Genomic DNA, 115865 nt, shown 5'->3' on the forward strand with positions numbered 1-115865 from the left:
GTAGAGAGAGACAGAAACATCAATGATAAGAATCATAGATCAGCTGCCTCCTGCATGCCCCCTATTGGGGATGGAGCCCACAACCTGGGCATGGGCCTTTGATCAGAATCTAACCCAGGACCCTTCAGTCCGCAGGCTGATTGATGCTCTATCCACTGAGCCAAACAGGCCAGGGCTCATTTATTCTTGTATGTGCCCTGACAGGTATGGAACCCACAACCTTGGCAAATCAGGACGATGGTCTAACCAACTGAGCTACCCTGCCAGGGCTATATTATTTTTTGTAATAATTGAAATAATTATTAAATTTGTAGTTTTACAACCTGAATTTTTATTTAACATAATTTAAGCATTTTTCTTCGAAAAACAGTTTTATTTGTATGATCTTTTAAGGCTCTTGAACAATATCTATGCAATTCTTCAGTGGATAGTTGAGGAGTACTCAACTTTAGCTATTTATTTTCAGAGTTGCCAGAATCATGTTGGGTTCTGTTTCTGTCTGTGCGTATGAATGCCAAAGACAACAAACAGTAAATATGTCTGAATGTGCTTATAAACTGAGGAAAAATACAGTTCATGAACTATTCATAAACCTGTAAAAAAGCCCCACCCAAATGCTTAAGTATAGTTTTCCCAAATCCAAATTTTGGTTATTGTTTTTACTGTGTTAATAGTAGAGTCTCTGTAGCAAGTATTAGTTGGGAGAGAAAGGCAAAGAAGTTGTTCTCTAGCCTTTTGTCAGATCCTGGAACATGCCAGAACCTCTCCTGTCCTGGGCCTTTGTGATGGATGCTCTAACTGGCTCTATAGCATATCAGATATTTACATTACGATTCATAACAGTAGCAAAATTACAGTTATGAAGTAGCAACGAAAATAATTTTATGGTTGGGGGTCACCACAACATGAGGAACTGTATTAAAGGGTCGCAGCATTAGGTAGGTTGAGAACCACTGCAAGGGAAGGCTCTGAGAAGAGCCCAAAGCAAGATATCAATAGAAGGAGAACCAGATGACTGGCCCTCCACAATTTTTTTTAAATGTGCTTGTTTTTTTGTTTTGTTTTTTTTTAGAGAGAGAGGGGTAGGAGAGAGAGATAGAAACATCAACGATGAAAGAGAATCATTGATTGGCTGCCTCCTGTACACCCCCAGCTGGGGATTGAGCCCACAGCCACGTGTCCTTGGCTGGAATCGAACCCAAGACCCTTCAGTCTACAGGCCGACCCTCTACCCACTAAGCCAAACCATCTAGGGTGCCCTCCAGAGATTTAGAACTCTAGTTTAGAAACTCCTGGCTGGGGCATTGGATGAAGAGAAAGTGATGTAGGAGGAAGAAGCTGATGGAGATCAGAGGCCGTTTGAAGAAGAAAAAAAGATTGAGGAAGAGGAATTCCAGGAGAGGATCTGGTGGGGAGTTAGCCCAGGAGAAGGGCCAAAGAAACTGGCTCTGCATTAATAACTGCCTATGTAACCTGGCCAGCATGGCTCAGTGGTTGAGCATCAACCTATGAACCAGGAGGTCTAACCTCTGATTCCCGGTCAGGCCACATTCCAGGTTGGGGGCTTGATCCCCAGAGTGGGGCATGCAGGAGGCAGCCGATCAATAATTCTCTCTTATCATTGATGTTTCTACCTTTCTCTCCCTCTCCCTTCCTCTCTGAAATCAATAAAAATTATATTTTTTAAAAATTGCCCATGTAGTTCAAATATTCAACTCTATGCTCTTGTCAACAGCCCCAGACATACATAAGCCCCCTTAATACAAATGGTGAGAGCTTTGCCACCTCCCCCTACCCAGCAGAGCAGCAGTGATGATGGAGGGAAAGTCCCTTGGATGAAGCTGGGCAGCAAGAAAACCCACTCTGGTTAACCTAATATTATTTTAGTACAATACAAAGTTGATTGCTCTTTTCTCTGATGTAGCAACATCTAAAGCAGGGATTGGGGAATATCCAGCCCACGGGCTGTGTAAGGCCCAAGAAATCATTTGGTCTGGCCAAGGCATTAGGGATGAGTTAATTAAATGTTTGACCAAATATAGGCTAATTTTTAAGTTGATAATTTTGTGTGGCCCTCGAATGATCCAAATGGCCCCTGGCAGAAAAAAGTTTCCCCACCCCTAACTAAAGCAAGGCCTGGGGCCGTATTTGTTAAGTGGACAAATCAAGAATAGTCTTAAGGGTGGAAAATATTATCAATTTTTACATCAATATTTCAAGTACTGTTCATAAAGTACCTCAAACTGACTTTTAAGGACTAGCAAGTATGAATCATTCCGGAGAGCTTTAAATAATTTATAATTAATAAATCACTTATCTATATACATTCTTAAAAATTCATGTTGCTTTTAGGTATTTCATTACCATAGTGCTGTACTTAAAACAAACATTATGAAACTTTTTATCATGGAAATTTTCAAACATATACTAAAGCAAAGAGACTAGAATAATAAATCTCCCAGGCATCTATTAGCCAGCTTCAATAATTAACAGTTCATGGCCAATACTGTTTTATCTATACTTCCCCTTCTTCCCTGATCGTCCATTGAATTATTCTGAACCAAATCCTAGGCATCATATAATTTTAGCATATATCTCAAAGGACTCTTTAAAAAAAGCCACAGCCATGAACATACCCCAAAATTAACATAAAATATCATAAATACCTAGTCAGTGCTTTTACTTTTCTGATTGTCTCATGTTTCTTTTCCATAATGGGTTTGTTTAAATCAGGATTCAAACAAGAACCAAACATTTCATTTGGCTGATATGTATCTTTTGTTTTTTGCTTTCTAGTTCTGTTGGGTATATAGGTAGAAATGGAATTGCTGGGTCATAGTGTATGCTTATATGCAGCTTTAATAGATACTACCAGTTTAACATGGCCTATCTGTCTGCTCTCAGGCCATGATATTTATCTCAGTTACTATAGCTTAATAATAATAATATTTGGTAGTGTAAGTGTTCTAGATTTTTCTTCCACATTAGCTTGGGTCTTCCTGAGCTTTTTCATATAAAATTTTATAAACATCTTGTCATAGCTTGTCAATTCTAAGTCCCCTTTAATCTGTAGGCTTCTCCTTTCTTTCTTCTTTTTAAAGTATATATATATATTTAAGAAGATGCTATTTTTATTTTTTAGAGAGAGAGGAAGGTAGAGGGAGAGAGAGAAACATCAACGACACATTGAGTGCCTCCTGCACACCCTGTACTGGGGATTGAGCCTGCAACCCAGGCATGTGCCCTGACTGGGAATGGAACCAGTGACCTCTTGGTGCATGGAACAGCACTCAACCAACTGAGCCACACCAGCCTGGCACTCCTTTCTTTTTTATTTTGCAATTTATTTGTTAAAGAAATAGGGTCATTTGTCCTATAGTTTTCAAATGTTCTAATTTTGCGGCTTGTATCCTTAAAATGTGATTTAATTATTGTCCCCTGTATTCTCTATAAATGGTAGTTACATTTTCAGGTATAATCAGATTTAGCAAACATATATTTAACAAGCATTAATTTAACTAAGCACTGTGCTTGCTGCCAGGTGATATACAAAAATGACTAACGCCCTGGCCAGTGCGGTTTGGTTGAGCATTGTCCCATGCACCAGAAGTTTGATTGGAGAGGTCTCCAGGCTGATTCCCGATCCCGGCACAGGCCAGGGTTTCAGGCTTGATCCCTAGCAAGAGGTGTGCAAGAGACAGCAGGATTGATGTTTCTCTCTCCCTCTCCTTTCCTCTCTCTCTCAAATCAATAAAAAAAACATATTTAAGCCCTAGCCAGTTTGGCTCAGTGGATAGAGTGTTCAGCCAGCAGACCAAAGGGTCCCAGGTTCAATTCTGATTAAGGGCAAATACCTTAGTTGCAGGCTCCTCCCTGGCCTGGGCCCTAGTCAGGGACGTGCAGGAGGCAACCAATTGAACTTTCTCTCTGTCTTTCCCTCTCTCTTCCAGTGTCTCTAAAAAATCAATGGAAAAATATCTCAGGTTGAAGATGAACAAAAACAAACAAAATCATATTTTAAAAAATGACTAAGACATCATACCTAATCTACTGCTTCTTACAAGTATGAAAAGTTAAAATCCAAGTAAGTGCCTTTTGAGTGGCAAACTATTCTGGTAGCTCTGATCAGAGAGTGGTTACTTACATTGGGGTATGTGAGAAATGGAAATAAGGATAAGTTTTGTAAAGGTCATTTATTTTATTTTATTAAAATATATTTGTATTGATTTCAAAGAGGAAGAAACATCAATGATGAGAATCATTGATTGGCTGTCTCCTGCACATCCCCTACTGGGGATCGAGCCCACAACCCAGGCATGTGCCTTTGACGGGACTCAAACCCAGGACCCTTCAGTCTGCAGGCCGACTGTCTATCCACTGAGCCAAACCAACTAGGGCAAGGCCATTTATTTAATTTTATTTTTATTGATTTCAGAGAGATAGAAACATCAATGATGAGAAAGAATCATGGATTGGCTACCTTTCTTTTTTAAATTTATTTTTATTGATTTTTTACAGAGAGGAAGGGAGAGGGATAGAGAGATAAAAACATCAATGAGAGAGAAACATCAATCAGCTGCCTCCTGCACACCCCCCACTGGGGATGTGCCTGCAACCAAGGTACATGCCCTTGACTGGAATTGAACCTGGGACCCCCTCAGTCCCCAGGCTGACGCTCTATCCACTGAGCCAAACCGATCAGGGCGGATTGGCTACCTTTCACACAGCCCACAACCTGGGCATATACCTGACTGGGAATCAAACCATGACCTCTGTGGCCTCCTGGTTCATAGGTCGAGGCTCAATCACTGAGCCACGCTGTCGGGGCAAAGCAATGCCATTTCAATAGGTCTTAAAAATTGGTAGAGCACTGACAAGTTAGGATTGTTATAATAATCAATTAGCTGTGACCGCTGCATAAATTGGAGTGAGTAGAGGGTGGGGGTAGAGGCTGGAAAAGTGGGGTAGTTAGTGGGTTGAGTGGTGGCCCACCAAAAGATATGTTCACATCCTAATCCCAGGAACTTGTGTTACATTGTTTGGAAAACAGGTCTTTGCAGATGTAATTGAGTTTAGGATGAGATAAGATCATTCTAGATTACCTGGATGTACCTTAAATCCAATGACAAATGTCCTTGTAAAAGAAGAAAAAAAGACATGCAGAAGAGAAGGCAATGTCAAGATGGAGGCAGAGATTGATGTGCCCACAAGTCAAGGAAGCTGGCATCTACCAGAAGCTGAAAAGTCCTGTAGGGACTGTGGCCCTGACATCTTGCTTTGGGGATTCTGGCCTCTAGACTGTGAGACAATAAATTTCTGTTGTTTTAAGCCACCATGTTTGTGGTAATTTGTTATGGCAGCTACAAGAAACTAATACAGGTGGGTTGGGGCTAAAATGTAATGTGGTGCAATTTTACCTTGCATTTCACTAGGAGCCCTTATCTCCAGTTCCTCAGTTTTCATCCACCCAAGGTTTGCCTTTAGCTGAAACCCTATTGTAAAAAAGATCACCTCTACCTCTTTGATGAGGCATCCACTTGATTAAAGAACCCTTCTCCTAATTCCCATTTGTAGCAATAATAGGATTCAGAGCAGCTTTTGGCTGCAGTCTTTTGTCTACTACATCAGAAACCTAAACCACATAAGCAAGGGAGTCACCACCCCTAATCACACTCTTCCCTAAAGACCCCGTAAAATAATGCAATACAAAGTTAGATTCATAACAATTATTATTTCTAAAAAATGTTTTTATTGATTTTTAGAGAGAGAGGAAGGGATAAGGATAGAGAGAGAAAAACATCACGGATCAGCTGCCTTCTACCTACTGGGGATCGAGCCCACAACCCAGGCATATGCCCTGACTGGAAATCGAACCAGTGACCTCTTGGTTCATGGGTCGAGGCTCAACCACTGAGCCACACCGACTGGGCCATAACAATTATTATTTTATTTTATTTTTTGCCATAACAATTATTAATTAGGTTGCTCTTGGATGCAAAATACCATAAAGCCATCATGGCAAAAAGTCTCGCCTTACAAATAATGACTGAAGTACACTGACCACGGCTGTAGGACATGTATATGCGGGTTGCTGTTTTTTAAATGGGAGTTGTTTTGCCATGGCCTGTCCCATATCCACCTTGCTCCTTGAAGGGCAGCTAGCTTCCCCAGGGTTGATAGTTCCGTCTGGGTCCCGGCTTCCCACTGGTGGACCCCAATAGTCTTAAGTCCCCCCAAACCCCCTCAATTTCCATCCACCCCGCGGTCCACATCCCTACCGCGCTCTAGAGGGAGCCCGCGGGCCTTGCAGAGCGTGGATTTGTTTTCTGGGAGGCAGCCTGGTTGGCTGACCTTGTTCCAACACCTGCGCGGCCGGGGACAGCCAATGGGATTGCCTCCACCGACCGGGCCCCTAGTGCCCACACGGTACCTGTGAGCCCCCCGTTTCCCCCCAACCCACCCCCTAGTGCCTACACGGTACCTGTGAGCCCCCCATTTCTCCCCACCCCCGCCCCCTAGTGCCTACACGGTACCTGTGAGCCCCCCGTTTCCCCCCAACCCACCCCCTAGTGCCTACACGGTACCTGTGAGCCCCCCATTTCTCCCCACCCCGCGCCCCCTAGTGCTCACACGGTACCTGTGAGCCCCCAGTTTCCCCCCCTCCCACCCCCCCCTCCCCCACCCCCGACACACAGCCAGACACACATCGCCGCCCTCACACGTGCTGTGTGACTCCGCCGGGACCCTCCCCACTTGGGAAAGCCTGGCTGCTGGGCCCCCGCAGCTCCCCGGCCGGACCCCATCCCGCCGCCCGCTCAGACCTGGGACGCCCGCCGTCCCGCCGCCCCGCCCAGTCGGGCGCCAGGCAAAACCCGGCGCGGCGGCCACTCGGGGGCTCCCGGGAGGCGGCGCGGCGCGCGGACTGAGCATGCGCAGTGGGACAGGCCGGCGCTCGGCGCTGGAAGGAAGCGGTCGCTCGCTGTGATCCCGGCGGCTGCGCCGGGCTATGCGGTACCTGCTAGCGTGGCTGCTGCACCCCGCTTCGCCCCGCGCCTTCCGCTCGGCCCTCGGCGCCCGCCTGTCGCCCCCCGAGCGCCTCTGTGGGTAAGTGGGGCACAGCGTTCGGGCCCTCGGGGCCCGCGGGTCACCGTGGTTTGGAGCTCGGGTTGCAAAGTGGTGATTCAGCACTTAAAGCCGCCGCCGCCGCCGCCGCCGCCCCTCACGCCGCCCGTCCCGCGGGCCTGGGCCCCAGACGGCCGCGCCGAGGCCGCTCCAGGGCCCAGCAGGGCGGCTCGCCCGGCGGCAGCGAGGGGCCTTGCAGAGGGAGGACGGCGTCCCTCGGGCCGGTGGGGGCGGATGGGGGCCGGGACCGGGACACGCGGCGAGTGTCATAAGTGTGGGGGCGCGGGGCGCCGCGCGGGCGCGGGCGCGGACGGAGTCACCCGGGCCCGCTCCTGAGACCCGCGCCGGCCACTCTCCGGGGAATCCGCCTGCGAGGGGCCGGGAACCCAGCGGACTATCCCTGGCCTTGGGGTCCAGGGGGACCGCTTTCCTCTCCGCCCCGCGTTCTCCTGCGGGGACTGAGTTTTCACTGCTCCGTGGAAATGCCTGCGGTGGGAACCTCGAAAGTTTGCGTGCCTCCGCTGGAGCGGGTAGACGAGTGCTGCGTTTCCCGGGGAATTGGGGAAAGGGTACCTTGGGATCCATCCCAGCAGCTCCCTTGTTTTGCCTCTGAGCCAACCGATACGCAGGAAAATTGTGTGATTTCCCCACAGTTGCAGAGATTGTGGCAAGAACCGGGATCGGGACGCAGGGTTCTTGCCCTCGGGCGGCGGGCTCGCTGCACTTCATTGCTCCGTGTACGCTAGATACTGTCGGCCCTGAAGCGAACGCTGAGTCCCCTTTACTGTGAATTAAGAGGAACTGGGAAAGATGGGCAGTATTGTCTGGCCCCGCATCACCTGCACCTGCATCATCCGAACCCTTCCTCTAGTTTTACTATCCAGGACCTAGCAAGTGCGGGGCACTGCGATAGGCCCTCTGTGTGAGCACTGGCATGGGATCCACCTCCGAGGAACTTTGTCTTGGTGGGAGCGGATTGCATTACGACGGGAGAATTGCCAGCTAAAAAGGATGTCTGAAGAGAGTGAGAAGATGTCCAGTATGGGCCGTGTGTGCTTTTTAGGAGCACAGTTCCGGGCAGAGATAGAGGAGGGGGTCTGCGCTGACCTTTTGGGGGAAAGGCAGAGGAGGGCGGAGGATAGGCAGGGGTGGTTGTACTCCAGCCCAGGGGTGCAGACTAGTCTGTTTCTTGGGGGGGGGGGCCGTGAGCGGATTAGTCTAGTTGCAGCCTTAGAGAATTTCCGTGGGGGGAATTAGGAGGAAACAGGCCCTGTATTATAAAAATTAGGATAATGCTAGCCTGGGCTTTGAATTTTAGTTGGGCTTTCTTCCAGTGACTAGGAGGTAGGGAGCCATTAAGTGTTTTTGAGGTGGGGAGTGATGTAATGAAACTGGTGGTTTAGGAAATTGCTTTGGTGGCTGTGTGCAGGAGGTGAGGGAGTGGAGAGATCTCAGGCAGAGAAACCGGTTGGGACTTAGTCTTGACTGCCTGAGCTAGGAGGGCAGTAATGGTACTCAGAAGGCTGCATGCAAATAAAGGATCTGTGGAACTTGTTTTTCCTCCTCTGTCCCTGCAGTATCCGCTACAACATGCTAAAAGATCCCCGAGTTCGGAGAATTGGGGGGTAATAAGCATAGGCAAGGTGCATCCCTGGGCCTCCTTCAAGTCAGAACAATTTTTGTTCTTAATTTGTTGCTAATAGACAGTGTTGAGCTTCATATTGTCTCCAGTGTGCAGAATTTGTGATTTCAGAGAAAGCATTGATTTTAAGTTTTATACAACTGAAATGTTTGTATGGCGTACCTACAATTCGATTTTTCTCTATGGTTTTCTCCCACGCTCTTCGCTTTCATTGGTGAAGTCCAGAGCATGGGTTGAACAGCCAAGAGCTTCACGATACAATTGTTTTCAAAAAGGGAGATTCAGGAGATTCAAAACATAATGAATGAGATGAACCATCTAGAATGCTCCATGCTAAAAATTAGTGTCTGAGGTTATTAAGAAAAATACAGGCCCAATCAAAAGGATCTGGGTGTAGTTTTAAGAAGGAAAAGTACTAACATCTGAAGCTACCAGATATTCATATCTTTTTAAAAAATATATTATTGATTTCAGAGAGGAAAGGAGAGGGAGAAAGAAATAGAAACATCAATGATGAGAGAGAATCATTGATTGGCTGCCTCCTGCACTCCCCGCACTGGGGTTGGAGCTCACAACCTGGGCATGTGCCCCTGACCAGAATCAAACCCGGGACCCCTCAGTCCGAAGGCCGAGGCTCTATCCACTGAGCCAAACTAGGTAGGGCACATATTCATATCTTAAGGAAGATAGTAATCAACCCTCCATGGTCAAAAGAATGCACTAACAGAGATGGTTCCACAGCTGTATATTGGAAGAGCTGGGATTTAACTCTTGTCTGTTTAGTCTCAGATCCTGAGCTCTGTTACGGCATTCATTTCCTGTTACTGTTTGAGAAAGAGATTTTTTTTTTTAAACATAATAGTCTTTTGAAAAATATTTTTACTGATTTCAGATAGGGAGAGAGAGAGAGAAACATCAACGATGAGAGAATCATTGATAGGCTGCTTCCTGCACGCCCCCTACTGGAGAATTGAGCCTGCAACCCAGGCATGTGCCCTTGATGGGAATCAAACCTGGGACCCTTCAGTCCACAGACCATCCCTCTATTCACTGAGCCAAACTGGCTAGGGTGAAAGAGATGATCTTAAAAGCATTTGTATAAAGTCAATTCATTTTGAAAAGCAGCTTCGTTGTCTTCTGTTCAATCAAATTGGATATATTTGGGCTTTGTGAAATGATCTGTATTATTGGGGAACCTGGAGGTAATAGCCCAGCCCCTGGCAACCACTTAAAACACTTGGGCATCAGTCATGTCATTTTGCAGGCAGCTCTCCTTTGCATCTCTCTATTCTCCAGGCTTAGGAAACAGTGGTGTGCCAGGTGGGACTAACTAGCTATTAAGATTCAGGCTTTTAAAATACTTTTAAAAAGTGATAAAATTTGTCCTCGAAGAGCTTTCAGTTCAATAGTGAGTAGTTGCACTCCTTTATCTCTGACTTTTTACTAACCATTTACTAACTTTTGTGTTCTGTTATTTCTTTCAATTTATTTTGAAAAGCAACAGCACTTATATCACGCAACTCTTCGTTGAAAAGTAGGGCTTACAAAATTCTTACAGAGTTGAAAGCTATAAAAACTTTTATTCTCCCCCCCCTCAACTATATAGTTTTTCTTTGTCTACTAAAAATATGTAATTGTTTAAAAAAGAGGGGGGACTCATAAGCTGCTCCCTGAGGGGAAGATATCACACTCTGCCTGATGTCTTTATTGAATGAATGGTCCTCCTTCAAAACCAGCTTCCTATTGATTTCCCTAATTTTGCATATGTTGATGTTATCATTTTTGTAGTTTTAGCTTGAAAATTGGTATAATTTTTGAATCTCTCTTTTTCCCTCCGCCTATTTTCAAGACCAAACTCTCTTCAGTCTTTCATCGTAGTTTCTCGGGGTAAACTTGGATCTTCCATCACCATCAACGTTCAGATCACCAGCATTTTCTCTGATATCTCACATCTACAAGTTTAATAACTGATTTTTCCAGCCTTCTGTCTTCCTACTATTTAATCCTAATCATCAGATTAATCCGACTGATATACCACTTTCCCTATGCCATTGTCTTACTTAGACACCATCATTGGTTCTGCACTATTTCGCCATCAAGTCCAAACTCCTTGACCCAGTATTTAAGCATCTCAGGAACTAGCCCTAGCCTAACTTTTCAACCTAACTTTCTTCTTCTCCAGTAGACTCACTAATTTATTGTCTCTTATACATGACCTGTTTATTCCCAATTCTAGAATGCCCTTCCCTCTTTTCTTTATATGACTAAATCTGTCCTTTATAGACCTTATACAACCCAGAGTTATCTTTCCTTTTTTCTGAACTTAATGATTTAAAGAAATTTTGAAATTTCCATTTGAAATTTAACCATGCACTGCCATATATATATATATATATATATATATGATTTAATATTATACATGCCAGAGTATATAGAACGAAGGAGAATAACAAAATGAACACCTGTGTTCCCACCATCTAGTTAGGAAATAGAATATTGCCAGTAACTTTGAAGCCTTCTGTACTCATCTCCCAATTGCAACCTTCTCTGGAGAGGTGATATTATTCTACATTTGGATAATAAGTTCCTTGATTTTCTTTATAGCTTTATCAATCTGAATATATTCTTAAACAGTATATTGCTTAGTTTTGTCTGCTTTTGACATTTATAATTTTCTTTAAGTTACTTTTTTCACTTAACATTGTTTTTGAGATTTGTTCACATAGATGTATGCATTTACTGCTGATTGACAGTCTTACTTGAATATGCCACTAATTATTTTTCTATTCTGTTGTTGCTAGAAATTGGGGTTGGTTCATTTTTTTTCTTCCTATCACAAATAACCCATGTCGTTGGTGTGCCCCAGTGCCCAATCTTTGGACGTCTTCTCTGCCAAACCTCACTCATTTAGTGTTCTCATCCAATCACATTGCTTTAAATACTATGCTTTGTTAAATATGTAGCCATGAGCCACATGTGCTTTTTAAAATGTAAATTAACTACAATTAACAATTCAGTTTCTCTGTCATCCTAGCCGAATTTCTAGTCTCATGTGGCTGGTGGTTACCATATGGGCAGTGCACATATAGAACATATCCATCATCATCATAGAAGTTTTATGAAATGGGCCTGATCTATGTTATGACAATTCCCAAATGTATATCTCTAACCAGAACCTCTTCCCTGAATTTCAGTCTTAGATGATAAACTTCCTACTCAACATTTTCCCTTTGATGTCCAGTATAAATCTTGAACTCATCATGTCCAAAACCTATATCCAGATCTTCTCCCTCATATCTGCTCCTCCCACAGTCTTCTTCCCATCCCAGATAATAACATCTGTTCTTCTGTTTGTTTGGGCTAATAACTTGGGGTCATCCTTAACTCCTTTCTTGTTCTCATATCCCTCATCCAGTCAGCATATATGTCCAGATCCAGACCACTTCTCACTGTTACCACCCTGATTCTAATCTTTTGCTATATGTAATGGCCTCTCAGTTTTTTTGCTTCTGCACTTGCCTCTCTACATGTAGCCTGTTCTCCTTTTTTTTTTTCTTAATATATTTTATTGATTTTTTACAGAGAGGAAGGGAGAAGGATAGAGAGTTAGAAACATTGATCAGCTGCCTCCTGCACACCCCCTACTGGGGATGTGCCCGCAACCATGGTACATGCCCTTGATCGGAATCGAACCTGGGAGCTCTATCCACTGAGCCAAACCGGTCAGGGCCATGTAGCCTGTTCTTGTCACCACTGGCAGCATGATCTTTTTGAAATCTGTGATCCTTTGAAGTTATAGATCTTTGCTAGGGAATACTTAAAACCTTGCAGTTGATCCTATTTTGCTCAGATTTCTTTTTATTTTATTTAATTAATTTATTTTTTAAAATATATTTTTATTGATTTCAAACAGGAAGGGATAGGGAGAGAGAGATAGAAACATCAATGATGAGAATCACTGATCAGCTGCCTCTTGCATGCCCTTGACCAGAATCGAACCCCAGACCCTTCAGTCCACAGGCTGACGCTCTATCCACTTAGCCAAACCGGCTAGGGCTATTTTTTATTTTAATAAAAATTTTTATTGATTGATTGATTTGAGAAAGGGAGAGAGAGAAATATCAATTTGTTATTTCACTTCATTTTGCTCAGATTCAAGACAGAGTCTTTACAATGGCCAAGAAGGTTCTATGGGATCTGGCCTCTCACCACCTCTCTGATCTTGTTTCCAAAATCATCACTCTAAACCTCACTAGTGTTATTGACTGATTCACTCTTGCTCAGATTATTTGCACTGTTTTTCCTCAGCTCAAAATGCTCTTCTACCAGAAAGTGGAATCAGAAAGTGGAATCAGTCTTTGGCCTTTTGTGATTCACTTATTTCACTTAGCATAATGTTTTCGATTTTCGTCCCTTGTAGCATGTGTCAGAATTTTGTTCCTTTTTGTTCCTTTTAAAGGCTGTATAATATTCCACAATATGTTTATATAATAACATTTTGTTTATCCATTCATCCATCACTGGACACTTACTTGGATTGCTTCCACTTTTGGCTATTATGAATAATGATGTTCTTGTGGTTTTGTGTGTGTGTGTGTGTTTGTAATTGATTTTAGGGGGGAGGGGAAGGAGCAGGAGAAGGGGAAGAGAGAGAAAGCGAGAAAGAGAAAGAAACATAGATGTAAGAGAGACATTGATTGGTCGCATCCTGTTCTGACCAGGGATTGAACCTGTAACTCAGGTATGTGCCCCACCAGGAATCAAACCTGTGACCTCAGGTTCACGGACAGTGCTCCAATCAACTGAGAGCCACACCAGCCAGCGTGGTGTGGTGTTTCTGACACTAACCAGTGAAGAGTGTTCTAATTGTTCATTGGCTACATAAGCATCAGTTGTTCTTCTTGTACCTCCCACCATTAAACCTAGTTTTTGGCTGCTGAGGCAGCAGGAGTTGGGTTCACTGTTTTACCTAATAGTCTTGAATATTTGCACATGGCTTTGATGGATTGGTTACAGTATTGTGGAACAGTCCATTCTGATACAGATCCTTCAGGGGCTGGATGAGAAGGAGTTCCATTACTGTTCTTTGGCTTGCATTGCTATAGGGATTCTGGAGCCACAATGCCTGGATTCTGCCATTTACTTCTGTGTGTACCGGTACTCATTACTTCCCTCTTCAAGCCTGTTTCCAATCAGCAAAATGGGGACAATAATAGTGTCTACCTCACAGGTTTGTAGTGAGTTTTAAATGAGGAAATGCATGTAATGTGCCTGTCTCCATCATGTAGTTAAGTGTTTAATAAATGTGGACTAAAACAATAACAATGCTATCGTTGCTATGAAGAGGAGAAGAAAGTGTTATGTATTTATTTCTGGACACAAGAGAACAGATACAATTTCAAAGTTGTAGGCAGCCTGCTAGATAAGTCTGTATCTAAAGAGACAGATGGCATCTATGCTTTAAAAAAAAGTAAGAATTTAGGCTGTTACTTTCTAAACAACCTGACGTTTTTATGCTATGTGTAGAAAGAAATGAAGCCTTAAATTGACAGCAACATTGAACCATATCACATTAGGTCAGCATGTGAGTGAGCTAGTAGGTTCTGTCTGCTTAAAGCTTTCACCTCATATCACAAATTGTTTAAAAAATTCTTTTGGAAATTATCCCAGTTGTAAGCCAACAAACTAGTTTCTTTTCTTTTCTTTTCTTTTTTTAAAAATAATTTTATTGATTTTTTACAGAGAGGAAGGGAGAGAGAGAGAGTTAGAAAGAAACATCGATGAGAGAGAAGCATCTATCAGCTGCCTCCTGCACACCCCCTACTGGGGATGTGCCTGCAACCAAGGTACATGCCCTTGACCGTAATCAAACCTGGGACCCTTCAGTCCCCAGGCCGACGCTCTATCCAGTGAGCCAAACCAGCTAGGGCACAAACTAGTTTCTTAAGGAGACCAAGTTGTCAAAACAACAGTGAATGAAAATGGAGTCCATATTTTTCTTTATTAATTAGTCCTGCTATTTTCTGATGTAGCTGATTCAAGTTAATAACAACAGAATAATAATAGTAATAAAAGTTCACTTTGGGCTTATAAACTTAGTAAGTAGAGCCTAGTGCATTAAAGTCCTTTAAGTTTTATCTTTTCAAAGATTCTTTCTGTACTATTCTGAAAAGTTCAAAGAATAACGATCACCTGGTATCTATTATCCATAGTAACCATACTCAACATTTCTGTGAGTATCCTTCCAAAGATTTAGTCTCTGTACATAAAATAAACTTTTTAATTTGGTGGAGTGGTTAAGAGCATGTTGCTTTGGTGTCTGAAGACCTGGATTTGAATCCTAGTTCTCTTATTTAATTCCTGTTTGGCTCTAACCAAATAACTTTTATGAGGTTTAATTTCCCATGCAGGAAAAATGAGAATCAACGGATCTATGTGAGGGGTGCATTGAAGGTATACTTCCCATAAGGAGTTTGTGCTGTGCAAGATACTGACTACGAGTTCAGTAAGGGTCTGTCCCAGTGCTCCTTTCTGAGGCAGACTTTACTAGTGCACTAGATTTCTCACTCAAGGACAGGGTTGCTGTACATCTCTCTCTTCTTCATTATCAGTTTTACCCCTCTTTTCTTGTAAGCCTTTTTTTTTTTTTTTTTGGTTTAGATTTTTAAAAATAAATAAAGAGATGGGAGTTTAAAGCAGATAGCTTTGTGTGTTTTGATGAAGCTATCTCATGGTTTTATTTTAAGTGGATCGAATTGGTTGTAGTGATTCTGGTCAATTATTTTTTGGATAATAACGTCAGAACTATAAACTAGGGTTTTTCATTCTTGACACTATTGACATTTTGGGCTGGATAATTCTTTGTGGTAGGGACTATTCTGTGCAATATAGGATGCTGAGCAGCACACCTGTTCTCCGCTCACTAGTTGCCAGTTGCGTACTTCAGTTTTGACAGTTCAGTTGGGACGAATTGCCACATGTCCCTTTGGGGAGCAAAATTGACACCTATTGAGAACCACAGACTATAAACAGTGGCTCACCTATAGTAGTTACAAAGGGATAATTATTTACCTGGTTTTCTGAGTCTTATAAAGTACTATCCTATTACTAGCCCGATTAGTCAATGTTTTTGACCTCTGGAGATGACAATATGCAACTGGAATATGCATGAGCCTATGTTAAGAATGTTAGTAATAACATGGTGGTTATTGAGGTTATCTATTTGCATCTCACCTCCCTAGGACCATAATTATGATTATAATATAAGGGTACCATTTATGGTTGCCTACTTTGTACCAGAGACTACCTTGGTGAAGTTTATTTATACCTATATACCTATTTTATAGGAGAAATGCCGTAAGTGCTCCCAAGTCTAATGCAATTTTAGGTGCCCCTGTCAATTTAATGGACCCATATGAACACTTCATGTGACTCTTACTGGCAAAATTAAATGAGCTCACAAGCCCAGTTTGACCAGAAGAGTCCAGTAGTATCCAGGATCTAGGCAGCAAAGGGGTCATTGGGTAAAGGTGAAGGTTTATAGTTACTTGAACACTGGCTGGAAGTGGTCAGTGGATCAGTACTGGCGTGGAGAATAATATTAAGGCAGAGTGCAGGTTAAGCTTCCTGAACCAGCATTAGCTGAAGAGGGCAGGATTCCCCTCCTGTCAGAACCAGAGTGTACAAACAAATGGAACTGAACCTCAAGTAGAGATCCACACAGAATACAGAATTTGGGTGTTTGTGGGTTGCCTTCCTTGGAGGGCTGTCTTGAAAGAATTAGTTACAGGTTGGTAACTCTTCCTACCCTGTGGTTTAAATTAATCTTTAGAGACCATGACAGGGATCTTTGAGCTGTCCTGCCGCTCTGGGATCATGGAACATCTATGAGCATATGCAAAATTAATTCTGAGTTTAAAGAAATGTTTACTGTATATATTATTCTTTTTGTTTAAAATAAAGAACGTATCCAGTTCAAATCCTGGATTAATTGTTGTTTGATATAAATGTTGAAAAATTGTTGAGGGGAGAATTTATTTAAAGTTTAATCACCGTGTCCTGTTGCTCAGTGGTTAGAGCCTTGGCCCAAGGACTGAAGGGCATGTGCCTCGGTTGCAGGTTTAATATCTGGCTCCAGTCGGGCCTCTTTCGGGAGGCAACCAGTTGATGTGTCTCTTACATCAATGTTTCTCTCTCTCTTCCTCTCCCCCCTTCCACCTCTTCCTACCCTTTCACTCTCTTTAAAAATCACTGGAAAAGATATCTTCAGGTGAGGATTACAAAAAATAATAAAGTTTAATCATTTTGCTTTTATTTTGATTACATTTATTGCTCTGTCACTTTTAATTGGTTGCTGGAAATATTTTACTTTTAAATCTTAACAAGTTTAAAGTAAGTAATACTAAAATTAGTTTCAAATCTTAACATAATGAATAAAGACTTGATTAAAATATTTAACATACTTTATTATTGACTTAGTTGATTCATGCTGTACTTGGCTTCCTATTTCTTGTGGCCAGGATGACATCAATAGAATTGTCTGGGACACACCTGAGAAGGTTTAGATAATTATCATGTTAATTGGGCTATTATTTCTTAGTGAGCCTTCTCTGTTTAGCACCTGTTTGATATGGATAGCTACTTTTCATTATCCAAGTGGTATTGTTTCTAGGATGACTTTTGGTGATTGATAGTTATAGCCTTGAGTAATTCATACCTTCCTCCCTCTTTTATTATACTGCTTTATGATATTTTAAAAACTTTTAATTAAAATATATATCATAAGTGTTCAGCTTGATGAATTTACACAAACCGAACATGTCTGTATAGCCAGCAAGGGACCAGTACCCAGAAGCTGCCCTCATTCTTCCTTCTAATCACTACCTCTTACCCTCCAAGGTAACCACTATCCTAACATAAAGGCATAGCTTGTCCTTGCACTTTGTATATATGGGAGGATACAGTATTTATTCTTTTGCATCTAGCTTCTTTCATTCAACCTTTTTAGTGAGATTCATCCTTATTTTTGTGCTTTATTCTAGATTATTCATTTTCATTGTTGTATACTATTCTGTTGTGTGAATATGTCACAGTTTATCTTTTCACAGTTGATGGACATTTGATCATTTTTAGTCCTAGCTATTATGAATAGAATTACTATGAACATATAAATGCATTTGTTTTGGGTGTATATCTAATACATGAATTGTTAGGTCATATTGTTAGTTTTATATATAATTTATATAAGTATGTACTGCCAGTTTTTAAATAATGTTTGTATTAATTTGCATTCCCACCAGCAGTGTATGAGAGTTTGGGTTGCCCCAAAACTTCTCTATCACCTGCTATTTTCCAACTTTTTCATTTTAGCATTCTGGTAGGAATGTAGTGGTATCTCAGTTAAACTCCTGTGGCAAAAATAAGCTGTGAATTTGGGGCATCTTGGGTCTTTAGTCTGTCACACTGTTACTGGGCTGCCAGGTAGCGTGTGGGTTCTTGACTTCATGTAGGAAAAATTTCACGAGTCCAGGTGACTATGAGGGAATGTTTATTAAAGCTGGGGACAGTAAAACAAGAAAGAAAGGGCTTAGTATAAAGCAACAGGGAAGCCTAGGCTGGGCTGCCCTAGCTCTCTGGGAAGTCCGAGGAAAGGAGGCCTTGGGGACATACTCAGAGGACTAGCCTGTGAAGAGCTGCCCATTGCTCCCCAGGTTGCAAGTCTCTTGGAGTCACTTAGAGCAAGCATGTCAAACTCGCGGCCCGCAGGCCACATGTGGCCCACAAGGAATATTTTTGCGGCCCAGCCAATATAATGGTATGTAAGAAATGTTTTAATAAAAATTTTGTAACTTAATTTTTACAATATCCTGTTATACATAATTATTAATAACGAACTACAACGTTCGCTAATGACTGATTACTATAATGGTGTTGCATTCATTTCCCTTACGTGCAGGCGCACCATTTCTCTCCACTAATACTAGGAGCGAATATTTTAGCAGCCGGTTGCCACATCATTATTCTTGTACTGACTTGTTTGGTGTGCACAATAGAATTATTTTGCTTACAGAGAACAAGAAAAATGAGTTTATTTGTGTTACGCTTATTAATTTGTGCAGTTATTCAGTGTTTGGTAAGTTAATGTTCAAGAAAAGACATTAATTTTCATTAAAATGTTCTATTATTTTATGTAAACGATTACTCATTTATTTCAACCCTTTGTATTCAGCATGTCTCTGTTGAAATAAACCTACGTTTCTATGAAAATTGAAGCTTTTGTTTTTTTGCGGCCCACATAAACTTAGACCTTGTTTATTTGGCCCATGTTAGCCTTTGAGTTTGACATGCTTTCCTTAGCGTGTAGGAGATGCATGCCTATGGGGGGCAAGTGGGAGAAGAAGAGGAGAAATGGAATGGCGGGGGCTGTTCCTCAGTAGGAGAGTGCCAGGGTTCTTTCCCTGCATCTAGAAGGGTTCAGGAATCTGGAGAAGGGCTGCAAGTAAATTAATAAAGAAACTAGACATGAAATATAAATTTGGAAGGCATTTTGGGGAGCCAAAGGGGACCTAGCTTCAGTAACCAAGTTTTCTCTGAATCTCTGGACCCAGGGCTCTTTATTCACACATTTTGCCCTATAGCAAAACAGATATACATATCAAAGGTAAGTTTGGTAAACAGTAGGCATTGTCAGGTTGGGGGAACTGCTCTCCACAGGCAATAATATATGCAGATTTTCAGGTTTGGGGAAATGCTTTCAGCTATTCCAGCAGCAGGTAATATGATTCAGTCCTGCTGAATATAGAAGCCCATCAACCTTTTGAGGACTTCTTGCATTTTATCATGCCCTGCTGGAATTAGCTTCCAGCAGGAGAGCACTGTCTTGAGGCTTTATCTCTTTCTCACACGCAGGAATCTTAGGGGAGGGTTTCAACAGAATATTCATGTTTTCTAGGTGTGCTCCCACAGGGTCCTGGTCTTCACTAATTGGTCAGAGTCATCAGTCCACCTGGCTTTGCTGCTTTTCTGGTCTGAAGCTTAAATATCTGAGGCCTAGATGTTATTTCTAGGGAGGTAACTTTCTGTATCTGCTGTAAATTGCTCTGTCAGTTTTTTCAGCTTTCTGCTCAGTTTCTCTATTCCATTTGTTCTGGCCTATCTCAACACCTTGTGCCTACTTAAGCTTCGCTTGTTTCTCTTCCCCTGAGTAGAGTTCTTTTGCTTGGTCCAAACATGATCTCCAAGCCACACCCAGAATTGCCCAATACCTCCAGAGAAGAAAACAGGTGGTGATCATCAGCTCACTTCCTGGCTCACCCCTTTCTGGAATCCCAGTCCCTCTGATCCTTATTGCTTGTACAACTCTCCAATACCTTTAAAAATGTGATTTTTGTAATTTATTGTGGCTTTTGTAGTTATTGAACCTGAATCAGGTTGGCATAACCTATTATATCCTACTCAGAAATGGAAGTTGTCAGTAGAGTGTTGTGATTTTTTTACGTACACAGTCATGCCAGCCATGAATTATGTTAGTCCACCTCCCCTTCCTGTCACATCTACATGTGTTTTCTTTTTCTTGCTTTATTGAACTGGCCAGTACAGTGTTAACTAGAAGAGATTGTAGTAGCATCCTGTTTGTGGGGATGAAGGACTATTCTCCCTTTTATTTTTAGTTTGCTGACTTTTTTTTTAAAGACATGAATGATTATTGAATTTAGTTAAGTACTTTTTCTGCATCTACCAAGATGATTACTGTTAGGTCTGATCAGATAATTGAATTGATACCCCCTCCTCTGGGAAATGACCTTTAAGCCACTTCACAGTGGACATTCCACTTGCTTAGACCGCATTCCACTTGCTAAGACCATTATCTGTCCACTCCGGAGTTTCCCAGAATCTGGACCTGCACAGAGAATTCTCCGCCCAGAAAAAGCCCGCCTAGAGTCCTTTTAAAAACCTCTGACTCCCAGTCTTTGGGGCTGCTGGCCCTATTTTGGGGCTCAGCCCATCTGGTATTCAGATGATCTAATAAATTTATCATTCTTCACCCCTTTTGGCTTCGGGTGTTCCTCCTTCGGCGACCCTAACAATTACATGTTTTTCTTTCTTTTTTTTTCTGTTCCTATGGCTTAATGGATGCATCTAAAAAGTAAATTACGCCGAAACCGGTTTGGCTCAGTGGATAGAGCGTCGGCCTGCGGACTGAGGGGTCCCGGGTTCGATTCCGGTCAAGGGCATGTACCTGGGTTGCGGGCACATCCCCAGTGGGGAGTGTGCAGGAGGCAGCTGATCGGTGTTTCTCTCTCATCGATGTTTCTAACTCTCTATCTCTCTCCCTTCCTCTCTGTAAAAAATCAATAAAATCTATTAAAAAAAAAAAAAAGTAAATTACCCATAACCCTACTATATCTACTGTAGCAATTATTTTTATATTCCCTTTTATGCATGTGACGATTCTATATTCTCTTCTCTCTTTAAACCTACTATACATTTAATCCTGCTATACATTTTTCTTTTTCTTTCTTATTAGCGAAGTATAGTGAGAAGATATGGTTCTCAGCCCAGGGACTCCTTTGGCAGATTAGAAGCATTCTTCCAGCCTCCTTCCACTACTTATCTCTGTTTTACATGGGAAGTAGAAGAGGAAAACAGAAAACATTTCTTGCATCATTTATTTTGACCTATTTAAAATTTATTTCCTTGTCTTTGTTATTTGGGATTGTTAGGGAGGAGAATGGGGTCAGGGAAGGGCTGTGGGGGTGGTACTGGGAACTGAGAAAGGAAGCCATTTATGATTTCCTTAAGTACCACCTTCTGCTCCTCCCCTTCCTATGCTCCTCTTTCGCTATAGGTCCCTCCAGCTTTGCCACAAATCAAGCATGTGAATGCCCTTGGGCAAATCACTTAATTATTGAGCTTTCGTTTCCTCATCTGGGGTTAAGGAGAATGAAAAGATTAAATTAGCAGTTTATAAAGCATGTGACACTTTAAAGATGGAGTGATTGTTAGGATTAGTACAGTGGCGTCTTTCTCACATTTTCTAACAGCCTGAAGCCTATCTGTGGAACAAGGATACTTGTGAAACACCCTAGGTTACCACATACAGCTATAAGAAACCTTCGATAGCCCGGCCACCGTGGCTCTGTTAGAGCATCGACCTGAAACCAAAATGTGGGGTTTTAATCTGAAGAAAGGGTTCACAGACAAAAACGGGTCAATGGAGGAAAAGGTTATTGAGAGAAGCCAGTCCTGGAAAAAGTGCAGCTGGGGTTCTGGGAGCAGGCCATTGTCCAGAGCTTCCTTTCCATGTTAGAGTCGGGTGTTAAAGTCTGTTAGTCCATGTGTAGAGTCCTACATGGCCATAAGCCACTTGGGTGCAGGGGAGCATGTCTCCTGCCATCAACCCAAGAATAGAGAGAGAGAGGGAGAGAGATCCTTTCAAAGAATTTTGCCTTAATGACAATCCTGGGATTGGTTATACACCTTATTGTCTTGTGATTAGTTATCTGCAAGCTGCCTGTCTTAGCAACATTCAGACATTTTAAAGGTCATGGCTCACTTGCGAACCCTTCCCTGCCCTGTTGGGTGCCTTAGTAATTCTGCCTAGCTGGGTTCTCGGTTCTAGTCCCACCCCCCCCCCCCACCCCCCCACAGCATGGTCCTGACTACCTAGCTTTCTTCTGTCTCCTCAGACCTATGAACCAGGAGGTCACAGTTCCATCTCTGGTCAGGGCACATGCCCGGGTTGTGGGCTCCATCCCCAGTGGGGGTCATGCAGGAGGCAGCTGGTCAATGATTCTCTCTCATCATTGATGTTTCTATCTCTCTCTCCCTCTTCCTTCCTCTCTGAAATCAATGAAAATATATTTAGGCATGTGTGGGAGTCAAACCAATCGATGTGTCTCTCTCACATTTCACTTCTCCCCCCTTTTCTCTCCTCCTTCCTTCCTCCCTCCCTGCCTCCCTCTCTCCACTCTCTCTAAAAAAGAAGCCTAAAACTTTATGATTTATAGGACAAACTTGTAATAACTGAACATCGGCTCTTATTCTGCAAATGACCTTCTTCCCCTCTGAAGCCCCAAGGCACATTGTACCTCATCCCTAGCTTAGAGTATCATACATACCATTTTTACCTTTCTGTCTGTGAACCTCTTATGTATGTGGGATCACTGACTCTCATATGTGGGGTTCCCATACATACATACATATGTAATTACATTTAGTTAATTTCTCTTGTTACTCTGTCTCATGTTGACTTAATTAGTAGACTACCCAAAGGAACCTAGAAGGGTAGAGTAAAATATCTTCCTCCCCCACATAAGCTTGTCACTTTTAGAATAAACAGCCATCCTATATAATAAAAGGATAATATGCAAATCGACCCAACGGTGGAACAGCCAGTCGCTGTGATGCACACTGACCACCATGGGGCAGACGCTCAACGCAGGAGCTGCCCCTGGCAGTCATTGCGCTCAGCCAGAAGCCGGGCTCACAGCTGGTCAGACATCCTCCGAGGGCTCCCAGGCAGGGCTGAGATACCCCCCCCCCCCCCCCCCCCGCAATGCATGAATCTCGTACACTGGGCCTCTAGTCCTATATAATAAAAGGCTAATATGCAAATTGTCCCCTCGGGAGTTCGACTGACTGGGAGTTCAACTGCTTGCTATGATGTGCGCTGACTACCAGGGGGCGGCGCGGAATGAAGGAAGGCCCCAGCCAGCAGTCAGGGGAAGGAAGGCCCCGATCAGCCCTGATTGCCAGTCAGGCCTAGGGACCCTACCCGTGCATGAATTTCGTGCAGCGGGCCTCTGGTTGTATATATGCACCAAAACTAGAACAAAATTTGCAAAAGCACATATCTCTAAAATGATACTGCTATAGGATTCCTTACTCATTTAAGAGTTTGCTTTTTCTTTGTAAACACCTTTCCAGAAGGTGCACAGAGTTAGAACACCTGACATTTTGTCTGAAACAAAGACAAAGCATTCATCATGAGAAAATATAATTTAATCGACAGGATTTTAGTTTATACCCACCTTTATAATCTAGCTTGTGTATGAGGTATGGGGTACTGATCTCTGTAACTGAAGATGATTCCCTGAGACGTTTTTTTTTTTAGGTCAAGTGACGTAAACAGTATTTGGGAATATGTAGTCTTATAGTGAGGCATGCTAGTACTACCACTACCTTCATATTCTTACTTACCTCTGCTTTCTGTGGGGAAGAAATGTTTGGTATGATTCTGATTTCAGGCATTTTCTCCTGGGATGCCTCCTCCTCGTTCAGGAGTGCCATAGGGTAAGCTCAGCTTCCGCCTGTGGTTTGCAGTGGGTGGATGGATTCCACAGAAGGGAGGTTTTGATACATAATTGACTATTAGCATGATCAGTCACCTGTTTGGGTTTATAGGGCATTCATTTAGAAATTAGAAATGGATCAAATTGAACAAAGGCAACATAAAGTTTCTCAATCTATTAATGTACTGTGCAATACTTAAAGAGGTATGAGAAAAAGGATTGTAAAAGGTCATCTGAATAAAAGATTATTTGCAGAAAAAATTTCTTTTGATATGAGAATTTGGAAATGACTTATTTGGGAATTTGTTTTTGCAAACCTGCATTTTAGGCCTTTATATGTCCAGATCTCTCAGTGGAAGTTCTAGTTGTAGTTCTATTAACACCAAGCTCTTGTATTTCCTCTTTATGCCTCATGTTTTTTTTCTCAGCACCAGTCCTTTTCTATGGTAACTCCCTCTTATTTGGCATGCTTCTATTCACCTACTCTCTGTCCTCTCTCCTCTTCTAGAAAGTTAGGTGTCCCCCCTCCATTACTCCCATAGTGCCCTGGACAGCTGTGCCACACAGTTAAAAGTTGACTTGTTTTCATGTCTGTCACTAGACTGGGTTTCTTCAGAGCCAAGGCTCTGGCATACTCATCTTTGTAGCCAGCATGCATGGTGTAGTGTCTGGATCTTCATAGGCCTCCTTAAATGTTTATTTGGATTTCGAGGTGCTGGAGTGGGCACAGTTAATAACTGAGTTCTAGCTGTAACTTTGGCTATATAATCTTGGACAAGTGATTTCAGGTTCCTGAGCTTTAGTTTTCTTATAAGTAAGATAGGGGACTAGCCCATTTGGGGAAATTGTTAAAATACAGATTCTGGCTTAGCAGGTCTCCGGTGGTTTTTGATATTTTATATATTTAACAAGCTCTTGGGAAGAGTCCCGCTAGTCCATGAACTGCAAAGAATTAGATAACATCTAATGGCTCTTCCAGCTTTTAAATTCTAACCTTCTGTGTTGTAAATTCTAAACAAAATTACAAAATATGCTGTAATTACTAAATATCTCTCCAAGTTCATGAGAATGCTTAACACTGACAATTCTGTGCCTTTGATGAAGTTTCCAATGTGTGATAAAGTCCCTGAAATTGAAAGTAATTCTAAGATTTTGACTTTGACAGGTTAAAAATATCAAATAAATGTCTGAGAAAGCATTTGATTTAGCACTAGCTTGGCATCTAAAAGTCAGAATACTTGCTTGTTCACTCTTTGTTGGGTGCAAATTGGAGAACATTTGTAATAAGTAAAATTATTATTATTATTTTTTTTAAATATATATATTCCTTTATTGATTTCAGAGAGGAAGGAAGAGGGAAAGAAAGATAGAAACATCAGTGATGAGAGAGAATCATTGATTGGCTGCTTCCTGCACACCCCCGACTGGGGATTGAGCCCTCAACTCAGGCATGTGCCCTTGGCCGGAATCGAACCCGGGACCCTTCAGTCCGCAGGCTGACGCTCTATCCACTGAGCCAAACTGGCTAGGACTAAAATTATTTTTGAAGGCTGTATGCTAATGAGCTGAGATGGATAGACATGTGATCTCATGAGTATAAATACAGAGACAGGCAAGCTGTTGATGAATTCATCATCATCAGAGGAGTTCCAGATCATTTCCTCCAGTTCTCCAGAAGGTGAGAATCAAATTGTTGTAGGATGTGTTGATAGACATGCTTTAGGTAAAGCCAGCCTGTGCTATTGAATATGGGTTGCTGGGAAGGATCTTGTTTGAAAATGCTGCTATTAATCCTTTTGGCTTTTGCTTCAAGAAGTCATATTTGATTCAGGAGCATTGTCAGCTTGGAAATTTATAATTGTCCTTGATCTCGTTATACAAATGTCTAAAAGTGGTTGGACTAATTTTTATGTTTGACTTATAGAATAAATTTCTTTATTCTTAGCCATACCACGGATATTAACCAATCATAGCTTCAGTGCCCAAATGAGTTATCTAATGCCTCTGATTATATTTTTTCCTTTAAGATAATGAAAATCTGGATAAGAGAAATTGAACCCCGAAAAAAGTACAGAATATAGCCTATAGTTAAGGGTGGTTATCTTAATTACAATGAATTTTTCACCTCCCATAGAATAAGACAGTTTGTCCTCCCTAAGTGATCTGTATTTGATCTCACTACAGTTGTGGATTGAGTAGAAGTTTCAGAGCTCTGCCATCATCAGCATCACCATTATTACATTTTAGTTGCTTGTAACTTTTGGTTCCCCTAAATGAAACTGGCTGGGCCAGCACAGTAGAGAGCTTTGGGTATAAACAATGGCAGTGGAACCAAAATAGCCTTTAGTTTTTGCTCCCACTTAGTGGAATTCATCACTAAAATCCCAGTCCCCTCCCTTCCTCTAGTAGAGCTTTGCAGGGAGGAGCCTAGGCATCTCTGGTGCACGCTGAGCTTTAATGTTTTCTTTTAATGCTGCCCTTGTGGCTGTGGAGTCTTAATGGAGGCTGCCTCGTGGCTTATTTAATCTTAATGTTGCTGCTAGGTTGGAACTCATTTTTCAAAATAGTAATTTATATTGAACTCAAGGTTTTCAAAACCAGCTATTAGCTGAAGGCATTTGCTGTAGTCCAGATTGCCCCTGGGGAAATACCTTAACCAGGATTATTATTGCTCCTGTCTTTGGAGGCTTAGATAGATGTTACTCTGAGATTTTTTTAAACCACTAAATACCATTTTTTAGGACTTTGCACTCGGATTTTTATCTCCCTTTGACATTGATCTTAAAATGGTTTGTGGCTAATGAAGTAGAAAGAAGTTGTTAATAAAACCTTTTCACTTCCAAATTGCTTTTGAATTTTCCAACAATGGCCTTATATCCCCAAAATGTTAGTGTTATATTTTGTTTTTCAAGGAATTTTTACTGCTATAGCAGGTTTGGCTCAGTGGATAGAGCATTGACTTGCGGACTGAAGGGTCTGGGTTTGATTCCAGTCAAGGGCACGTGCCCAGGTTGTGGGCTCGATCCCCAGTAGGGGGTGTGCAGGAGTTAGCAGATCAATGATTTTCTCTCACCATTGATGTTTCTATCTCTCCCTCTCCCTTCCTCTCTGAATCAGTCAGTCAATCAATCAATAAATAAATAAAATAAAAAATAATACGTCCTTTATTTAAAAAAAAAAGAAATTTTTACTATAAATAGGGCAAAACTATTAGCAATGTCTCTGTAAAGTACTATGTGGTTTTTAAAAACGGGTATGATACATTTAGTATGACCTATGCTACTGATCTTTAATAATCCAAATATTCTTTTCTAAAGAAGATATCAGGGACAATCTTAATAGGAGCAAACAAATCTCTTTGGTTGATAATTTCTTACTCAGAAGACTAGTTACAGATTATTTTAGAGAGGAAGCTTTTCTGATAAAAGCAAACTGGATTTCTCACTCCATTAATCTCCAAAGATTTTAACACAAAAATAAAGTTTTTATCCCATAAAATTGTATGTCTATTTGTGTCCCCTCTGATTTGCTCTTAAATCTGGATGTCAGTCTTTAAGGAGCAGTCAAATCCACTTCTTTTGTCTTCCAGGTGAGAAGCAAATGTGGTAGCACAGGGTCATTTTTCCTCTATAGTTTAAGATATGTTTTTGCTTTACTTGATTAGTATATTTACCTACTAATAATAACAGGCTCAGTTTTTGTCTCTTAAAGCAGTTTGCAGCATAGACAAGAATAGCATCCACTCTTAGTCTCAAAACATACATACCCCATGCTCTGGAAAATCCCTTTGCTACACTAATAATCCCTGCATAGCACTCAAGAGCCCCTTTCCATCAGCATAACTCTAGCTTTCTTAGAGAAGAAAAGGACTATCAGAGGAAGGGAAGTAAGTCCTTTGTAAGACAATTTAACATCTTTGTTAAGATGACTGGACTTGTTCCTGCTCTGGCATTCACCTTTGCACTGGACTACAAAAATTACTTGGGGTTCTTCCAACCTTGTTTATTTTTATGTCCCTACTTTTGCTGCCATGACTCATAGGACAGCCCAGATCACTTATTTTGTATTAGGACTTCACAGGATCTTTCCTCATTGAAGCTTGTTCCCTGTGTTCTGAGCATGTGCATACCAGACTGATGAGTTCTAGATTTGCCCTATCTTTGAATGTCATCAAGTTGAGCAATGTTTTGGATGACCTTACAGTAATTCTTACAACTCCCAGCTCACTTACTCTAGCAGATGCCTCTGAAATATGTGGGAAAGCAGTTATTGGTCATTGAAAACTGTATTCTAGGTCAGCACATGGGCCAACTCATGGCCCAACCCATCCTCTCTCAAATCCCCATCCGTGTGCTGTCCTAAATATGGCTCTACAAAAACAATATTAACATTTCTCTGAAAGAATGATGGGTAAGAGGAAGGAGTGGAATGATTATACCCTGTAGGTAGGCTATAAAAAGTTTCCTCCAGATGTGTTTTAATCTGATGATGCAATAAATGGTTTTGCTTGATGTTACTCTTTGTTCTTTAAAAAAAGAAAGAAAAAAAAAGGCAGCCACAATCTAACAATTAATTTTTTTCTTTTAAGTTTCCACAAAAAGACCTACAGCAAAATGAATAATCCAGCCATCAAGAGACTAGGAAATCACATTATCAAATCTCCTGAAGACAAGCGAGAATACCGGGGGCTGGAGCTGGCCAATGGCATCAAAGTACTTCTCATCAGCGATCCCACCACGGATAAGTCATCAGCAGCACTTGATGTACACATAGGTACAATTTAAAATTGTGAATTAGGCTTTGACCTGATGTTGACATTTATTAGAACTTTCCATATTTGTGCAAATAAAGACCTAACAGTTGCCAGTTTCATGTACCTTATTTTGTACAGTAGCCCTGTACAGCTATTGATAATCTACAATTGTCTAAGACAAATAATTTTACATTTACCAAGAGCATCTTGTTAGGTTCCCAGCTGAGGTGGCCTAGCAGCAAGGAAATTCATTCCCATCTTGTACTGTAACAGTTCTAATTCTTCCACTTTTGTACACTTCGGGTACACAAGGAAATACATTTCCTAGTTTCTTGTGTTCATATTTATTCCACATTTAATGCTGCTTTACTCAGCTTGCTTCTTATCTATATGTACATTTAGTGAGGCATGTTTTCTTTCTGAAAAATTTTTGTTTAACTCAGTGACATTTTAAAATTGAGGGAAAAAAGTAATAACCATCATATGTTGAACAAATAATTATTGCTGAGCACAATACAGTGTGCTTTGCAAATATATAATTTTTATTCACACAACTCCCTTAAGTTAGGTGTGTATATAGAAAAGTGACTGAGGCAAGATGGATGAAGTATTGTGCTTAAAGTTTCATAGCTAACAGAGCTGCTAACCCCCAAACCAGTGTCCTTAGCACTCTGCTCTATTGTCTCCTGCAAAATAAAAACAACAGTGAATTCAACTCTTTCCCTCCAGTGTGATGTGTGAGGAAACTAATGTCCAGAGAGGTTAAAATCTGCCCAGGGTCACCAACTAATGTCATAAGATGGGGCTAAAACTAAACAATATTATTTTAGAGCAGCCTATGCTTAGCTTTTTCTGATTGTATGATTGGAGTTGTCATGCTAACAGAAATTTCAAAACATCTGTGACTTATCTGTACTTGATTTCTTTCAACATAAAAAATGATTTATTATATATATGTGTGTTTTCTCTACTCTTTACAGGTTCATTGTCAGATCCTCCAAATATTGCTGGCTTAAGTCATTTTTGTGAACATATGCTATTTTTGGGAACAAAGAAATATCCTAAAGAAAATGAATACAGCCAGTTTCTCAGTGAGCATGCAGGAAGTTCAAATGCTTTTACTAGTGGAGAGCATACCAATTATTATTTCGATGTTTCCCATGAACACCTAGAAGGTGCCCTAGACAGGTAATGCTGAATACTCTATACATTATCCAACTTTGTGCACTTAAGACATTAATACTAGTAATAGTAACAATTATTATTTTTACAGAGATGCCTTCACAGCTTTATAGCTTAACAAGAGGTATTTTAATCAGTATTACCCTCACCCCTGGGTTTTGTAACAAGGAAAAATAATAATGTGATCTCATATATTTACTTTGTGGTAGAAGAAAAATAATGGTCTGACTTTAAACCAGTCTTCAGGCCTACAAAATGCTTTATTGACTTATAAAATTCTCACCTGTCCTTCCCATTCTAACTGGTATTACATATGAAGCAGGTGATAAAGAATAAACTGTAACAGAACATATTTCTGTTCTAGAATGCTAGAACTTAAATACTCTATTTCCTTTAGTTTCTCTATTCTCAAGAATACTTAGCAGATACAGAATGTTTTGACCTGTACTTTCAACCCTGGGTACTTTCTGTGAAAGAATTTTCTATAGCAAACTCCCTTAGGCCAATTTAATTTCTTGGTCAATTTTCTATACAGCTATTTAAAATTTTTTGTTATATTAGTGATTTGATTCATTATTCAAAGTGTAATTTCTTTTTGGTGAATTTTTATAGTTTTCTGTATTATCAAGTGTAATCTGAAGCTTTTTAGTGAATCTGTACTGAGTTTGACTTGCAGTTTTAATAATTGTCAACTTTATTTGCTTGCTTATCTTAATAATAGTCATTCTATTTTTTAAGCAATCTAATAGTTTGAATTTATTCCTTAGAGCAAAGAATATTAACAGGATACATGGCTAGCTCAAAGTAGCCTGTTTCTTACTTATTTTAGCTTATGTTTCAATCTTTAGGCAGCAGCTTTGAGGTATAATCATATGTATTCCCAGAAGACTAACAATAAGTTCCCTGGGCTCATTTTCTGCTTTACAAATGCTACTGCAGATGTTCATATAATAGATCTCTGTTTGATGGAGGATGTCTGTTACTTGGCTCAGAGTGAAAAAAAAAACACACTTGTTAAGAGCATTTTTTTAAAAAGTGGCTTATACTGTGTCATAATCATGACCCTTTATGTAGGCCTATGTAACTACTAGGCACTTTTTCCAGCCTGAACATATTGACATAGAAGAGGTTGCATGTCCAGAAATAGCTCTGTTTTAGTATATCTTTGATTATAGATTATAGTTAGATGGATTTCTCTTTGGATTGGTGTGTGTAAAGTGCTTATAATAGTATTATATTTATGTACTTAAAATAAATATCAAATAATAACAGCCTCCTTGACAGCTGGACTGTGGGAGGTGCAATTGCTCAGATGTTACAGACTCAGGAGTCTCTTAGGTCCACTGAATAGTAGTTCCATTCAGACAGACCTTCTCCTCTCAGTTTCATCTGAATTCTGGATCTTTTTTTTATAAGATGGGGGCTAACGTTTCTTTAGAAGAATTACTGTATGAAATCATGATTACAACCTGATATAGGAGAGTTAATTTATTAACTAAAGGTATCTTAGTTAAATTTTGGTACTACTATTAAAGAATAGTCTCAAGGAAAGTATTTTAGTTACTTTTGTTAGAGTTACATGCCATGGTATTTGTGGAATCACTGCTTATTAAAAATTTTAAATACTCACAATTTCATAGAAGCCTTATGTCTTAGTCAAATTACTATGTCATAGGTTTTTCACTCCATTTTTTTCACTAATTAAAGTAGATTTGTTTATTTTTCTCCATGAGAAGAAAAATTCAAATAGAGCCTTTTAAAAGTAGGTCACTTAGTTTGTCCTAAAATATCTGAGTCTTAGTGATATTGCACCTAAAACTGTAAGTTTAAGGTTTCCTTGCCTAAGAACTATCACCTGCCTTTTCCTTTTTTGGAGAATTAGCCATTTATAACAAGGATTTTCATAGATATGCTAAACTGCAAATCTTAAATAGATTGCTGCTGTCTCCATAAGTCTGCCTTGACTTTTTGGTGTTGTGACATTCTAATTTATTAATTTATTTTAAAATATATTTTTATTGATTTTCAGAGAGGAAGGGAGAGGGAGAGATAGAAACATCAATGATGAGAGAGAACCATTGATTGGCTGCCTCCTACATGCCCCCTACTGGGGATCGAGCCGGCAACCATGGCATGTGCCCTTGACCAGAATCAGGTCCAGGACCCTTCAGTCCCCAGGCAGACGCTCTATCCACTGAGCCAAACCGCTAAGGCGACATTGTGATTTATAATAAGAAATATATATTTGGTCTTCTTTTCTGGTCCTGACTCATAAAACTCCTAAAAACCCCTTGCAATTTCCTAAGTGGTCAGAACCATAAAGGTTGTTATGTTAATGAGGGTTTGGGGGAAGCCCCTAGGTAACTTGAGGGTGGGAGCCACATGGTTAGAGATTTGAAATTTATAGTCTCATCCCTAGACCTCTAAGGAGGAGAATGGGGCTGGATATTAAGTTCAATCACTAATGGTCAATGATTTAATCAACAAAGCCTCCCTAAAAATCCAAAAGGACGGAATTTGGAGAACTCCTAGTTTTGACCACATGGAGATTTGGTGAGAGGTGTGTTCAGAGGGCATGGAAACTCCTCACCGCTTCCCACATACCTTGCCCTGTGTACCTCTTTTTTCTGACTATTCCTGAATTATATCCTTTTATAATAAACCAGTAAGCTAGAAAGTAAAATGTTTCTCTGAGCCTTGTGAGCTGCTCTGCTAAATTAATAGAACCCGAGTAGGAAGTTGTGGAATCCTCCCATCGATTGTTCAGAGGATTCGTCAGAAGCTTAGGTGACAACCCAGACTTGTGATTAGTGTCTGAAGGGGGCAGTCTTGTAGGGGGCAGCATCTGATTTTTAGGTAGCCAGTGTTGTAATTGAGCTGAATTGTGGGATACCCAGCTGGTGTCGGAGAATTGTTTGGTGGTGTGGAAAAAAGACATGGGAATTGGTGTCAGAATCGGAGGTGTTCTTCTTTTTATATCTTCACTAACATCTCTCGGGTAGATTGACTTCTGAATTTACATATGTCCAATATTATATATTTTTTTATGTTACTTAGAACATATTTTATATTCCTTTTTTCTTAGTAGCAATGGTAGTTTTTTTCTGATTTTATAGAATTAATATTTCCTATCTGTTACATTTCAAGCATTTTTTTAAAGGCCACTTTTTAAAAATAACAGCTTTTAAATTATGTTTCACACCCTTAGGTTTGCGCAGTTTTTTCTGTGCCCGTTATTTGATGAGAGTTGCAAAGACAGAGAGGTGAATGCAGTTGATTCAGAACATGAGAAGAATGTGATGAACGATGCTTGGAGACTCTTTCAGTTGGAGAAAGCTACGGGGAATCCCAAACACCCTTTCAGCAAATTTGGGACAGGTTTGTCAACAGCAGCTTTCATGCATTAATTCTCCTTGACCTCTTTTAAACCCATGACCTCTCTGCATAGTATTGTATTTTACAGTTCAAGACGGAAGATTTCAAAACTCATTTTTACGTACACTGTTTTTTATAAACTCATAGTCTGGAGCTGAGAAGTGGTTGTTATATCATTGTTACTTACTTTTGTTTCTTGCTCCTGCCCTTAATATCAGCCTGGTCCCAGTGTAGGCACCTATATTGTGACTAATGACTTAAGGCCGAAGCTGAGGTATATGGGCTTCATGGAGAAAGTGATAGGTTACTGAGAATAGTGACCAAATATGAAGTGAGTTTGTTGGGTAGCAAGGTGTAGAATTGAACTTAGAGTTTGGAAACAATAAGAATGAAGTAGTTATATTCCATTTAACAGGTGACTGGCATTTTACTTAGTAGTTCCAAAAAAAGAATGTCATACAGGAGTCAGGTTCTTGGCATTGGACTTCATATGTAATATTCAGGATGATATTCTCAAACTTGTAGTAACATTGTCGTTATGATCAATTATTTGCCCTGTAGAGGGTTTCTCTGGCCATCCTATTCAAATAGGGGTCTAAATGTTGAAGGAGCAGAGCAGTTAGAATTGTGAATAGATACTAACTAGAATTTCAAAGGGAGAAGATAATGGATCTTTTTATTCTAAAGTCTACTTTCTAATGGGAGCTACAAAATTAATACTTTTCCTCCTACCTTTTAAGTTCTTCTAGCTGGGTTAATAAATTAAAAGACATTAACAGGAGAAAATAAAATTTTATTACATACACATGGGAACTTCACATAAGCATAAAAATTTCAAAAACAGTGAGGCAACATTGGGTATATATGACATTTTGGATAAAGGAGAAAGGTAGGGGGAATGGGGTCTTAGATTTAAGAAGTGAGAGTGGGCAATTTACAGATAGTTGAGGGAGAAGGGAACACACAGCAGGCAAATTCTTGCAAGGCAACTCAGAAACAATGGGACACAGGATTTCTAGTGAACAGGCCCCTGCCTGAAGTCCTCCTATTTACCATACTTAATTCAAATTAGGCTAAAATGAATATCCTGAAATTCCCTTCCTGGAGTAGGCCTTTTCATTTAAACCTCTTAGGCAGGATGTTTAGGTGGAAAAGGCCAAAGGTTCTTTCTGAGTCTTGCTTCTTAGTAAACAGCTTAAAATCAATATTCCAACAAGCAGCTTCAGGATGGCAAAACTTTGGTCCCTTCACTTCTAAATAGAAGTGCTATTTAAAAATTTTTTTTAATGACTTCAGAGAGAAAGGGAGAGAGAGAGAGAGAGAGAGAGATAGAAACATCAATGATGAGAGAGAATCATTGATCCTGCATGCCCCACACAGGGCATCGAACCTGCAACCCCGGGCATGTGCCCTGACTGGGAATCGACCATGACCTCCTGGTTTGAAGGTCGACACTCAACCACTGAGCCACGACTGCGGGCAGAAGTGCTATTTTTAATGCTCACTTCAAGGTTTGTTGAATCCTCCTGCTACCATTGCCTTCACCTCTACTCATCTAGATGCAGAGCATTGGCGATGGGGATGGCTCTGTGGGAGATAGACTGCTGTAGAAGACACACAAGGCCTCCGCCCTCACAGTGCTAAGTCTGGAAGGAGATTAGATGTGGGGATGACGGGGTGTAGAAAAAAACTAATGTCTTGATTTTATAATTATACTCTTTATTCAGTTTTTTATTAAAAAGTGTTTAAATATTTATTCAGTACTGAAGTATTTAAACTAAAAAACAGTCTCCCTTTTCCTCATCTACTCTTGCCATTCCCATTTAACAAATGTAATTGTTATAATAGGCTGCTATGATTTTAAATATACTACTTTGGGGATTATAAAATTACATATAACTAATAGATTGCTTTGTGCACTTTCAAATTTATGTTTATTATGTAAGTTAACTTGGGGGACTTCTAAAAAAGACTATAAAGAAAGCTTTCTTTCAGTTTGGATACCACACTATTATATCCAGCAGCAGCCAGGGAATTAGCATACCTTTATAGAATTCGAAGTTGTTTTAAAAATTGCAGTTAGAAGCAATGATGCTATGTTCTTCAGATTTATATACTTGGCACTATAAATATCAGTATCATTGCTAAGATAAATTCTGTGGTCCCTGAAATGTCTGTGTAATGCCAATTTGTTTGAAAAGTGGCTTTAGTAGAGAACATCAGCATACATGGAATATAAGAAGGGAATGTGAGTTAAAAAATTTTTTTTCAAATTTCTTACACCCAAGTAATTGTTACCCTTTGGTGGATTAGATCCTTATACCAACAATGCTGCCATTGTGCAGAACGAGTTGGGGCTCCTCTTTGGGAGTTGCCTCTTTTTAAATAGCCTCACTGGTGACAAATCACAATCAGTATAATCAGGAAGCAGCCACAAATCTTCCAGAAATAAATCCAATGAGTAGGGTGAGTAATGTTATTTCACAAGCAAAGAAAAAAATGTCCTAAAGGAAAGTTTCAGGAGTGATTGGCAAAGAGAAACATTGAATGGCCATATGTATATGGGTGGGGTTTGAGGGCATATAACCACTGACAAGGCTAAGCAGTTAGTCAGCATAGGATGAAGTAATATAAACAGCCAAGACATGAATAAGCCAGACTCAGTGCAACAGGACAGAAATGGTGATGTCAGTCGTGCAGATGCCACGTTATCTTCTGATTTTAGAAATGTAAATGAACATTGAACTTTTTGGAGTAGAGGTTCTGTCATTTCTAAAGTCACATACTTTTGAAAATATAATGAAAGATCTAGCCCTAGAAATTACACATAAAGAAAAGTTTGTAAAAGTGATCCTCAAAGAAGAGTCCTTTTCAGAAATTCATGCTTAATTTATTTCTGTTACTTTTGAGTGACTTAAAATGTTTCTGTGAATGTAGCCCATTTTGCCCGTTAAGGGATTATGATTTATTATTCTAATATTAATAATATTTAAGTATAAAATATTTTAAAGAGTATTTAAATAACATTTACATAATAATATCAGGAAAATCTGGGTATTTTTAAATGAACAAAATCCAAACATTGTGTTATTTATTTTTAAGAAAACCTTACAATATTTGTCCTTTACATTGTTTTTTCATGCTTCGAGACTAGTATAGATCAGTGGCTTTCAAACTGTTTTTTAAACAACCCACAGTAAGAAGGATGTTTTTTTTACTCAGCAACTGAGAGCACATACATGTGTGTTTGTGTAAGAGCTAAAACAAAAGTTTTACCAAACATTATCTATCTTACATCTTAGGATGAAGTCTGGTATCCTCGTTATATTGTTTCTTTATAAGAAATTCTGTTCTGCAAATACATTAAATTTATTTTGCTATGATCAAATGGGTTTCAATCCACAGATTAAGTAAACCAAAGTCATAGGCAGTCATTTCAGTAAACTTAGAAAAAACATTTGATAAAAGTTAACACTCATTCATGAATAAAAACAAAAATTCTTGCTCTGATAAAAATCTATCTCAAACATCATGATTAATGGTGAAGTTTCAAAATGATTTCCACTAAAAGCAAAAAACAAAACAAGAATACCCTCTAATTACTTTTTTTGTTCAGCTGTACTATCGCACTAATTATTGCAATAAGTCAAGGAAAAATGTGATATTTAAAAGGTGGAAAGGAAGCAAAAGAAAATTTTGCTTATTTTCATATGATGTACTTGTCTGCATACAAAATATTCAAGAAAATCTTCAGATCAGCCATTAAACACAAGATAATTTACCAGAGTTGCCAAAAGAAGAGAAACACGCTAAAATTGTGTTCTTCATAGATGCCAAAATTCTCAACAAAATACTAGCAAACTGAATTCAATAGTACATTAAGAGGATTATATGCCACCAGCCAGCGGGATTTATACCAAGGATGCAACAGTGGTTCACCATCCACAAAATGATGTGATTCATTACATAAACAGAACTAAGGATGAAAATCATATGATTATCCCAATCGATACAGAAAAAGCATTTGACAAAATTCCACTGCTATTTATGATAAAGACTCAACAAAGTGAGTATAGAAGGAACTTACCTTAACTTGATAAAGGCTTTATATGCTAAGAGCACAACTAACATCATACTCACTGGTGAAAAGCTAGGAGCTTTTCATTTAAGATCAGGAACAAGACAAGGATGCCCACTCTCGCCACTATTATTCAGCATAGTGCTGGAAGTCCTAGCCACAGCAATCTGACAGAAAAAGAAATAAAAGGCATCCAAACATTAAGGGAAGAAGTAAAACTGTCTTTGCAGATTACATACTATATATAGAAAACCCTAAAGAATTCACCCAAATGATAGAATTAATAAGAATTCAGTAAAGTAGCAGGATACAAAATTAATATACAGAAACCTATCATGTTTCTATCTACTAATAATGAACAGTCAGAAGGAGAAATTGAGAAAATGGTCCCATTTACAGTTACAACCAAAAGAATGGAATATCTAGGAATGAACTTAAGAAGGAGGTGAAAGACCTGTACTCTGAAAACTGTAAGATATTGAAGGGGACAACAAATAAATGGAAGGATATACAGTGCTCATGGATTGGAAGGAATAATGTTGTTAAAATGACGACACTACACAAATTTACAGATTCAGTGCAATTTTTATCAAAATACCAATGTCATTCTTCATAGGACTATAGCAAATAATCCTAAAATTTATATGGAATCACAAAATAGCCAAAGCAATCTTGAGAGAGAAAAAGAACAAAGTGTCATACTTTCTGATCTCAAACTATGCTATAAAGCTATAATATTCAAAACAATATGGTACTGGCACAAAACAGACACATCAATGGAACAGAATATGGTCAACCTATTTATGACAGAGGAGGTGAAAATATACACTGGAATAATAGTTTCTTCAGCAGGTGGTCTTGGAAAATTGGACAGATACGTGCAAAAAAAATGAAACTGGACCACTCTCTTACAGCATATAAGTAAATAAACTCAAAATGGGTTAAAAACTTGAATGTAAGGCCAGAGACCATAAAACTCCTAGAAAAAAAACAAAGGATGTAAACTATTTGGCATAAGAATTATCTTTCTGGATACACCTCTTCAGCAAGGGAAATAAAAGCAAAAGCAAAAACAAACAAATGGGACTACATCAAACTAAAAAGCTTCTACACAGTGAAGGAAACGTTCAACAAAACAAAAAGGCAACCTACTGAATGGGAGAATATATTCACAGGTGGTATATCTGATGAGCGGTTGATATCCAAACTACATAAGAAACTCATACAATTCAACAAAATAAAGTAACAATCCAATTGAAAAATGAGCAGAGGACATGAAAAGACATTTCTCTAAAGAAGATATACAGGTGGCTAACAGACAAAGGAAAAATGCTCAACTTCATTGATCATCAGGGAAATGCAAATTAAAACCACAATGAGATACCACCTCACACTCATCAGAATGGTGGTCATCAATAAATCAATAAATAAGTGCTGACGAGGATGTGGAGAAAATGGAACCCTTATGCACTGTTAGTGGGACTGCCCCTATGTAAAACAGTATAGAGATTCCTCAAAAAACTAAAATAGATATACCATACAACCCTGGCAATTGACTTCTGGGTATTTATCCAAAGAAAACAACACTAATTTGAGAAGATATATGCAGCATTATTTACAAGAGCCAAGATAAGGAAGCAACTGAGGTGTCCATCGATAGATGAATGGATAAAGAAAATGTGATATATAAATTATTATATTTCATATATAAGAATTTCAAGTAACTAACTGTAGATACATTAACCTAAACCTTCAGAATCCTGGGGGTTTTTTTTGTTTTGTTTTGTTTTTAAATATATTTTATTGATTTTTTACAGAGAGGAAGGGAGAGAGATAGAGTCAGAAACATCGATGAGAGAGAAACATCGATCAGCTGCCTCCTGCACGCCCCCTACTGGGGATGTGCCCGCAACCAAGGTACATGCCCTTGACCGGAATAGAACCTGGGACCCTTCAGTCCACAGGCGGATACTCTATCCACTGAGCCAAACCGGTTTCGGCGTATCCTGGGCTTTTATTTTTATTTTTTTAAAAATATGTTTTATTGATTTTTTTCAGAGAGGAAGGGAGAGGGATAGAGAGCTAGAAATATCGACCAGCCGCCTCCTGCACACCTCCCACTGGGGATGTGCCCGCAACCAAGGTACATGCCCTTGACCGGAATCAAACCCAGGACCTCTCAGTCCGCAGACCGACGCTCTATCCACTGAGCCAAACCGGTTTGGCGAATCCTGGGATTTTAGAGAACATTTAAGATTTTCATGATTATAATGATCAAGTTGACCTTTTCTTGAGAACCTTATCAGACATACAGTTGGAGACAGCTGTAGTTTCTAAAATAGATTTTTAAAACTTCAGTCTTTCCCACAGAATGTAAGAAATATATGGCTGACTTTAGGAAAATAAGTTCTATTTCCTTGAAAGTCAGCATTTATATATATTAGTTCCTGAGTTTATAAACTTTTTTAAAAATAGAATTTAAATTGTTACCATGAAAATATAAAATAGCATTTACTGAGCTTTACAATTTACAAAGCCCCATTCATGTCTATTATCACTTTTCATCAGAATTACAACCTAAGTTTAGACGCTATGCTGAGGCTTAGCATGGATTATTCATTTAACCCTTTTTGGTCGTTTGTCTACTCTCAGCCACCAAAGCTTTTTTACCGTTCCGGTCGTATGTCTGCTCTCAGCCACCACAGCAAGGAACCGTACGAATCTTAACTCTGTTCATTCATGTATCAGTTCATAATTTCTCTGAAAGCTCTTAAGTGTCTAAGCGACCTTGTCACGAACCAAAACATTGCCCCGACAAATCGGAGATATCGAAACTCAATATAAACAAACGCGGTCGTTCCACACTCGCCATGCAAAACACCGTGGCGAGTCAGTCGCCTTTTGAGAGGGAAGAAATCGACAAGCTTCGGAGATACTTCGCAGAATTTCAAATAAAGCTTTACAAATTACGTTTAACTGTAATTAGGCATTCTCGCTTGTTAAGATATTTCAAAATAATACTCCAAAATGGCAAAAAGAAAGTTATCAAAAGAAGTGTACTGCGAACCTGAAAGTAACGATGAAGAGTTTTATTTTGGCACCTTGAATACTGACTCTGTTGTAGAAAGTGATAACGTTTGTAGTGATTCTACTAGTAGTGACGTAGTTCCAAAAAAGAATTAATAAATCTTGTTTATCCTTCATAATCTTGCATGTTATGTATCACTGCTCTTTCAATGGAAATTAATTCCGACCAGTACGACACCCGTGTCCAAATTTAATATGACCGAAAAGGGTTAATCCTCACAGTAATCCTGTGAGATCAGTTCCTTATTCTTATTTACAAATAAGGAAATGGGTTTATAGAGGTTAAGAAACTTGCCTGTGTCCCATAGCTAGGAAACCAAGGAGTCAGGGACTGAGCCCTTGCTTTTAACCTCTGGGCATGTATCCATATTACCCCTATTTTACAGATAAAATAAATGAGCCCTTGGAGATATTTGGAGTCTTTTCCAAGGTTGCTTAATTAGTACATGATGGAGCCAGGACAAGAAACCCCAAATCTCCCAACCACCAAGCCAGTGCTCTCTCCAGGAGGCTCAGAGTGGCAGTCCCATTGGGTCAGCAACCCTGACATCCTCAGTCCACTGTGGGAGCTCACTGTAATGGTGACAGAGCCAGAAAGGTAGGATTCAGATTTTGGTAGCAGCATTTTAATTTGATGTACACGACCCAGCTGAATTAGCACTAAATTAGGACAGTGTGTGTCTAGAGACTAAGTTGTTATTTGTTATCCCAGCCATATTCACGTTGTTCTCTACACCTACATTCTTCTTTTCTTTCTTTAGTGTTTTTATTGATTTGAGGGAGAGGGAGAAGGAGAGAAAGAGAGAGAGAGAGAGAGAGAGAGAGAGAGAGAGAGAGAGAGAGGAAGGGAGAAGGATAAGATAGAAACATCAATGTCACCTGCATGCCCCTTACTGGTCTTCAAGCCTGAAACCTGGGCATGTGCCTTACCCCAGGAATTGAACCTGGGGACCTCTTGGTTTGTGGGTTCCTGCTCAACCACTGAGCCACACCAGCCGGGCCACACCTGCATTCTTTTATTTTATTTTATATATTTTATTCATTTTTTACAGAGAGGAAGGGAGAGGGATAGAGAGTTAAAAACATCAATGAGAGAGAAACATTGATCAGCTGCCTCCTGCACACCCCCTATTGGGGACCAAGCCCGAAACCTGGGCATGTGCCCATGACTGGAATTGAACCCGGGACCCTTCAGTCCGCAGGCCGACGCTCTATCCACTGAGCCAAACCGGTTAGGGCTACACCTGCATTCTTACGTAGAGGAAAGTCATACGGACCTTTGGCTGAGCTTTCTTCCCTACTTTACTGCCATGGTTTCTGTGATATACTCAGAAGGTAGAAGTACCCCCTACAATTCAGATCATAGCAGTAGTAGCTGCTATTTATTGTGTATTTTTCTACTATACAACAAGTATTATGTTAAATACTTTGACACTTTTACAGATTTATCATTTGTCATAAAAGAGATCGTTATAAACACAAACATTACAAATACAGTTTGAGCATCTGATGTATACTTCTCTAATTGCATTTTCCTCCCAGCTCCTGACAGGTAACCACTATCTTAAGCTTGGTGATTATCATTCCCATGTTTTTTTTATGAAAACATTGCTAGTCATATGTTTTCCTCTGAGCAATACGTTGTATAGTTTTTTACACCTTTTTAAAAATGGTATTTTATTGTGAGTCACCTATGCCACTTGTATTTTTTCTTTCAATGTTATATTTTTAAGGGTTATCCATATTGGTGAGTGTGCCTTTGATAAGTTTTTCAGTCTTATTTTTGCTACTATTTGAATAATTCATTGAATGTATGTACCAGTATTTATCATTTTCCTGTTAATGGAACAGTGCTGCTGCTGTGAGCATTCCTTGTACATGTTTCCTTGTACTCAGTGTTCCCTAGGGTACTAGGAGTGGAATTACTATATAGTAGTAGGACATGTACATTTTCAGATTTAACAGATATTATCTAATTGTTCCCTATAGAGGTTGATTTAATTTGCACTCCCTCATGCAGTGTCTGAGTTTTCATTACTTCATGTCCCTAAATAGCCCTTGGTGTCATCAAACTTTCCATTCTATTTATTGGATGTTGAATACTATTTTATACTTTTTAAAAAATATATTTTTATTGATTTCAGAGAGGAAAGAAGAGGGTGGGAGAGAGAAACATCAGTGAGGAGAGAAAATCATTGATTGGCTGCCTCCTGCATGTCCCCCACTGGGGATTGAGCCCACAACCTAGGTATGTGCCCTTGACTGGAATTGAAACCGGGACCCTTCAGTCCGCAGGCTGATGCTCTATCTACTGAGCCAAACTGGCCAAAGCTTGTTATTTACAGGTGTTTTCCCCTCTAATTTGGTGTAAGCCTAACAATGTCAAGATAAGAGGTTGAGACTAAGAGAAGTTAAATAACTTGTTCAAGGTAGTACTACTGGAAGATAGTTTACCCTGGATTAGATGAGAGCTCTGCCAACACTAAAGCCAGCATTCCTCTGCACCTCTCTACCTGGGTAGGGATTTTGGTGCCGACAATAATAGAGTCCACTCAGTAATTTAAGGACTAATTATGGAATTCTGTGCATTATGTCCTGCTTTTTCTTTCATTTCTATATCTAACTGTTTTTTGAGAACTTCCACTAGCTAGCCTTCCTGTTTTTAGAAAACTCTTAAAGGAATTGTTCTAATAGCAAGCCTGGCTCTGGCGCATTTATAACTGGTATCCGTGTTCTTTGTCAGTGTATTGAGAGCTGACTATCCTGACCCAAGAGAGTCACAGTGAAGAACCTTTTCCTTTTTCTAATTCAGGAGCTTCTAAGGATACAGAACTTCCATTCTGGGATGTTTCCAAGTGGACCACCGTTTCCTTTTTGTCATCACATATTAGGAAGACAGCAAACAAATGAGAATGTAGCTTTGTAAAATGGTATCTCTTTCTAGCTAAAGCCATTTTCCAAAACAAATGTGATTGCCTCTGTTTATCCGTTTAGCCAGAGATCCAGTATCACTCAATTTTTACCTTAGATGAGCAAGATTGCTGTTGACAGTGGCACCTTATTTTTTATTTAACTTTTTATTCAGCACATTTACAGAAGAGTATGTGTGGTTTTGATAAATTGTTGCTGTTTTACCATTGCTGCTAGTTGAAGAATCAGTTGAATGAATATACTGTTGTTATTTATGTATAACTCATTTAATTTTCAAAACCTGAGCACACGAATCAGCACCCAATCAAAAGCAGAACATTACCAGCACCTCACCAGCCCTCTTTCTGCTCCTTTGTAGTCACTATCCATTTCCCAGGGTAACCTCTGTTCTGCCTTTGCATAACCCAGATTAGTTTTTGTTTTGTATAAATGAAATGATAAAGTGTATATACACTTTTGTGTATGGCTTCTCTTATTCAGCCTTAAAGTTATGAAGTTCATCTATACTATTGCATATAAAGAGTGGATTATTCATTTTCTTTGCTGTATTGTATTCCGCTGTAGTCCTTTGGCTTATTTAATATGACATTGTCAGTATTTTGCCATTGATGCATGTCTTAGTGTGTTTGGTGTATGCTCCTGCTTTTATCTCTGTATTTTAAAGTGGACCTAAAGGTAAAGAGTAGAGATTAGAATGGTAAGATATTCAGGTAAGTTAAAATCAAAGCAAGGATGAACTAGAGCTGGTTAACGTGAAAGAATTGTTTAAAAATATTTTTTTATTGTTGATAGTATTACAGATACCTCTCATTTCCCCCCCTACCCCTTGCCCCCCTAACCTGAAAGAATTTAAGTTCTAGATGGAGGCCATGATCTTGGTCTTCTTAAACTTTGATCTGAGATTTTTTTTTTTAACCAGAATATTAACTAGATTGTGAATAGGCAAATCAGATCACACTCAGATTTTTAAAAATCTAATTTCTAATATAAAATTTATAGCATGTTGAAATAAAACTTAATTTCTCTAAATTTGTGTGTTCCAATGTGTTGATCTTTGTCCAAATATTGTAGGAATTTGAGCTTGTCAATGTAAATGACTAAGGAAGCTCTAAGCCTAGTCTGTTGGAACAGAGGCTTTTAGAATCTTCACTTAGTGGAAAAGGGAAACACCATCAATTGTCAAGTTTCACCATAAAATGAGAGAGCTTCAAGCCATTACCCGGCAAAAAGCTCCTTTTTTTCCTGAAGAATTGAGACTCTGGGTACTTTTAAGAATATCTGAATCCTCTAGGTAAAGTGAGAGGATGTCCCAGGATCCCATGTAGAGCTGATCTGGAATTGAAGTGGATCTTTAGTGAGAAACTGAGAAGACTAGTTAAGAACCTGGAAACTTGACTAGCAGACTACTGCTTATGAAGATGAGTACATTGGATTGCTTTGTGACTTGAAAAAGATTAATGAGCACTTGCACACACTCTCCACTGGATCTGTTAATTCAAGCATCCTGAGGCATGAATCTTGGCTCCAAATTCTATGCAGCTCTCTGGATCTAAAGACTGGGTCTAAGATCGCCATCTGGTGGCTCTCTTTGGATATCCAATTAAGTAAAAAAGGGACTCCCAATATCAGTTCATCAACCGTTATTAACCCAAAGGGGAAAATTACATCAAGACTATGTTCTGCCATAGTTTCATGTCTGCAGATGAAAGACAGGAGCCCATTTAAGCAGGAGCAATAATAAAATTTATTATTCTAAGTAGGATCTTAAGATAGTTCTAGTCAAGGTGCCATTTTTAGAGTCACCAATTGTTGAAATTCCATCTCTCAGTCTCTAAATATCCTTATTAGAAAGGTAGTACTTAGTTTGAGTATTTGCTTTAACATGCATATTTCATCCTAATTTGATTAGTTATTTGATTTCAGAAGAGTGGTATTATCACTTGAGACTTGTAAAAATAGCACTACATCTTATTTTTTACCAGTCTAGATCAAATTCATGAAAATTTACATCACAGATTTAGTGCTGCAGCCAAGAATAGTACGTTTATTTCCACAAGTAACTTGGCAAGTTCCAAAAAGATACCTTAGTGGTTATGCTAAATTAATGGTGTAGCACTTAGGGAATTAAAGTAAGTGTGAATGAAGGCCATGTGGATCTAATTTTATCTTATAAGTGCTCATATTACCTACTATCTCATAGGGGTTTTAAGAAGTATAATTTTTATAAAGCACTTTAAGTTCCTGAGGGAAAATTCTATAGTTTAAAATGTCACTGTTTTGCACTATACTGTTTTGTTTATCCAGCTTACATTCAAACATATTTGGCTAATCACTGTGTGTATCAGCTTGAACTCTGTTTTTTAGATTCAACTTATAGCGATGTTGCAATAATTACAAAATTTTAAATCCACATACTAGTAGTTTGTGTTTTCTGAGAAATGTTTTTTTCTCCCTTTCAGGTAACAAATATACTCTAGAGACTAGACCAAATCAAGAAGGCATTGATGTAAGACAAGAGCTACTGAAATTCCATTCTACTTATTATTCATCCAACTTAATGGCTATTTGTGTTTTAGGTCGAGGTAAGAATCCTTAAACTTTTTTCACTGAATTGGATAATAAAAGTTTTCCATTTTGGCTTTTTCAAAGTATTTGGGAGAAGGATAATACAATACTACCTTTTATCTGCTCAGAGGTTTTTGAAAATGATCTCCTTGTAGAAAAAAGCTTAGGCGATTTTTAATGGAGAACTGAAGAAAATATAAATGAATCATAGGTGCTCTAGGCATATAAAATAAAGGAAGTATAAAAGAAAAGATTGAAAGATTTGACCTGATAACAACTAAAAAACTAGAAACAATATTAAAAGACAGATGATGATAAACTGGGAAAACTTTGGAATGTAAACAAGAAAGGTTTGATTTATATATCTATACTAATAAAAGGGTAATATGCTAATTAGACCAGACATCTTCTGGACGTCCTTCAAGACAAAGCCACGGTGGCGGGGGCCGAGGCAGAGGCGGTTAGGGGCGATCAGGCTGGCAGGGGAGCAGTTAGGGGCGATCAGGCTGGCAGGGGAGGGCAGTTAGGGGTGATCAGACTGGCAGGGGAGGGCAGTTAGGGGCGATCAGGCCAGCAGGCAGAGGTGGTTAGGGGCGATGAGGCTGACAGGGGAGCAGTTAGGGGCATCAGGCTGGCAGGCAGAGGGGGTTAGGGTCAATCAGGCAGGCAGGCGAGCGGTTAGGAGCCAGCAGTCCTGGATTGCAAGAGGGATGTCTGACTGCTGGTTTAGGCCCGATCCCGCAGGGGTCCCGGATTGGAGAGGGTTGAGGGACCCCCTCACATGCACAGATTTTGTGCACCGGGCCACTAGTATATATATATAATTGATTTCAGAGAGGAAGGGAGAGGAAGAGAGAGATAGAAACATCAATGATGAGAGAGAATTATTGATTGGCTGCCTCCTGCATGCCCCATACTGGGTATCGAGCCTGCAACCCGGGTATGTGCCCTGACCGGGAATCGAGCCATGACCCCCTTGGTTCATAGGTCACAGAGCCACACTGGCTGGGCCAAGATTTTATTTTTTTAAAAATGAAAATAAACTAATTATAATATATTGTTTCCCTCTATTGAATTACCATAATTTTGGTTTTTAAGTAATACTCATTATAGAAAAGGGATACTCTTGTATTGGCAGAGGTGTATACAAGTTATACAGTTACTCACACTTTCTAGAGGACATTTTAACAAGATACATTATCTTTAAAATGTAGTGGGCCTCCTAGTGCTTACCACAGGCTAATGTCCTTACATTGACTGTTAGAAAGAGGAGGCAGAGCAAACCCACCCTGTATACACCTGAGCTCCGACTCTTTGCCACATCTGTGTTGTTAAAGGGAGGATCTGGCAGGGGGGAAGGTACATTTTTACTTTTAGAAGCACAATCTGAGGAAATAATTAAGAGTTGTTCTAACAGGTGATGTACAAGGATTTTTGGTCAATATAGTACTTGTTAGAGAAAAGTTAGAAACACTCTAAATGTTTAAAATAGGAGATTGGTTAAAATAGTGATGCAATAGCAATATAATACAATATTTTATAGAAAATAGTATTTTTTCTCCCACTTTCTGTCTGACATGCTTTATTTTTCTTGATAACATTTATTGCTTCCTGGAATATTAATATTTGTTTATGGTTGTCTACTATACCAGCATCTTGTTCACTGCTTTGTTCCCAATGCCTGGAATGGTGCTAGAGGACAAAGTAGAAAACAAAAGCACTCTAAAAGCACCATGGGCTATGTGATCTCATTTGTGTATGTAAAAAAAATTCAAAGAGACATAAATGGGAGATATAAGAGAAAGTAGAAAAACACATACCAGAAATTTAATAATGTGGGATAGTGGTTAAGAACTCATCCTCTAGAGTCCGACAGCTTGGGTTTGAATTCCAAATATACTACCTGTTCAGTTGTATGGCTGTGAGCTAGCAAAATTACTTCAATTCTCTGAACTTCAGTTTTGCATTTGTAAAATGGAGGCAATACCTCATATGTGTTGTGAGGTTTAATTAAGATAATGCAGAAAAAATGTCCGTGTAGTGCTGGACATATATCAAATGGTTCATGAACGGTGGCTACACTTAGCATCCCATAATCATGACATTATGGATGAGTTTTGCTCTTTTCTTTTTGCTTTTGTTTTTCTAAGTTTTCCGCTATTGGCAAATGTTACTTTTGTAGTTAGAAAATAAGCAATAGGGCTCTTGCATCTCAGCCACCGACATGCCACCTAGACTGAGGAAGACTCGAAAACTTCGGGGCCAAGTGAGCCACGGCCACGGCCACATCAGCAAGCACAGGAAGCACCCGGGGTTGGGGGGCGGGGTAGTGCTGGTGGCTTGCATCATCACAGGATCAACTTCGACAAATATCACCCAGGTTACTTTGGGAGAGTTGGTATGAGGCATTACCACTTAAAAGAGGAACCAGAGCTTCTGCCCAACTGTCAACGTTGATAAACTGTGGACCTGGTCAAGTGAGCAGACACGAGTAAATGCTGCCAAAAGCAAGACTGGAGCTGCTCCTTCATTGATGTGGTGCAGTCGGGCTACTACTAAGTTCTGAGGATGGGAAAGCTCCCTAAGTAGCCTGTCATTGTGAAGGCCAAATTCTTCAGCAGAAGAGCTGAGGAGAAGATTAAGGGTGTTAGTGGGGCCTGTGTCCTGGTAGCTTGAAGCTATATGGAGGGAAGTTCATTAAAATGTCCACAAGTTAAAAAAAATAAAATAAAGGAAAGAAAATAAGCAATAGGAACCAGGATATAAAATGGGTCTAAGAAGTGAGGGCTAATTTTAAAAAGTATACTTTATAATCCTACGTGTTTTCTAAATGTAGGTAGGACAAGCGCGTTCAGTATCATTGGTCCCGGGAATAGATGCTTCAGCTGTGTTTTTGTCTTTGTCCTGTTAAAATAAAACATGATTTTAATAAGCACTTATTGAGCATGTTAATGACAGCAGATGAATCAGACATGAGTGCTGCTCTGTATTCTTGGTTTAGTGGAGATCCGAATAGTGTCTAAAAGAAACGAGATGTTTCAATTCCCGGATTGTGTACACATCACTCTCCCAGTGTGACTGACCCTCTGGGCTAAGCTCAGTAGACTTGAGGGGCCTGGGACAAGTGTCCTTAAAGTACAGAGGTGTTAAGAGGAAGCAGGATCTCTTGGAGGAGGGTAGAAGAGTTACCATGTGGAAGATTTTTGTCACAAAGGGACAAAAACATTTTTCTCTGTTCTCCCACAGGGCCATCCCTCTAGTTGTGGTAGCACTAATTACCTGGACACTTGACAAATAGGTACCTATCAAGTACAGACACTGGGATGCCAAGTACTAATGATGTAAAGATGAATGAGACTTAGTTCCCTGTTCTTTGGCTGCTCACAGCTTAGTGGTGAAGATGGACTGTGCAGTATTGTACAGCTCCTTATCTTTAAAAAGCCATATTGTGAATTTATGCTTTTAGGCCAGAATACTGGAAAGGCACACCTGATAGAACCTTGCTCTGAAGAGCTTTGCCGTCATCAGCACTCCAGGTCCACAAACCTTTGTTGACTGCCCACCTTGCTTCATGTCTCATGTCCCACCTATGTCTCTTTATGTCAGAGCCGTCACTGACATCTCTTGCTCCAAAGATACCTGCTGTTCCATTCCCGAATTCACTTGTCATATAACAAGCAGCCACTGATCTGCCTTTTATTTGGCTCTGGATATTTTGGGGTCTTTCAAACATGTCAAATCAAAGTAAAAATAACATGTTTTGTAAATAAAGTGCAAATGCCCACATTTATAGGCCTAGAAGAGAATTTCAGACTATATGAGAGCAGTTCTCAAATAGTGATTAAGGACTCTCTAGAGAGTTCATGGAAAAGTTCAAAATAGGTCATAGAACATCAAGGGACATTTCTTATTTGATCCAAATGCTTCCTGACAGTAACAAGTGATGAATGTTTATACCATTTATAAGTAACCTATTTTTGAGGAGACAGAATCAAGGTGAGTGGTTATCTTATTTATGAAAAGATAACCTTTTTCACTTTTTCCTTTTTAGAATAATAGTAAAGTCTATACATGGAAAAAATTTCATCTGACACTGAAAGGTATAATATAGAAATCAAATTCTTCTTCTTCATCCCATCCTATAACCACCATACCTTCTCCTTAAAGATAGTCACCTTAATTTAAAAAAAAAATTGTCACCTTAAGTCATTTATTATACTTCCAAAAGTAGAATTTTGTTAATATACTTACATATATGTATGTTTGTTAAAAAATTAAATAAGATACATCACATGGCGTTGCTTTATAGCCTGCAGTTTTCACTTAATAGAGCATTGAGACATTTTCATATATAGATCTTTCCCTCGTTAATGGCTGCATTAAATTCTACTGTTCAGACATTTCATAACATCCATACATTGGTAGCTGTTAGGTCATTTCCAGTTTTTGTTGTTGTTATAAACTGCTATAGTGAACATCTTATAACTTTATAAACTTTTACAAGTATAACTCTATTAAAAAATATAGGTAGGTAATAACATAGGAGAACTTCATGTAAGTGGCCACATAATTTTATCAACGATTACAAGTCTTTGAGTGAATTTGGAATATTATAATAAAGTATTATTTAATGTTAGACCTTGGAAGAGACTTGTGATCATCCCACCCAACTTTCTAGTTTTACAGAACCTGGAGTGGTTAACCAGCCTCTCCAAGTAGTCCGTTGACATAGTTGCTTGGTAAAGCGAGGGTTAGAATCCAGGTCCCCTGATCCCCCTACCCAGAATTCTTTTCACCATTTTATACTATTTCCGCACAAAATCAATCATTTGCAAACTCTAATATTTGACTTTTAGCAATGAATGTAGACTATTTATAAGGTGGATGTCACAGTTTGTTAGCTGATGATTTAGTATGGGAATCATGGAAAAAATAGCTTCCAAATGCAACTGATTATTATTGTTTCTAAATTTATTGCAGTATAACATTTGTGTAACAGCTTTTTATTTATTCATTATTAATTTTTTAATCCTCACCCAAGGATATTTTTTTAATTGATATTGCGAGTGGAAAGGAGGGAGTGAGGGGAAGGGGGCAGAGAGGAAGAGAGAGAGAGAGAGAGAGAGAGAGAGAGATCAATGTGAGAGAGAGAGACATAGATTGATTGCTGCCCGCAGGAACCCTGACCTGGGCCAGGGATTGAATCTGCAATGCTTTGATTGACGTTCTAACCATTTAGCCACACCATCTAGACCAGCATAACAGTTTTTAGACTATAAAGAGGTAGACGTGAAGTATTTCATTATCAATATAGTTTAACAGCTTTAGAAGTTATATAGGCATTTCTAGGACTTAACTGCTTCAATTTACCTGAAACAATTTAAAAAAAACCCACATTTCGGTTTTCCTTTAATAGTCCTGAGGTTTATCAGGGATCCTAAGGTTCCCCCCCATTCCCCCCAGCTGTATTGAGATGTAACTGACATACAACATTGTGTAAGTTTAAGGTGTATGACATGATTTTATGTTTGTATATGAGATCCTAAGGCCTTAGATACTACTTGTCATATGTTATGATTAGATTAAGTTCTGTTTTCCTTATATGTTTTCCTGTAGAATCATTAGACGACTTGACTGATCTGGTGGTAAGGTTATTTTCTGAAGTGGAGAACAAAAATGTCCCATTGCCAGAATTCCCTGAACACCCTTTCCAAGAAGAACATCTTAAAGTAAGTACATGTATTTCTGGTTTTGTTTTGTTTTTTAAGTTTATGGACTTATATATACCTAGTTTACCAAATAATAGATGGAAATTTTTGAAGATTTTATTATTTATATAGTTTTTACTATTTATCTGGGTAATCAAATCAATTTCACATTTATTAGGGACATGTTTCATCAAAAAGGTGCCAATATAATCCGATTTTTGCATGCTAAAGGTAGTTTTGGTAGCTGTAACCTTAGCAGACTATAAAAGCTATGATCCAGTGCCAGAGGGCAAGCATCCAGAAGTATTTAGCTGCACAGTCCAGGGGATAAAACGTGGACTTTATACAAAATGTAATGACATTCCACTAAGAAAGAGGCCAGGTCATTATTTCTTTATGCTTAATGTGATCTTCTTTGGCAGTTGATTCTCTCTTGAATTTTGAATTCTTCTATGAAAATCAGTATTCTTCATAGTTTATAAATATAGGGTGTCATCCCAAAAATATATATACACAGTTTGAATAATCATAAAGGCAGTGTTTATGAAAATACATTTCATTTTCAAAATTGAGCTATCAGCTGTTAAAGTGTGCATATATTTTTGAGGGGCACCCATTTTTTTGCGGGGGGACACACCCTGTATTTTATTCAGTGAGAGTTGTATGTAGCTAATCTTTTGTGATTTTTTCCCCCCTCCAGCAAATGTATAAAATCGTACCTATTAAGGATATTAGGAATCTTTATGTGACATTTCCCATACCTGACCTTCAGAAATACTACAAATCAAATCCTGGTCATTATCTTGGTCATCTTATTGGGCATGAAGGTCCTGGAAGTCTGTTATCAGAACTTAAATCAAAGGGTAAGTCTTTTGGGCACCAGCTTCTGAGCATAATATTCCACTATATCTTTTTACTCTGGCTCTCATTTCCTCTTAAATATTTTCCTGTGAAAAAAACATTTTTGGATGAGAGACTATTTTGGGTTTATGGGGGAGGGAGGTAGTGGTTGTTAAGTGTACTTAGTTTTTTGCGTTGGGGGACCTCCCACCCCCCAATATTTGTTTTATCCTTTAGCATTGAGCACTAAAGGTTAGGTATTTCGTAAGATGTTATGGTGCATGTTTTAAACGTAAAAAGAGGTCAAAAAGTATAAACTCACATTGGATATATTTTACTATCTCTATAAAGTGTCAGTACCTATAATTTTTTTGCCTGCTCTTACCCTTCAAACCAGAGGGTGTACCAAGATCTAGTCTGTAAAGGATTTCCAAGGCCCCTCTCAACTTAGGCTTCACTTTCACATCCACTTACACGGTAGTCTACTCTTGATTTGGGAACTGACTTGGGGAGTCCTGAAGAAAGCTTCCAAGCCCCCCCAAACCCCTTAAGTCTTCTGCACTATATGAAACTGCTTTTCTGCTCTTTTTTCTAATCACCTCTACCCCCCAGTCTTTTCTGCAGGAGGTCCATTCTAATCCTTTTGTGAATTTTTAAAAAGATTCCTTTGTCCCAAAGGAGGCCACACATGCAATCATGTTATTTGCGTTGATTGTTACAGGCTGGGTAAATACTCTTGTTGGCGGGCAGAAGGAAGGAGCTCGAGGTTTTATGTTTTTTATCATTAATGTGGACTTAACTGAAGAAGGATTATGTAAGTATTGACTTTTTTTTGTCTTTGAATGAAAAATGACTTTGTATGATTTATTTTTTTAATTTCCTTACCTGTGATCTGTTTTATGTTTGTGAAATTATAAACACTTCATCCATTGTACTTTTCATGTGCAATGTGCCCTTCGTTTCATGGATGATTTTCCCACCTTAACATCTGATCATTATGTTGCACTTGTCAAATGTGTACTAGGCTTTTCATTTGCTCATTTATTATCCCAGAGCTCATTCTATTACATATCCCAAAGCCTAGAGGGCCTTGTTTGTGGGACCCTAAAACCTGTCTCAGGGAGGTGAGAACTCCATTTCGTAGAGGGACCATCTTCTGCTTACTTTAGGAGCGAGCTCACTGCTTTAAAGGATTTGAGGACTGAATGGTTTTTAAGTGTGCCCCTTTTTTCCAGTACATGTTGAAGATATAATTTTGCACATGTTTCAATACATTCAGAAGTTACGTGCAGAAGGACCTCAAGAATGGGTTTTCCAAGAGTGCAAGGTACCTTTGTTTCACCAAAATTATTCTTAAGGAAAATTCTCAGAAAACATATATATGTGAATTAATTTAAATTTAAGGCCCAGTGAAACTTTTGAAGATTTTTTTTTTCTAATCTAAGTAAAGGTTTGCAATGCATAGTAGCTTTAGTTAAGGCTTAGTTTGATTGGCTGCCTGGGGCACAATTAAAGGTTATGGCATCACATAACCTTTTTCAGGAAGGAAAAGGGAAGAAATCGGTTTGCTTTTTTGTCTCTCAGAAGAATGCCAGCAGTTTCTTGAGCTTGTATCAGCTTACTTTACTGTGTCTGAGGCTGCATGATCTCTCTTATTTTCAGATCTGGTAATAAAACTCTGTAGCAAACTTCAAAGAAGTAGTGAATTGTCTTATATATGATTATGGTGTTAAAAGTGATTTTACTGTATATATGGGAAAGCTTGGCTATCTTTCTCTTTTCCCCCTTTTCTTTTCCTTTTTAAATAAAAATAAAACAAAAGAGATTTCTCTTCCAAAATTTTAAATGATTCTTTTTAAAGGGCTTTTAAAAATTTGCACTTTATATTTACTGTAAGGCTTATCAAAGTTCTGAAATATAATTTAGGATGAGAGACATCTTTTTTACCTAAGTAAAAGTTTCAAGGTATAATCTCTGTGAAATTTATGACAATAGTTCTAATCTGGGTGCATTTCTCTGAATGGGTCAGTAAAATTATCATCTATGCAACTAACTGTTGGGTTTCACAAGGTTCTTCCCCACAGTTTTCCTAACTATTTTCATTCATGGTCTATACATTTCTAAAGCAAGCATAGTCATTTTTTCAGTAAGTGTAACGACGTTAAGTATAGAGTAGAAAATCTATAGTGCAAACCAAATACACACACAAAAAGCTATTTTAAAATAATAGTTGACTTGTCTCTAATTTGGTTAACTTTCCATTTTAGGACTTGAATGCTGTTGCTTTTAGGTTTAAAGATAAAGAGAGGCCACGGGGCTATACCTCTAAGATCGCAGGAATATTGCATGTAAGTTTGCTATTGTTTTGCTATATGTATTGGTGTGTAGACTATTTCAGTGACCCTGCATATATTACTTTCAATACTATACAAATTATAAAAATTGAAGTTGCAGTATGAAATTTTAGACTTTGTAGCAATCTCGCCAACTTTTATGTCAAAACATGCTTAAAATCTTAATTTTCATCATTCTAAAAAATTGTCATCTGTAATATTTTTCATTATGTAGGCATTTTACTTAATGGCTTTCAATATTTTTCAATTCTACAGTATGTCAACTGCTAATTACATGAAAGCTATAGGTCATTTATTCACTTTTCTCCATCTCCATTGCTACTACCCTAGTCTGAGCTACCATCATTTCTTGCCTGGACTACCATTATAGTCTCTTATCTGGGTTACTGGTTTCTTTCTTATTCTCACTGTAGTTTATTTTTCCAGCTTCAGTGATCTTTTGAAAACCAAATAGGTTGTTTCACTCTTCTGTGTCAAGTTCTTCAGTGGTTTCTCATCAAGAGTTGGAATAAAATCCGCAATTTTACCTTAGCCTTCAAGGTGATCTGGCCCCAGCCTATCTCTCTGACCATACTGCATACCCTCCTCCCCCAGCCTACCTTTCCCATTCCCATTCCACTCCAGTGATACTGTTCGCCTAATCTTCAGTCATTAAGTTCATTCTTCCATCTTACATTTGGTGTTTCCTCTACCTGGAACACTCTGATCTTTGCATGTCAATGTTGTTCTTTTTTTAAAAAATGAAGCTGTACTGATAATGTTTTTATTTTTTGTCTTTTTTAAATATATTTTTATTGATTTCAGAGAAGGAAGAGGGAGAGAGAGACAGAAACAGAATGAGAGAGAATCATTGATTGGCTGCCTCCTACACGCCCCCAACTGGGGATCGAGCCCACAATCCAGGCATGTACCTGGGCCAGGAATTGAACCATGACTTCCTGGTTTATAGGTTGACACTCAACCACTGAGCCACACCAGCCAGGCTGTCAGTGTTCTTCTTATCCTTTGGGTCTCCTCAGAGAGTCCTTATCTTGACCTCCCAATCATGCCCCTACCCTTGTATAATTTTCCTCATAGCACTTATAAATATAATGACAATATTTATTTATTATCTGCCTCCTTCCCAGTTACAATATAAGCTCCTTTCAGAACAGGGACATCATCTGTCTTGTCTACCCTGGTATCCACAGCAGTGTCTAGAACAGAGTAGGTGTTCATTAAATACTTGTTGAATTAATGGATCAATCAATCTGTGTCAGTATATTGGAAGTTACTCTTACTGAAAAGCATCTTCTACCTTATTTTTCTTCACTAGCCAGAAATATAAGCCATTCCCCCCCCACAACAACTCTAAATGTTTGTCTGATTTCTTTAAAAAAAATTTGAGAGGAAATTTTGTTCATAAAAATGTATTTACTTTATACTAAGAATCCTGTAGATGTCAGCATTTAACCATCAAATTTTCTTCCTTTATAAATACTCAGTTTTGCCGAGACCGGTTTGGCTCAGCGGATAGAGCGTCGGCCTGCGGACTGAAGGGTCCCAGGTTCGATTCTGGTCAAGGGCATGTACCTGGGTTGCGGGCACATCCCCAGTAGGGGATGTGCAGGAGGCAGCTGATCAATGTTTCTTTCTCATCGATGTTTCTAACTCTCTATCTCTCTCCCTTCCTCTCTGTAAAAAATCAATAAAATATATTTAAAAAAAAAAATACTCAGTTTTTAGGCAGAAATACTACATTTTTCCCTGGAAAAGCATTGTGATTTTGTTTCTATAATGTAAGTGTATTTGGGCATTAACTACAAAATCATACCACAATATGAAACTGCTTAAAGTGTGGTAGGAAAGAGAAAAGATCGAGACATTTTTCTAGTGGAGTAAAATTTAATGAAGGGGAAGCGGGGGGAATATAAAATAATGTATTTCCCATGTTAGATATCTGATTGCTTCTTATTAAGTTAGTCTTGTACTTTGTTTGTTTTAAAGTATTATCCCCTAGAAGAAGTGCTCACAGCTGAATATTTACTGGAAGAATTTAGACCTGATTTAATAGAGATGGTTCTTGATAAACTCAGACCAGAAAATGTCCGGTGAGTCACTCTACAGATTTTACTGCTACATACTACATTTTCAGTAATGATCAGAATCTGAAAATATGAAATTGTGACTAAAATGCTTTAAAACATTTTGTTAAGCATGATTACAAAGTAGAGAGAATTGTGTAATGTACCAATATCTAACTTCAATAGTCAGTACATGGCCTGTCTTTTTATCTTTACCCTCTTCACTTATCCTCCCTTCACTCTAAATATTTTGAGACAGTATCTCTAAAACATGAAGATTCTATCATGAATAAAATATAATAATTGATCATCTTAACCTGTCTTTATCCTAACTCAAATGCCCAAGGTATCAGCTCACCTATCTGGTTTTATAAACAAGTGAGGACACCCTCTTTTTTATTTAAGTGGAAGTGAGGATTACAATCTCAGAATTCTTCTGACCAACCAGTGGCCAACCAGGAGATCAAAAGTTAGAAGAGCTCCTACAGTAACAGAGGTATTACTGTTAGAGGAGGGTCAGCCCTAAAGCGATTATGAGTTACCACATGATATTTCTGCCTTAAAATTGAATTTCAGCCCTAACCAGTTTGGCTCAGTGGATAGAGCGTCGGCCTGCAGATTGAAGGGTCCCAGGTTCGATTCCGGTCAAGGGCATTTACCTTGGTTGCGGGCGCATCCCCAGTAGGGGGTGTGCAGGAGGCAGCTGATCTCTCTCATTGATGTTTCTAACTCTCTGTTCCTCTCCCTTCCTCTCTGTAAAAAATCAATAAAATCTATTTTTTTTTAAAAAATTGAATTTCACCTATATCTTTTTAAAGTCGATTGATTATTTGACAAATGCACCAACATAATTAAATTGGGAAAGGAGAGGCTTTTCAACAAATGGTGCTTTTCTATTATCCATCATCCATATGAAAACAGATGAAACTTGACCTTTATACCATTCACAACAATTAATTTGAAAGATTATAGACCTAGGTATAAAAGGTAACCTATAAAACTTCTAGAAGAAAACAAAGGAAAATATATTTAAAACCTTGAAATATGCAATGATTTTTTTAGAACATAAGCAGAAATTATTAAAGAAAAAACTGATAAACTAGACTTTATAGAGATAAAAACTTCTGTTCATAGGGTGATTTATGCACTTACTGACATGATTAAAATATAGTGAAGAAAAATACTCAGAACACGTACGAAATCATTTAAGGCAAGTAAAGCAGTTTAAATATATGTTTTCCTCGCTGCAGCTACAAATTCTTTAAAAAATTAACCTAAGTCCTGCTGAATTTTATTATAGACCTTCTAAGAACAAAACCTATCAGCATAAGGAGAAAGAGCTTTAAACTTAATAATGGAACTTACCAGACAATTGTTAAGGTTCCTTTTTTTTAAAAAAAATTGATTTCAGAGAAGAAGGGAGAGGGAGAAAGAGATAGAAGCACCAATGATGGGAGAAAACCATTCGTTCATCAGCTGCCTTCTGCACACCCCACACTGGGGGTTGAGCCCATAACCAGGAATCGAACTGTGGCCTCCTGGTTCATAGGTCGATGCTCAATCACTGAGCCATGCCAGCCAGACTAGCGGGGAGCTTTGATTGCAAGTTCTGGGCTTTCAGCTCTGTGGCCAACATTCAGAGGCTAGAACCAAACTCTGGGAGGTCAGGTGAGAACAAGCAGGAAGAGACATCAATCTAGTTATTTGAATTGGGACATAAGGGAGAAGTAGACCCAATAACTGACTTCATGGCAAGCCATCCAAGCTATTGGCCTAGAACAGTGATGGCGAACCTTTTGAGCTCGGCGTGTCAGCATTTTGAAAAATCCTAACTTAACTCTGGTGCCGTGTCACATATAGAAATTTTTTTATATTTACAACCATAGTAAAACAAAGACTTATATTTTTGATATTTATTTCATATATTTAAATGCCATTTAACAAAGAAAAATCAACCAAAAAAGTGAGTTTGTGTGTCACCTCTGACACGCGTGTCATAGGTTTGCCATCACTGGCCTAGAACTCCTATATCCATAAGATTTAGAGTAGGATTGGTCCCATCATAGGGTTGAGTTTGCAGGTAGAAGCATAATGATCCCAACTTTGATAATTAAAGGGTAGCAGGGTCAGAAATGCCCTGATAATCCTCCACAGGACCAGAAGCTCCATTGATACGGAGTTTCTTTTGCTGCTCTCCTTGTAATCTTTTGTTCACTTACCTCTTGACATCATTTTACCTCTAAGTTTCCTTCCTGAACTCCCCCCCACTCCCCCTTCTGACTTCTAGGCTGTTTTTGCTATCTCATCAAAGAAAGCTTTTATTTATTTGTTTGTTTGTTTGTTTATTTATTATTTTTAAGATCCTCTCCCTAGGATATTTTTCCATTGATCTTTAGAGAGAGGGAAAGACAGAGAGAAATATCAATGTGAGAGAAACACATCGATTAGTTGCCTCCAAGTTGGGGAGGAGCCTGCAACCGAGGTATGTGCCCTTGACCGGAATTCAACCCAGGACCCTTAGGTCTGCAGGCCAATGCTCTATCCATTAAGCCAAACTGGCTAGGGCAGTGGTTCTCAACTTTCCTAATGCCGCGACCTTTAATACAGTTCCTCATGTTGTGGTGACCCCCAATTTCATTGTTACAAATTGAACATAATTAAAGCATAGTGATTAATCACAAAAACAATATGTAATTATATATGTGTTTTCCGATGGTCTTAGGCGACCCCTGTGAAAGGGTCATTCAACCCCCAAAGGGGTTGCGACCCACAGGTTGAGAACCGCTGGGCTAGGGCCAAAGAAAGCTTTTAGTAAGCCAGAAGATAGTTGCTTTTTGGTCTTGTCCCCTGTTCCCTTAGTAGCAGGAAGGCTAATGTATATGCAGTAGACATATTGGATGGTCGTCTCTGGCAGAGAAAAAAAACACAGAGCACAAATTTAGCAAGTAATAATAAAAGAGGATTTTGGGATTTTGGGATCTTTGGATCTCTGGATGAGCCAATAGGTTTAGTTAGCCCTTTTTGTTAACTCCAGGCCTGAGCTGTTCCTGGGAAGAAGTAATTTGTTTTGCTTTTTTAAGGACTATTTTTCAGCTGACCTTGTTTCATTTTTTTCCTAGCCCCTGCTCTTTTGTTGTTGTTGTTGACAGTATTACAGATATGTTCCCCTCCCCCCCAAGCCACTACTCTTTTAAAGTTTTAGTCAATAGCATACCCACAAAAACCTTTCCAGCAAATACTTTTTCCATTAAAAATTATGGGCTATAACCAAAGGATACAGACACTGTGATCAGAAACTTCTGTCCTCTATACATTGCCTATTTCAGCAAAGCAAGCCTTACTGGATTTTCTGGGACTTAAAGGCCCAATACATTCTTGGATATTATTTACATCTTCATGAGTCAAGTTCTATAAGTTTATGTATACAACATGAGTTTATATGTTTTTTCCTCTTTGTTTTTTCTATCTATCTCTAGGGTTGCAATAGTTTCCAAATCTTTTGAAGGAAAAACCGATCGCACAGAAGAATGGTATGGAACCCACTACAAACAAGAAGCTATACCAGATGAAGTCATTAAGGTATGGCTAACTCATCTGTGAATAAGTCTGATGTGTGAGGGACACAGAGGAACAAGAGCTCCCCAGATCACCCAACTCACAGCCCAGGTTGTGGAGAGTGATGGCCCATTGCTGTCTGTACCATCCTGAGAGGAGTAAGCACAGAGATGGAGGGCTGCATCTTAGGTTTTGCTTGAAGAAATTGCGCTGTGGCCCCCTCATGCAGTCAAAGATCATTGGAGTCCAAAGTACACAGAAAAACAAACATACCAAGACATGCAGAGTGCGATAGGAGTAGGGAGCTTGGAAGACAGATGCAAGGGCTCCAGAGAGCTTGCTCCTGCGGGGAACACAGGCGGGAGCAGTCTCTGGCGTCATCCTGTCTTCACTTGACAGGTGCTGCATTTTTTTAAAAATATATGTTATTGATTTTTTACAGAGAGGAAGGGATAGGGATAGAAAGTTAGAAACATCGATGAGGGAGAAACATCGATCAGCTGCCTCCTACACACCTCCCACTGGGGATGTGCCTGCAACCAATGTACATGCCCTTGACCGGAATCAAACCTGGGACCCTTCAGTCTGCAGGCGGACGCTCTATCCACTGAGCCAAACCAGTTAGGGCAGGCGCTGCATTTTATGCTTCATAGTGCATCATTGCTCTTCGTGTCAGCAGAGGGGAATTAAAATGGGTTTTGAAACATGTATGTTTAGGTAGTACGTTACCCCATTCATCCGTAGTCAAGATTCTTTTGTGAGGCCCATCTCCTTCTCTAATACTTTTTCTTTTTTAGTTCTCATTGGCTGTGTAGCTTTGAGATTGTGTCCTTTATTCATGGGAAGACATCAGATAGCCTTGCTCTGATTAGATTCCAGTTAAACTCAGGTATTGGACATTTCTTAAATGTACCAGTGTAATGACGATACAGAAAAAAGAGAAATAGTTTAAGAAAGAAAATGGTTACAGGTAACTTCTGACATATTCACAGCACAGAAGGAGGTCACCGGAGCCCCATCTCGCTAAATTGTGAGGAAAACAGATATCCTTTGAAATAGTGCTGGGTCTGAACTATCCTAAAACAAGAGAGAACCCCTCTTCACCTAATTCTGACCATGACAATCTGCCCTGCATGGGAATTTTTAAAAAACATACAAATTTTAGTGGTAAAATTGCTTGCTAAGTGTTTACAAGTTCCTATCATTCAGCCCTCTGGAGACTTAAGTTGCTACTTATAAATAATACGGCCAGCATTCTTACTATTCCAGTGCCAAAAGACACAAATCAGGGACCAAAATAGAATTGCAAAAGCGGCAAGGCTGTGCTACATCATCTGGAGACAAAGTTGTCGAACCCAAATTATTGGCAGGTGGTTTGCCTTTGCTATCCTTTTTAAATATGAAAAGTCTTATAAATTAGAGTTCAGCGATCAGTGACCTGTGATCTGTCCCACTTAGCTTTTGGCCCTAGCTCATGTAACAGATCCAAGCTACAGGTTGTGTCAGCCCTGTCCCACAATCCAGACTTAAGTCTCAACTGTGTCCTTAACCTTGAGCTTGAATTACTGCTTCACTTCAAAGTTCACTTGGTCCTCTGGGAGAGGTGTGGGCCTGGTATTAAGAGGGACTGAAGTGAACAAGCCCGGCCCGTTTAGCCTTAGCTTTCAGGCTATAGATGCAAGTAGCTTAGTGTAGCTCAAACTTTAACTCTTATATTAGTAGCCTGTTACCTAGCAGTTGGAAATACGTTGTACAGATTATTTTTCATTCTTTAAAGAGCTGAAACAAACGTGGTCTTTATGTGGACCAATTAGCCCAGGGGTGGGGAACGTCCAGCCCCAAGGGCTCTATGAGGCCCGTGAAATCATTCAGTCTGGCCCTGCCAAGGCATTAGGAGCGAGCTAATTAAATGTTTGGCCAATGTAGCAGGCTAATTTTTAAGTTGATAATTTTGTATGGCTTGAGAATGACATTATAAATATCCAAATGGCCTTTGACAGAAAAAAGGTTCCTCACCCCTGAATTAGCCTCTCAGTGTTCCTTGGTCTCAGATTATTCCTTACCCTTATTTGGTCATTTTGGAAATGTGTAAAGAGGAAAGATAAATAAGTATAAAACCTTGATTAACCCTAACCAGTTTGGCTCAGTGGATAGAGCATTGGCCTGCAGACTGAAGGGTCCCAGGTTCGATTCCGGTCAAGGGCATGTACCTTGGTTGCAGGCACATCCCCAATAGGGGGTGTGCAGGAGGCAGCTAATCGATGTTTCTCTCTCATCGATGTTTCTAGCTCTCTATCTCTCTCCCTTCCTCTCTGTAAAAAATCAATAAAATATATTTAAAACAAAAAAAACCTTGATTAGTACCAGTGAATCCAACTCAAATTTCATAAAAAGTCATCAGTAGATCTTGGGAGTAGCCTCTTTATGATGGAAAAGAATGCTGTCTGACATTTATTCTCTTAATATTTGCCTGGATATTAATAAGCAGAATGACTGTTTTAAATGCTTGTGTCTTTCATTATTCATCCAGAAATGGCAAAATGCTGACTTGAATGGGAAATTTAAACTTCCAACGAAGAATGAATTTATTCCTACGAATTTTGAGATTTTATCATTAGAAAAAGAAGCAACACCATATCCTTCTCTTATTAAGGTAACATGTTTGACTCAATGATTTTAAATTCAGGAGACAGACCTGTTCCATAGGAGGGCCTAGAGAGATGATTTCTTGCATTTGGTACTGTGTTGATTTTGAGGGCTTACATCCAAAGAGGTGACAGAAAAGTTACAGAGAGAATAATACAAGAAACATAAAAGGCCAGAAATGTTAAAGCAAACAAACAAAACTAAATAACATCGAGTCTGGAGAATTGTCATCTTTACAGAAAAAAAAAGTGGTAAGTCTGGACTTAACCACAGGCTATTGAAAGATAGTGGCTTCTTTTTCAAAATCACTGAAGATCCAACGAGGAAGTAGGTTTACCTGCATCATGAAAGGTAGAGGCCAGGAAGAATCTCTAAGCCTGGAAGAGAGCGGATCCTGCCTTTGAAAGCAGCTCTCTTTCTGACTGAGTGGTGTATGAAGTTCATGGAGCCAAGTGGGAAGGGTGTTTGAGCCGTGGGTTTTCTTTTTGTTTTCAGAATGTTCATGTTAATAATTCACACCTTGGGTAAAAATTGTATAGAAAAAGGATCAAATTATTACAGCATATTCTCTTTTCTAAACTGTAAAACTAACTTTTTCTAAACTCACCACCCTAGATATAAATCTTCCTTTTACTTCTCTCTTTTTATTTTCTTAAAATGACCTAACATTCTATTAACTCAGCGATATAAGAATCAGTGTTTAGGAATATGAAATTTAATTTAGCTGAAGCAATTACATTATTGTTAAGACAACCATTTTTCTTTTAAAATGACATTTTAATGAGTTATAGGTTAGGTTATTGAAAGGCAAAACCTATTTACCTCTCAAGTTTTGTTTTTTTTAATAGGCCTTTTCAGAGCAAACCAAGGAGAACATTAAACCATTTATATCTCTTGTCAGAGTTTCAAGTGAACATCTAAGGCTATTTTTAATATAGCATGAATGAAGTAGACAGTCAAAATAGTGGCTTATTTGTTCATCCCTGGTCGTGTTATTCATTGCTGGATAACAAATTACTCCAAAGTTTATCAGCTTAAAATCACAAATACTTACATTATGTCTCGCAGTTTCTGGGGGTCAGGAATCTGAAAGTGGCTTAACTGGGTAGTTCTGGCTCCGGGTCTCTCACTAGGTCATAGTCAAGCTGTTGTCTGGGGCTTCAGCCACCTGAAGACTCAGCTGGAGCTGCAGGATTCAACCAGAGCTGAGGTTCAGTGGGTTTTGGCAGATCTTCGTTCTTCACCACATGGGCGTCTCCATAAAGTTGCTTGATACAGCACCTGGTTTCCCCCAAAGTGAGCGATCCAAGAGGGAAAGTGAGTGATCAGAATTCTGTTGTATTCTGTTGGTCAGACTGACAACTCTGGTTCTCAGTAGGCAGGGGTCCGTTGGCCCACCTTAGAGGCTGGCTGCCCCACACTCCTCAGGACTCCTTCTGTCTCCCAGGGTCCGGAAAGACAGGGACAGGGCAGTAATTATTGGCTTCTCCAATCTGACTCTTCCTCTGCTGTGTCCTCATCTTGTTAAACCAGGGAGATAAAAGGGTGATTTCTCTCTGTTGCTGGAATCGCCAGTCCTCTCTCTTCACTTCCCTCCTGCTGACCCTCTGAGTACACTTCAAGGCCAGGCGACAGCAGCCTCTGCAGAACAGAACTCTCAACTATTATTGCCTTTGTCCTCCTTTCTTGAAGGGTGATTTGATTGAACATTTTTGCCAAATGTGCCCATATTTCCATAACAAATTTTTTTTTCTCCATCACAGGATACAGCTATGAGCAAACTCTGGTTCAAACAAGATGATAAGTTTTTCTTGCCGAAGGCTTGTCTCAACTTTGAATTTTTCAGGTATGTAAGATGAATCTAGCTATAAAACTTCTTCTAAAAAATCAACAATTACTTTCTAAAAGTTTTTTTTTGGTTCCTTGACGACCCGTGTCTAAAAATAAAAGGAATTAGGGTTACTTAGCCTAGACAAGAGAAGGCTGCTGTGGCACAGTGGAAGAGCCAAGGTTGTTAACTCTTCCTTTCCATTGATGAATGCACCCTTTAACGGAAATGATCTGTGTTAGTTATTAGCAGGACCTTCCTAACCTTTAGGACTTCGGAATCTGGGGAGACTTATAGACTCACCCAGAAGTTTCATTAAAGAAAGATTAAATAATTTGGGGTGGATTTGGTTTTGTACTCCTGGAACTTTCCCAGAAGAAGAGATAATAGTTACTAAATGATCTGGCGTCTCATCCAGCCCATTAATTGTCTGGAACCCTCAGCTATTGCTTTCTCTATTCCTGGCTTGGTTAGAAGCATACCTTGGAGGTATTGCATTGCGGGTTGGGTTTCAGACCATCACAATAAAACAAGTATCATAATAGAAGAAGTTGTAGTCTTTTTGCTGGTGGAGGAGTATCTTACCTTTTTGTAAAAAACTCAACATCTGTGAAGCGCAATAAAAATGATGTATGCCTGTACTTTCCCATTTGGCTTCAGAATACCTTTTGAGAGACCATTTGATATTTTTTTGCATATTCTAAACTACGCAGCAATTCTTAGAATTAAAAATGTCTGCTTCCTATCAGTCCTCTGTGTTCTGGTCTCCCTAGAAGTAAGCACAGTTAGGTTTCTTGTACATTCTGGTAGGAATTTTCTGTGTGTATATATCTTTTTAATCTTTTCAGAAATAAGATTATATTATGCATACTTAGTTATAGGTTTTAAAACTATGATCCATATTTAAGCATATATCATCTGATTACAAAATAATGTTTTTCAAATTGAGAAATGAATCAGAATTTAAGCATTTCAGTTGAATCATGTTCTCTTTTTTTTTTTGTATTTTATTTTTATCATGTTCTCTTTTAAAAGTTAGTTTAGTACCCTCTCCAGTTGACCAACACAGCTGCTATAGACACAGCCTTGAGGACACTTGCTGGAGTGGCATTCTGAGCTTGGCCATAGGGCTTTGAGCTCCTAGACTTGGCTTTTTCTAGTTTTTCACTTCCACCTAAGAAAGGTGCATAGGTGCCTAGGGAGCTGAACCCTTTCATGGACTCTCTTTTATTTTGATGACTTGGCTTTTGTGAATTGTGCCTTAAGTTTCTGAGCTGCTGTTTGCCTAAAATTGGTCATGAATAACACTTTAAAAAATTCAGTGACACAGTATTTACTTAGATTTTCCAGATGGAGGATGTTTGTAGAACTGGAGTTTTACCTTTGATTTTAATTCTCTAAGTGACTAAGCATTGTGCCCCTGTTTTTGCTTCATTATCAGGTTTTGATAAAAGTGTTGGCTTTGCTATCAGTGCATTGGTGATATTTAGTGTGCTGGAGAGAAAGTGAAACTTTCAGTTTGTTGCCAAATAAGCCAGGCGGGCACCTGCCTCAGGTCCTTTGCACTAGGTGTTTTCTCAGCCTGAAAGTTCTCCACTTTACCCAGATATGCCCAGGGCTTGCTCCTTTGCTTGCTTCAGGTCTGGGCCAAGATGGCACCTTATAACCATCTTAGCAATCTTCTTGTCCCACCTCCACCATCCGTCACTCTTGTTCCCCTCCCCCTGTTTAATTTTTCTCCATAGCACCATCACCATCTGATGTGTATCATATTTAAATTTATTATATGTCTCCTTCAACTGGACTATGAACTCTGAGGTCAGGGACTTTGCCTGATTTTTTCCTTCTTTCTTCCCAGTAGCTAGAGAAGAGCCTAGCATTATAGTAAGCATGTAATAAATGTGTTCAATGAAGGAATATGTTACTTCTCTTAAAGGTAAGCAGTGTCATATAGTCAAATGCATAAGTCATTTGACTTAAATTTGAATCCTAACTCTGCTGCTTACCAGCCCAGATGACATGAAGAAAATTATGTTTCTTAATTGGGAAACGAAGTTTTAAAATAGGTGATCTTACATGCTCTATCATTATTTCTTTTGTTGCTCTTACTTATTTACATATTTTTCTATTTTAGTTTTTTTCTTCTAGTTCTGGCTGCAGTTATATGGTAGAACTCATTAATTATTTTACTCTAGCTTTTTTGGTTTGTGGGAAACTCCGAGATAAGCGAACATTTTCACAGATCTCAATTTTTCTCTCTTTTTTTAAAGAAGATGTTTTTATTGATTTTAAAGGGAGAGGGGGAGAGAGAAAAACATTGATCTTTTGCCACCTGCATGCCCCCTACTAGGGATTGAGCCCCAAACCCTGGGCATATGCCCTGACTGGGAATTGAACTATGACCTCTTGGTGCATGGGATGACACTCAATCCACTGAGCCACGCCAGTCGGAGCATAGTTTTTCTCTTTTAAGTTTGTATAATTGTACACAAACTTCTCAATCTTACAGTCCTCTCCACCAAGGTATGGCTTGCTTTTAGAAGGAGAAAGGAACATGCCAGTGCTGAATCGGATCTTTCAACCATACCTCCTATTAGCCAGAGCGTAGTTTTTGGCTGGTTCAGCTCCTTCTAACTTGTCAGTTCTGTCACACCATCTGGAGTAAGCAGTTCCTCTCCCTCTTCGCCTCCACCAGCACACATGGCATGTTTCATACTTCTTTTTTAGACTTTATGTTTTTCCTCATGAGAAGAAGAGACAGACTCAAGAGTTCAAACCCTATCTTCAGGAAAGTATATGAATTGGTATTCAGTTTCTTGATCCATCTCGAAAGGCCACATGTCACATTGGGAAGTAATAAATCAGCTATTTTACTGTCAACATTTTCTTCCAGCCCATTTGCTTATGTGGACCCCTTGCACTGTAACATGGCCTATTTGTACCTTGAGCTCCTCAAAGACTCACTCAACGAGTATGCATATGCAGCAGAGCTAGCAGGCTTGAGCTATGACCTCCAAAATACCATCTATGGGATGTATGTAAGTACCCACGTCTTAGAGCCTTCCACTCATCAACATTTTTTTTGCATTGATTTGATGGAAGCATTTTTGATTGAGGGTATGAGTTTAATTTCTTTTTTAATCTTTATGGCTAATCATATTTTCTCATTTAATTTTTAAGTTAGCTCTTATTTTAAGTATTCAGCAATTTACCATTCATATTATGCCAATTTTCCTTGATTTCTTTTTTTTCTTTTAACATCTTTCATCAGATTGTCATATTTTTCTCCTCAAACAAAATTGGACCCTGATTTAGGTTTAGATCTTACCCATTCTATATCTGAAGTCTTGGTCTTTGACAACAGAGAATGACGTCTTGCTGCCATTGTAAAACATAAGGTTGGCCTGTACTATTTCCCTAGCCATTCAGATCATGAGGCTGCATATCCATACTCTTCGGTCATGTTTCTTCATTACCATGTCACTGCTTGAGGTATCAAAGCATTTCTTTTGTTTTTCTTTTTGTTAGTCGCTACATTTATGCTGATCCTCTCCATTGCAACATGACATACCTGTTTATCAGGTTATTGAAGGATGATTTAAAAGAGTATACATATGCAGCACGCCTCTCAGGTTTGAGCTATGGCATTGCATCAGGAATGAATGCAATACTTGTAAGTAAAATGAAAACCAAAGAAAAGGCACCACAGCATTTAAGCATTGTGTTGAGCGTGAGAAAACTATTAACTTCCGCATTTTTAAACAAGAAGATTGATGGTTTTTTTCTTGCACCCTTTTAATGATTGAAGAACTCAGATTAGTATTAGCGACACTAATGAATGATTTAGTAGAGTTTAGTGCATCTTGTGAACACGTATATGTGCTACATTCACTTGCACGTTCCTCTGCTTCAAATTCTTAACATATTAACTCTGAAAGCATGTTGTTCTTTTCATGTGTTTGAGTATATTAACATCTCTAAGTGCAAGATGTCCATAGCTATTGTTGTGGTGCTTGAATTTTATTTATATATAAGCATCCTTTATTTCTGCTGACAATCGTAAAAATCCCTGTGTTTAGATACTTGTGGCATTTTCATTTCACTTTTTTGTAGCATGCTTCATTAACTATTTTTAAGTGTGTTTCAAAATAATCATTGTTAAATGAACTCTAAGAAATAACTAGATCCTTTCTTGACACTGTGATATATTTCCAAACTTATATCTCATTTCCAAATTAACATCCCTTTATGGCACACATTCATCTTCACTTTTCTTGAAAATCTATGTTTTAATAACAACTAAAATGAGAGCATGTGCTGTGTACTTCTCTTTATAAATTCTTATACAAAAGATTTTAGGGTTTTAAATTTTTGTTTATTTTGCAGCAACTTTTTTTCTTCACACAAGTAAATTTTCTGGTAGCTTTTGTTTAATGTATAAGAATGTATACAATGTAACCATTCTCAGAGTCCAGGGAATTTGAAGGTCAGAGATCAAAATAAACTCCAAATAGAAAAGTAATAATCCATTGTTTACTTTTCACTATTGAGTTTTAGTAGCACATTACCATTCATATAAAAAATTTGTTGTTTGTGACAAAGTGGGCTTTCGGCTAATTGTCAGTCTAGTTCCCACAGCATGTGATGTGCTTTCCATGGCCACAAACCTTCACTTCTGCTGAGGTTCTTGTCTATCATTTTTCATAAGGTAGATAACCTCTACTGAAGTAGGTGCCACCTTGTGCAAATATAATAATAGGAAATATGATAATAGTCATCCCTCCCTTTTCAAAATGTTATGCTTAAATTGTCCCAAGGCAAAAATCCAGTGTATCCTCACTACACATCTGTTTTGCCATTAGCTTTTGACAGATCAGCAGAACTCATCCAGCAAGCAAGTGGTGAGACATATGAGAAAAGTGCCAAAATGCCATAAATAAAAAATTGGGAACTGCCTGATTTCTCCAAATAGGTTTTTAAAAATATTTAAATATAAACAAGATGGGGACAAGATCCAGTAGTTTGTAGATAATACTCCCCTATGATTTTTCTTACCACACCTGTAAAAACCTTAAGCCAACCATTCCTTAGAAATTTTTTGAAGATTAAACTTGAAATACATTCTATAATTAATTTAGACTTTATGAGAACTTGAATTTTGATGATATGGTGTGTGCTGCCACAGTTGGGCATCAGATGAGTTTTCCTACTGTTGGTTTTGTCTAAGAAAAGCAAAATCATGCTTTTAGTTATTAGTAAATACCAATAATTAATGTTATCTTTCTAAGTGTTAAACTATATTTATGGGAAGTTAAATTAATTGAGTTTTTTGTTTCACTTTTATGTTAAAGTACTTGGTTTGGAGATTTCCTGAACGTTTACAAATCAAGCTTAAGATATTTTATGATATTTTTAGACTTTTAAAACCCTGAACTCTTTCTCTAGCTCTCGGTGAAAGGTTACAATGATAAGCAGCCAATTTTGCTAAAGAAGATTATTGAGAAAATGGCTACCTTTGAGATTGATGAAAAAAGATTTGAAATTATCAAAGAGGCAGTAAGTTTTCTGAACTTATTTTTATAATTCGTTGTTTTTTTTTGTCCATGAAGTGATTTTTAAAGTACTTATAAAATTGATGAACCCATGTATTCTTTCACTAGTATATGCGATCTCTTAACAATTTCCGAGCTGAACAGCCTCACCAGCATGCCATGTACTACCTCCGCCTCCTGATGACCGAGGTGGCCTGGACAAAAGATGAATTAAAAGAAGCCCTGGATGGTGAGACTCTGTTTCTACTTATAGCATAATACTTTCTTCATTTTTTCCTAAAATAATTTTATTGTATCCTGACATCTAGTGTTTATGCTTTCTAATAACTTAGAGTGCTCTTAAACCCAGATTTGCATACGTTTTTATGAAAACAGTGGTGACCGTTGAAGTGGCTTTGGTATTCAGGCAGTTTACCCACATTTGCTATTTTCAACCTGGACCAACAGCAGTTAATTAGAACTGTTCATAGATTTCTGCAGATGACAAGATATTTTGACCAAAGCACTTACCTTATTAATGCTGTTTTCAGAAAAGGAGAAAAGGGCTACTAGGTTTGAAAGTCTTACCCTGTAGGGAGTACTCAGGCATCTGTCGATCAGTTTAGTTCAGTTAAAAACTAGGAACTGTAGAAAGACTGAAGGGTCATCTTTTGTTTTTTCTAAAATTTTAATTCTAGTTTTCACAGGTTTGCTTGAAAGTTGTAAATTCTTTGAGGGCAGTAATTATGCCTGCCTTTTATCCTCGTTATTTAGTATCTCATCTAATGTTATATGCTCTATGTGTGTCTAATGAATGCTTAATGAATGAAATGAAATTACTTTTAGGGGTCCTTCATTGAAAAGAATGAAGACTGACATCACCCTTTATTATTTTTATCTTTTTCATTTCTTGGTGTTACTTTACCAATTAATCTTTCTTCCTACATGCTCAGCCATAAGGAAAAAGGATGCTATTGAATTTTTAATGATCTTTTATATTAAGTCCTTCTTATGTAACACTGTGCTTTAAATGTCTTCAGTGACGCTGAAACCGGTTTGGCTCAGTGGATAGAGCGTCGGCCTGCGGACTGAAGGGTCCCGGGTTCGATTCCGGTCAAGGGCATGTACCTTGGTTGCGAGCACGTCCCCAGTGGGGGATGTGCAGGAGGCAGCTGATCGATGTTTCTCTCTCATCGATGTTTCTGACTCTCTATCTCTCTCCCTTCCTCTCTGTAAAAAATCAATAAAATATAAAAAAAAAAAAAATGTCTTCAGTGACAAATTAAGAGCACGGAGTATTGAAAAATCATTATTTTATTGGTTGTCTCAGGCATTGGGTAGGTGTATATCGATTATAAAATTCATTAACTAGAACAGATACATTATTTTTAAAAAAATATATTTTATTGATTTCCAAGAGGAAGGGAGAGGGAGAAAGAGACAGAAACATCAATGATGAGAGAGTATCATTGATCAGCTGTCTCCTGCATGCCCCACACTGTGATCGAGCCCACAACCCAGGCATGTGCCCTGACCTGGTTCATAAGTCGACGCTCAAGCACTGAGCCACACCGGCTGGGTAGATACATTATTTTTATATTTATATATTTTTTATTGTTGAAACAGGTACATTTTTAATCTGGATAGTTAATATGCCTTTTTCCCCCCCAAAAAATAGTTACATCCAGTTAATAGCAAGAATTTTGCCTTTTTAAAAAACAACCACCAGCCCTAGCCGGTTTGGCTTAGTAGATAGAGTCCAGCCTGCAAACTGAAGGGTCCCAGGTTCGATTCCAGTGGGAGCACATACCTGGGTTGTGGGGAGTGTGCAGGGGTCAGCTGATAGGTGATTCTCTCTCATCATTGATGTTTCTGTCTCCCTCTCCCTTCCTCTCTGAAATCAATAAAAATATAATAAAAAAATAAAACAAAACAATGAGATCCTTTAAAACAACAACAATAACCACATAATTGATTTTAAATACATTTTTCAAGAAACTGAACCTGCATTCAGAAGGATCAAAAAGCAGAAGTTTTTTAGTTTCTGGGTCAGATGTTATGTGAATCTTAAGCAGAATAAGCTCTTACGTACTAGTATCTCATAAGCATGTGAAACCTTCCTAAATTATATTTTATAAAGAGAAAGTCAGCACTTTTTTAGTTGAAATTCTTTAATGAGCAACCATTCTGTTCTGATTACACACACACACACACACACACACACACACACACAAAATAATCCAGTAATGCCAATGTGGCTTAGTCTGGAGACAGCTCATGTGAGAGTGTGAGAGGCTGGCTCCCTCTGACTCTTAAGTCAGTCAGCTTTTCAGGTGATGGGATAGCAAGAACCTGAGTTCATTGTGGTCCAACAGTATTTACCGACTACCTGCGATGCACCAGGTCCTGGACTCCAGTTGCTTGAGATTAAAAATAAAAAGATCATTTATATGGGGTTTCTTTGATTGGGGAGCTCCAGTCTAATGGCAAAGCATGAATGTAAACAGATCATTTCAGTAGAGGCAAAGGAGTAGGCCTGCAGAGAGTGCTAAGGGAGTGAAGGGTCCTTCGGCAGTGCAATGGAGAAGGACAAGTGTGCACTTTGGAATTAGACCAAGGATCAGATGCCAGCTCTGCAACTTAATAACTTGATGATTTTGGTCAGGAAACGTATATTTTCTAAACTTCAATTTTCTCATCTTTAAAATGGGGATAATAGCACACACTTTACAGTTTATAACATCTATAAGATACCAGCCAATAGTAAGCACTTGTTAATTCCTTTTCCATGTCTCTCTTTAAATTTCAGTCACTAATTTTAGCATCCACTGTAGCAATTACTAATATGGTCCTAATGGAAAAGGAACAACTCTTACTTATTGATGAACTAAGTCAGTACATGTAGAAGGAAAGTGGAGAGTAGAAAACTCACTATTAGAATGCCAAAATAATAATTGATGCAGCAGTATACACCAATGGATGCTAAAATTAGTAGGTAAAAGTTTAGGAAAAACAGGATATTTGTATAGTTTCAAAGTATTTCCCCCAAATAAGTTATTTATTAATTACAATGAGAAAAGTAAGCGTTGATGAGCAGATGGCTTTTCCTCATTGCCTGTAGAGCCTACATGAGTTACTCAGTTACAACCAAAAGAATAAAGTAGTGCACTCACAGCAGTGACATCTGGCAGACACCACCCAACCAAGTGATCAGTGTTAACGTCACCAACACTACAGCGCACAACACTATGAACCCTGGCGTGGTGCTCTGAGAAAGGCATGGTACCTCTATGGTATTCTTCCTAGGAAGACATAAGCTCAGTTTAATCATGAGAAGACACTAGCCAAACCCAGATAAAGGTCATTCTATAAAATAACTGAACAATGCTCTTCATAAGTATTAAGATCATTAAAGACAAGGAAAGACCAAGGAACTGTCACAGGTGGGAGGAAATAAGGACACATGACAACTAAATGCGAGGTGGGGTTGCAGGTTACATCCTAGAACAGAAAAGAGAGATTAGTGGAAAAATGGAAATCCAAATAAAGTCTGTATTTTAGTTAATAGTATTGTGCTAGTGTTAGTCTCTTAGTTTTGACATTGTACCGTGGTTATGAAAACTGTTAACATTAGGAAAAACTGGGTGAAGGGCATACAGGAACTCTCTCTACTATTTTTGAATTCTGAACTCTTGTATAAGTCTCGAGTTGACTTTTTTTTTTAAAAACACCTCATAAGTAGAGTCTGTATTTCTTACACCTTTACAGATGTCACCCTTCCTCGCCTTAAGGCCTTTATACCTCAGCTCCTGTCACGGCTGCACATTGAAGCCCTTCTCCATGGAAACATAACAAAGCAGGTGGGTGGTTAAAGTTTTAGCAATCTTTCATGAATGAGTGCAAGAGATTCTTTACCCTCGTCTGTCTAAAGCTGTTAACCAGCCGAAACTGGTTTGGCTCAGTGGATGGAGCGTCGGCCTGCGGACTGAGGGGTCCCGGGTTCGATTCTGGTCAGGGGCATGTACCTGGGTTGCGGGCGCGTCCCCAGTGGGAGATGTGCGGGAGGCAGCTGATCGATGTTTCTAACTCTCTGTCTTTCTCCCTTCCTCTCTGTAGAAAATCAATAAAATACATTTTAAGAAATAATAATAATAAAAAAATAAAGCTGTTAACCACCACAGTGTGATTATAATAGCACATCAGTGTTCACTCAACCCTCTCTGCTCTATGGAGGCATGGGGGAGCAGAATGATGGAAGATTATTGTTAACTGTGGACCCACTGTCATGGCTGTGCTCTGCTGTTGCCTGCCTTGTGCAATCACAGAAGGAAGTGGGGAAAATTATCCTCATTCTGTGTAGGACAGCAGGACTATGTAGAACAGGAGTGGGGAACATCTGGCCTGTGGGCCGCATAAGGCCCACAAAATCATTTGATCTGGCCCTGCCAAGGCATAGGGATGAGTTAATTAAATGTTTGACCAAATATAGCAGGCTAATTTTTAAGTTGATAATTTTCTATGATCCATGAAGGATGTTAGAAATATCCAAATAGCCCTTAGCAGAAAAAGGTTTCCCACCCCTGGTGTAATGACTAGGTGCACATGGTGTGGAACCAAACAGCCTGGATTCGAATCCTAACTGTGTCACATATTAGATATGCAGTCTTCTGAAAAAATCTTAACCTGTCTGTGCTCAGTTTTCCTATTTGTAAAATTATAGTTTTAGGATTAAATTAAATAGTAAAGGCCAAGTTTAGCACTCCAGAATTCCTATGGCAGTCTGTCTCAAGAGCCCACCCTCTCTACCACTCTGCTGTATACTGTCTCCAAAACAGTACGCCCATTGGCAGAGGCAGGGTTCTTAGCAAGGTCAGTTTTATTAAAAAATAAAACCTTATGCCCAGCTCCTTTGCTTTGCGGTAACCCCAGCTGTCATTCACTTGGGGTGACTAGCTTTCCATCACCAGTACCTCTCCAGCTTTAGCAATGTCTTTCCCAGCATCAAGATGGTCTGGATCTCTGTTTCTCTTCACTACTACCACAGTGGCTATTGCAAATTGACAAATTCAATTTTTACCCATTTGAGTAGGATCAAATGTATTTAAGATTTAAAAACCCATTTTTTATGGTAAAGTAAGCTGGTTTATTTCACAGGCATTTTTTCATATTGCAGGGGCTATCATTCAATATACTATATTTATTTTCACAGACAAGATATATTTGTGTTCTTGTAATTACTGTGACCTGTCTTTTCCACAGGCTGCATTAGGAATTATGCAGATGGTTGAGGACACTCTTATTGAACATGCTCATACAAAACCTCTCCTTCCAAGTCAGCTGGTTCGGTACAGAGAAGTTCAGCTCCCTGACAGTAAGTTGAAATGTTATAACTTTGGTGATGGATAACTTTGACATAATATTGTGGGTAATTACAGGTAGACCAAATTCATTTGGATGATAATGTGTTGTTTTATGGTAAAGAACTACAGGATCCTCTACTATTTATAGAGGTATGATTAATGATAGGTAATTCTGTCACAAAATTCTCAGTAAGTGGACCAAAGAGATGAAATTGGAGGTAGGCCATTATTTTGAAGAGAATGATACTGGAATTGATGGGTAATTGAGTGTAGAGGAGTTAGGAAATAAACATATCACAAAGCTAAAGAAATGTTGATCATGAATCATGAAATAAAATTTATAAAAACTAGAATTATTATATCTAATGGGAAGCCCATAGGGGTCTTTGACAGAAATAGTTTTAGGAAAGCTATAGGTCCAGATAACAACATGTATTATTTCATGGATATTTTATGAGGAATTTTAACATAACGGATAATAATTAATATATCAGAGTTCCAATGCCTCATTTGAGCCGCTACTAAAGCAGCTTGAACATAGTATCGCCTCAGGATGTCATGGTTGAATGTGCAAGGATACCTTGAGCACAGCTCTGCAGTTCTGCATGACCAGTCCTCACAGACCTGGTGATGGTTCATCTCAGACTAATGCTACCTTGTTCCTCAGTCACTGCAAAGTGATGTAGGCTTAGAAACAAAATTCAAAGGGAAATCTACCTTTCACACCTCTTTGTATTACACCTCCTGCCTTCTCTAGCTTCTCCTAGGACCTATCTCTTTTGTCTCTCAAATGCCCTCACAGATTTCCCCATTCTCACAGATTGCTCAGTTCATATCCCCTTCTCAAAATGCTAGGTGTTAGGAAACATTCTAATTTAGCCAGCTGATCAATAATGAATATCTTAAGTAATCCTTCACTAACTCTCCATGGGACAGTACTAACAGTTTAAAAAGAAAAAATTCAGGCATTGTGAAGAAGGAGACATTGGGGGATGAGTATGAAAAGGCTGGCAGTGTGTGTGGGAAGATGGATTACAGCCTGTGTTCTCCTTCCTCTTCTGATAAGAGGAAACTTAGTGCTGCCGGGATAAGTCTGACTGTTAGTCTGAGTGGGACCTGGTCAGGAAAGGGAAATAGGTGCAGTGCAAGTCCAGGCTGCTCTGCCGCCCTTTACTGCTGATGCCTAATTGAGCTTCTAGAAGAGCGAGCAAGCCTGTCATTACTACTGTGTCTGAGAAATCTTACGTTTGTGAGTCATACAGTACTACATACTAAGCACTGTATATTTGCTTCTTCACATTTATTGCTCTTGAAATAAAGTTATCAGATCATAAAGCATAATTGTCTATACATAATTTTGATGAAATGTTTGATCAGTGTACCTGAGTTTTAGTCCTAGCTAAAGGACTTGGACATGTTGCCCCTTCTCAGGGTCTCAGTTTTCTCCTCTTTAAAGTGAGATGTTAGGCATTGTACACATTGGTGTAAATCTGGAAAATGACCGTTAGTGTGGGTGTGAGTAAGCAGTATTGGGAATAGAAAGTTAAATAGAAACTCAAGATAATAAAGGCACAACTAGTAATTAACATTTTTTGTATGGTTATGGAAACATAGGTGTTATTTCTATTGAGGTTTTTACATGTATTAGCTAGTTCTAATTTAGTACATACACTACATTGTCCATTTTATTAACTATGGATCTTATTTAGCATTAATACTTAGTCATAAAATATTTAGCCTTTCATAAGTTCTTTGCTTTTTAAATTCAGTGCATGTTTAATGGGGGTCCACCACATACAAATCACTGTAATAGGATTCCCAGGGGTAAGTTGAATTTCACATTCTAATAAATTAATTGCAATTTGGAATTGCCAAAAAAACACCCATCAAATTGAACAACTTTTCAAACAAAACACTAACCTTCCTGAGCCCTAAATAAGTGTTTGAATGTGTTATTCTCTTCTAGAAGGGTGGTTTGTTTACCAGCAGAGGAATGAAGTTCACAATAACTGTGGCATCGAGATCTACTACCAGACAGACATGCAGAGCACCTCGGAGAACATGTTCCTGGAGCTCTTCTGTCAGATCATCTCCGAGCCCTGCTTCAACACCCTGCGCACCAAGGAGCAGCTGGGTGAGAGGCGTGGGGCGGCGGGTGTCCTAGACCTTCAGGAGCAACCATTGTCCTCAGAAAAAATTCTGTGTTGCTTCAGGCACGCTCTATTCAGAAAGACTTGTGAAACCTGTTTATGGCGGATCTACTTCTAAAAGATAAACAATTAATAGCTTATAGACACAAACGCAGTTCTTGAGATGACACTGTGTCTACATTACATACATGTCAATAAAGAGGACATGTGTGTGGAGGAGAGAGGATGCTAAGGGCAGGCTGTTACGGGTGGCAAGGTGGGAAGCAGGCCATCCAGGGAAGCGAAGCTTAGGCTCACTAACTGGGTTCTCTGAGGGTGCAGGTTTTTTCTCTTACTCATGTTGGGACACATAGAAGTTACTCAGTAAGTGTTTGTTGAGGAAATGTTTCAGGCAGAGATTTAAGCACTATTTAAAGTCTTGGAGATCTTAGCAGGTTTGATTAAGGAGGGGAAAAAAGAAGCTCCAGTAATACCGGGAAGAACCAGTGAAGAAGGATTTGGGCGAGTCTCTCCAAGTACCAATCTGTTTTTCAGCAACCATCATGGCAGATGCTAGACCATGGCCATAGCTGTTATGGCTGGACCTTCCCTTCAGGGAGCTCACAATCTAATCCGGAAGGCAGACCTGTAAAGGGATATAAGAATTATAGTACAGTGTGGTTTGAACTCTGAAGGCTGTACTGAAGAGCATTTCAGAAGTGTGGTCCAGGGCCGAGCAGCTGAAGGAGGCACACCACGGGTTTAGTTTAGAAAAGATGTTGAGGGGAGGTGGTAGTGCATGAGCGCAATCTCTAGAGATTTCCAGTCTGCATGGAGTTGGTCTAGGAATGGGTTACCTAACAAAATTCAGTGGTAGAAGCAAGTTCACATCAGAAACTTGGATGTGGAAGGAAACAGTGCCAGGACAGTGGACAGGGATGGAAATAACTTTAACCTAGATTGAAGGGGATTAACTAGCAGATAACTAGGAGTTGTGGGATGTTGAGCTGAATGATCAGTAGGGTTCTTTTTGTATTAAGAAAGAGTTATCGCTAACTTTTTGACTATTCTTTAGAGAGCTCTTCTGCTTTGTCCTGAGGATACTTTATTCATTTTTCTTCAGAGGTTAATAATATAAAACCCTAATGTGGATTTTATTTGCTCTGACAGCATAATTTTTGAAAGATTAAAAGTCTGAGTCTCAAATGCCAAGGTCCTGACTGGCTGGTGTTTATGTTTCAGGCTATATCGTCTTCAGTGGTCCACGTCGAGCCAACGGCATACAGGGCTTACGATTCATCATCCAGTCGGAAAAGCCTCCTCACTACCTAGAAAGCAGAGTGGAGGCTTTCTTAGTCACCATGGAAAAGTCCATAGAGGACATGACAGATGAGGCCTTCCAAAAACACATTCAGGCGTTAGCAATTCGCCGACTAGACAAACCAAAGAAACTGTCTGCAGAGTGTGCTAAGTACTGGGGGGAAATCATCTCCCAGCAATACAATTTTGACAGAGGTAAGGCGAAATGAGGGTCCCAACATTCATGGCATGTACACGTAACTTTTAAGGACATTGAGGCCATTCATTTTGTAGGTGATGGTCTAGTACTGATTTGGGAGGGGGATGGGAGTACAGCACTTCTAAAAAAACCATTATTTAGTATAACTTTCCTATTAGAAACTTTATCTTTTTTTCTTCTCGGAAGCTAGAGCTGGATCTACCTGTATCTTATACTGACACACTAATAATAAATCTTATTTCACTTTTTGTGTTCAATCACTGTGCCCTGAGGCTCTGAGCATGGATATGTAGGCATTTATATTCCATAACACTGAAAAAAAGAAAAAGAAAAATTTGCAGATTCAACTCTCTTGAGGCAGTGCTGCCCTGGAGGCACTGGGGTTCAAACATCTGCCTTTAGGGATCTCCAAAACTGTCTCAGTGCTTTTAGATTTGGGAAAGCTATGCTCCCCAGGGCCTCCTGCTTACCAGCTCCCTTCTATCTCTCTCCTAGAGCAGAGAGAACAGTGGGTGCGCTAAGCTACACTGGAAGTCAGGAGAGTTGGGTTGTGTTCTCATTCTGATACTGATAAGCTGAAGGTCTTGGCCAGCTTACCTTTTGGGGCCTCTGTTTCCTTACCTGTAATATTTCAAGCTGTTGTATTCACTGTTCATATAGTACTGACCTTTTACTGAGCATTTGCCATGTGCCCTAGCTATGTTACTGTTATTTATAATTTTCCTTGTTCTCACTACAGCCCCATTAAGTAGTTATTAGTCCCAGTTTCAGGACGAGGAAACTGAGGCCCAGAAAAGTGGAAATGACTAGCCCAAGACCCAACAGCTCAAATATAGAAAGCCAGGATATCCTCTTAACTTTTTACTTGAAATTTATTCCCTTACCACTTGTAGGAGCAGATGATCACTTAAAAATGTGGATACTTAGGACTGTTGAAATGAAGTATATTGTCATTTCATATAGTATTCTGGGCTACTTAACATGGGATTATTAGTAAATTATTGTATGATTACTTTTTCAGACAATACAGAAGTTGCATATTTAAAGACACTTACCAAGGAAGATATCATCAAATTCTACAAGGTAAATTGAGTTTCTATATTTAGATTTTGACTGATAAGGAAATATTGTATGTGCTGTGTTATGTGCTTGCTGCTGCTTTTAACCCATTTGGGCAGGATGTATGAAGGCATTTTTATGGGTGGGAGTAATTTGGACATATTACTGTTAGAAAAAAGAGACAATTCCTATTGAACCCAGAGACCAGGGACTGTGTGGCGCATCCTGGCTTCTGGATCCATCTCTTCACACCCTTTTGTTTCTTCTCTCTGTTCCCCACCCCAAGCCCACAAAGAACATTGCTGAGCTTGTTGGGTGGGAAGCAAGAGCAAAGAAAAAAAAATAGAACTTGAGAATTAGAGTTCTCCACTCTCTGACAACTATAAGTTGTCTTCACCCTTTTAGGTGCCACTGTGGCTGCTGCTTTAGATAAATGATCACTCACTCTACCTTTGAACAGTGTATTGGGATCTTATGAGTTTTGAATACCTGTACTTATAGAGATCACCATTAAAGTTTTCCCAGTACAGTTTTAAGAGGTTAGCACCATCTAAATTTTCCCCACCTGTAACAAAATTCTTATAAGGGTAGCATACATTTTGTAAAGTGGTTATATAATGTCTAATAAGCATGCTAAGTGCAGAAATTAAAATTTTTTACTGCAATGGAGTTGCACTTCAAGTGTTACATATATATTTTTTGTAATATATTGTGGCCTCTCTGTAAAATACTTTTATGTCTGTTTTGCAGGATAAAGAGCAAAATTATACTCTGTAATTACCATGGTGCCTTACAATTATATCCTAGGTAGTGCTCTAGCCATTTCTCCTGGCTCATATCTGATTTGTTAGGTGCCGGTTGTTTGGTCAGGAACTTAGTCCTGCTCTGTGCTAACATCTCTTTTGGGGGGGAAATCGTCTACTTTACAATGTCATTTTCAGGGATATATAGTAACTGACCATACAAGAGTCAGTACATGCAGTTCTCATTCCAATGGTTTTGTGAAATTACTTGTACAGTGAAGGCTAATCACGTTTTTCTCCTATAGTAGGGTTCCCAGTACCCGTTCAGTTCACCAGTGTGGTGCTGTGGGGGGATGGGGAAAAGGCAGTGCCTGACCTGGAGGTGCCCAGAGTTTCCTAGAGGAAAGGGTGACCTTGCACTGTCTACGCGTCACTTACACTTACCGCCCCCAAATCCCCTGCAAAACTACAAGCCAATAACACCTTAGTACAAAAGGGAGACAATACAATTTCAGTTTCAAAATTTGAGGTTAAAAGCCAGTATTTTGAATGCACTTTTTTAGCAATGAGATTTGAGCTTTTTGGCTGTGGAAATGGCTGGGCAAATTATTTTCTTTACTTAACAGCTCCCTTCGCATTGTGTAAAGGAAGATAAGAGTCTCATCTAAACTACTCTTGCTCTTTGGCCGTAATAGTCTTAAAATATAAATATATTTGGATAAGGGAACAGACTATGCATGTGTGGGGGCAACGGGTGTATAGGAAATCTCTGTACCTTCCACTCAGTTTTGCTGTAAACTTGAAACTGCTTTTAAAAATAAAATCTAGCCCTAACCGGTTTGGCTCAGTGGATAGAGCATCGGCCTGTGGACTGAAGGGTCCCAGGTTCAATTCCAGTCAAGGGCATGTACCTTGGTTGCGGGCACATCCCCAGTAGCGGGTGTGCAGGAGGCAGCTGATCGATGTTTCTGACTCTCTATTCTTCTCCCTTCCTCTCTGTAAAAAATAAATAAAATATATTTAAAAAAATACAATAAAATCTAGCCCTAGCTGGTTGGCTCAGTGGATGGAGTGACGGCCCATGGACTGAAAGGTCCTGGGTTCGATTCCGGTCAAGGGAACGTACCTCAGTTGCAGGCTCGATTCCCAGCCCTGGTCGGGACCCATGTAAGAGGCAACTAGTCGATGTGTCCCTCTCACATCGGTTGGTTGGTTGGTTGGTTGGTTGGTTGACCTGCCTTTAGAGAAATGGGGATTATCCCCAGTTGGTCAGGAAGTTGAGAACAGTCTGAAACCGAAGAGGGCATCATTCTACTGTCAACTACTGTAGGTTAATAAGAAGACTGTGAAGGTTTGGGTGAAAAGTGATCAAGAATAGATCTTTGGAAGCAGACTTTTCACTCCAGTCAGATGCTCTCATCCATGTTCCTGGCGGCAGACCTGGCCTGAATTCTGAAAGAACTGGAGAGGCCAGAGCACACGTGTGGGAGAACCTGGCTGCTCACCAGCTGGAGAAGCCGTGGTCGGTGTGCTGTGTAGCATGGGCAGGGCCTCCATGGCAGCTGCACAGGACCAGGCTTATCATAACAGCTCCATAAATAACTGTGGGGTTGATTTGGCCTCGATGATGGTCTCTTCCTCTGAGGATACAAAATGTTACTTTGGCCTGAGGCATTAGGGGAAGCTTTATCACAACTTGTGTTTTCCCTTCGGAAAACATGGATTAAGATCCAGCACTAAGAAACAGGTGTAGAGACACTACACTCCCCACAGGATCTGTCTGCCAGCCGCCCACTCCAGGTGCTCATGGCAATGACCAAGGGGGAGCCTCCAAAGCAATGTGGTGGGAGGGAGAGCAAGCAGCCCTCCCTTCCGACATCATCCCTTACGAGCTGGGACAGCAGCAAGTCCTTCTACCTGTGTTTTAGAGGTCGCGTCGTAGCTTAGAGAGACTCAAATGAGCTGACACAGGAGAGTGCTTGGTACAAAGCAGAACTCTCAACAAACGTTGGTTTCCTTCTCTTGGTAGCTGCAGAATGGGAGAAGGGTCTTAGAGGAGCAGGCTTTGTGGTCGTCCCTTGACTAAGCGCAGGCCATTGTCCCAGTATCATACCCCAGTGAGTGCGAGGCTCCGTTTTTAATCCCAGCTGAGGTACTTAGTAGGCGTAAAGTTTTGATCACATCACCTAATCTCCTTGGACACATTTGTGAAATGGGGTTAAGAACAATTCTTGCCTAAGGTTTGTAGAGTTTAAATAAAAGACTGCAAGTGTGGAGGAAGGAAAGGAAGCTAACTCTTCTTTGCTGTAAGAGAGCATCTTTTTGTCCCTTCGTGGGGCGAAAGGTGACTCGGCTATTCTCTCTGCCTAGGAAATGTTGGCAGTGGATGCCCCGAGGAGACATAAGGTGTCCGTCCATGTTCTTGCCAGAGAAATGGATTCTTGTAAGTATTAAATATTGACTTTTTAAAAACATGTATGTTTTTAGTCACCTGCTAGCTATCTCTTGCCATAGCCACATCCTTACGGAGCACCAGGAAGTAAAGAAGTGCAGAGGGGAGCTGGCGGGAGACAGGGTCTGCTCTAGCAAAGCCAAAATAGGGGGAAAGGGGAATGAGGCAGCAGAGGAGAGAGCCAACCAGGTGGCACAGTGCCAGGCTGGCCACGGTGCTGTGAGAAAACACAGCTAGCGGCTGGTGGGACATCCCGAGGCAGTTGTATGGAGCACCGTGTGTGTGGGTGTGTGTATGTGTGTGTTGGGGGCAGGGGGGGGCATCTGCTCAGCCCTGCCCATCTCCTGCCTCTGACTGGCCAAGTTTGCCCCACAACCAATAAGTGCTGCTGCCTTCTTGGTTGTTTTGTTTTTGGTGGCCAGAGCTTCAGGGTCTAGTGAGGTCAGACCTGGGCACTAAAATTGCTGCTTTAATAACCATGGTAACATCATGAGCCATCATTGGGACTCCAGGGAGGAGGCAGGACCGCAGGCAGGGCTCAGGGAGCAGGCAGCCTGAGAGGATCTGAGAAGTACACAAACCAGGTCTGGCACAGCTGTGTAATGAGCTGAGTCTGGTTTTGATTTTATTTTTAAAGTTGCTCTTGTGTGCTAGTCTCAGTCAGTGCAAAGCACTAAGCCCTTCGTTTATCTTATAGGTCCTGTGGTTGGAGAGTTCCCGTGTCAAAATGATATAAATCTGTCACAAGCACCAGCCTTGCCACAGGTAAGAAATGTGAATGTTTTCTTAGGTTGCCCTGTGAGAGGACTTATCACCTAGGACAGTGATGGCGAACCTTTTGAGCTCGGCGTGTCAGCATTTTGAAAAACCCTAACTTAACTCTGGTGCCGTGTCACATATAGAAATTTTTTGATATTTGCAACCATAGTAAAACAAAGATTTATATTTTTGATATTTATTTTATATATTTAAATGCCATTTAACAAAGAAAAATCAACCAAAAAAAATAACTTCACGTGTCATAGGTTTGCCATCACTGCCTGCAACCAAGGTACATGCCTATGACACGTGTGTCATAGGTTCGCCATCACTGACCTAGGAGGACCTAGCGGCTTCAGGCCACCGACTGTTCAAGCCTCTGCTTTAGGTCTCTCTTAAAGGCCAGGTCCTTCTCCTCTTGACAGCTCCCAGGGGCCATACCTTTGTATTTTCAGTTGCACAGAAACTTAGCCTCTGCTCTTGTCTGCCTTTGCCTCTAGCTTAAACAGTTGTGTTACTCTGCAACGAGCCATGTCCAGCCCCTTTGGCCCCAGTCCCTTCCACAGTGCTTGCGTATTTTAATGATCTGGAAGGGCTGGTATTTAATTGCAGGAGGAGGAAAACTGGCCAGGTAGCCAGGCTCTTGCTGGGTGGGCACACGTGCCGCTGGCACTCTGCCAAAGCCTTGGCGCTGAGCCCCTGGTGTGCCAGCCCCAAGAGAGCCGGGGGTCTTCCTTCCGGCCCAGAATCTCACGGGGGCATTCCCACAGGTTTTCGTATACCCTCTGACCTGCTGATCCAGGAGGAAAGGTCAGAATATATGGGTAGAAACTAGTGTATGAAAAGAAAAGGAAAATGTCTATGCCCTGTTCGGTCTGCTTTTTAGGCTGAAGGCACTAAGAGACAACTTATTTCCTTTGCAGCCTGAAGTGATTCAGAACATGACCGAGTTCAAGCGAGGCCTGCCCCTGTTCCCCCTTGTGAAGCCACATATCAACTTCATGGCTGCAAAGCTCTGAAGACCCCACGGTGGCAGAGTGCAGGCGGACGCATTCCCGGGTCTTCCAGGCTACGAAACAGTCTTGGCCACTTGAAGAGTTTCTGGTTCACTGTTAGCGACACACACGGAAAAAGAGATGGTGTCAGATGTCATTATGTAGAAACATTAAAAATCCAGAGTAATTAAATTACAAGATCTTATAGATGTAGAGTATTTTTAAAATACATGCCTCTTAAATATTTAAAAATTTTTCATTACTAAGAGAAATTCCCTTATATAACAATACTTAAAATGATGAATGATATTCCTTTAGAACCTTCTTTCCCTCTTCTGTAAAATAGTTACTTATTAGAAGAAAATGTTATGTTTTTTCTAAAAGCCTCCTACGTTGACAGCAAAGGCTTCAAAGCAGGTAGAAAGAAAGGTAATACCTTTTTAAAAAACGATCCTCAAACTTGCTTTCTACCTGATGGTTTCGTGTAAATCAATGGAGAACATTACATTTGGCAGATAATGAACAAAGCAATGCAATTTTCTTTTATTAGTGAAATTGCTGAATATAAGGCATGGTTTTAATCTTTTTATAAAATTTGAACATGTTTTTTATTCAAACTAGTCAAATGCTGGAAAACCCTAGAACACCCTACTTTATAGTGCTAGAAATACAGACTCACCTTACATCAATTTTGTCCCAAACTGAATTTCTCAGGATTACTGTGATTTGTTCCTTTCTGATTGAACTATATCGACATTCTTGTTGTTCGTCGTTGGTTTGTGGTGTTCCATCAGTTTTACTTTTCCCCATCAACATGTTACTGTGTTTAACAAGTACAAATAGGGCGAACTTCAGATCCCACTGAGTGTGTGACATGCTTTTCCAACATCAGCTTGTCCAACATCAGCTCGTGTAGACACCTGTCACTTTTTATTACCATGAGTGGTAGTATATGAACCAAAATATTTGCCCCCTTGTGAATCAAAAGGCAACAAGAACAAAGCCACCTTTTTTGAGGTATAAAAAAATAAAGTCTTGGATTCTCTACTAGCATGATCTCCATAAGACCCTAAAATCCATTCTTACTGCCAGTCTAATATTCCCATAAGCATTAAGGTGTGTTTTTTTAAATATATATAAATATAAACATATGAACACACAAATGACTGCAGTGGACTTTTAAAAAATATTTTTCTCATGAGATACTATTTTAAGTGAAATTGTTATGATAGCTTTAACAGCTGTTTTGAAATATTTGCTGTTACTAAACTTCAAGAGAAATTGTGACTACCTTCCACACACAGGCGCCTGTAACAATAGTGGCCCTGTTGTCCACTAACTCAGGCAGAGCAATGAGTGGCATTTTCCAGTGACCTGTTACCTCCACACGAGCCCATTGGGCAGGATTTCTTTCTGTAGAATCATGTCTTTTCACATCTTCAGTTTTCACATTTTCCATTTCCCAAGTAATCTAAATTTGGGCCAAGAGTGATATAATCACTGCTGCGGAGGCTGCTTTGGAAAGCGGGGCTCCATTTCCGTCACATAAACGTGGTGCTGTAACTGTCTTCTATCCCTACCTTCATGGGCTTCCTTGTGTGAAGCCCGTCTTTGTCCCTCGGAAGGTGCGTGAGTCCTCACTTCCTTCTGGTTTTATGCATTTGTAGACTATGCAGCTTTTCATCGAACTGCAAGTATATACAAGAGGAATCTAAAATTAGCCGTGAGTGTTTGAGTCCACCACTATAACGGTGAATAACTGAGTAACTTTAAGCTCTTGTAAAAAAAAAATAAGTGAAATTCAAGTTATTTTTATGAACAAGTCACATGAAGAAATCTGAAAGGAATGGCATGTAGTCTTCCAGGGACGTGGGGTTATTATTGGGTGTGCTTCAGCATCGGCTGGTTTCCAGATTGGATCGAGAGCTACCATTGGATCGATCACTCAGGCATACTAATGGATTCATCTAGCTGGGTCCAAGCTGCAGTCCAGGAACAATATCAGACAACCCAGGTTCTGTATCCCGAAACTATTTACTCAGTGCTTAGTAAAGATTTGTGAAACAGACTAAGTTATTAGTCACCTGCGACATTTTAGAAGAGTCTTCTGGGCTAGTTGATTTGGAAGAGAGAGCATGTGACACAGCCCGTGTGGTGGAGTGCTAGGGTAATCCTGTTTACAATAAATCGCCTGAATTTAACCTCTGCAGTTTGCATTTGTATTATTTTTACTGTTTCTGTGGCCAGTTCTCAACCTACCTCTCAACATCCTGATTTTACAATGTTCCTGCCTTCATTGTTCCTACTGCAGAAAGCAGTGAGTTTTTTGCTTTAAGTGCACCTGGTAGCATGATTTAGTCAAAAAAATGGGTCAGCTTCACACTCTTAAGAGTAGGTGGTTGAACAAGAATCCCGCGTGAGAAGCTGACCTCCTTGCTGTGAGTATTGTCAGAGTCCAAACCAGGAAAGATTTGTCCCTGGCATTACAGGGAAGAAAATAAAAGGTTAAGAAAACAAAAATGTCTCTCCTCTCGACAGCTGGTCTTTGCGTCTTCTCACCACACTGCAGGCTAGGCAGATACCTGTGCAGCCCCTGGCCTCTGGCTCCCTATCAAGATAACCTTTCTGCTCATGTGATTGTCAGCAGGCTCAGACCCTCACTTCAGAAGGGAATCTGCTTGTCCCTAAGTTTCAGCTGCAGGCAATGGTGCAGCCCCCATGGCATTGTGCCCGGTGGTGCTGCAGTCCGTGAGAATCCTCTGGTCCCCTTCTCCAGTTCTTCAGTACAGCTTCTTGGAATATTTATGTTTTTGCGATCTTCCTTTTGTAAGGGTGGTTCCTGCCCTCGGAACCCTTCCCTGCCAGGGCTCTTGCCCAGGTGACTCAGATCCCTATTCCCTGCTGCCTGTCAAATGAAGTTCACTTGAACATGGTACACTCCATTGTTCCTTGTGGCAGAGCTTATGGGTACTATGGCGTTGCTACTTTCCTCATCCAAGTCCAACTCTTCAAAGATGTTACAGCATTTTCGAAAGCTCATAGCCTGCATTAACCTTCACGTTATAAATGTAAAGCACTTGGTAGATTACAGACCGCCTTCACAGACATTTCCACAGAAATCTTGCTGTGGGAGGACTATGATTAAAATGATCAGAGGTGAAAATAGGCTCAGGACAGCTAAGCCATGTGTCCAGGAGCAGGCTGGAGGCACAGATTCAAGCCTCCACTCAGATCTTTAAACTCTGCACCTCATTTCCTGTAATAAAAGCTACCAAGTCCTTCGATGCACTTTTGGAACAAAATAGAAAGGCAGGTGCTTTTACATTTGTCTGAAACTTTACCTGTTTCACATAGGCCATCTTACTCTCCCAACCTTTGACTGTTTAGGATGGAGTGAGGCCGGATCTCAGAGTCTGGCCACTTCTCCTCCAGTTCACTGTTTCCACTCTGCTGGGCTACCCCGTGGCCAGTCATCACCACCTCCCTGTTGGGTTAATCCAGACCCTCCTGGTCTGCCAACCCCTAAGTCAATGCAAGCTCTCCCTGTTGCCTCTGGAGTGGTGAGAGTATCTGGAACCCTTCAAGAAATTCAGCAAAGGAGTGTGAAGAGACACGTCTGACCCCACCACTCAGAGACACCACATTTGCACCGAGTTTCTTCGAAGTCTTCCCTGTGCACATAGAATGGGGTCATATATTTGGTGTGGCAACTTTTTCCTTCAGTAGTCTACCTGTAATGAGAATTTTCCTGGAAAAAAAATGTGATTTTGTTGGTTTTGGGTGTTTGCTGTCATATTACACTGTAGTTTGTTTATTGAATCTTCTTTGTGTTTTGTGGGATGTTTAGGGTGTTTTCAAACTTTGTTCCATGGTAAACTCCTGGTGCAGAGTATGTGTGTGATCTGATTGTTTCCTTAAATTGCTGGGTTATGGAATAGGAATATGTCGTTTAACTTTTTATTTTGAATTTTAATCTACAGAGTTGTAAAACAGTACAATGACCTCATGACTCCTTACCTCTAAGTCCATCATCAAGTATCTCCTAATAACAAGGTCCATGTGTAGTAAAGAATTTGGACTCACCCAAAGGAAGGGCTGGTCTTTGACCCCTTTATCTTGGTTTAGGCACCATACACCAATAAAATTTACAACTTAGATGAAATAGGTAAATTTATTGAAAGACACAAATTACCAAAACAGACATGAAAAGGAGGTTTGAATCGGTATTTAAAAAATTGATTTACTACCCTTCCCACAAAGAACATTCCAAACCCAGATGGCTTCACCGGTAAGTTCTATGAAATGTTTAAAGATGGATTATACCAGTCTTACATAACATTTTAGAAGACAGAAGAGAACCCTGTGTACCAGTTAATAATGTGCATTTTTTTCAATAGATGGAGTTACACATATGTTGATATATATACGATTTGATATGTATGCTATTTTGTTGTATTGGCAACAAGCTTCAGAACTCATATGTCAAGTTTTCTGAAGGTGTGAAACATAAATATTCCAAGAAGGTGTGACTGGCCACGGGGTAGCCCAGCAGAGTGGAAACAGTGAACTGGAGGAGAAGTGGCCAGACTCTGAGATCCGGCCTCACTCCATCCTAAACAGTCAAAGGTTGGGAGAGTAAGATGGCCTATGTGAAACAGGTAAAGTTTCAGACAAATGTAAAAGCACCTGCCTTTCTATTTTGTTCCAAAAGTGCATCGAAGGACTTGGTAGCTTTTATTACAGGAAAATACATCATAGGTATTTTTACGCTTAAAAATGTCGAATTTCATGCGAAAAACATTTGCAGGAAGTTTTAATTCATTATTTTGAAGAAAAGTGCTGCTGAAAGTTATCGTATACCTCGGGAAGCTTATGGTGAACATGCTCTATCTCAAGATACTTGTGAACGCTGGTTTAAACGCTTTAAAAGTGATGATTTCGACGTGAAGACAAAGAACGTCCAGGTCAACCGAAAAAGTTTGAAAACCAACAATTACAAGCATTATTGGATGAAGATGCGTGTCAAACTCAAAAACAACTTGCAGAAAAATTAAACGTTGCTCAGCAAACAATTTTCGATCACTTATAAGCAATGGGAACGATTTTAAAGGAAGGAAAATGGGTGCCACATCAACTGAACAAAAGACAAATGGAAAACCAAAAAGTCATCAATAAAATGTTGCTTCAGTTGCACGAAAGAAAGTCTTTTTTGCATTGAATTGTGACTGGCAATGAAAAGTGGATTTATTTTGAGAACCCCAAACACACAAAATTATAGGTTGATTCAGGTCAACCATCAACATTGACTGCAAGGCCAAATTGCTTCGGAAAGAAGACAATGCTCTGCGTTTGGTGGGATCAGGAAGGTGTGGTGTTTTAGGAGCTTCTACCAGGTGTACTGGTTAATAATGCAGATTTTGCAATCAAAGAAAACACGATAATTTCAAGAGAAACATCAAAAGTGCTTTATTAAAAGTAATGTCCATCGCGAGCTACACCTTTCGGGTACTTTCTGGAAACCGTCCCAATAGAACTTTTCTTGTTTTGAGGCAGACCATTCAGAGACCAAATTTTCTGCCTTTTCGTACGTTTTGAAGTGCTGCTAAGAAAGTGTGTGTGCCATCGATCAGAACAAGTGGTAATCTGAAGGAGCAAGGCCTGGTGAATACGGCGGGTGGGTTAACATTTCCCAGGCAAGATCTTTTAACGTGTTTTTAACTGGTTTTGAACTGTGTGATGGTGCATCATCATGAAGCAAAATTACTTTGCCATGTCTTCTGGCCCATTCTAGTTATTTTATGATCAAAGTGTGGTCTAAATTGATTATTTGTTGTCGGTAGTGATCAGTATTAATGGTTTCACCCTGTTTTACCAGCTGTACCAGTTAATGACGTGGATTTTTTTAATTGATGGAGTTATGCATACCAGGTTTACTGGTTAATAATGCAGATTTTTTTCAATAGATGGAGTTACATATACCAGTAAACCCACCACCCCAAACAAGGTATATATTTTTACATCATCCTAGAAAGTTACTTTGTAGCCCTTTCTAGTTAAGTTTTCCCACCACTTCTTATCCTCTCCAGCAGCAGTTCTGATTTTTTTTAATCTCTATAGTTAATTTAGTCTGTTCTAGAACATTATCTAAATAGAATCATACAGTATATATTCTTCTGCGCCTGGCTTCTTTGCTAAATCTAATGTCTCTCAGATTTGGTCATGTCTGCAGCTTCTTTTTATTGCTGAATAGTGTTCCACTGTGTGATTTTATTGTTTCCCATCAATATATATTTGGGTTATGTCCAGCTACAATGAACCCTCATGTACAAATGATTCTGTGGACATGTGCTTTCATTTTTCTTGGTTACCAGTTGTACCGGTTAATAATGTGGAATTTTTTCAATAGACGGAGTTACACCTATGTTGATATATACCATGGTACATGAGGACAAAGTGGTTTTTCCCCAGGAATGCAAGGTTGGTATAATACTTGAAACTTGATTAGTGCTTTTTATTATAACAGCAGAATTAATGAGAACACACACACACACACACACACGATCATTTCAATAGGTACAGTAAAGACATTTTACAAAGTTCTTAAAAGCTTTCAGCAGACAAGGAATAGAAGGGAACTTCCTCAGCCTAATAAAGGGAATTTACAAAATACTGGCAACATCATATTGAGTGATAAGATATTGAACACTTTCCCCCTAAAATCTGCACCAAGATGAGGATGTATGCTCTCAATACTTCTGTTCAAACTTGTATTTGAGGTCCTAGTCAGTGCAGTAAAGATTGGAAAGGATAAAGTAAAACTGTTTAGTCAAACTCAATAAAACGCCATCTACACACTGCATCATGCGCTACCACCCAGTCAAGTCATCCCCATTCATCCCTCCTTTGCCCACTTCCACATTCCCCAACCCCTTTCCCTCTGGCTATCACCATACTGTTGTCCATGTCTATGTGTCATATATATCCTATATAATAAAAGGGTAATATGCAAATTAACTGTCACTCCGTTACAAATATGGCGGTGCCCACAGCCACAAGATGGCAGTGCCCAGTCCCCTCATCCCTGCCGCTGGAGTATCCGGTCCTGTCAGCCCTGCTGGGGGGAGTGGCAGCCAAGCAGCGCAGCTGCATCCGCCCTCAGGTAACAAGCTCCAGCGTCCCACGCACCCTGGCCTGTGGAGGGAGGGAGGGCGTGCAGGCGGGCAGGCCTTTGGCCAGAGGCCAGCCGGGGCGTGGGACGCTGGCATCATTGCAGGCCGGGCTGAGGGACCCCCCCCATGCATGAATTTCGTGCACGGGGCATATATATATATATATATATATATATATATATATTAATCCCTTCACATTTTTTCAACCAACTCGGACCCCCCCTCCCCTCTAACAGTTGTCAGTCTGTTCTATGTATCTATGCTTCTGTTTCTTTTTGTGTGTGTGTTAAATTATTTTGTTGATTAGATTTCCCGTATAAGTGAGCTCAGATGGTGTTTGTCTTTCTCTGACTGGCTTATTTCACTTAACTATAATGATTTCCAGGTCCATCCATGCTGTTGCACAAGGTAAGATTTGCTGCTTCTTTATGGTCGAGCAGTATTCCATTGTGTAAATGTACCACAGCTTTTTAATCCACTATCTAGGGACTTGGACTGTTTATTGTAAATAATGCTGCATTGAATAATCACTTTCTAATCTGTGTTTTACAAATTTAAATTTTTATTTTTTTTTATTATAGAAAGCTACACCTGTATATGATAGAACTCATTTAGCAAGTCCTTATAAAAACTTGGTGATAATAAATACTATTTAAAAGCGCAAGAAAAGAAAGTACAGTGTATCTAAAAGTGGGAAGAGGATGTGCTACTGATTTCCCTTTTGATTTTAATGTTCTTGATCTTTAGTAGCATTCAAGGGAAATTAAGAAAGAGAAAGAGAAATTAAGAATGTTAAAATCAAGGAAGCAGCTTCTAAGAAACTGAGATTATTATTGGTGGGCATCTTGAGCCTGTTGTGTTTGGTCCCTATGGCTTCAGGAGGTTTGTTCATCACTTGGTTCAATTGTACTAGTTTTTGTAAAGTTACAGTCCAATATACTGAATGTTCTTACTGACCCGAGTCTCCTTTAATCTCCACATTAAATTCTGCCAGGACAAGGAACCAATGAATGTAATGTCCTGGTTCCCCTAATCTACCTATCAGATTGTACTTCACCTCTGGTCTGCCTGGCTTCCCCAGTCTTGCTCTCCCATCCCTCCTTGGAGCAAGGTGAAAGCACTGTAGCTATTGGAACTGTTTATAGCCGTCACTGCAGCTGTAGTCCTGTGTTTGCAGCTTGATCACAATGGGCATTATCCCCCCTTCCATCTATTTTGTAAAGCATTGTCTGCCAATGTATCTGCTTTGGCAAAGTCTCAAACTGACCAGAGTGGGCATTAGACTGAAGTTTTACTGGCTAATTAGATTCTTCAAAGCCCTTCATTTATTGTGGGTGAGTAGCATCTTTGAGCCAATAAAGTCCCTCGTTTCCCAAAACAGGGAACTCATTAAGCAACTTTAGGCTTTGCTGAGACCTGTTTCATAGGTCAACGAAGCTAAGCTTCCATAAAAAAAATGAGCTTTCATTTTGGCTTTCATTTCAGAACATTGTCCACCAGATGGAGACAAAGCACTTCTCCCCGAAAAGGCTCCACATAAAACCCATTCTGTGATTCACAGCTGCAGCCACTCCAGTTTATGTAATGTACCAAGCAGGGCAAGCGTGTGGGAAGATAGGGAAAATTATCTTTGCCAACCAAAGATATTCTTGCCACCACTGGGGAAAATTCTAGGGACTAACTTAAAAGATAGCATATGGCTGATATGTCTTATTGACCCAATTAATTGATCTAGCATCTAGAAATATTTTCAATTCTTTTCCTAGCTCACTTTGATAAAATAGACCATATAAACTGATATCAAGACTGAAAACAAAATTTTTTTAAAAGGACGGTATTATTATTCATATATTATGGAGTGGAAATTTCTGAAATAAAATCACTTGCAAATAGAAATCAACATCAGCATGAGTAAATTAGCTTAAGCTATGCTCACAGATATTTTAGGAAATATGCAGATGTAATAACATAACTTAGATTTATTTTTAAGTCTGATTGGCAGCTCTCAACTTTCTTGCTCCCATCTTTGCCAGGCTCTCTCACAGACACTGTGAAAGCTACAGGCTTGATCTCTGTCCCCTTGTAGCTGGAGGTCATCAGTGAGATGGAGGTAGAAACCAGAGGGAAGGGCTTCCCATCCAGAATAAAATAACAAAGGGAGAACAAGAGATATTTTTCTCCCTTGTCCCCCTCCTCCTGCCCCCATCTTCTTGGGGGGACAAAACTCGGTGGCGGAAGGACCATCCCTGCCCCTGAGATGACAAATGTGGGGATGAAGCCAATGTAAGGATGGCAGAGACAGCAGGCAGGGGGAGCCTGGGTCCTTCCTTGATGAACATTATCCAAACCAAAAAGCATCGTCTGACATATCGCCTGATTATCTTGTGACTATTTTCAACAGAACGCAGCTAGAAAAGCCAGGCCCTCCCGTCACCCTCCTGACACAGCCTGTGATTCCCCAGGGCACACACCAGGTCAGGGCACACAGACCCTGCCAGGGCCAGACACCCAGATAACAGAATAGGAACAACACACCAAATAGCATGGACAACAGTATTATAGCAACACAGGCCGCGTTTGATCTCGAGGGCAGATGGCACGCCAAGGTATCTGATTGCACAAAGATGGGAAAGAGCAAGATTCCCACATTCTGATAAGCACAGAGGCGATTTGGGATGCAAAGGCCCGGGTACTCAGGATCATTGCTGGTCTATCGTCCAGCCCAGCGAGGGAGGACTTCATGGGAGAGGATTTCACAGAATTCAGGGGCTGCTCAAAGAACTCAGGGGAACTGAGCTGGCAAAATGTGGGGGACGATATGATCGGCGTAGGGTGTCTCCTGGGAAAGGTCACGAAGGCCTAGTGGGCCCTCCCTTGAGCACAGCCCAGACAGGTGTCGCGGGCGTGTGCTGTGCACCAGCTCTGTGAGCAGCCCGGACTGAGGGTGGGCTTCTAGAGGCAGAGGTGGGAGGAAGGATGTCCTCTTCATTGTCGAACTCACCTGGGGCAGCAGCAGGGGCCGCCCCGGAAGGTATCAGCTTGTTGTAAAGGGTGAATTTGTTGCTGGAGCCGAAGTCTGCTGCTCACACCAGCATCAGGAGCAGGTGTCCTGCCTGCAAGTCTCTATGGACAATGTACTTCCGGGGACAGTGTGCACAGCAGACACTCACTGGGGGATTTGTCTTCAGCCTCTTTCTGTTCCCATGACCATGAGTCATTAGGCAGGCAAACTAGGCCTCTCCTCCACGGGAATCTCCTCCGTCGCTTCAGATATGTCACCACAGCTGAGTCGCCCTTGCCAATGATCTTGAGACCGTTGCGATATGAGCCTCTCCCCAGCAGAGGTGGCCGAGGGCCCTGCAGCACGCTGGGGGCACTGCTGTGCCCGGAGTCACAGTGGGCAAAGCTGGGGAGAAGCTTGGTCCAGATCATCTCCACAGAAATCAGTTCAAAGTTCAGTTATTGGATACTTGGGATTTCAAAACAGTAGCTCCTTAGGAGGTCATAGGAAGAACCCATCCACAAGGTTGGGGATAACCCACAGTCATTTTCTCAGTTTTTGGTCTCAAGACCCTTTATTCTTTATATATCTATATATTCTTTATTATAAATATATAATCTCCAAGAACTTGTTGTTTATAGGGGTTATGGCCATCATTTATCTTGTTAGAAATTAAAGCCTGTGGGCTGCTTTAGTTACTTTTTACTTCTAGTTCGTAAAGCTGTCACTTTTGGCTTTTAAAGAGCTTATAATGTTTATACTTAAAATATTCAATTCCTTAAAAAAAACTTCTTAAGCGATTGGTCTCCAAGTGCCACCACAACCTAAGCGGCATTATGAAACCGCGTGAGAATGCATCCTAAGGTACATTAGGAACACCCATAGCAGTTTCACCCAGTTCTTCGTAGACTCCTTCCTTCCACGGCCAGGGAACTCCGTGTCAGTTTCAGTATCTTGAAATGTCCAGGGTGCAGCTGTGAGTTGTTTTCTCAGCCAACAATCCATGCTCTGTGTCTCTCTCACTCAGCACGGGATGGGGGTGGGGTGTCTGGGGTTGGACCTGTCACTGGTACCTCAGAGGAGGGAAGCAAAATTCCTCTACACCAGTGGTTCCCAACATGGGGCACACACTCCTCAGGGGGCAATTTGATTTTTAAGGGGGGCAATTCGAGAATGAGTAATTAACAGTGAATTTTTTACATTTCTTATGGTTCTAGGGGCCACATATACAGTATATAAATATATATTGTGACATTTCTGCATTTCAATTCTCTATTATATGTTTTGAAACTTCATTTGCTATTTGTTTATATCACTTCATATTATTTTTTTAAAATATATATTTTATTGATTTTTTTACAGAGAGGAAGGGAGAGGGATAGAGAGTTAGAAACATCGATGAGAGAGAAACATCGATCAGCTGCCTCCTGCACACCTCTTACTGGGAATGTGCCTGCAACCAAGCACATGCCCCTGACCAGAATCAAACCTGGGACCCTTCAGTCCGCAGGCCAACGCTCTATCCACTGAGCCAAACCGGTTAGGGCTATTATTTTTTTAACAATTTCTTAGTGATTTCTTCCTCAGTCCTTCAACTGTCCTTTCGTTTTTTTATTTTTCTCTTTCATGGATGCCATGTTCTTTGGAAGCTTGTTTAGACCAAGTTAATGGCCTGCTAGGCTTCCTCCATGGGAATAGGAGTTCACTTTTTGAATAATAAGAATTATGTGTCACAGGGTGAGGCATCAGGATTTTAGAGATGCTTAGGTGGGGCATGGCCAAAAGAAGGTTGGGAACTACTGCTCTACATATTTGTTTGTTTTTTAAATGTATTACTATTGATTTTAGAGAGGAAGGGAGAGGGAGAGAGAGATAGAAACATCAATGATGAGAGAGAATCATCAATTCACTGCCTCCTGTGCCCCCTACTGGAGATCGAGCCCTTGACCAGAATCGAACCCAGGACCCTTCCATCCACAGGCCGACGCTCTATCCACTGAGCCAAACCAGCTAGGGCGCTGGTTTGAAGTATAATAGAGATACAGAAAAGTGCCCAAATCATCAGTGGCTGCTCACAAATTGAACTCCTTTACTTAACTAGCATCCAGATCAGGAACTAGGACATGGCCAACTCCCCAAGTCCCCACAGTCCCCTTTCCAGTCACTTCTCCACAAGGATAACCACTGTCCTAGCTTCTAGCAGCATAGGTTAGTTTGCTTATTTGGTTCTTTTTAGAGAAGGGAAAAAGAGAAACATGAATCTGCTGCCTCCGAGCCCGGGACCAAACCTGCAACCTGGGAACGTGCCCTGACCGGGAATCACACCCGAACCTTTCGGTATATGGGATGATGCTCCAGCCAACTGAGCCAGGGCTGGTTTTGCTTGTTTTTGAACTTCACATGTATGGACTCACACAGTATTGAGTCCTTGGTGTCTGCTTTCTCTGCTCACTGTTTTTGTGAGATTCACTGTGTTGATTATTTTGGTTTTCTAACTGCTGTGTAGTAGCCCATTGTTGATCCATGTTGCTATTACTGGGCATTTGAGTAGTGCTCAGTTTTTGGATGTTAAGAATCGTGCTGTAGCCGAAACCGGTTTGGCTCAGTGGATAGAGCATCGGCCTGCAGACTGAAAGGTCCCAGGTTCGATTCCGGTCAAGGGCATGTACCTGGGTTGTGGGCACATCCCCAGTAGGAGATGTGCAAGGGGCAGCTGATCAATGTTTCTAACTCTCTATCTCTCTCCCTTCCTCTCTGTATAAAATCAATAAAATATATTTAAAAAAAAAATAAAGAATCGTGCTGCTCTGGATATTCTTGTTCCAGAAAACCATTCCCATGGTTTTCTGTTGGATATATAGGTAGAAATGGAATTGATTGCTTGTAGTAGACACTGTGCCAGTTTACATACCTACCAGCAGTGTGTGAGTTCTGTTTCCTCTCTAATGACCAGTATTGCCTGCTTTTCCCTGTGATCTTCCTGTGGGTGTGTGGTGGTGTAGCATTGTGGCTCTAATGGACATTTCCCTGAGGCCTAATGAAGTAGAACACATGTTCATGTGCTCATTGGCCATTTCCTTTTCTGTAAAGTGCCTTTTCACGTTCCCCCCCACTTTTCTATTGGGTTGCCTATATTTTTCTGATTGGTTTGCTGGTGTGTTTTTGTATATTTGGGGTATGGATTCTCTGTTGGATTTGGCCCTGTATGCGTATCCTCTTCTCCCCATTCACCCCTGTTAACTCTCTGATGCCACCTCCTGCTATTGTGCCATTGACCATCCCTTTCCAGCTATTATTAGCTCCTCCTTCCTGGGGACAGCCCTACCAGGCACACCCCACCTCAGAGCTCTATAGTAGCTCCCATTTCTGCTTGAGATGTTCTTACTCAGAGGTTCACTTAGATCTCTTCCCACTGCCTCAAGTCTTTGCTCCATTGTCACCTTCTTAGTGAAGGCTTCCCTGATCTTCCTATTTGGTTTTTTACATGATCCCTTACACATCCTGTTTGCCACCCTATCCATCACTTAAAAATGAAATAAAATTTTGTACTGCCCTAACTGGTTTGGCTCAGTGGATAGAGCATCGGCCTGCAGACTGAAAGGTCCCAGGTTCGATTCTGGTCAAGGGCATGTACCTTGGTTGCAGGCACATCCTCAGTGGGAGGTGTGTAGGAGGCAGCTGATCGATGTTTCTCTCTCATCAATGTTTCTAACTCTCTATCCCTCTCCCTTCCTCTCTGTTAAATATCAATAAAATATATTTTTTAAAAAACCTTTGTGCTAGTGAAATTTTCAAACATATTCAAAATTAGAATAGTATAGAAGGCTTTCCTTGTGTTTCTATCATCCAGCATCAATAATGAGCAAAGTTTTACAATTTTATTTTGCTCATAAATACTTGTCTGAATCTTTAAAGATAAGGACTTTTTTTTTTTTGAAACACAGCCACTATGCCATCATCAGATCCAACAAAATTAATAGTTTCATATACTAGTTGAGATTCAAATTTCCCAGTTGTCTCAAAGATGTCTTGTTATAATTGATGTATTTGTTTATACATCAATGTATTTGTTTGACTAAAGGTCCAAATAAGATACACACATGGTTTGTTGGCAGCGAAATGGCACCAGGTTCTTACCCCGATAGTCAGACCGGAGCTGGGTTCAGCAACCTCGGTACTTGAGTTCTGGCTAGGAGAGAATTCAGGGCCAAGACTCAAACTATAAGAGAACGTTTATGGAGAATGTCACAGAGGTAGAAGAAGTGAGCTATAGAAGTGGGCTCAGGAAACAAGTTATAGAGGCAAAAGGAGGGGCCTTGAAGCGGCCTGGAAGCTTAGGAGAGAGAGGCGAGGAAAACACACCTGGAGGAAGGGAGTGGGGAAAGGTGCCAGGTCCTCCAGCTTGAGGGTCTTTATCTGGAGGACTCAGGGCAGGATCCCATCGAATATGCATCAGCTTTGCAGGTGTGCTCGTCCAGGGTTGTGGTCTCTTTTGATTGGTCAGCGCCAGGGCAGGGGGTTATTAGTCAATGCAGTTGTTCCTGACGTCAGCCATGGTATTGCTTGTCTGGTTTTGCTGCTTTTCTGGGCCTGGAGCTGAAACACAACAGAGGCCTCGATGTATTTGATGCAGGTCGGAACCTCACTGTCCTGGGGGCTGAATGCTGAAGGGCTATTTTCCAGTCCCCTTGTTCGGGCCCTCTCTGAGGAGGTCTAACCCACATGACCAGCAACAGGCCAAGGGAGGAAAGGTCAGGGGAGGGCCCAACCTCATGACCAGCGATAGGAAAGGTCAGGGTGTCTCAACTCTATGACCAGCAATATGATAGGGCAGGAAAGGTCACCCTGGGGGCAAAGTCTTTTTTACCAGTTTTGCCTGTTGCTAGGCATCTGGGGCTTCCCCCCTGGTGACCTTCTGGACCTGGCCCATCGTCCTTGCTCTGCTCATGTCTGTCTAACTGCCTACCACAGCTTTGTTTCCACAGCAATATCACCATCATTCAAATACTATATATTTTATATATCTACTCGCTTACTTTCTCTCCCATTTGAGTATCAACTCTGTACGAGTGGGTTTTTGTCTGTTTTGTTTTTTGCTGCACCTTCAGCACCTGGAATGATTACTGGCACATCGTAGGCTTAAATAGGCAAATGTAGAATGAACGAATGAATAAAGTTGTCAACAAGGATCTCATGGCTCAAGGTGTTATGCTGTGCCAACATGGGTCAAACCTGTTACCTTCTAGCTATAACGCTTCGAGCACCTCTCTGAGCTTCAGTCTTCTTCCCTGTATGTAACACCAACTTTGCAGGGTTTTTGTGAGAATTAGACAAAGTAGGTGTACAGTGTGTGGTACCTAGTGTAATGTCAGTATAGTTATGTTTGTTTTTCACTGTACCTGCCTTGAGAAGGCAGAAGCAGAAGAAAGATGTGTAGTAAAGAATTTGACCTTGCCCAGCGAGGTCTGGCCTTTGTCCTTGGTTCCTGGAGGATAACCTTTAAACCCTTGGAATTTCCCAGGTGATAGGAGTGTCTGTGCTATTCATAGTGGGCTCCTTAGCTCACACCTGATATTCAGGCTAAGGAGGTGCCTCTCGGCTGGCTGTGTAGGCCAGGTGATATCAGCCTGACCTCCAGGGAGTGGGTTGGGGCTTGAGACTGAGTTCAATCCCATGGACAGTAATCACTCCCAATAAAAACTCTTGGACCCTGAAGCTTCCTTGGTTGGCCATACTCCCTGCATATTTATTTATTGATTTATAAAATATATTTGTATTGATTTCAGAGAGGAAGGGAGAAATAAAAACATCAATGATGAGAGAATCACTGATCAGCTGCCTTCCGCACACCCCACACTAGGGATTGAGCCTGCCACCCGGGCATGTGCCCTGGCCAGGAATTGAATCCTGACCTCCTGGGCAATACTGAGTTCTTATTGTTTAAAGCTACTGAGTTCGGGGGTGATTTGGTATGCTGCAATAAGGAACTGAAACATAAGGACAACCTAGTCCCAAGTTTCATCAATTCCTTAGAGCAATTAGAACTTCGAATGTCCTTAGTTTCTCTGATTTCTTCTCTGGGCCCTTAACTCTCCTTCCCCCTATTCCTTCTCACCATCTCTCCCTCACACCCTGCAGCCTCCACTGGCCACTGATATGAATGCTCTGGTCTTTCTCCACCCTATTTCTCAATCTGCACCTTCTCCCTGCTGCCCAGGCAGCTTGTCCTCCTCCCAGAAGCCCATGGCGTTTCCTTCTCTTTGAGGGTGAATAATATTCCACTGTGTGTTTACACCAGATTTTCCTTATCTATTGATGGACATTTAGGTCGTTTCTATAACTTGGCTATTATGAATCGTGCTTCAATGAACACGGGAGTGCAGATAACGCTTTGAGATTCCACAGATGGACCTGTGGACATTACGCTGTGTGAAATAACGCCAGTCACGGAAGGACAAATAGTGCGTGGTTCCCTTATACGAAGGACCTAACATAGTCAAACTCATAAAAGCAGAGGATAGAGCGGTGGTTACCGGTGCGGGGGTGGGGACCGGGTGGGAAATGGGAAGTTGTTGTTGTTCAATTGGTATAAAGTTTCAGTTATGCAAGATGAATTAGTTATAGAGGTCTGCTGTACAGCATACTGCCTATAGTCAACAATTCTGTATTATGCACTTAAGGGGAACACAGGGAAACTTTTAGAGGTGATGGATGTGTCTGTTACCTTAATTGTGGTGATGGCTTTGCAGGTGTATGCATATGCCTGGACTCATCAAATTGTATTCATTAAATATGTGTGCTTTTCTGCGTGCATCAAATATACCTCTGATAACTGGCACGGTGAGCCAAGGTGTTTTCCTGGGGTCGTGTCTCTTGATGCCGAAGAATGAGCTCTGAGGACCAGAAGATTTAAGCAAAAGTATGGGAAACTTATTACAAGCAGATTCAGACTCCCCGAATGGGGAGGGGGCCCAGTAATGGACTGCCTGTGAAGCCATGTAGTGCAGGGGTATATGTTTGCCACACGCCTGCTCTTTATCTACCTGCGTCGTCACCTGCCTGACTCCCTCACTGTTCTTGCCCAGCACGGACCTGAACTTCCCCGGTTTCTATGTGCTCTTTCTCTGTCCTATGCTGCACTTTCTGTGTCTATGCCTTCGTATACCTTGTTGCTGCAGACCCTCCCTTGTTTCCCATGCCTCCCGCTTGGAATCCAGAAACATTTTGTTATTCCTGCTTGGTTGGTTTCTGCGATTAGGCTGCTCAAACTGCCATGTCTGCCCTGGCCTGTGTTCCACCTGCCTTTGTTTTCCACTGGACCCCTGCCCTGCCGGCCTGTCAAGCTAACCCTCTCACCTCAATAAACCTGATTTTATTATTTTTAAACCTTTATTGTTGAAAGTATTACGATGTCCCCTTTTTACCCCCATTGACCCCTTCTAGCCCCCCCGCCCCACCAGGCCTTCACCACCCTGCTGTCTGTATCTGTGGGTTATGCAGAAATGCATACGAATTCTTTGGTTAATCTCTTCCCACCCACCCATCCTCCTCCGCCTTCCCTCTGAAATTCATCAGTCTGTTCCAAGCTTCGATGTCTCTGGATCTATTTTATTTATCAGTTTATTTTGTTCATTAGATTTCACATATGCGTTGAGGTCATGTGATACTTGTCTTTCTCTGTCAATAAACCTGTTTTTTAAAAGCAGCAGCAGCAGCAGGCCTGGTACAGGTGGAGCCAATCCTTTCAACACAACTGTGTGCTGTGGGCTTTGATTAACTGGGTTCATAGCAAACTGGTGGAGCCAGTTCCCTCTCTCTGTCCTTCAGCGTTGGGGGGACACGGGCGGCTGTGGAGAGAACGCTGGAGTTTGGGGAGCGGCAGCGTGGGAAGAAAGGTAAGTCCTGCTCTTGGGGCCTGTGCTGTGGTCTGGGCACCTGCTGCAGGTGAGCGCTGCTCTGAGGGCCCTCGGAGTAACTGGTGGCTGAGGCCTCTGGCTGCTCAGGTCCCCCATCCAACTTCCTCCTTGGACTTTCTCTCCTGTGCTTTCTGGGTTGAACCACTACCCAGACAGTCTTCTTCAGAGGGCGTCGGGCAGAAGCAGAAATGACTTCACAGCTTCTGCTCCTGGTTGCTGGTCTGCAAGGGAGCAAAGGCAGAAGCAGCAAGACCAGTGGAGAGGTGAAAGATGATGGGGCTCCCCCTGTGGTTGGGCCAGCGGGGAGCCAGCAGTGGGCGACAGGTGGTTGGATGCTGGATGTATGTTGAGGATAGAGCCAGCAGGATTTGTTGATGGGTTAACTGGGGGAGGGAGGGGAGTAGAAGAAAAGGCTTCAAGATTTGGGGGGCCACTGGAATGTCAGAGATGATTAGCAGAGGTGGGGGGACAGGGGGAGTAGGTTGGGATGAGGGAGGGAGGCAAAGAGCTCAGAACCCAGCCGCCAGGTCTGCCACACACACATTGCAGCATTTACATGGGGGGTGGGGGGGGGGGGGACAGAGGGGGCAGAGGAGCAAAGAGCAGACAAGCCAGGACTCACACCCAGTGAGTCTGCTCGCGGGCCCTGCTCCAGAGGCTGCCTCCGAATCCTGTGTCCACTCGACTTGCTGGGCCCAGTCGAGGGCTTGGTCCTGACTGTAGATGTGCCTCATGCGGGCCTTGCCCCCGTCTCGGGCGGGCGGAGGACCTTTAGTGTCGACACTTAGTGCGGCTTTGAGAAGTAGCTGCCGAGAAGAGCAGGACAAAAACCCCCGCTAAGATGACCCACATTCTCGCTGGAGACTATTGTGATGTATTATGAATGGGTCCTTCTGAAGTACGGTTTGAACACCTAATTAAATAATAATTCATTCTCCGCTTTGAGACATTTTGAGCGATGGGCTCTAGTAGAATAATATTAGCACTTGTGCACTGGAACCTTCCATTAAGAACGACATTCCATTCTTTTCTGTCACCTTTAGCTTTCTCCTTGGAGGGAGAAAACCACCAGCCCTGAATTTCTATGGAAAGCGGGGAAGTTCCTGGGCCCTCACGTGTGTGTGTGTGTGTGTGTGTGTGTGTGTGTGTGTGTGTGTGTGGTTAAGAAGCCAATCTCATGGAGAACAGGAGGAGAAACAGAATCTTGTTGCAGGATTTTCACTCACATGTTAAGGCCTGACCCTGAGTGGGGAAGTCGGTGGCAAGACTCTGGTCTCTGGGCTGAGCCCCCCATGTGAATCCTGGGTACACTGCTTACTAGCCGGGCCCTTGACAGACCCAGTGACCCTTCAGAAAATGTCCCCTTGCGATTTCTCCCGACCCCAGGAAGTTTTTGAAAAGTCTGTTGTTTAATTTCCAAATAGTTGTGGAACTCCTAGATTTCCTACTGTTCTTGATTTCTAATTTAATTCCATCGTGTTCAGAAAACATACTTCAGATGATTTCAGCCCTTTCCAATTTATTGAGACTTGCTTTTTCCATCCTGTTGATATTATTTTGGAGAATATTCTATGTGTGCTTGAAAACAATGTACATTCTGCTGTGATTGGGTGGAGTCTTCTGTGATTGGAAGGTCCAATTGGAAGGTGCTGTATATTCTTACTGATGTCCTTTCTCTATTTATTGAATTATTGTCGTATTTTTTCTCTTTAAGTGGTTTCCTTTAATTCTTTGAGCATATTTAAAATTGTTGCTTTGAAATCTTCATTTGCTAAAATCAACATCTGGGCTCATGCAGAGTCAGTTTCTATTGGGAGCTGTTATTCTGTGTGTGGGCCACACACCCCTCTTTCTTTGTATGTCTCATGATTTTTTGTTAGAAGTTGAAGAACATTTAATAGAGCACCTAGAGATTCTGATTTTTTTTCTTGAAGGCTTCTCTTAGTTTGTTCCTTTGTCTGTTTTGGTTTGGTTTGGTTTTTGTAACTTGCCTGGACTCACCTGGCAGAATCTGTCTTCCTCACGGTGTACAGGAGCTGATGTCTCGGCTCAGTCTTTTTATTTTTTTAATTCTTTCTTCTTATTATTTTTAGCCTGACTTCCTAAGGGAACCCCTGTGTATACATAGCTTGGTAGTCAGCCTTGGGTTTGGACAGAGGTTGTGTTTAAACACCACAAGCCCATGACACTTCTCTGACCTTCACTGATGGGTTGGTGTGTGGGGTGGGGACGGCACTCAAAGTTCAGGCAGCTCTCAGGTCTGCCTTAGCTTTGACATTTCCCTGGGCCCTCTCGTGTTTCCCCGAAGGTGAGGATAGTTTCCCAGCCAGCCAGAGACACGTGGAGAGTTCATTTAGGCCTCCTATTGCTCTGTCATTCCCAGAGTCGTCCTATTAAATCTCTGGCTGATCCACTGCTCACCCCAGTTGGGACAGCAGCCTTAGGCCAACAGAGCTTCAGGTTTGCTGTTTGTTTTCTGTTGAGCTTGCTACTTGGGCTTACAATGCTGTCTAACATGGACTTTTCACTCTCCATTCCGAGTCAAGTTTGCCCCTACTTGCAGCCAAGCTGGTCTGCAATTCCTGTCCTGTCCCAATAAAATGACTGCACCTACCCAGCTGGGTTGGGGGGGTGGGGGGTGGGGGCGAGTAGAAGCAGTCCTGGACAAGGAGGCTGTTGTTCCTACACAAACTCCAGCAGTTCTTTAGGAATAAACATCCCGTGCCCTGGCCAGGGGGCTTGGTTGGTTAGAGCATTGTCTCATATACCAAAAGGTTGCAGGCTTGATTCCCAGTCAGGGCACATTTCTAGGTTGTAGGTTCAATCCCTGGTGGGGCACACACACGAGGCAACCAATTGACATTTCTTTCTCTCTTCCCCTTCCTGTCTAAAATCAATAAAAACATATCCTCAGATGAGGATTTTTAAAAAAAGAATAAATATCTCTCAAGTTGTTGTTTGCATTTGGTTCATCTCTACAACCTTGAAATGGTTGGATTTTGATAATTGTGTTCAGTTTTATTCTTGTGTTTTGGAAGAGAATATTTGCCTGCCTCTGAATAGTGTCATAGCTGGAAGTCTTATTTCTGCATATTTTAAAGTTTTTAATACCTATGGTCAAACTTCTCTCAAAAAAGGCTTTACTTCTGTCGGCTAGATTAAAAAGGACAAGGAGAGGGAGCTGGCTGAGCAGGCTGCAGTGAGCCACACTGTACTGTCCCAGGGTGTGGCATGAGCCCAACTCACCCCTCCCAACTTCCCCCATAGGATTAAGCAACACCATTACAAAACAAACAAGAGAGATGACAGCAGCAAGCCATGGTCCCAAGGGGGTTCCAAACCCTTCACAATCATCTCCCGCCTCATTCATACTAAGAAACAAGTTCAGACTGTGAAAATCTTCTCAATCTTGGGCTGCAGTGGACCTAATAAATCAGATCTTCCAAAACCATGCCAGCAGGCTAGGGAGATTTTAAATAGAATGACTGTACAATTTTGCCCAAGACCTGTTTCCCAAACATTATTGTAAGATCCCCAGAGAGGTTAAGCCAGTGGTTCTCAATCTTCCTAATGCTGCAACCCTTTAATACAGTTCCTCATGTTGTGGTGACCCCCAATTTCATTGTTACAAATTGAACATAATTAAAGCATAGTGATTAATCACAAAAACAATATGTAATTATATATGTGTTTTCCGATGGTCTCAGGCGACCCCTGTGAAAGGGTCGTTCGACTCCCAAAGGGGTCGTGACCCACAGGTTGAGAACCGCTGGTTAAGCAATGTGTCCAAGGAACCCAACCAGCAAGTGGCAGAGCTAGGACTGGACCTTCCAAGCCTTAAACGTGCTCTTTACTGTTATATTTTAACTAGAGCCTGGTACACGAAATTCGTGCATGAGGGGGTGCCCCTCAGCCTGACTTGCACCCTCTCCAATCTGGGAGCCCTCAGGAGATGTCCTACTTAGGCCCGCTCCCTGCGGTTCTCTGCTCTCTGCAGGGCCTGCCTGCTCCACACTGCAGCGATGGCCAAGCAGGCTGTGCTGGGACCTGCCTCCTACCTGCTGTCAGTCTCTACAGAGGTGATGAGGTTAATTTGCATACTAATTCCTGATTGGCTGCTGAGTGTAGCGGAGGGATGGTCAATTTACATGTTTATCTTCTATTATATAGTACTAGAGGCCTGGTGCACAAAAATTTGTGCACTCGGGGGCGGGGGGAGGGGTCCCCCAGCCCGGCCTGTGCCCTCTCGCAGTCTGGGACCCCTCAGGAGATAACGACCTGCTGGCTTAGGCCTGCTCCCGGGTGGCAGAGGGCAGGCCCAATCCATAGGTGCAGCCCCTGGTCAGGCTCAGAGCAGGGCCGATTGGGGAGTTGCACAGAGCAGGGCGGATCGGGAGGTTGCGATGCCACCCTCAGTCAAGCTCAGGGTAGGGCCGATTGGGGGGTTGGGGCACCGCACCCTGTCACACTCAAGGCAGGGTTGATGGGGAGGTTGCGGCGCCACCCCCTATCACGCACAGAGCATGGCCGATCAGGGGGTTGGGGTGCTGCCCCCTGTCACTCACAGAGCAGGGCCCATCAAGGGGTTTGGGGCTCCGTACCCTGTCACACACAGAGCAGGGCGGATCAGAGGGGGGTGGTTTGGGGCGCCGCAACCTGTCAAACACAGAGCTGCAGGGCAATCAGGGGGTTGGGGAGCTCCCCCCTATCAGACACAGAGCAGGGCTGATCAGGGGGTTGGGGCGCCTTCCCCTGTCATGAACAGAGCAGGGCAGATAGGGTGGTTGTGGCCCCGCCCCCTGTCACACACAGAGCTGCAGGGCGATCAGGGGGTTGTGGAGCTCCCCTCTGTCACACACAGAGCTGCAGGGCAATCAGGGGATTGGGGAGCTCCCCCCTATCAGGCACAGAGCAGGGCTGATCAGGGGGTTGGGGCGCCTTCCCCTGTCACAAACAGAGCAGGGCGGATAGGGAGGTTGTGGCCCCGCCCCCTGTCACACACAGAGCTGCAGGGCGATCAGGGGGTTTGGGCGCTGCCCCCTGTCACGCTGATCCCGGTGCCAGGAGGCCTTGCGGCTCCGCCGATCCCAGTGCTGGGAGGCATATTACCCTTTTACTATATAGGATAGAGGCCTGGTGCATAGGTAGGGGCTGGCTGGTTTGCCCTGAAGGGTGTCCTGGATCAGGGTGGGGGTCCCCACTGGGGTGCCTGGCCAGTCTGGGTGAGGGGCTGAGGGCTGTTTTCCGGCTGGCGGGTGACTGAAGCTCCCAACCGCTCCTTTTTTTCTTTTTCTTTTTTTTTATTCTGGGCCAGCTTTAGCTCTGAGGCCTCACTGTTGAAAACATTGATACAATGTTGCGGTCCAGCTGGCTGAAGCCCGGCTGATTGAAAGCGGGTTTCTGGGGTTTTGTTTAGCTTCTATATTTGCAACATAGTACATAGTTGCTTAGAGTTGCAGCTGAGAGGCCGGCAAGTCAGCCGGGGAACGTTGGAGTTCGCCATCACTGGAGCAAGCAAGCCTCCCTGCTGCTTCAGTGCATGGCTGCCAGCCGCCATCTTGGCTGACAGTTAATTTGCATAAGGATATGCTGATTAGCCAATGGGAAGGGTAGCGGTCATATGCTAATTACCATGTTTCTCTTTTATTAGTGTAGATGACTGTGCCAGAACCAGCCAGTGACCTACAGAGCAACCTCCCTGTATTTTAGGGAGAGGGGCCAGCAGAGTGGTGATAGCATTTTTCTTTCTAATTATTTCCCTGTACATATACATATTTTTATAATTTTTGTAGATATCATTGTACATACATAGAGGTAGCCTACTTATTCTCTTAGTACCATGTCATTAGCATGTTATCATATAAAAACTTTTCATAGACATTACTTCTGATGCCCCCTCCTCCCGGATTCCCATCCACTCTCAGTGACTCAGAATATTGCACTTAGAACTTGGGTAATTTTTTTACTGGTGTGTGTGTGTGTGTGTGTGTGTGTGTGTGTGTGTGTATGCACGTGTGAAATATATACACAAGTCCAAATAACACCCATGTATAAATTTAACAAATAATTATAGGTGAGCTCTCTTACAACCACTTCCCAGGCCAAGGACCAGACAAAAACCAGCTCCCAGAACCCACCATGTGTTTCCTCCCTCCTCCAAACTTTCAGCTATAACATTTAAAAAGGTCAGTGTATTATGATTTCATAATCTAATGGCTTTGCACCATATTAGAGGAGCAACCTTTGTCCAAAAAAAGAGACAGTTCTTTTTCCTGGGCTTTGCATATAGCTCAGAGGCATATGACCCCCCAGAATTTGTTAAAAATCACACATTTCTTGACAGTCATTTAAACCGTGTAACTTTGCCCTAAAACTTTTTTTTCCCTGGGCTCACTGGCTTGCAAGCCGTTTCTAATGACCATTCCCAGAGGCCTGGATCTGCTTGTCCTGCAATCCGATCTGGCCTCTCTAAAAATAGCTTCCTTTTATGTCTTACCCTGGCTTTTCAGATCGCCCCAGAGGTCCCTCATCTGGGCCTTGGCCTCCTGTCTAATTACCTCTGTCCTGGAATCTCTGCCAGGCAAGCCTCCCTTCTCCTGCCATGCAAACATTAACCCACTTCAGTGCCCGCTAATTAGAACTTTTTCCTACCCTAGCCAGACAGGGGTACTCTCAAAACCACAGGGAGAGGGTGCAGGCGTTTTTGTCATGCTTCCCAACTCCCACCTGTACCTCTTACTGGAAGAAATGATGTTCTGAAATGATGCCCCTGTTGGTTATTCCCTGAGGTCCTGAGACCTTTTGACCTTGCGGTACCTTTTGTGATGGGTTTAGTACTCCTGGGAGTGTACATATCATACCTGTCCACCCACAGAGCCAGGGGAGGCGTGAACAGTGAGCCCATTATGCTGATGAAGGGGTTCATGCTGCCCCAGCTCCTCAGAGAGGACAAATATTGGAAAGGTCAGACAAAGCTGCAGGAAGACCAGCCATGGAAACCGGGTAGCAGAAAGCAAAGGACAGCGCAGAAGTAACACTTCATTGAGACAGAGGAGAAAAGCAAAATCTGAGAACGCCTTGGTGACACTCAGCGTAGGATACTATTGCCCCCCTTCCCCCCATACTTTTGACTCTTCTTCGGTTTAGGTGATCTTTAGCCCATGGTTGGTTGAGGTTTCATCCTTGGTAACTGATTATTTAAAAAGTGTCCAAATTACAGTCATTCTGATTTCTCCCTGGTAACCTCAGCTTCTTTTGCTTGTTCTCTCTCCGCCCCAGCTCCTCAGCTTCTCTCACTTGGTTCAGAATTCATAGAGAATTCTTAGGACAGAATGCATGAGTCATCAGTGTCCTAGGAAATAGAAGTTCTATTTGGTTGCAGCTGACAGAAACCAAACCAAAGTTAAGCAATAAAAGGAACGTATTAGCTCCTTTGAAAAGTCCAGGGGAATTTCTGACTTCTAGACCACTTTATTCAGAGGCTTAAGCAAGGTCCTCTGAACTTGGTATCTCTCTATCATCAGCTTTACCTGCTTCTGAGTTAGTTCACCTATAATGAAAGGCCTCATCTCACACCTCCCAACTCCATCCTTGGCTCACATTGGGTGGTCTCAGGGCCAGTAACTGTGGTCAGGAAGTTGAGACAAGTTGAATGGTGAATGGCCTGGAGCTGAGCCAGTCTTGCCCAAACCTGAGGGTGGAAAGGAGGGACTCCCGTAATAAGAATCAAGGTGCATTTTCACAAGATTGGGGGGTAGATGCCAACAGGAGAAAAAGCTAGAGGTGTCCACTGCATAGGCTTAGGAGAGATAAGTAAGCCCTCGTAGAGTCATTTCCAAATTGCAGCCCGTGGGCTCTCAGATTCACCTGGGCTCTTGGTTTGTATAAAAATGCAGAGACCTACTGACTCAGCAGATCTGGGGCAAGGCTTTGCAACTAGCACATTTATTTGCAATGTCTCCATGGACTCAGATTTGCAGCCAGGCTGTGGATTACTGCTATGCACAAGGACTGTTCAGGACCAAGGATAGCAGTCCCCCTGGACCTGCTATCTCATGCAGGCCTAGCTAGCAAGAGCAGCAGGGCCCCAGGTCCGGGAGAAAGTCTGCAAAGAGGCCCCCCCCCCCCCCCCCCCCGGCCCCCCGTAAAAGTCGCTTGTCCAGGCAGTGCTGCCTGAAGGCACGGGAAGCTGCTCTTCTTTCCCCCACGCTCACATCTTGCATTTTCTGTTCCAGAGCCTTTGCGCTGGCAAAGCCAGCTGCTTGCTTTGTTCTTTGGCATCTGGATTCAGGGCCTTACAAAACTTTCATCTTCATCATTCCCTTCATAGAGCAATAATCCTATAGCTGGTCCCTGTGACAAAGGCACCAATGAGCGAAAGGAGCCCAGCTGCTGACTTAACATTCCATCTTTGTCTCAAAAGCTGTGTAGAGGGGGAAAGGGTTTTTTAACATTCATCCACTTGACAAGATCAAGGATGTTACCGGAGAGGCCTTTCTCAGATCTCCCAGATGACAGCAGCCCCCGAGAAATCCAGCCCAGAGTGAACAACCCTGTCCCGTTAACAGGAACTGTCTGTCCACGTGCTCTGAGCATGGGCTCTGCTCAGTGCTTCCCGAATGGCAGCAGGCACAGATCCAAGGCTGAGCTGACAGGCAGGTCCCGAGTCATCACTGCGTCCAGGCTGGGACCTGAGATGTGCATGCCTGACGAACTCAGTGTGCACCTGTGGGGCCTGCCTGTCTCTCGTCCAGGCTCTCCAGCTGCCCTCCCAGCCTGAGAGTTCCAAGCTTCCCTGCCGAAAACCCCCTTCACGTCAGTCAGCCGCTCTTGGTTTCTGAGGATGCAAACCAAACTCTAAGTGACGTAGTCTCTGAGCCTGTTTGCCAAGCTGCAAAGGGGAGACAGTAATCTGTAGGCGGAAGATACTCAGGACATTAAATTGACCAAGATGTGGGCCCTCCCTGAGGTGCTGCTGGTATGAGGTCCTTAGTGGAGGTCCCACCAGGAGCTGTCACAGCTCTGCCTTCCTTTCAGCCTCTGCTTCGGGCCAGGTAGCACCTTAGGATAAAAGAGCAAGGGAAGCCTGGCCAGCATGGCTCAGTGGTTGAGGGTCAACCAATGAATCAGGAGGTCACAGTTTGATTCCTGGTCAGGGCACATGCCCTGGTTGCGGGCTAGATCCCCAGGGTGGGGCGTGCAGGAGGCAGTTGATCAAAGATTCTCTCTCATCATTGATGTTCCTATCTTTCTCTCTTCCTCCCTCTTTCCCTCTGAAATCAATAATATATTTTTAAAAGAGCAAAGGAAGCTATTAAAACTTTTAGCTAAGAAATTAACTTTTCTAATTACCAGTTAATGGCTTCCCTTCTGAGTTTCAAAGGCCTGATCATGCTTATTTAAAATAAAAATTGTTTGGCCCTGGCTGGTGTTGCTAAGTGGTTAGAACATCAGCTCACCCCTGAAGGGTTGTGGGTTTGATTTCTGATTAAGGGCACATACCTGGGTTGCAAGTTTGATCCTCAGTCCCGGTCCTGTTGGGTGCTTTCGGGAGGCAACAAATCAATGTGTTTCCCTCACATTGATGTTTCTCTCTTCTTCCCTCCCTCCCTCCCTGCCTCCTTCCCTTCTACTCACTCTAAAAATGAATGGAAAAAATTTCCTCAGGTGAGGATTAACAACAAAAAATTTAAATTCAAATTGTTTGGATTTCCTCATATAACTAGCTTAATGTAAAATTCTTCTCATACTAAAATACACTTTCATTAGCTGGCTCATCTGCTTAAATGTCTTGAATGGTAATGACATAATTTTTCTTAACAAATTACTACTTCCTCAACTTATCCAAGTGTCCATTACATGGTTACAAACAGTATCATATAGAAATTTCACCCCCTAAAAATCCTGTGCTTCACCTATTCATTATCCTCTCCCCCTAACCCTTAGAAAGAACTGATTTGTAAAAGTGTTTCTAGCCTTGGCCAGTGTTGCTAACTGGTTAGAGCCTTGGCCTGAGCACCCAAGGGTCACAGTTTGATTCCCAGTCAAGGGCATGTAACTGGGTTATAGGTTTGATTCCAACTAGGGGTCCCCTCCCTTCTCTCCTTCCACACTCTCTAAAAAAGGAAAAAAATATCCTCAGTGAAGATTAACTAAATAAAAAAAAAGTTCCTATAGTTTTGTCTTTTCCAGAGTGCCATACAGTTAGAATCACACGGCTCTTTTGAAAGGAGTTTTAAGGCAGGTTTAGGACATTTTAGGAACTAAGGCAGCCGTGGGCAAACTATGGCCCATGGGCAGGATCTGGCCTGTTTGAAATGAATAAAACTAAAAAAAAAAAAAAAGACCCGTACCCTTTTATATAATGATGTTTACTTTGAATTTATATTAGTTCACACAAACACTCCATCCATGCTTTTGTTCCGGCCCTCGGTCCAGTTTAAGAACCCATTGTGGCCCTGAGTCAAAAAGTTTGCCCACCCCTGAACTAAGGGGTCCATGGAAAAAGCACAGGGCTACAGAGCTACAAAGGGTACATTTCCATAGAATAAGGGAGCTGAGAGCTGCAAAAGGTATACATTTACAGAATAAAGGAAAGGAAGCCCCTCCTTCAAAAAGGGAAGAAGCAAGCCCAGAGGGAATAGGGAAACAATAAGGGAGAGGAAGGAGGGAACCTCACATACTTCACATCAGGTTTGAGCTCTGGAGTTGCTATAGTAACCAATCAAAGGGGATAGTGACCAATCAGAGGGGATATCAAGGCACAAAGATTTGCAGCCTTTATAAACCAGAGAAAAGGAGTCAGTGAGACTCTTCACCTTCCCCACGTGGTAGTTTGGCTCAGTGGATAGAGCGTCTGCCTGCGAACTGAAGGGTCCAGGGTTCAATTCCAGTCAAGGGCACATGCCTGGGTTGCGGGCTTGAACCCCAGTGGGGGGCGTGCAGGAGGCAGCCAGTCAGTGATTCTCTCTCACCATTGATGTTTCAATCTCTCTCCCCCATCCTTTCTCTGAAATCAATAAAAATATTTTTTAAAATGAATCTCATGGGAAGCTAAGCATTTATTGAATACCTATTGGAAGATCTGCTTGAGGGAGATGCAAAATTATTTTTCAAAAAAATCACTTTAGTCTTTTGTAAGGAGAAAGTATGGTCACACACAGTTCCTATGTTATCATCTTTATAAAATAGAAATCTCTAATTTCTATTGATTTTCAGTTGTCCTCTGGGAAGATTTAATTTTTAATTACTTTAAAAATAATGTATCTACATAGTTAAGGAAAACATATAAAAGGTACCAATAAAAATCTCCCTCCTCCCTAACCTCTACCCCCCATTTCCAAACCTCCTATAGATAGCTAGTTTTCTTATGTACCTTTCCAGAGATTTTTAAAAGGCATAAACAAGTATTTAGATAATTCCCCCACCCCCATTCTCTCTACTAGTGGCAACATACTACATCTTGATTGTTCCCTTTTAACAATGTACATCAGAAATATTTTTAAATACATATGTAAACAGCTCTTTCATTTTTTATAGCTGCATAGTATTCCTTTATGGATGTACCATTATTTAACCAGTTCCCTAACGACAGACATTTAGGTTGGTTCCAGTTTCTTTTTACATATACTGCTGCGACAGATTAACTTTATGGATATGTTGCTGGACTCAAGTACATGTTAAGATAAATTCCTGGAATTAGATCTGAGAGTTCATGCATTAGTAATTTTGACAGATACTTTCTAATTGTCCTCCATATCAATGTACAGCCCAATCAGAATATATGAAAACGGCCCATTTATCATCGTGTTTGTATGGTACTAAATCACTATGGTCCTTTCTGTGAATCAAATATATCAGGGTTAAATGACTGCCAAGTACTTTCTAAGTTATTCACTGAAAAGAGGTTAAGATTATGTTTCCCTTTGGTGGAGGTGGGGCAGGGGTGTTGGATTGACTAGGATGGGTTACAGAGCAGGGCGCTGGTTACATGTGCCAACGTACTCAGTTCCGAATCCACCCTTCTCTGCCCAATGTTGTGACACTGAACTGGACCCTGTAAACACTTTCCTTTGGGACATGGGCCTTTTTAAATGAGGGCACTGCAGTGACACTGCCAGGCTATCGTGTCAAGAAGGCCTCTTCCATGTTCCAGCCTCCTTTGTGACCATTTGGTATGGGCACCCAGCAGCTCCGTGCACGTGTCCAGTT

The 115865-nt window shown here is 40.9% G+C and overlaps 1 protein-coding gene and 1 non-coding gene across 4 annotated transcripts; both read left to right on the top strand.

Moving 5' to 3' along the window:
* The first annotated feature begins 6947 nt into the window (after window positions 1-6947).
* IDE (insulin degrading enzyme) lies at window positions 6948-87770 on the top strand. Of its 3 annotated transcripts, none has more exons than XM_070432698.1 (25): window positions 6948-7104; window positions 28646-28830; window positions 29791-29998; window positions 33201-33370; window positions 45923-46045; window positions 51645-51757; window positions 52437-52599; window positions 53298-53390; window positions 53812-53903; window positions 54844-54924; window positions 56917-57020; window positions 60470-60572; window positions 63079-63201; window positions 64958-65040; window positions 67916-68060; window positions 70468-70578; window positions 70683-70803; window positions 74322-74413; window positions 75813-75924; window positions 77880-78047; window positions 79285-79557; window positions 80583-80644; window positions 83734-83806; window positions 84513-84580; window positions 85498-87770. In XM_070432698.1, the coding sequence occupies exons 1-25, from the start codon at window positions 7007-7009 to the stop codon at window positions 85591-85593; spliced, it is 3060 nt and encodes a 1019-aa protein (XP_070288799.1). In that variant the 5' UTR covers window positions 6948-7006; the 3' UTR covers window positions 85594-87770. The 3 variants fall into 3 exon arrangements, with proteins under 3 accessions (XP_070288799.1, XP_070288800.1, XP_070288802.1); XM_070432699.1 differs by lacking the exon at window positions 67916-68060 and adding an exon at window positions 68551-68695; XM_070432701.1 differs by lacking the exon at window positions 6948-7104 and adding an exon at window positions 25548-25735.
* LOC139022228 (small nucleolar RNA SNORA51) lies at window positions 47245-47376 on the top strand. The gene has a single exon (XR_011473617.1). It is a non-coding gene; the product is annotated as a small nucleolar RNA SNORA51 (small nucleolar RNA).
* Window positions 87771-115865: the final 28095 nt, after the last annotated feature.

The sequence above is a fragment of the Myotis yumanensis genome, unplaced genomic scaffold (assembly GCF_028538775.1).
Source record: "Myotis yumanensis isolate MYYU_CA2020_CCGP unplaced genomic scaffold, mMyoYum1.0.hap1 SCAF_13, whole genome shotgun sequence".
NCBI classification, from domain to species: Eukaryota; Metazoa; Chordata; class Mammalia; order Chiroptera; family Vespertilionidae; genus Myotis; species Myotis yumanensis.

Coding starts and splice junctions, on each gene's coding strand:
- IDE (XM_070432698.1), top strand. CDS start 7,007: ATGCGGTACCTGCTAGCGTGGCTGCTGCACCCCGCTTCGCCCCGCGCC. Junction 57,021..60,469: donor CTCAGACCAGAAAATGTCCG/GTGAGTCACTCT, acceptor ATCTATCTCTAG/GGTTGCAATAGTTTCCAAAT. Junction 83,807..84,512: donor TGCCAGAGAAATGGATTCTT/GTAAGTATTAAA, acceptor TTTATCTTATAG/GTCCTGTGGTTGGAGAGTTC.